The sequence below is a fragment of the Eptesicus fuscus genome, chromosome 21 (genome assembly GCF_027574615.1).
Source record: "Eptesicus fuscus isolate TK198812 chromosome 21, DD_ASM_mEF_20220401, whole genome shotgun sequence".
In the NCBI taxonomy this organism is placed as follows: domain Eukaryota; kingdom Metazoa; phylum Chordata; class Mammalia; order Chiroptera; family Vespertilionidae; genus Eptesicus; species Eptesicus fuscus.
Genome location: NC_072493.1, coordinates 23,232,140 through 23,370,331, shown reverse-complemented (window position 1 = coordinate 23,370,331; position 138,192 = coordinate 23,232,140). Strand labels below are relative to the sequence as shown.

The following is a 138,192-nucleotide window of genomic DNA, read 5'->3' as shown; positions in this document are numbered from 1 at the left end:
GACCCACCCCTGCCGACACCTGGGCTGCTATGAAGTCAGAACTGATTAACATGTCCAGCCTCATTGGGGAAGCATGTTCCCAGGGTGTGACTCGGCCTACGCCCTGAGTTCAGCTGATGATAATTAAGGAAAATGCCCATGTGTCTTCCCAGGCTGCCCTCTAAAGGTAGATTAAATCTTTATGGTTAAAAGTATTACATATTCCCCTTTTTTCTCCCATTGACCCCTTCTAGCCCACCCCATCCCCCACCCCAGACCTTCACCACCCTATTGTCTGTGTCCATGGGTATATGAATACAAGATCTTTGGTTGATCTCTTCCCACCCACCAACCCTCCCCCAAACTTCCCTCTGACTCAACAGTCTGTTCCATGCTTCCATGTCTCTGGATCTATTTTATTCTTCAGTTTATTTTGTTTATTAGATTTCACATATGAGTGAGATCATGTGATACTTGTCTTTCTCTGACTGGCTTATTTCACTTAGCATGATACTCTCCAGGTCCATCCATGCTGTCTCAAAGGCTAAGAGATTCTTCTTTTTTACTGCTGCATAGTATTCCATGGTGTAAATGTACCACAGCTTTTTTATCCACTCACCTACTGATGGGCACTCGGGATGTTTCCAGATCTTGGCTATTGTAAATTGTGCTGCTATGAACATAGGGGTGCATACATTCTTTCTGATTGGTGTTTCGGGTTTCTTAGGATATAGTCCTAGAAGTGGGACCACTGGGTCAAATGGCAGTTCCATATTTAATTTTTTGAGGAAACTCCATACTGTTTTCCATAGTGGCTGCACCAGTCTGCATTCCCACCAGCAGTGTACTAGGGTTCCCTTTTCTCCACATCCTTGCCAGCACTTGTCATTTGTTGATTTGTTGATGATAGCCATTCTGACAGGTTGAGGTGATACTTCATTATTGTTTTAATTTGCATCTCTCTGATGATTAGTGACTTTGCGCATTTTTTCATATGTCTCTTGGCCATCTGTATGTCCACTTTGGAGAAGTGTCTATTTAGGTCCTTTGCCCATTTTTTAATGGGATTGTCTTCCTTTTGTTAAGTTGTATATTTTGAATATTATATATATCCTTATATATTTTGAATATTAACCCTTTATCAGATGTATCATTGCCAAATATGTTCTCCCATACAATGGGCTCTCTTTTCATTTTGTTGATGGTTTCTTTTGCTGTGCAGAAGCTTTTTATTTTGATGTAGTCCCATTTGTTTATTTTATCCTTAGTTTCCTTTGCCCTAGGAGATGTATCCGTAAACATATTATTACAAGAGATGTCTGAGATTTTGTTGCTTATGGTTTCTTATAGGGTTTTCATGGTTTCATCACTTACATTTAAGTATTTTATCCATTTTGAGTTTGTTTTTGTGTATGGTGTAAGTTGGTGGTCTAGTTTCATTTTTTTGCATGTATCTGTCCAGTTTTCCCACCACCATCTATTGAAGCGATTGTCTTGACTCCATTGTATGCTCTTACCTCCTTTGTAAAATAATTGAGTGTAATGGCTTGGGTCAATTTCTGGGTTCTCTGTTCTGGTCCATTGATCTATATGCCTATTCTTGTGCCAGTACCAGGCTGTTTTGATTACAGTGGCTTTGTAGCATAGCTTGGTATCTAGTATTGTGATTCCTCCAACTTTGTTCTTTCTCAAGATTGCTTCGGCTATTTGGAGCAATCTTGGTTCCATATAAATTTTTGGAGTATTTGTTCTAGATCCGTGAAATATGCTGTGGGTATTTTTATTTATTTTTTTTATTGATTTCAGAGAGGAAGGGAAAGGGAGAGATATAGAAACATCAATGATGAGAGAGAATAACCGATTGGCTGCCTCCTGCATATCCCAAGTGCCCTCACTGGGAATTGAACTGTGATCTCCTGGTTCATAGATCAGCGTTCAACCATTGAGCCACGCTGGCTGAGCTGCTGTTGGTAATTTAATAGGGTTTGCATTGAATCTGTAGATTTCTTTGGGTAGTATGGACATTTTAATGATGTTAATTCTACCAATCCACGAACACGGTATATTTCTCTACTTGTTTACTAGTTATATCTTTCTCTATCTCTTTTTTTCAACGTCCTGTAGTTTTCTGAGTAGAAGTCTTTTACTTCCGTAGTTAAGTTTATTCCTCAGTATCTTAATTTTTTTGTTGTAATGGTAAATGGATTATTGGTTTGGTTTCTCTTTCTGAGAATTCATCATTGGTGTATAAAAATGCTATCCATTTCTGGGTGTTATTTTTTTATCCTGCTACATTGGAGGCTGGCTCAAATTCTAATGCTCTTCCTCATTCTGGTCCTGGTGGGAGACTCTGAAATCACACTGCCCCTAGCAACACCCTATGGAAGACACCATGGAAAACCCAGATGGGCAGTCCCTCCCCACCCCCGGCAGAGAAGCAGTGGGCTAGTTGAGGGCAGAGCAGCCTCAGCTACCATGCGTTCCCCAGGACAAGGCAGGCATCATCGGGTTGAGGCTGGGTGGGGGGTTGGGGGTTCAAAGGCCCGCCTATCAAAGGCTTGCCCATTCTTCGGCCTTCCCTGGGTGCTAGTCGGCCTCCTCTGGCCTTGCTGACTGACTCAGCCGCGCTGAAACCGGGGATAACTGGTCAGAGCTGAGAAAGAAATGCCCCTGGACCTGGTCCTCTCCCTGCCCACCTCCTGGGTTTGGACTGGCTGGGTCAGCTTGAGGGTACACCTTCTTCCTGTGCAGGAAGCTCCCTGATGGAGTTTTTTTCTTTTTTAATATTTTTATTGCTTCCAGAGAGGGAGAGAGAGATAGAAACATCAATAATGAGATCGGCTGCCTCCTGCACAACCCCCACTGGGGCTTGAGCCCGCTACCGGGGCATGTACCCTGACCGGGAATTGAACCATGACCTCAGATGCTCAACCACTGACCCGCACCGGCTGGACCCTGATGGAGGGCCCAAGCCCTTTCCAGGTTCCCACTGGTTGCCTGTCCTGGCCCTTTAGTCCTACAGCTGTTCTCTAACCTCACTGGCGAAGCTGACCACTGGTCCCTGGTGGGGGTCCTGCTGATGAAGTCACCTGCTTGCTCACTCAGGCTCAGGGAAGGGAAAACACCCCCTTGCCAGTCACAAGTGGACAGTGGACAGAGGCCCAGCTCTCGGGAGCAGAGCTCTGGCTGAGAAAGAGCAGGTGGAAGAGTGACTTCCTGGCCCAGCGGCTCTAACTAGGGCAGAGGAGGGAGACAGGAAGCCCTGAACATCGGGGCACCAGGAACCTAACCACCTCACTCCTCTCCTCAGGGTCTTTGACAGCCTGGATCACCCACAGGGTCTTGGCGTCCTGTTCCAGTGCTGTGGCCACCAGCCATATTGCTTCATCGCCCCTGCACCTGTGCCAACCATACAGGGCTGCTGGGATCCCCCAGGGGACCCACTCTGTCATTCCCCCCCTCCTACCCAGTAAACTCCTCCTCATTCTCTGGAACAGAAGGCTCTCCTCTGCTAGCCCTTCTGACCACCCACGTGGTGACCTCTCTGCAGCAGCCCTGACCTCTCAGGGTGTGGTTACTTGTAGCCATGTGAACGGGGCTTCCTGGGGCTCTGCCTCAGGTGAGCTGCATCTCCAGGGCCAGCAAAGCACCTGCAAAAGAAGGGCCGCCCAGATGTCCAGAATGGGTGTGAGGTTAGTGCCTTTATCAGATGCCATTCAGACCAATGGGTGTGAGGTTAGTGCCTTTATCAGATGCCATTCAGACCAATGGGTGTGAGGTTAGTGCCTTTATCAGATGCCATTGCAGACCAATGGGTGTGAGGTTAGTGCCTTTATCAGATGCCATTGCAGACCAATGGGTGTGAGGTTAGTGCCTTTATCAGATGCCATTGCAGAGGGCTGACCACTGACAGCAGCCGCCAAGCAACCCGCTCAACGTGGCAACAGACAATAAAGTCACACAGGTCCCGACCCTGATGGGGCACCTCCAATGCAACCTCCTGCCCCACCTTCTGTCCAGAGTCTGTGACCCTCGACCCTGACTGTGCCCACACATGTACAATACAGAAGGGGAGCAAAGCTGACCTTTAATCCATGGAAGCCAGTGGATAAACTCTTCTTTCTCCTCTGGACAGTCCTTAAATGTGACTTACTGAACTTTGGGGGGTGGGTTATGTGCAACTGAGGCATCAACTTCATGTTGAGACACTTCTTCCACTGGCTCTCTCAGCCTGCCTTCTCCCTTAGCGCCTCATGAGCCCCCTGCAGTGCTGCCCTAGGGAATCCCCCTACCCGGCCTCGCCTGGGGCTCTGCTCTCTGGTAAAGAGAGTCCCCCACCAAGAACACAAACATGTGTGATTTCCAGAGCAGTCCCAACAGCAGGTGGTCTGAGGATGGGGCAGAGCCCACAGCTGGGAGCCCTGGCCCCACCCCCACACGAGGGCTGCGCTTCCCACAGACACACTGACCACTCACTCTCTGGGAGCTCCTCTGCGGTTCCTCTGAGCCTCCCGACCTAACTCACTGGCCTCAGCACCCAGCTAGTCTTAACTTGTGGCAGAGCCATGGGGAAACGTGGGGTGATCTAAGCAACGAAGTAACAAGTGCCTGCAAGCTGAGTGGCCCCCTTACAACGTCAGCATTGTGGCCGTGGGACCTAACTGTACAGATGAGGTTTGCTGAGAAAGTGCCCTGGTCCTCTTACGAAAGAAAACAACCCAGGCCTCCCCAGTACAGGACCAATCGCTATCTGAATTATCCTTTACAATGAGAAGCCTCAAGCAGGGCCACAGCTGAGCGGTGTTATCTGCAAAGGTCATCGCCCTCATCCTTCCCTAGGTGCACCCAGCACCCAGGTGCTCTGTGGGCTCAAGGAGCACAGGGGAGTTGCACAACCCCTCTCACGAACCTCCCCACAGCGCGTAGCAACCAGCATGCAAAGAATTCCTCCCAGACACCTGCCCTCCTCGCCGCCCCACCCGTCTTAAGAGGAAGTTCAAACCTCTCTGTGGTCTGGTGTCCGTTCTTGTTCTTCCCCAGCCACACAGTTACGCTGTCCCTTCAACTTCCAAAGCTCCAGGGTCTGGCCTTTTCCCTCCTGTACTCAGACACACCAGGCTCTGCCACCTGTTAGGAGCCCACTGAACACTGCTGGGTGGATGATGGGCTCCTGACCACTGAAGTGACCTCCACTCTGCCAGGCCATGAGCTCGTAGAATGCAGGACACACGTGAGTGGCTGGTGGCAGGGCCTTCAAAGTCATTAAATGAGGGACACTTACAGGTCTCAAGAGTAGTCCATGGGCCATGGCCACAGTCAGTGAGGGCTGCCTTCAGAAGGGCAGATGCCCACCTTCCCTACAGGTGGAGTTAAGAACCTACTGCTGCCCAGCTGGCGTGGCTCCGTGGTGGAGCGTGGACCTAGGAACCAATTCCGCTCCATCTCCAGTGGGGGGCGTGCAAGAGGCAGCCAATCAATGATGCTCTCTCATCATTGATGTTTCTCCCTCTCCATTCCTCTCTGAAATCACAAAATAAAGTAAAGAAGAACCTAGTGCTTGGCTTGGCGGACACGAGGGCGGTTCCGGCCTTCCTCTGGGACATGGCCCTCGGTTTCAGGCTCTGCCTGTGCATTGGTTCTTAGGTGGTTCTTGCAGTTCGTGGATTCTTACAAGCATGGAGGACATCTTCCAAAGGAGGGGCCACCTCTGTGCACTCAAAGCGTGGGAGCATAGGTGTCAGGACAGGAGGTACCTGCAGACTGGCCGGGCCTGGCGGGACCCTCGGGCTGCAGTGACCCAGAGTTACCCCGGCGACCCCCGGGTGGCTAGCGCCGCCAGGGCCAACCTATCGGTCTGTCTGTGGGGTCGGAACTCCCCAGAGCCGCGCTCCGTCGCGAGCGTCACTCCGCCTCCAGCCACGCCCTCCCTCCGACACGCCCTTCCGGACGCTAAGCCCCGCCCCGCCCCTCCGGCAATCGCCTCGTGGACAATACCGGTCCCGCCCCCTCACGGACCCCGCCCTACCCTAGGCTCCAAGCTCCTCCCAGTCCCTCCCATTTTCGCCACCGCGTGATTGACAGCGCCAGGCCCGCGCCTAAGGCCTGCTCTGGGTTCTCCTTCGGACTGGGGCTGGGTCCCGGGAGTCTTTTTCAAGTCGCCCAGGGTCCCTTACTGTGGATCCAGGAACCTGGCACCGTCTTTCCCGTGTGACCGGCCGCCTAGTCGTGGGCGCCCGCGGGTGGAAGGGACCTCGGTTGTCCATTGAGCTTTCAGTCTCCGCGGGATGGGGCACAGAGACCTGCTCTGCCGCTGGGCACTGGGCTTGCACTCGCATTTACTTCTAATTAACTTTGAACACCCTATACAGTTATTGGAAACTTTTAAATCTATTTAGGACAACTTGGACTCGTGAGTCCACTCTTCCAACTGAATTTTATGAAATCGAAATAAAGACCAGGTACTTCAAAGAGCATGGTTCAAATTGAGATTTGCTGTAAGTGTCAAGTACACGCCACACTTGTTTGATTAGTGTTAGTGGTAGTACTTAGTAACGATTATGATGGTTGTGATGGTGGTGAGCAAATGAATGTGAAGTATAGCTCATTAATAAAGTGTATATTGATTACTTGAAATGATAACATTTAGGGTATAATGGGTAAAATAAAAATTTCAAATGTCCCCTGATTCTTTTTATTTTATTTTTAGTGTAGCTACTAGAAATGTTAAACTTACACTTGTGGTCTATTGGACAGATGCTCCCATATGGATCAAGACAGTGGGATCTCCCACCAGAATACTCTCTGAAACCAAGTATGTGGTGGTGGGGTTTGTCATGATCATGTGGGGAGTTAGAGGCTTAGCTCACTTTCCAGGGGTCTCACAGCAGCCCTGCTGGGAGCAGGTTCCGTTAAGGTACTCTGATGCAGATGAGAAAACCAAGGCTTGGGGAGGAGACACTTCCAGGGTCACCCAGTCCGTGGGCAGCAGCAGCTTGTCCACCCTCTGTTTTGTCCCTTCCGTAATAGATTCCAAAGTTGCCTGGTGGACAGTGAGCCAAGTGCACATCCATCCTGGCTGAGACCCAAATGCCTTCATTGAAGGTGAAAGCTGCCTACGGACTTTGCATTATAAGCCAAGACCATAGGTGACAAGATTAGGGGATCCCCAAAAGCCTGAATTCCATGATTAGTCTTTGGCTACTGCCTGGTCTCTTGGGGAAGGAAGAGTGGCTGGCTGAGAGGCAGCGGTGAGGGTTCAGAACCAGCTTGCTGGTGCACCAGCTCTGTGCTCTGTGTCTCGGTTTCTTCACCCACTTGTAGGCTCACTTTGAGGGTGAGACAAATAAGGCATTCCAACCACAGGAAGAGGCTCTGCACTCAGCACACCTCAAAAGAGGTCAGCTGTTGTTGTTTTATAAAACTGCTTTGAAAACTGTAAGGTGTTGCACGCCCTTGGGTAGTTGCTGTTATATGCAAATGGCACCAGGTAGAGCAGTTGAGGAGCAGCCTTCCATGCCATGTGTGTGAGGTGGCAGGCTGGCAGGAGCAGGACCCAGGGGGTGGGAGGAGTTCTAGGGAAGACATGGCTGGTCTAAGCTCAGAACCTACTGCAACTCTAATCACTTTTTGAAGTGTGGTTAAAATGATGATGGTGGTGATAGTGATAATGGTTGATAGGGATGATAATGGTGATGATGACTGTAATAATGGTGGTGACTGATGATGGTGACAGTGATGACAATGGTGGTAATGGTGATAATGATAGTGGTGATGGTGACAATGATGGTGATGATGATGGGGTGAGGATGATGTTGATGGTAATTGTGGTCCCAGCATTTTGCCCCTTATAAGCTCCTTATGACCCAAGTATTATCATTATCTTCCCTTTTTATAGATCAGAAGACTGGGGCTCAGGGAGGTGCAGCCACCTATGCGGAGTCACACAGTCAGATTCCACTTGGGCAATGTGACTGCAGGTCCTGGACTTCACCCATACTCCTCTCCTCATTACAAGCCAGAGGTCCAGACCCCAGCTCTGCTCCATGGGCCATATGCTTCTAAAAATTACTAAGGACCCCTCAGGACTTTTGTTGATGTGGTTATCTAGCAATATCTATACTAATAAAAGGGTAATATGCAAATTGGTCGGGACTCCCTCATGCAACAACTGAACAGCAGGCTGTGTGGGGCGACCAGGCTGGCTGGGGGGGGGGGGCAGTTGGGGGTGACCACGCCAGCTGGGGGAATAGTTAGGGGTGATCAGGCAGGCGGGGGGGGGGCAGTTGAAGGCCACCAGGCCAGAAGGGGGGCAGTTAGGGGCAACCAGGCTGGCAGCAGGGGGCCAGTTAGGGGTGACCAAGCTGGCAGGGGGGGGGCAGTTAGGGGCAATCAGGCTGGCAGGGAGCACAGTTGGGGGTGACCAAGCTGGCAGGGGGGGGCAGTTAGGGGTGATCAGGCAGGCAGGGGCGATCAGGCAGGCAGGCAGGTGAGTGGTTAGGAGCCAGAGTTCCTGGTTTGGAGAGGGTGCAGGCTGGGCTGAGGGGACCCCCCACCCCCTGCACAAATTTCATGCACTGGGCCTCTAGTCCTATATAATGAAAGGCTAATATGCAAAATCGACTGAATGGCAGAATGACTGGTTACTATGACATGCACTGACCACCAGGGGGCAGACACTCAATGCAGGAGCTGCCCCCTGGTGGTCAGTGCACCAGAAGCTGGTCTCACGGCTGGCAAGCTCAGTGGCAGTGGCGGGAGCCTCTCCCACCTCCCTAGCAGTTGGACATCCCTCGAGGGCTCTGGGACTGCAAGAGGGCACAGGTCAGGCTGAGGGACCCCTCCCCTCGAGTGCATGAATTTTGTGCACCTGGCCTCTAGTTTATTATATTAGAAATTAAAACTAAGCTTTAAAAACTTTTATGTATTAAGTCATTAAAATAATAATAAACCCATAACATATTTTTTGATGAAAACATATTTTCTAAGGCAGAAATTTTATTTTTAATCTCCACCCAAGGATGTGCATTTTTATTGATTTTAGAGAGAGAGAAAGGGGGGGGGAAGAGAGAAAACATGGATGTGAGAGAGAAACATCTATTGTTTGTCACCTGTACCACCCCAACTGGGATCAAACCTGCAACCTGGGTATTTGCCCTGACTGGGAATTGAACCTGCGACCCCTCAGTGCATTGGACGATGCTTCAACCAGGTGAGCCACACCAGCCAGGGCTCCAAGAAAAAAGTTAGTGAATGAAAACATTCTTTTACTTTTTGCCAATCTCCTTAATGTCTGACTTTATAGGAGACAGCTGGCTGCTCACAGCTGCTCCACATCACATCTCATGACATGATGAGCTGTTCTGGTCAAAGCATATGAAAAAAATGTGGCCTCACATAGGGAAGTAGCTGGAAAGTAGAGGAGTATTTCAATAGCCTCTCCAGATAATTAGGACATTATTCTTTGATAAGTTTATAAAAACAACTTTGACCTCATGGGCCCACTTTGTGAATTGCTCAACTGTACATACGTGCTTCTGCACTTACAGACTCAATCTGTGAGTAGCAGACACTCGTGGTAGCTCACCCAATTCCTTCACTTGTAAGCAGTTTCCTTACATGCTAACGGCTTCCCGGGCCTCTCTGCCTAAAGGTGAAGCAGTTCAAACATGCATAGTGGGCATGAAGGACTGGCTAAGGCCCCTGAGAGCAGCCCGCCCCCAGTGAGGACAGAGTCTGTGTACGAACACCCAGCTTGCCTGGCCCCAGGTGGGCCGATGCTGAGAGTTCTACAGTGTCTTCCAGAGATCCCGAAGCAATGGAGCCCCAGCCATCCTCAGCAGTCACCCTCAGCGATCGCCTGGCTCAGGGACACACCTTGTATGGATGCCTGTCTCACTTCTCCAGTCCCTGCTTTTTGGGACCGTCTCCCCAAAATTGATTTGTCCCCAGATCCTTACGTCAGGGTCTGCTTCAGGGGGCAAGCGAATGAAGACTGGGAACTATTCCTGTGTGTGTATTTCACAATAATGAAACCTCAGGACTAGTAAGTGCTCTCTGAAACTACAGATTCTCTAATTAAGGGCTGAGCCCAGTGCGGTGGCCACAGGGCCACAATAAGGAGCAATTGCAGATGTCCAGATGGGAGAGGATGTTGGCTGGGACCAGGGCGCGGCCACAGAGTGAGTGAGAAGCACTCAGATTTCCTAGGTCTTTAAGGTACAACTGCTTAGTGATGCAAAACCAAATATGGGGCTGAGGAACACTGCAGGAAAAGCAAACTAGAGACCATGACAGTCCTTTAGGCCAAACTGTGAGCCAACAGTTTAGGCCATCCTGCAACTACTGAGTGCCAACTACGTGGCAGCCCCAGAACAGGCTCTGCTGACAAAGAAAGGAAGCCGACGGGCCTTTCCAGGAGCTGGTGGGGGAAAGGCCCAGGCCGCTGCAATCTAGGATGGCAACCACCTGGGTAGGCAGATGGGCTCTGGCTCAGCACAGACGGGTGGCCCAGCCAGGCGGGGCCTGGGTTTGAATCTTAGCTCTGCTACTTGCAGGCTGTGTGGCCTGAAACAAGTGGCTCAACCTCTCTGGCCCTGATTTCCTCGTCCATGAAATGGGCATCTTTGTAGCATCCATATCCTAGGTGGCTTTGTGAATCAGACTCGACAACACGCGACACGTTCTTAGGACTATACCTGGCACACGGGAGGCATTCCCGTTTGGACACTTCAGTGCTCGAATCCCTTCTCCTGGTGGAACTTCATTGACGGAGCTCACTGCCTCACCTCTCTGGGCGGCTCCTCCTACAGTGCGACCAGGATCTTGCTCCATCAAGAGGTGAGGCCTATATTCCGCCCCCTGGAGCCTGGGTAGACCTTTGCAACCTTTCCAACCCACAGGAGGAGCGGAAGGGGCGCTGCACTTGTAAAAGGGGATACAGCCTGGCTGGTCTGATAGTGGGTCATCAGAACCTATCAACATTAGTGTCACTAAAGTTGGCATACAACCCTCCAATACTAAATTTTACTGTTTTCTTCAAAAAAGTGTGTGTGTGTGTGGGGAGGGCGGGGAGCCCTGGCCGGGTAGCTCAATAGTTGAGTGTAGTCCTGATGTGCCAAGGTTGTGGGTTTGATCTCCAGTCAGAACACATACAAGAATCCACCAACCAATGAATGCATAAATAAGTGGAACAACAAATCGATGTTTCTCCCTTTCTCAAATCAATTAAAAAATAAAAGGGGGTATACAGCCTGCATGCTCTCTCCCTGTCTCACCTGAGGAGCCCAGAGCTACTCTGAGGGTGCCATGCTGAAGACCAGGAGGAAAGACAGACAGAGGTAGAGAGGAGGCCCGCACAGCTCCCACCTTTCCAGCCCTGGGTGCTGAACTCTTCCATGTGCCACACATGTGAGGGAGGGAGCCTTCCAGGCGTCTCCATCCCCTGTCGCCATCTGACTGCAGCAACATGAGACCCTGAATGAGAACCACTGAGCTGAGTCTCTCCTGAATTTCTTTTCTTTTTTTCTTTTTTTTTTTTTTTTTTTTTTTTAATTTCTTTATTGATTAAGGTGTCACATATTTGTCCTCATCCTCCCATTCCCATCCCACCCCTCTCCCCACGCATGCCCCAATCCCCTGCTGAACTTAACCGTTGGATAGGCTTATATGCATGCATACAGGTCCTTTGGTTGAACTCTCCCCCTCTCCCCACCCTCCCCCTCCCCTCCCCTATCCTCCCTCTGAGGCCCGATAGTCGGATCGATGCCTCCTTGCTTCTGGTTCTGTTCTTGTTCCTCAGTCTATGTTGTTCATCATTTCCTCTAGATGAACGAGATCAAATGTCACTAGATATATACTAATAAGAACTGAATGTGAGACGAGCAATAATATTTATGCTGACAGGCAAATGAAGTAATCTGTAGCGAGCTTCCCCCTGGACCAACAGTTCTTTTGAGACCCAATTTCGATGTCCAGTAGTTCCTTATGTGTACATGTCAGCACTGACCCCTCAGCTCTGGATGGTGGACAAATGGTGGTAATGGAGGTCCGACTCCCTCTGATTTGGTCTCGGCCGAGCCCAGGGGCACGGCGTCACCCGGACTAAGGGGCACGTGGCCTCACCCATACCCAAGGGGCGCGTGGTCTCACCCGGGCCTGGGACCCAGCCTCACCCGGATGGATCCAGGGGCGCACGGCCTCACCCGGACCCAGGATCTGGCTTCACCCGTACCCAGGGACGCTTGGCCTCTCCCAGACCCAGGGGCACGTGGCCTCACCCGGGCTTAGTTGCACAAGGCCTCACCTGGATCCAGGGACACATAGTCTCTCCCGGACCCAGGGACGCTTGGCCTCTCCCAGACCCAGGGCCACTTGGGCTCACCCGGGCCTAGGTGCACGAGGCCTCATCCGGATCCAGGGACGCATGGTCTCACCCGGACCCAGGGACGCTTGGCCTCTCCCAGACCCAGGGGCACGTGGCCTCACCCGGGCCTAGGTTCACGAGGCCTCACTCGGATCCAGGGACACATGGTCTCACCCAGACCCAGGAACGTTTGGCCACTCCCAGACCCAGGGCCACTTGGGCTCACCCGGGCCTAGGTGCACGAGGCCTCATCCGGATCCTGGGACACATGGTCTCACCCGGACCCAGGGACGCTTGGCCTCTCCCAGATCCAGGGCCACTTGGGCTCACCCGGGCCTAGGTGCACGAGGCCTCACCCGGATCCAGGGACACATGGTCTCACCCGGACCCAGGGACGCTTGGCCTCTCCCCGACCCAGGGCCACTTGGGCTCACCCCGGCCTAGGTGCACGAGGCCTCACCCGGATCCAGGGACACATGGTCTCACCCAGACCCAGGAACGTTTGGCCACTCCCAGACCCAGGGCCACTTGGGCTCACCCGGGCCTAGGTGCACGAGGCCTCACCCAGATCCAGGGACACATGGTCTCACCCGGACCCAGGGACGCTTGGCCCCTCCCAGACCCAGGGCCACTTGGGCTCACCCGGGCCTAGGTTCACGAGGCCTCACTCGGATCCAGGGACACATGGTCTCACCCAGACCCAGGAACGTTTGGCCACTCCCAGACCCAGGGCCACTTGGGCTCACCCGGGCCTAGGTGCACGAGGCCTCACCCGGATCCAGGGACACATGGTCTCACCCGGACCCAGGGACGCTTGGCCTCTCCCAGACCCAGGGCCACTTGGGCTCACCCGGGCCTAGGTGCACGAGGCCTCATCCGGATCCAGGGACGCATGGTCTCGCCCGGACCCAGGGACGCTTGGCCTCTCCCAGACCCAGGGCCACTTGGGCTCACCCGGGCCTAGGTGCACGAGGCCTCATCCGGATCCAGGGACGCATGGTCTCGCCCGGACCCAGGGACGCTTGGCCTCTCCCAGACCCAGGGGCACGTGGCCTCACCCGGGCCTAGGTGCACGAGGCCTCACCCGGATCCAGGGACACATGGTCTCACCCGGACCCAGGGACGCTTGGCCTCTCCCAGACCCAGGGCCACTTGGGCTCACCCGGGCCTAGGTGCACGAGGCCTCATCCGGATCCAGGGACGCATGGTCTCGCCCGGACCCAGGGACGCTTGGCCTCTCCCAGACCCAGGGGCACGTGGCCTCACCCGGGCCTAGGTGCACGCGGCCTCACCCGGATCCAGGGACACATGGTCTCGCCTGGACCCAGGGGTGTGTGGGCTCTCCCAGACCCAGGGGCGCTTGGCCTCGCCCGGGCACGGGATCCAGCGTCATCCGGGTCCAGGGGCACTTGGCCTCACCCGGACCCGGAGTCCGGCCTCACCTGGACCCAGGGGCATGAGGCCTCACCCGGATCCAGGGACACATGGTCTCACCCGGACCCAGGGACGCTTGGCCTCTCCCCGACCCAGGGCCACTTGGGCTCACCCGGGCCTAGGTGCACGAGGCCTCACCCAGATCCTGGGACACATGGTCTCACCCGGACCCAGGGACACTTGGCCTCACCCAGACCCAGGGCCACTTGGGCTCACCCGGGCCTAGGTGCACGAGGCCTCATCCGGATCCAGGGACGCATGGTCTCACCCGGACCCAGGGACGCTTGGCCTCTCCCAGACCCAGGGCCACTTGGGCTCACCCGGGCCTAGGTGCACGAGGCCTCATCCGGATCCAGGGACACATGGTCTCACCCGGACCCAGGATCGCTTGGCCTCTCCCAGACCCAGGGCCACTTGGGCTCACCCGGGCCTAGGTGCACAAGGCCTCACCCGGATCCAGGGACACATGGTCTCACCCGGACTCAGGGACGCTTGGCCTCTCCCAGACCCAGGGCCACTTGGGCTCACCCGGGCCTAGGTGCACGAGGCCTCATCCGGATCCAGGGACGCATGGTCTCGTCCGGACCCAGGGACGCTTGGCCTCTCCCAGACCCAGGGCCACTTGGGCTCACCCGGGCCTAGGTACACGAGGCCTCATCCGGATCCAGGGACGCATGGTCTCACCCGGACCCAGGGACGCTTGGCCTCTCCCAGACCCAGGGTCACTTGGGCTCACCCGGGCCTAGGTGCACGAGGCCTCATCCGGATCCAGGGACGCATGGTCTCGTCCGGACCCAGGGACGCTTGGCCTCTCCCAGACCCAGGGCCACTTGGGCTCACCCGGGCCTAGGTGCACAAGGCCTCATCCGGATCCAGGGACACATGGTCTCACCCGGACCCAGGGACGCTTGGCCTCTCCCAGACCCAGGGCCACTTGGGCTCACCCGGGCCTAGGTGCACGAGGCCTCACCCGGATCCAGGGACACATGGTCTCACCCGGACCCAGGGACGCTTGGCCTCTCCCAGACCCAGGGCCACTTGGGTTCACCCGGGCCTAGGTGCACGAGGCCTCATCCGGATCCAGGGACGCATGGTCTCGCCTGGACCCAGGGACGCTTGGCCTCTCCCAGACCCAGGGGCACGTGGCCTCACCCGGGCCTAGGTGCACGAGGCCTCACCCGGATCCAGGGACACATGGTCTCACCCGGACCCAGGGACGCTTGGCCTCTCCCAGACCCAGGGCCACTTGGGCTCACCCGGGCCTAGGTGCACGAGGCCTCATCCGGATCCAGGGACGCATGGTCTCGCCCGGACCCAGGGACGCTTGGCCTCTCCCAGACCCAGGGGCACGTGGCCTCACCCGGGCCTAGGTGCACGCGGCCTCACCCGGATCCAGGGACACATGGTCTCGCCTGGACCCAGGGGTGTGTGGGCTCTCCCAGACCCAGGGGCGCTTGGCCTCGCCCGGGCACGGGATCCAGCGTCATCCGGGTCCAGGGGCACTTGGCCTCACCCGGACCCGGAGTCCGGCCTCACCTGGACCCAGGGGCATGTGGCCTCACCTAGACTCAGGGACGTGAGGCCTCACTTATACCCAGAGGCGTGTGACCACACCCGAACCCAGAGGCGCGCAACCCCGCCCGCACCCGGGTCTCAGCGGGGCCCCGTCTTCCCGATCCCAATTCCTGCCGGTCAATCCCCCCTCAGCAATTCCCCTGGCCATCCTTCCAGAGCTCCAGTATGGCTGCTGCAGAACTCGTCGGGCGGCGGCTCGGCGAAGCTCCGGTGCACCCGGTGCATGGCGGTGGGCCAGTCTGGCGTCGCTGCGTTGGCCCTTGGGTCTGCATCGGTGGCCGGTCGCCGAGCATGTGCACCTGGCCGCTTCCGGGGCGTTGAGATTCTTGACGGACTCAGAGGTCAGCAAGCGCGGAGTCTCCCACCCCATGTCTCATAGGGGCTCGTCTGTCCGTACTTGGCTGCCAGTGGAGCCGTCCCCTCAGCCGGAGACCGCCGGGGGAACTGCGCCGAGCACGTTCCAGGCCGCTGTTGTATCGCCTGAGCCATAGTTCTTTTGTGTCGCCTGAGCTGTAGTTCTTAAAGTGTGGTCTTTGGGTCACCGGCATCAGCATCATCCCACATACCCCTCTTTTATTCTAGTTGTAGAGCATCTACTCAGCCAGCCCTATGGTGGTCTTGGATGGTGTCTGCTCTGCTCTCTTGTCGTAGTCTCAAAGTTGTTGTGGTAGGCAACAATCAGGCTTCCGCCCTATGCCTCCATCTTGGTCCTCCTTTGTATAGTTAAGTCTTGATTGTTGTTGGTGTCACTGGGGGGGCGCTCTTTGTCTATAAAGGAAGAGTTGCTGTGCAGGAGACACGTTTATGGGCCGGGTCTTGGTGCAGCAAAGCTTTGGCGCTCACTGAATATTCCCGTTGAACATGTCCCTTATGCACGTGGTTGAAATCTGGTGTCATCTCCCACAGACCACTAGATGCCCTCGTTTCTGGGTCTCCAATGGGGTGTAGATCAGCTACTTCCTTAGGCACTCAGCAAGGATTACAGCAAAAACTGTAGTTTCTTCCTCCTGTCTGAGTGGCCCTGGAGCAGTCCGACTAGAACAGCAGATCATCTGGTCCGCTGCCAGAGGGCAAGCCACCCACATGCATAAGCCGTTGCTTGGGGCACAGGTGTCTCTTTTCTTTTTTTAATATTTTTTATTTCAGAGAGGAAGGGAGAGGGCGAGGTAAAAACACCAATGATGACAATGATTGATCAGCTGCCTCCTGCTGGGGATTGAGCCTGAAACCCGGGCATATGTCCTGACTGGGAATGGAACCAGTGACCTCTTGGTTCCTGGATCGACACTCAACCCTGAAATAAAGAATTTACGGGCCCTAACTGGTTTGGCTCAGTGGATAAAGCATCAGCCTGCGGACTGAAGGGTCCCGGGTTTGATTCTGGTCAGGGGCATGTACCTTGGTTGCAGGCACATCCTCAGTGGGGGGTGTGCAGGAGGCAGCTGATCAATGTTTCTCTCTCATCGATGTTTCTAGCTCTCGATTCGTCTCCCTTCCTCTCTGTAAAAAATAAAGTATATTTTAAATAAAGAATTTACGGGGAATCAACAATTGAATAGAGAATTCCAAGGATCAAATCAATGATGTGGAATATGAGGAAGCAAAAAACACCCAATCAGAAGGCAAAAAAAAAAAAATCCAAAAGTATGAAGATAGTGTAAGGAGCCTCTGGGACAACTTCAAGCATACCAACATTCACATTATGGGGGTGTCAGAAGGAGAAGAGAGAGACCAAGATATTAAAAATCTATTTGAAAAATGGTTCCTGGGTCAATGCTCAACCCTGAAATAAAGAATTTACAGGGACTCAACAGTAGACTAGAAGATTCCACAGATGTGAGATACCTCACTGTCATTTTAATTTTCATCTCTCTGATGATCAGTGACTTTGAGCATTTTTTCATATGTCTCTTGGTCATCTTTGGAGAAGTGTTCGCTTTGGAGAAATGTCTATTTAGATCCTTTGCCCATTTTTAAATGGGATTGTCTTCCTTAAGTTGTATGAGTTTCTTATATATTTTGGATATTAACCTTTTATCAGATGTATCATTGCCAACTATGTTCTCCCATACAGTGGGCTTTTTGTTTTGCTGATGGTTTCTTTTGCTGTGCAGAAGCTTTTAATTTTGATTCTTGTTAATTTAGTTTGATTTTTAGATTCAATTGTTGACATGTATTTATTGCCATTTTATTGTTCATATTTCTCCTTCTCCTTCCTCTTCCTCTTCTTAAAGAATGCCCTTCAACATTTCATATAATACTGGTTTGGTGGTGATGAACTCCTTTAGCTTTTTCTTGTCTGTGAAGCTCTTTATCTGACCTTCAATTCTAAATGATACCTTTACTGGGTAATCTTGGTTGTAGGTCCTTGCTATACATCACTTTGAATTTTTCTTGCCACTCCCTTCTGGCCTGCAAAGTTTCTGTTGAGAAATCTGCTGACTGTTGTATGGGTGCTCCCTTGTAGGTAACGAACTGCTTTTCTCTTGCTGCTTTTAAGATTCTCTCTTTGTCTTTAGCCCTTGGCATTTTAATTATGATGTGTCTTACTGTGGTCCTCTTTGGGTTCCTCTTGTTTGGGACTCTGTGTGCTTCCTGGACTTGTAAGTCTATTTTTTTCATCAGGTGGGGGAAATTTTCTGTCATTTGTGATTAAGTCCAGGTGCCTCTACCTTTCTAAGACCAGGTGCTTCTTTATTTTCTAAATGTGAAACAGAGTGGGGAACCACCAGGCCACTGGGAGAGAAGATAGCCCCCTCTCTCCTGATAAGCAGCTGCGAGCCAAAAGTTTACGCTCCCGTTACAGTTGTGGAATCCTGCAAGCTTTCCCTCTTTAATGCAAGGCAGGCTTAAATCTGGAGTGCTCAGCTTTGAATCAGGTCCATTCCTGCCTCCAACCCCTAAACACACGTTAAGAAATACATTTTAAGTGGTGGTCCACAGCACACATACCAAAACAAAACTGTAACAAACACATAGCTTTAAAAATGCTGGCCACAACCTTCCACATTGGTTCTTGTCCTGCTAATTATCTGCTACTGGTTGTTTGCAAAATAAGGGTCTAGTTGCTGTCTCCCGTTTTACATATGGGAAACTTGATGCTTCACTTATTGCATCAACCTCCAACTTTCTCACTCTTGTCATTTTGCAAGCACCAATGGCATCACCTGACATTTGTTTAACTTTTTTCTTATAGGCACAATTCATGCTCTTTACAGAAAACTTGCGAAAGTAAAGCCCTTCTCTCAGCCCTTCCCCCCTCTCAAAGACAACCCTTGTGGTTTCTCTTTCTCCCAGATCTGCAGACTCACTTCAGGACCAGAGGAACAGCATTTTTCTGTGATGGGAATCACACAGGCATTGAGCCTTGCTTATCTGGCATCAGGCTCTCAAGTTTTCCAGATAACCTAAGCATCAGGTTTGAAGAACTAACACTTCAACTACTTTGAAAGCAACTCTCAAAAATAAATAGCTTGAGATATAATTCACATAATAAAGTTCACCCTTTAAAAAAGTGTATAATTCAGTAGTTTTTGTATATTTATCTAATTCCAGAATATTTTTCTTTCTGAGGTGTACTCTCTCCCCAGGTCATTCTCCAGCTGGGGGGTGGGGGGGCCTTGGACAAATCGCCCAGGACCGGGGCCTGTTTCCTTGTCTGTAGTCTGGGGTGCCCCGACCCCGTCACGTGAAAAGCTGGGTCACGTGCACAGCCGGGTGACAGGCGCAGCCACACCACCTAGCGCAGCGCCCCTGCCAAGCGCAGTTACTGTTTATTGTACTGTAATTACATTTAAGCTGTAAATAGCGTAACATTTTCCTGTTAAACACACTATATCGTTTTCCCGTACTGTACTGGCTTGGTGTCCACCGGAACCGCGGTATCTCACGTAGACCCGACCCCACAGATGCAGCAGACACCTCCAAACCCCGCGGCGAGAACAGCGGTGCGGCGCGTGCGCGCGGCCGGCGCAGCCCGAGAGCACCAGCGCGCAGGCGCCTGGGCGCGTCCATTTCCCATTCCCCCCCACCCCCACGCCGATGGTTCCGGCCGCGGAGGGGGCGGGGCCACGCGTGGCGCGAAAATCGGCGCGAAGAGTGGCGCCACTTCCGTCTGCTGCCAGGCTCCCGCCGCTCGGCTGCCGCTGCCCGGCTCCCGCCGCTCGGCTGCCGCTGCCCGGCTCCCGCTGCCCGGCTCCCAGCCTCGCCATGGCGCAGCGCCGCCTCACCGACTTCTTCGCGCGCCGCCGCCCTGGTCCCCGCACCGCGTCTTTGCGGGCCAAGCCGACCTGGCGCACCCCCAGCCCCGCCAAGTCCGCCCTTCGCGCCCAGGTTCCCACCTCGGGCGGCAGCCGCAAGCGCGCCCGCCCGTCTGCCGAGCCTGCGAGCGACGAGCCCACGCGCGACCAGCCCGCGCCGTCTGCGCGCAGGAGGCTGAGGCTGCCCGCCAGTGTGGTGAGGGCGTGGGGTGGCCGGGGCCGTGCGGGGAGGGGAGAAACAGATGCGGTGGGGGCAGGCAGGGGAGGGCTTCTGCAGAGACCTGGCTCGGAGGGAGGACGCAGACCAGGTGGCTGGTTGCAGAGGATACACAGAGACCCCAAGTGGAAGAACCGAGTCGTGCCCTGGGCGGAGAGAACTGGCTGAGAGGCATTGCCGGAGAGCTAAGTCCGAGCTGCCAGGCCGGTGTCCTGTGGCCACCGTAAGGAGAGGACTTGCATTGAGAAACTTTGAGCAGGGATCCGGGGAGTCTGACTGGTGCTGGAGGAGAGCCAGAGCTGGGCGGGCTGGTAAATGCCAGGCCCGTCTGCAAGGCTGGATTAGGGGTCAAGCCTTGGTTACTGTCCTGAGAAGAATGAACAGGTGGGTGGGCCAGGCCCCTCTCTTAACAGGGGTGGTTCCGAGAGGCCGGACTGAGGGCAGCAGAAAGTCCTCTTTCTGTAGAGCCAGTACACCACAGGGTCTTTGTCATTTGTTCACCTTTGGGGTCCTTTCTTTCAGGTCCCTGGCCCTGGCTCCCCAGCTGGCCCTGGCTCCCCAGCTGCCCCTGACTCCCCAGAGTACTCCCCTCGAAGCAAGAAGACAAAGAAGGCTGCCCTCTCCGCAGGCCAGCTGCCCAAACTGGCACCCCAGAAGGACAAGGTAAGGAGGCTGGACCAAGGGCTGGGGAGGGGGGTATGGGGTAACTGGCTGGCTGACAGCGTCCTGTGTCTACAGGTCCCCTCGAAAGTCACCTTCTCTGAACTTAAGTCCTGCCTGCAGCGGGCCCGGGAGCTGGGGGCTCGGGCCCAGGAACTGAGGGCAAGTGCCCAGGGGAATGATGCGGGGCAACCCAGTGCGCTGGAGGCCAAGGAGCACCCAGCAGGGCCATGGTGAGTTTTGGGTGGGAGGCACCCTGGGAAAGGGTAGGCTGGTGGGAGGCCTGGTAGGGATAGGGCTGGGCACAGGTCTGGGGCTGCTCCATCAGGGAGCCAGCACAGTGGATAGGACACTCAGAGCTTAGTGCCAGCCACTAGCTCTTCACCCTCTTTCATCTAAGAGGGTGCCAGTTCCTGTCTCAGTGGACCCTTATGGATTTCAAATGATAGCTCGTGGTGATTGGGCATTTGCTTTCTATCATTGTGTTCGTCCTCCTCAGGTCCTGAGGTTGTCACGTGCCTCTTAAGAGACACAGAAACCAGGGCTTAGGGTGGCGAAGGGCATGGTGGAGCTGGGTTTGAAGCCACCCTTTTCTGTCTCCATCCCTGATAATGCTTATGATGGGGAGCTGGGCATATAAGGAATTTGTAAACTGGTACGCAGTGTGTCGTGGGGGCAGTTTTGCAAGCCCCAGCTCTGGGGTGTCCCCGGCTGCTTTGCCAGCCACTGGGTCCTGGAGGGGATGTGGGTCTGATGCTTCTCTCAAGGCCCGGCTCCCTCCCTGCAGCGAAGAGAAGGCACCTGCCTATCAACGCTTCCATGCCCTGGCCCAGCCAGGGCCTCCTGGCCTCGTGCTGCCTTACAAGTACCAGGTGTTGGCTGAGATGTTCCGCAGCATGGACACCATTGTCAGCATGCTTTACAACCGCTCGGAGACCGTGACCTTCGCCAAGGTCAAGCAGGGTGTCCAGGACATGATGCGGAAGTGAGTGGAGTCCCTTGTTGGGTGGGAGCCTTGTTCTACAGTGGAAGCTGACTGACCCTTGACACCCTCTTCCCATAGGCGCTTTGAAGAGCGCAATGTGGGCCAGATCAAAACTGTGTATCCTTCCTCCTACCGCTTCCGCCAGGAGCGCAACATCCCCACCTTCAAGGACAACGTCAAGAGGTCTGATTACCAGCTCACCATCGAGCCGCTGTTGGATCAGGGTCAGTGTGCTGTGGCTGAGTCCACTCATCTCTGAGCCTTGGTTTCCCCACCTGTGACACTGCAGTTTTGAACATGGATGTGAGGGCACTGGGCCCCTCGTCTGAGACATGTGGTGTGGGGCTTGGCGCCCCAGTGGTTCGAGTCCAGGGGCTCGGAGCTCAGGCTTGGACTCTCTCTGCAGAGGTTGGCAACGTGGCCCCCCAGCTCACAGCCTCACGCCTCCTGCAGCGGCGACAGGTCTTCAGCCAGAACCTGGTGGAGCGTGTCCGGGAGCACCACAGGGTGAGCTAGTGACCCCAAGATGACCAGCTCAGTCCTCGTTGTATGAGGTGTCCCTGGGCTCTGTCCCCTCCTTCAGTGTTGTTGTCACAGCTGCGTCTCACCCAGCAGGGAACAGGCCCTGTTGAGAGGCTGTATTCTAGAGCAGCGGTTGCCAACCTTTCGGACCTCACGGACCACCGGTTGGCGACCACCGTTCTAGAATTCTCTTAAACCACTCACCAAAGTGGGTCGTCCTCTCATATGGATGGGGATTCTGGGCTGGGTGGGGACCCTGGCCCTCAAGTGAGGGGTTCTGACCTGAACACAGGATCGGGGAACTCAGGGATGCAGACTCAAGACTTGGGAGGCTTGTGAGAACTACAGTGGGTGCTGGTGGGTCCTCTACTCATGCCCGAAGGTGCCAGCTGGGATGGGAACCTCTACAGCCCCGCTCCACCCCAGCCAGATGTGCCCAGGGTCATCGGGTATCCCCTTCTTGGATAGGTCTTCCTGGCCTCCCTGAATCCCCCCATGGTGGTGCCGGAGGACCGGCTGACACGCTGGCACCCTCGATTCAACGTGGATGAAGTGCCTGACATTGAGCCTGCTGAGCTGCCCCAGCCCCCTACCACAGAGACGCTGGCCACTGCTCAGGAGGTGCTGGCTCGAGCCCGAAGTCTGATGTCACCCAGGGTGAGACTGGCCCCTTTCTCCCAGGGAAGGGTAGCCTGACCCCCATGTGGGCACCTGACAAACTCCACGTGTGGCTGTGGGCCTGGGGGTAGTGGGATGTGCCCTCCCTATGTTCAGAACAAAGCCCACTGGCAGGCTCTACCCAGAGGTGCCCAGCACAGGTCTTCGATGTGCTGGGGTGAACTTGGGCTGGACATACAGGGCCTCCTGGGCAGGGGTCCATCAAATGGGGTGTGAAGGGCCTCCCAGGAGAGACTTCTGATCTCTTCTCTCTGACCTGCTCCAGATGGAGAAGGCCCTGAATGACTTAGCCCTGCGCACAGCTGTGCCCAGCAGCCCTGTGTCCAGCCCGGTACTGCCGGCCACCCCTCCGGCCACTCCACCTGCTCTCCTGAAGGGGGTGTCCCAGGACCTGCTGGAGCGGGTGAGTGTTTGGGGTCCAGGGATGGGGTGGAGTGGGGACAGCTGTCCACTGACCACTCTCCATGCCCAATGCAGATCCGGGCCAAAGAGGTGCAGAAGCAGCTGGCACAGATGACGCGGTGCCCAGAGCAGGAGCAGAGGCTGCAGCGGCTGGAGCGGCTGCCTGAGTTGGCCCGGGTACTACGTAGCATCTTTGTGTCAGAGCGCAAGCCAGCGCTCACCATGGAGGTGGCCTGCGCCAGGATGGTAGGCAGCTACCGCGTGGCCATGAGCCCAGGTAGGTGCAGGGGCAGGGCCACTCTGCATGTCCCGAGTCCCAGATGAAGTGGGCACCATAAATTTGCACCATTCTCCACACCTGCTTGTGTGCATTGGATGGGCGTAGTACCCTCGAGATCACCGAGTCCCTTTAACCTGCAGCTTCTTGAGGCTGTCTCCCCATCACAAACCTGGCCTTTGCCCTGGAGGTCCTGTGAGACCACCCCCTCCCCGAGGCTTCTGGTCCTACGAAGCTGCAGGACACTTCTGCTTCAGGCTCAGGACTTGTGACAGGCTCAGTGGGAGAGCCACCTCCTGGGGAAGGCTATGACATCACTGCCCTGGCCCAGTCCTTCTGTCCTGTCAGTCTACTCCTTTGCTTCTGGGTACATAGATTTGTCTAGCCCAGGGGAGGCGGGGGAGGAAGCAGGGGCTGAAACTACGGAAGGCTTGTTGACCCTGAGGTGAGAGCAGCCCCTGTGTGCACTCACTCACAGATGTGCACACAGGCCCAGAGGTTTGTGGGGAGGGACAGGCCCCCACCTCACAAGGCCCCTTTCTCTGCAGGGGAGATGGAGAAACACGTGCAGCTCCTCTCTGAGCTGCTGCCTGACTGGCTTAGCCTCCACCGCATCCGAACTGACACCTATGTCAAGCTGGACAAGGCTGCTGACTTGGCGGGCGTCACCGCACAGCTGGCTCGCCTTGCTCGTGCTGAGGAGATGCTGTGAGCCTGATGGCTGCGCACCAACACGCAAACATGGGCTCGGCCCTGGCTTGGCCCTCTGTGCCTGTTTTATTCTCTAAGAATGCACTTTGCTCTCCCATTCCCGAGTCCTCACAAGGGTCAGCAGTTGTACCAGGCTCTGGGGATGGAATTCCCTGGCCATTGTGGGTGGCACAACCACCTCATGCAGCATGCTGTCATTAAACTGGTTTCTCTTGGATTGGTCTTTGCTGCACAGAGTGCAGGTATGTGGGGGTAGGGTGGTTTTCCTGGCAGCATGGGTTTGGGCAGTGTGGTTGGCAGAATAACACCCCCAACCCCCGGCCCAGAGCAGTCCCCCAACATAAAGATCTTGAGAGCTCATCCTGTATTATCCTAATGGCCTGTGTCATCACAGCAGAGGTTGGTGGTACAGAATAATTCCCTGAACAATACAGCATAACAACTATTTACATAGAAAAATAATTTAAAGATACAGGAGGACGTGCAGGTTATATGTAAATAGTTTATATAAATACTCTGAGCAGCCATGGGCTTCCCTGCACCTCCCCTGCCTCTTGATCCTGAGGCCCAGATCCCACCCTGGGCACCTGAAGAAACACCACTCTAGCAAAGTTGATTAATCATGTTCTTATTTCATTGGAAATAAACCTGAGCAGCTGGGGCTTGCTTTGCCCTGGGCTATCGGCTTCAGGCCTCTGCACTTCCAGAACCTGCAGGAAGGACCTGGGTGCTGGATAGTAACTTGACCACAGAAATGGATAAAAAGTCCAAGTGGACAGCAAGTGGAGGTCAGTGTAGCCACAGAGTCCGGACCTCTCCTTTTTCTAGCTGGTGTGGAGCAGGGTATCGAGGTCACTCATACTGCAGGAGGGAGAAAAAGGGCACGGCCCCCAGCTTCTCTCTGCCTTTCAGCGAGGTGAGCTCCACCACACTCAGGCATTCCAACACCTCGGCCCGCAGCTGGCCCAGCAGTTCACAGGCTGCACGCATGGTTCCTGGTGGAAAGGAGGGGAAGGAGTTGGCATGTAATAGGGTTCCATCTGGCAAGCAGGTAAACTAGGGTCAAGGACCTAATCCACTTCTCACACACATAGTACGGCACTTCCACCCCCCCCCAAAACTCCCCAGTGCCAAGCCCTCTTCACTCCGGGGAGACCCTCACCACCAGTGGCCAGCAGATCGTCCACGACTACCACTTTCTGCCCTGGTTCCAGGGCATCTCTCTGGATTTCCAGGTCAGCCTGTGGGTGGAAAACAGGCACATGGTTGGTACATCTCTGAGAACAGTCTTGGTGTGCAGCACCCAGGAGCTAATGAGGGGCTACCACCTGGGCCACGGTTTCAACCCTCCCGGCTGTTGCCTGGCTGTGTGAGCCTGGCCCAGTGTCTCAGCCTCTGAGCTTCCATGTCCACTCCAACCACGGCAGCTCCATTTGATTCTACAACTTTCCCTTTGGGGAAGGAGGGTCCATGGGACCAGCCCTCTCACCTTCCCGTATTCCAGTGTGTATGAGATGGACACTGTGGGGCCCGGCAGCTTTCCACGCTTTCGGATGAGCACGCAGCCCAAGCCAAGTTCCTGGGCCAGGGAGGGGCCAAACAGAAAGCCTCGAGAGTCCAGGCCTGTTGGTGAGAGCTGGGTTATTGGGAGACAGCCGTGTGGCACAGTAGCATGGGGGTTCCCGCAGGTCAGGCTGGATAATGACATGTAGCCACTACAATGACACAGGATGCCTGGCCTTGTTGGCACCAGCTAAAAAGGCCAGTGACGTCCATCCATTTAGGGAATGTTAACCTACCATGCACAAGGACTGCTGGTTGCTAGAGCGTGGGAGGTTAGGAGGTGGGGCTAGGGGCTAAGTCCACACTACAAGGTTGAGTAATAACTGGGTGTCCTTGGGGAAGTCACCTGACCTCTTTCCAAAGCTCAGTTATCACACCCAACTGCAGAGGGGATCAGCACTGCCGTGCCCTCCAGGCAGTGGGGGTCAATGGGAGGGTCAGGGGGTGGGGCTCTCACGGGGAGATCAGGTCTTCCCTGATCTCTGCAGGCCTTCTCGAAGCCCTACACTGGGTCAGGAGCCTGGCACACAGCCGGCGCTCAATACATGCTTGTAGAAGGAGAACAAGAAACCTCTATGACCCAGTGGAATCGGGTCACATACTCTCTGGGGAAATACCCCAGCGCTGGAGACCAGGAACTGGGTGGGAGTTTTCCCCCCCGAAAACCCGCCGGACCTTGGCTCGCACCTCGGCCCCAAGCGTATGTTCAGGGTACAAGAAATAAGCCGGCGTCTTCACATGGACTCCCTCAGCCCCACAGCCTGCAAGGCGGTACCCACCTGGCAGAAGCCATTCCTCAGACCGAGGGGGTGGGGCCTGTAACCCATCTCAGGGCTGCAAAGTAGCGGGCAGCGGTTCTATCCTTTCAGCCCATGCTAGAGGGATCAACCAAGCACCTTAGAGGTAGGTCCTAAAGGTCTCTCCTAAGCAGAGATGGAGCCGTCCCTCCCACCCTCTGCCTGACTCGGGAAAACGAACCCCACACAACCAGCCTCCTGGGGCCTGGCCCAGACCCAGTGACCCCTCCAACTTACGATCCTCCCGAGGCGGCCGGAGCCCCCTCACCCCAGACCCTCCACTTGCCCGCGATGTAGTCGATCTTGCCGCCGTGGGTCTTCTTCAGGTGGTTCGCCAGGAGGCTGATGGCAGCGCGGAAGGAGGTGGGGTCCTTCAGGAGGGGCGAGATGTCCCTGGCGCGCAAGCACAGACCTGGTGACTCCGGGGTCGGGTATCGGCGTGGGGATGGCGGTCCCCTGGGGCAGAGCCCACGGGCACCCAGACCGTTCCCCGCCCCCCCCCCCCGCTTTTTTTTTTTGTTTGCTTGAAATAATAGAAATGTATTACTCTGTCACTGTTGCACCCAGACCGCCCCACTCTACGCGCGGGACAACGGCCCAGGCCAGCGGGGCCAACTCCCAGCGAGGCCCTCAGGTCGCCCGGTCCCCGGTGGCCTGCTCGCGCCCGCCCTCCCGCGCGCACCTGAACAGCACGCCCGGGGTGGGGAAGTCTGGGAAGCTGCGGATGCGCTGGGCCACTAGCTGCAGCTGGGGGTCCGCCATCGCTGCGACCGCACGTGTGCGCAGGCGGGACAGTTCGGCGGCGCCTAGCCGCAGCGGGGCGGGGCCCCCCGTGAGGGGCGGGGCGTCTGGGTGGCAGGAAGGACGGGCGGGGCACTCAGGGCGGGGCTGGCCGGCTCCTGTAGGAAGTCCCGTATTTCATCGAATCTTAGGTGCCTTCGATTTGAAGACGCCGGCTTATTTCTTGTACCCGGAACACACGCGTGGGGCCGAGGTGCGAGCCAAGGTCGATGGAATACTGCGTCTCCGCAGCCCGGCGGGTTTTCGGGGAAACCCTCGCGCGCGTTCAGCCGGCCCCAGAGTGCCTGGCAGGACCTCCGGGAGGCTCTGGCAGGGGTTCCCAGGCAGTGAGCGGGTGCTGGCCCTGCCCTCCCCACACGCACCGTCTCGCCGGTGCAGCTCCGCTCTTCCTGACACCCGGAGGTTCTCTTTGAGCTCCTCTTGCGCGGTGCGAGGGCGCGCACACTAGAGGACGTGTGCACAGACAGCCGGCCTTCCCTCCCAGAGCTTGCGGGGCGTGGGGGCTAAGAGTGGGGAGGGGGTTGAGGATGTGAGCTAGGGTTCGGAGGGAGCCTGGGATGACCTGGCTAGGGGAGGGCCAAGCCAGAGGTGGAGGCCTTGGTCTGGTGCCTGGTGCCTGGTTTGCAGTGGGAGGAAGCCCTTCCCAGCCTTTCTGGACTGGAAAGCGGGGAGGAAGGAGGCTGGAATGCTTGGCCTGGCTGGAAGCCCACCCCTGAGAGCACAGTCTCTTGTGTCTGTGGAGGAAGCTGAGGGGGGACACACTGCAGCCCCCCATCAGGGTACCCAGGAGGGACAACTTCCCCCAAACATAAACTCATTTTAAAATACAAGAGCTAAAATGCATGTTACTTTATTCGAAAACCATTTTCTTCATAATTCCCCAACTTCCAGCAATAGAGCTTTGGCAAGATAATCACTGCAGATGGGAAGACCCCACTCCGCATGGCTTCAGGGCAGGGGCCTTGGGGTCTGCACTTGGTTGCTCAGGCTCTTCCGATTCGGGCGGATTCGGGCGGTGAAGGGCCTCTTCAGGCTTTGCCACACCAGGTGGCAAGGGGAGGAGGGCAGTCGGGATTGCTGTGAAGCGCAGACGCACCGCACAATGTGCTGGGGTTTAGGGGTCTAGATCCCTAAGAAAGGTGGACAATCCGTGATGCTGACATTATGTCCAGGGAAGCACCAGCATCAGCTGTCGCCACTGGGTGGGGGAGGCCTTGGCTATGGAGGATCCAGGTCAGGGAGGCCCTCTGCCTCCTCCCCCTCCATGTGGTGTGGTGCAGAGAGGTGGGGCTGGGGTGCCCCCTCTGGGCAGCACCAAGGGGTTCAACACAGGATTGGCACAGCATCTCTTGACACAGGGGTTGAAGTGCTGAGGGCATCCGTGGTGAGTCATGCCCTCTGGGTCCTGGGATGAAGGCCAGGCCCTGAACAAGGCCAGTCTTAAGGTAGTAAGAGCCAAGTGGGAGGACGAGACAGGTGGGCATACTGAGACCTGTAGGCAGCGCAGCATTCAGCTCAGGTTGATGTAGGGCCTCAGGCTCAAGGCAGCAGAATCAGGTAGGCGGGGAGGAGGGCAGTTGAGGCTCCTCTAGTGTGGGAACCAGACCCTTCCTACCCCCGGCACTTGCAGGGCCTGTGGGAGGCTTGGGCCTGCCTGAGCCTGCACGGGAGCTAGTGGGGCCAGGAGCACTTCTCAGGAACAGACTCCAGGGGCGTCAGGCACTTCCCTAACTTTTCACAGCCTGGGGGTGCCCAGTTCTGGAAAATGGAAATTCAGAAAGAGAATGTGCAGTTATTCTACACACTTATGTACTCAGCAGTTTCTAGACTCCTGCCCTGCCCCGGCCCTGGCCTGAGCCTTCTGTTATCCAAGGGGACGGTCTGCTAACTGCCTCAATCCCCTGGCCATGTTCCAAGTAGAGCAAATGCCAGGACCTGCGCGCACACCCGCTGTGACAGAGAAGAAGCTCCACACTCCAGCGAGGGCTGACAGGCTAGGCTTCATACATCTCATGACTTCCCACCCAAAGCTCTTTAATTGTCAGGAACCCTTTCTCCAGGGAGGAGCTGGCTGTTCAAGGTCCCAGATGGGCTGCATGGGACTGGTCTTCTTGTCAGAGTGACCAGAGAACACCGCACTGAGTGCTCACCTGGGCTGGCCTGGAAGTGCAGGGGGCCCAGAGGTGAGCTAGAGGGTAGAAGTGTGTGTGTGTGTGTGTGTGTGTGTGGGGGGGGGCTGGAAGCAGGGGAAGGGCCCAGGGCTGAGCTGAGGGACTGGGTGTGTGGGGCCCAGGGCAGAGCTTTAAGGCTATAAGTGTAGGGGGCCCAGGGCAGAGCTGGGGGACTGGGTAAGTGGGGTCTAGGGCTGAACTGGGTAGCTGGGTAAATGGGGCTCAGGGCAGAGCTGGGAGGCAGTAAGTGTGGGGGACCCAGGGCTGAGGTGGGATGTGTGTGTGAAGGAGGGGCCAAGAACTAAGAATGGAAAAAACAAAAGGGAAAAAAAACAAAAACAAAAACTAAGAATGGAACCTTTCCTCCATCTGGGGTTGAGGAGGGCCAGGGGTACGGAGAGGACAAGTAAGGGGCCCCTCAGGCTTTGCACACGCTCACACATACCCACGTGCTCACAAATCCATAAATCCACACACTTCTCCAGTGACTGCGCACTTTAAGTCCGGAGGCTGACCTACATACATACACTGTTCCTGCTTGTCTTCAGTGCAGGCTCCCCCACTTTCTCCCATTGCAGGGGTGGCCAGGCTATGGCAGTTCCCATGGGGTCCAGGAGGTGGCGGCAGCGCCTTGGCCACGTCAGTTGCCTCCCTTCCCCTCTGGTCACCAATGGGAGCTGGTGTGTTGGGGTGGGAAGAGCATCCCTTTCACAGAATAACAAGCCAGAGCATGCAGACCCCTCAGCACTTTCAGGGTCCTGGGGACGCCCCCCACAGGAATCGCCAAGTACAGCATCCATAACTGCGTATGCATAAACCACTTACCATGACTGCCTGGTTGCACACATTGAGCTGGGGCTGTCCAGGGACCAAGGCCTCCTGGTGCTGCTGAACAACTGGGGTGATCCTGCCAAGGACATTCAGGTACTCGGTGCTGGCAAAGCTAGAAATGAGAGAGCATCAGGTCACTGAGGTGGGGAGGACACTCAGGTAGGCCACCAGGTGGGCTGGGGGCCCAGCTTGTTTCTCTCAGGCATGGCTGGCCCTGCTGCAACGGCCACTGTCTTGGGGCCCATCTGACGCTGTCACCCCAGGTCAGCCCTGCTCCTCAGGCCTCCACACCAGTCCAATGCTCCCTGCTCTGTTGGCTGCACTCCCTTCACACACAGCCCCCACGCTATTTGAAACAGGTCTCAGGCGTGTTTCATGTCTTTCCAGGACACTGGCCAAATGCACTGCAAAGGGTGGGCTTAACCAAGTTCAGCAGTTTTTGGACAAGTCTTCTCGAAACAGTGAGAGAGCACAGGCGGGCAGCTCCAGGAGGCCCTGCACTCCGCCCCGAACAGTTCTGTCCAGGCAGTGGCTCCAGGATCTTCTTGCCCAGAGCTGTGCCCCTAAGTGACCCCAGGCAAGTTACGTCCCAACGCAGCTCCCAGCCTCCTCTTTTGGAGCCCAGGTATGGGGTGCTGTAGGGCTGTGAGTAGGGGTGTTGCTGAGTGCCCAGGGGGCCCTCCAATTGGGGCAATAAGCCCAAACACTGCAGCACCCCCGAATAATGACAACGTGGATCCAAGGAGGTCCCTCTCTGGTGGGTGTATCCACATACCTTTGCTCTGAGCAGCAGGCCCCATGACCTCAAATTCTGGGGAATGCAGAGGTGGGAAGTGGTGCCATCTGGCCACACTCAACCAGTGGAGGCAGGGGCAGGGTTTGTACCAAGTTTCCGCCAGCTCACTGTTTCAATCTTTTTGTGAACATTTGAGTCTGAGGAGCCACACCATGCGTGTTGCCATGGGGAGGGCGTTATCAGAGGCTCAGCCGCCATCTCTGTCCATACGACCCACCTCAAGGGCACCTGAGCCGTGGAGGAATCAGCAAGATGGGCTAAAGGCATGGGGGCTGCGAGGCAGGCTTGTGTGTCCTCACCAGACTGCCTATAAAAGAAGCCCTGCTGGACGTAATTTGGGGGACACTATTTCATCCATGGCATTGGCTCTCCATGTGCCCATGGTCCCTGGCTCCAGTAAAGCGAGGGGCTGCTGAGGAAGCCCCCAGGGTTCCCCAATGGCATGGAGGCCCCCCATCTGACCCTCACTGGGAGGAGCTCAGTCAGGCCCAGCAGGCAGCTGCCCGGTGAAGGGCCTCAGTGGGCGGGTGGTGCTGCTTCCGATGTCCTCAGTGCTGCTCATCATGGAAGACGGTGGCCATCTGGAGAGGCTCCTGTCCACCCCACGCCTGGACTGTCACCCTCCGCAGAGGCCACCTCCGATGGCAGCCTGGAGCAGGGGTCATGTCTTGCTGGGCCACAACGGAGACAAATGGGGATTGAGATGGGAGCCCCTGGAGAGGAAAGGCGACGACACACACGCCCACGTGGGAAAACCGCAGTTCAGGTCCCAGAGCTCCAGGTGGAGGGAGGCCCCACGGTTCCCGCTTCCTGTGTGTATGCATCTCCACCTGTCCACAGGGTGCGTGTCCCTTCTAGGAAACGCAGCGCATTAGCATGTGCTTGAATTGGCTGCAGCTGGCTAATGTTTCCTTGGCAGCTTCAATGCCCCCTTGTGCCCGCTCACCTGAGGGGATACCGCTCTCCTGGGTCTCGTCCCAGGTGGAAGATGAGGGGCAGCTTCGTGTGCTCCTCCTGCGTGTGGGTGGTGACTCCTGAGACATTCTGTCCAGGGCAGAAATCAATGCCCTGAAACAAGAGGCAGGTGAAACAGGTGAGCGCCGTCTCTGTGGAAGCTCCTGCCGCGAGGCTGGCCAGTCCACCTTAAACAAGTCTGAGGGGTCAAGGCCTGAGCAAGCCAGGAAGTGGGATCCTATAGGGTGGAGCCTTCCCACCACCCTGGCCCCAGAGATGCTGAGCAATTATGTCCTGTGTACCATCCCCTACTTTTTTGGACCCCCCCCTTTTTTTTGGGGGGGGGGGGCGGGAGGAAGGGAATTTCTTCAAATTATTTTAGCCCATCTCACATCCTGACTGCCTCTAATTTCTAGAGAAGCTATTTTCAACCGTTTGCAATTCATGGCACACATAAACTGAAATTCGTGGCACACCAAAAAATATACTTTTTGTTAATCTGACAAAAAGTTTAATTTTGATTCATTCACACCGGATGGCTATTGTTGTGTTGGCTGTTGTCATTTTTATTTGACAATCTTAGGGAAAAGAGGTCAGTTCCCCTGACTAAATAGTCAGGCATTGCATGTTTTAAAATTTGCAGCACACCGGGTGAAAGTCGCTGCTCTCAAGCAAAGCTTTTCACCACTTCATCCGCCTCGTGGCTCAGCATTCCCTCAAAACTCCTTCACCAGTGAGGAGGGACTGCAGGCCTGAAAGCTAGAGATGTACAGAGCCAGGAATGGCCCAAGGTGACCCAGATGCCCTTAACAGGTAGGGACCCTAAAATGACAATAGTTAATATGTTCAAGAAAGCAGGAAAAGATGGAGAGCGATCACACCAGGCCCCCCAAGGCTCAGGTGTGGCACCCACTGCCCCACGTGCAAGGCCTCCCCTGCCGCCTGGCTTCGTCATGGTGCAGCCTCTGATGAGCATCTGGAATGGGCTTCCTCTGCCAGAACATGGCCTGAGCTTTGCCCAGGTCCTGGGGCAGCCCTGAGGCCCCAAGGTGGCCTTGGGCCAGGGGTTCCCTTCAATCTGTGGCCTGCGGTCTGGAGCTCTGTCCCCAAGGCCTGAAGGCTGTCCCTGGGGCTCTCTAACTTGGGAAGAGGAGAAGCCCCTGCCATCCAGGGAGAAATGGGTGAGGCCAAGGGCCCAGTCCTGAGGTATTGGTGACCCCTGGCCCCTGCAAGACTTGGCACCAGTCTCCAGCCAACACAGGGCACTGCTGACAGGTCTGGCGAGGTGGCCATGACCCAGGTATGGTAACTCACTGAGAGGCTTTCTGTAAGGAGGCAAACCATCTCTAATCCCCGTGTGTCTATAATGGACAAGCTGGTCAGTGGAGCAGTTAATATTCTGCTTTTCAATAAAGTAGGGAAGTTAGAGCCCATGAAATTCCATTTATCTGCACTGAGCAGTCAATTCCCGAGCCAGGAGCAGCAGTCTAAATCATTAAGGGCAGCCGACAGAGGACACACAGGGCTTCCAAAGGGGGTGACCCTTTGACCTTTTGGGAGCAGAACTGCTAGAGAGCAAAGTGGGAAAAATAATCAGCCTACCTAATAATAGAGTAATATGCAAATTGACCGTACCTTCGCTACACCCACCAGCCACGCCCACCAGGAAACCATGGATCACAGGCAACTGGGGGTCGGCTCCTGCGATCCGTCGCAGGGAAGCTGGGGTGCAGCTGAGCCCAAGGCCGGGAAAGCCTCTGCCAGAGGCTTTTCCGGCCTTGGGCACCAGTGGGGAGCCTAAGACGGATCGCAGGCAACTGGGGGTTGGCTCCTGCGATCCGTGGCAGGGACGCTGGGGTGCGGCTGAGCCCATGGCTGGGAAAGCCTCCACCGGAGGCTTTTCCGTCCTTGGGCACCAGCGGGGAGCCTGCGATGGATCGCAGGCAACTAGGGGTCCGCTCCTGCGAGGGGTTCTGCTCCTGTGGTGGATTGCAGGGAGCTGGGGTCCCCTGCCCAATGGGCGGTGTCTGCGATCACAGGGAGCTGGAGGTCCCCTTCCCAGGCCTAAAGCTTTGGCCAGAGGCTTTAGGCCTGGGCAGGGCACAGCTGATGATTGGTGTGAATTATAGAGGAAACACCTTTTCTGACTGCCCATTGGCTAAGCTTCCTGTATGCCACTGGTAATATTCTCAGTAACTTGGGTAATAAGAATCCAAAAAGGTGATCTAGGGTTTTTCCTCCACACTTCTGGAGAAAAAAACGAAGGTCCGCTGCTGGAAGGCTAAGAAACGTCATATCCTGCCCTAGCCGGTTTGGCTCAGTGGATAATGCCTCGGCCTGCAGACAGCAGGGTCTGGGTTCGATTCTGATCAAGGGCATGTACCTAGGTTGCAGGCTCCTCCCTGTTGGGGCCCAGATCAGGGCTCATGCAGGAGGCAACCAATCAAAGTGTTCCTCTCACTTTGATGTTTCCCTCTGTCTTTCCCTTTCTCTTCCACATTCTCTAAAAGTCAATGGAAACATATCCTTAGGTGAGGATAAAAAAAAAAAAAGAAAGAAAGAAATGCATATCCTATGAAAGACACATCTTGAAAATGCCTAAAGAAAGTTGTCATTTTTTTCTTGGTGAAGGGACTGGAGTCCGTTTTGATGAAAACACCTTGGTGGCTGTGGTGACTAGCAGTGGCTGCAGCAGCAGGGTGATGGGGCTGGTGCCTTCCCCTGACCAGCCCAGTTGCCTCCCACAAAGGGAGGCCAGACTGCGGCTTAGGCCCGCTTCCCGTGGGGATCGGGCCTAAGCCATGAGCAGGACATCCCCTGAAGGTTCCCAGTATGTGAGAGGGGGCAGGTTGGGCTGAGGGACCCCCACCCCCAGTGCACGAATTTTGTGCACCGGGCCCCTAGTATTTAGCATAAAAATGCTCAGCGGTTAATGGAGAAGTATCTAAGTCTAGACAGAAGACTTAGATTATAATATGGATGCAAATCAAATAAGCTATTTAATTAAGATTCTGCTAATTAGTACAGTATTTTTCTCTTAAAACTATTATCTGTGAGGAGGCCTCACACTGGGAGCATCACAGCTGAGCCAGCCTCCCCCCTCCTCTGCACCTGTCCTCCTCCCCTCGGAGCCAGGGAACCTGCAGGTCACAGCACTGACTTTTTGGAGGGTTGGAAGGGAGGAGGGGGATGAATGTGCCCATGGGAGTGAGTCTGGATGTGCAGGTCACACATGCACCTTCCTCTGGCCTCTCATGCAGGGCCTCAGGCGGCCCCCATGGTGGGAGGTCCTGGCTTGCCTGGGACAGCGGCATCAGGTTCGGCAGGGAAGATGCTCAATCGCTCCTCCTCCACCATCCAACAGTCATGAGTGGACGGAAGACCTGGGGCTTGGCCTGGTGGGTCACCCCACAGCAGCCCCTAGGACTTGAGAAGGGATACTTAGAGGGGGTGCGAGATGCCCCAGGACAAGCATACAGCCAGGAAGCTAATAAGGTCCACTCAGGTGTCCCCCAAACCTGGGGACCACAGACCGGAACACCCACAGCTAGGCTGTACCTCAAGCCTCTCCCTCAGGGCAGAGCCAGCCCAGACTGGCTGTTTGGCCCCAGCTGGGCCCTATGGTGGCCTCTGAACAAAGCTGTCCCTAACGTGTTCATTGTCTGTAAGTGACTGGAGGAGGATCGAAGTCTCCTTGGTACTCAGGGGAGCTGTTGATGGCCATGGGGTACTTTAGAACATCATGCACCCCTTAGATTTATTGACCCCTGGAGGGAGAAGGGCCATCAAAACAGCAGTGCAGCTCTCCATCTCGAATGTGCTCTGATGCAGTAAACGCACAGCCTGATCCTGTGTCCACCCTGGGGGCCTCCCCTAATGTCTACACACACTGGAGGAAAGAGTTTTCTGTGTTTCATCTCTCACGAAGACAAAAGCCATACAGATCAGACTAACCCAGGTGCTCTCACAGACCCTTAGAAAAAGGGCATCCTGCTGAGCACTGGGTGGGAGGCTGCGAGAGTGGGGGTGGTGTCACCGGCTGTGCTGAGGTGGCCTCTCCTGACTCATTCTAACCCCACTGTAAACATGGTTGGGTCAGGGCAGGCTGTGCAGTTACTGGACTTTTTAAAAATATATATTTTTATTGATTTCAGAGAAGAAGTGAGAGGGAGAGAGAGATAGAAACATCAATGATGAGGAGAGAATCATTTGATTGGCTGCTTCCTGCCTGCAACCCAGGCATGCGCCCTGAACAGGAATCGAACCGTGACCCCCAGGTTCATAGGTCGATGCTCAACCACTGAGCACACTGGCTGGGCTCTCCCAGCATTTTATTTATTTATTATATTTTATTGATTTTTTACAGAGAGGAAGGGAGAGGGATAGAGAGTTAGAAACATCGATGAGAGAGAAACATCGATCAGCTGCCTCCTACACGCCCCTCACTGGGGATGTGCCCGCAACCAAGGTACGTGTCCTTGACCGGAATCGAACCTGGGACCTTTCAGTCCGCAGGATGACGCTCTATCCACTGAGCCAAACCAGTTTTGGCTCTCCCAGCATTTTTAAAGAGTTCTGGGTGGGAGGAAGCTGTGCTGTGTTCACTTGGGTCAGCACTCATTGGACCTGGCCCTGGGAGCCCACACAGCAGGAAGCCACAGGGAGGCCGGGGGCGGCTCGCAGAACACCAGCCACACCTGCCAGCTGGGCCAGCTGGTCCTCCTGGACTCTCAAGCAGCCAACAATGGGGACCCTAGAGGCCTGGGGGTGGGGGGAGTTGTGGGTGTGATCAGGAGGAGCAGGGAGGCAGATGTGAGGCCACATGGTTGCCCCTAGGATCTACACACTGCCAGCTTTGGGCCCCTTTTAGGTGTCCCTACAGCGTCTAAGCCCCTGGGCATCTAAAGGGGAAAATCAGGAGACAGGGACAGGAGGTGGTGGCCACAAGTCAGAAGGGCCAAGTGGGGGCTGGGGGGATGAGTGCAGGCCCGGGGACATGGCTCTGCCCTGCTGCACTCTGAGAGTTCTGGAAGAGACCAGGTCGGGGGCTGTGACGGAGTCGGAGAGGCCCACAGGACACTCCGGCGCTCAGAGGGCAGAGGAGATGCACAGGCCGCTTGGTCCAGCTGAGCCTGCCCAAGGCCAGTGGGTGCTGCCGACCACAAGGCGGGGATGTTCATGGTACTGGGCCACATGGAGGAAGCACACACTGTCCTTGGCTCTGCCCAAGGGCCTGTGTCTACACAGCACCCGGGTCCACGCATTGCACAGGTGGCCCCTGGCCATGCCACCCACCCAGCCCAGGACCAGACCTGGATCCACTAAATCTGCAATTTGCATCCCAAGTGCTGCAGAGTGTTCCAGTACTTAGATTTTTCATTAACTTAAATTGCTTTTCCTCCCAATTAAGGCACATTAGCAGGCTTTTCTTGTGTCTAAAGACCTAGACATTGGAGGGGGGGCTGTGTGTAGGAGGGGGTAGCAGAGAGGACTCAGGAGGAGGGAAAGGCAGGGAGGACAGGCAGCAAGAATCCAAGACCGTGTGCTGAGAACTCAGACCCAGCATGTATGTGGCATTTGATCCACAAGCCCTTGGGGCAGACACCATGATGCAGACAGTATGATAGCCTTTCAGAGGCCACAGAACACTGATCAGGCCTTGGAGGGGGACAAGCAAGAGGGGGTCAGGGGAAGGCACCCTGGGTTCACCTGGGCCCTGAGGTGTCTGCTGAGTCTGAGCCTGGCCTGAGGCCTCCTTTCCCCAGGCCCTGGGTAGCCTAATGGAGGGTGGGGTGCTCAGGACCCTAAGGGGCTATCCTTGTAGTATACCATGGCACCCCAAATCCTTCTTACCATAGTTAAACACAAAAGGCAGGAAGCACGAGATCATGTGACCATCACCACTGTATGGAAGCCTCCTGCCAGCCTCCTCTGTCCAGATGTGTCCTCCTCAAGGACAGGGTGTGGGGGGTGCAGAGCCCACAGCCTGAGCGCCCTTACCTGTCTGAACTCCTCCCAGGAATTGGTCCAGGTCCAGAAGTGGGCCTTGTACTGGCCCAGGGTGACAGCCATCAGTGTGTTGCCACGGTAATAGAATATCGGCCTGTTAGGGAAGAAGGAAAGGGTCAGGTGACGTGAGAGACTTGCAGGCGCATGGTTAGGGCTGAGACTTCACAGAAATGACCATGCTGAAATCACATGAGCACAAGCTGCAGAGGTCCCTGAGGCTGCGGGGTGAGGCCTTGGCTTCTGTCATTCTTGGCTTTGGGAGGCCGGGCGCAGAATGAAGCAGCAGCCGGTGGTGGGCAGGCACTCTGGTCCCCTGAGGGGCCGACAGCTCACTGAGGCTGCAGCCTCCAGCACCCTCCCTCCCCACTGTAAGCAGGCTCTTGCACCACGTTTCAAGAGAGAAAAAATAAGCAATATTAAATACAAAAAAAGGACACGAGCCTGTCTAACTCCTGCCCTAAATTCAAAATGGGTAGCTGGCCTCAGGCTGAAGAGATACTGACTCTGGACATGAGGCATTCTGGTGCAGAGGTGGGAGGTGGAATACAGCCAGTCTACAGAGGTTTGTGGTAGCTGGTGACTCCAGCAGAGGAATGTTCCCTCCTTGCTCCATGGTCAAGGCAGAAGTGATGAACCCCACAGGGAGGATGGAGTTCATGCCAGAACATCCCAGAGGTCTTGCCACCCTCTGCCCCCAGCCAGCTGGGCAAGGAAACCTGCTTTGTCAGCCAGCTCTGGCTCCATCACTTGGTTAGTCGGTGCTGGGAGACTGGGCAGGGGTGAGCACCCGGCTGGAACAAACCTCTCCATCAGCTGGCCCTGCAGCATGGCGGGGAGGAGGTCAAGGCCATCGATCACCCTGTCACTGGGTGGCTCCAGGCCTGCGAGGGACAGGCTGGTGGTAAAGAGGTCCATGATGCTGCCCAGCTGGTGGCTCACCTGAAATGGACATGGGTGGACACTCACTCAGGACACCCTGCCCTGACCAGACGATGGCCAGGGGCCAGGTCCCTGGGTGTGTGTCCTGCTGCTGTCCAGTTGGGTCTACAGAGACATGTGCGCTCACATAATTGCACACACTAACACATCCTTTACAACGTGTCCACACACAGGAACACGATGTTCATGTGTTCACGCATGCCCACCCCTATCCACTTCACCCGGCCTGGTCCCATCCCACCTGACCCGACTCTCCGAGAGCTCCTCACATCCATGAGTGTCTGGGTGAGTGTGGCCGCCACACAACTCTCCCACCTCAGGGAGAGTGTCCTTGGGGAGATCAGGGGCTAAGTGGGGATCAAACCGGTTGTCTGACCTGAAAGCAGGCAGGACCCTGTCCCATCCCCAGTACCTGTGAATGGGAACCAGACAGAAGGGAGAAGATGCAGCCTGCCCAGGGAGCCAACAGCAGGGTCCCCCCTCAGGAGGCCTGCCCACTCTGTGCCCGGCTGCCACGTCACTTTAACACTGACTCCGTGTGTTCCCAATTCTGGTACAAGTGCAGGTAGAAAAAAGACCCTCGAAGCCCAGAGCCACGTGGAGAGCAAGAGGGAGAGGAGAGAGGACAGGAGGGGAGAGCAGATGGACTGGGGAGGGGGTGAGGACTGCGGCCAGAGCCATAGCAGCTGTCCCTGTGGATAGGCCTAAGGAGCAGACCGCTCTGGGCAAGGGCTGCCCACTGGTGTCGGACGCACGTCTGTTTCCCACACATGGCTCCATCTTGTCTGGAGCCCACCTAGTTCTTTCAGCCCTGAACTTTGGATCTGGGGCAAGAGCCAGGTCAGTGGGGAGAACCCCAGAGAGACTGTCGGCAGATCGGGCAAGGCAGGCACCCCCTCGTTCCCACCGCCTGCCGAGACCTCCAGCACTGCCCAACTTAGCACTTCCCAGACCCCGGGGCACCCCTGTCTCCATTCCTCTACACAAGGAGAAACGGAAACCAAGCACACCCACGGCAGCCACTGGTATCATCTGTTCTGCAGCCTGGGGTGGGGGTGGGGCATGAAGGTCAAGGTTTGGTTCAAAAATTCTGTGAAGCGGAGGGGAGGAGGAACATTCCAATGGCTCCCCTCCCTTATCGCCTTTTTTTTTTTTTTTTTTTAGGAGAAGAAAGAAAGAAAGAAAGAAAGAAAGAAAGAAAGAGAAATCCAGATACTTTAACCCTCTGGAAAAAATAAATAAGGAGGAGAGATTGCGGGGCTGGGTGGGGGTGGTGTGGGAAGGAGCAGATATCTGAAGTCCTCATATCAGCACGGAACAGCTGGGGACACTCATGGAGGATGCTCTTTTTGAAAAATAGACGCTCTCAACGTGCACGTAATGCCTTTAAGAAAATGCAATTTGTCTGCCGTGGGCCCGTGGCAGGAGGTCACCGAGGCTGTTATCAGCACTTTCAAGACTTAACTCGGAATCAAAGGCTACAATTAATAAAGTCACCCTGCCAGGCGTGAAGGGGAGAGCGAAATATTTGAAGCTGGTTGGACAGATGGCAGGGTGTTTTAAAGTAAAATCCTCTCATAGTTATCACAGGCTGCAGGCCTGACAGCCCCGTCTAATTCAATTTCAGTGTGTGCCGTGAAACGCGGCGAGGAAGGGGCTGCGTAGCTCTGTGTGATGTTCTCCCTCCTCCAGGGAGCAGGGCCCCGGGGGCAGGGAGCCCGGCAGGCAAGGGGCAGAGGGTCCCAAAGGCTGGAGTTTCCCACAGGCAGGGCGGGTGGGGAAAGGGGACCCAGGAGAAAGAGACGGTGGGGGAAGGTGTGGGGGGCACCTCCGACTCTGCCCCAGCTCTGCTGCCTGCCAGCTGGGAGGTCCTGACAAGAGACTGCCTCTCACTGGCCTCAGTTCCTGACATGGAGAATGGGGGTGAAGACGGTGATGGCAGGCTCTCTGGGTTCTCCCCACTGACCTGGCTCTTGCACCCAGATCCAGAGTTCAGGATGGAAGAACTGGGTGGGCTCTGGGCGAGGCCCCAATTCTGGACCCTGTGAATATTTTTCCTTACACAAGAGAAGGGAAATCAGGTTGTCAATCAGCTGAGCTTAAAGCAAGGGCTGATTCCGGCTCCCCATGTGCGCCAGGGTATCACAGGGTCCTAACACTGGGGAAGGGGCAGGGGGGCCAGAGTCAGGGTGACACTTGAACGGCCACTGCTGGCCTGGATGATGGAGGGAGAGACCAAGGGCCAAGAAGCCTGAAGAAACAAGGAAACTGGTTCTCCCCTGGAGCCCCCGCGACACCTGATCTTAGCCCCTGCGGTGCTGGACTGCCAACCTCCATACTGCGGGAGAGCGGAAGGTGCGGTTCCAGCCCTTTGTTGAGGTGATTGTTTCGCAGCCACAGGACTTAGGCCCTTGAAGGTATGGCTGTGAGGGCTGAGCTGACACCATCACTGCCAACAGTGTTCTCTGAAGAAGCTCATTAGAAGGGAATAAAGACCAGTTGAGCCAGTGAATCACATGCCTACAAAGAGTAGTCTCGGCCCCTCGAGGTGCCTCAACCAAGGTGCCCAGTTGAGGGGGGCTCTGAGAGTGAGGGCCAGTTGAGGGGGGCTCTGAGAGTGAGGGCTCTGAGGAACAAGACACACACCTCGTCCAGCAAGAGGCCCGGGCCACCCAGCCTTGTGGTTTGCACCTATTCAATGCAGACAGAAACCAACCACACGGTCAAGCTGCTGCGTCTCTGGGAGCGTGTCCACAGAAGAGTGGCCTGGGAAACGCACTTTGGGAAAAAGGTTCTATGGCTAAACAAGATTTTAAAGACTCAGCTTGCTCTATGCCCCTCCCAGAAGTTCACTGTATACATTGCACACCAAAGGCTCTGGCAAGTTCTGCAGGAAGAAACCGGTTCCACTCAGTGGCACCCAGGACTGCCACATTTATTAACCGCTGATGCCTCCTCCTCCCTTGGCAGCTACCAACACCCCATGCCATGTCCATGGAAGCCCTTTCCAGTCCACCCCACACATCCGTCACTCACCAGCGGCCTCCCTCAGGAGGGGCCCTGTTTGGAGGAGAGCAGGGAGTGGAGGGAACAGGTCCCTAGGGGGCAGAGTCTCCACACCCCAGGATAACTGCAGGCCTGGCCACGTGGCCAACCTCTGACTCACCTGGCCTGCAGGGATGCGCCCGGGCCACCACACAATCGCAGGCTCCCTCATCCCACCTTCAAATGTGGTCTGCTTTCCGCACAGAAAGGGGCCATTACTGCCTCCTGGGGAGGGAGAGTTGTTGCCCATCAGCTGTCTCTATTCTGAGCCCCCCCCCCCCCCCCCGCCGGCCACACACGCCTTACTGGGGCCCTTGCCAGCTCCTGGCCCCACCCAGCAATTCAAAGGTAACACTGCTGGTACACCGAGGCACCGAGACCATCATGGGGGCAAAGCACCAGCACCAGGTTGGGATGCCTCAAGGTGGCTCTGACCCAGGCAACCATCCTGGATGAGGTTGTAACACGGTGCCCATTTTTTTGGTCCTAAAATGAAGAGCAACCACTCGGAAACAGAGAACACGACCACTCTGTTAGCGCAAGACACAGACTCCCTTCAAGCAGAGCCACGGAGCATATCCCGACAGCAGGTCACTGGGACTGTCCGCTGCTTTTTAGGTACATCCTCTCTTAAACGTCAGTGTCTAGGAGCGTCCATGCATGTTTGGGGAGTTGGGCAGGGTAGTTAACATGCATCAGTCCCCGGGTCCCAGGGGGGGTCCCATCACGGACAGGATGCAGATTCATTTCTGACAAGCCCTGCCGTGAGCAGGTGGTCCCGAAACCATGCTGGGGAAGTGTCAGAGGGCGGAGCCCCCAGCTCTGGCTGATCCAATGTCCTGCTGGGTGGTGGGTGCACCGATTTTTGCCTCCTTGTCATTTGTATCTTTTTAGAGACGCACACAGAGGTTCTGTCCGTATGAGCTATTCCATAAAGCAGAAACAAAGGCTGGGGTGAGTAAGCTCCAGTCCAGGCTGGGAGGTTGGTGGTCCCGGCAAGACTGGGCTGTCAGGGCTGGGCTCTCCTGAGTGTCCCATTCAGGGCCCAGCAGTGACACCAACATTCAACTCTGGGCCTTTGCTGGGAGACAGGGGTCCACCCCTTCTCCAGGAGGAAGGCGAAGCCCCTCCCAACGTGAGGCTGGGCCACCGCAGGACCCTGACGGCCCTGGACCAGCCAGGCCCCGACCAGGAATGGCTTTCTGTTGCCAACAGGGTCGCTTCTTGGCTTGAGCCGGCTATGCTGTTCCTGTCACTTGAAATTCCGGAGCCCCCAGAGCTCCCTGACCACGGGGTCCCCAGGGCCTTCAGATGCAGGCCGGTCCCTGTGGGGTGACTGCTGTCCGTGGCCTTCCTTCCAGAGCTGCCTGAGTGACTCAGGGCCCTGCTGAGGCCCTAGCATTTTTAAAGAAGAACAAGATCAGCCCTGGCCGGTGGCTCAGTTAGCTGGAGCGTCATCCTGCACTAAAAGGTGGTGGGTTCAATTCCCAGTCAGAGCACATACCCAGGTTGTGGGTTTGATTCCCGGTCGGGGCACAGTGGGAGGCAACCGATGTTTCTCACATCGGTGTTTCTCTGTCTCTATCTATCTCTTCCTTCCTCTTTCTAAAATTTTGTTTAAAAAAAAGAAAGAAAAGAAGAAGATCAAAAGATATGCGACCACTAGGGTGAACCTCTTACAGATAACGAAACGTGGCCAAGGTACATGCAACCACTCACTCCACAAGCTGGAAATCAGCAGGTATTGAAGGACCTGAGGCCACGGCTCTCAGGAGGCCTGCAGGCCCAGCTCAGGGGACTTGGTCCCTTCCTTCCTGGATACCCTACTCATCAGGACTTAGTGAGGGAGTCTTGGGGGCTCAGGGGGTGAAGGGGGGGGGGGCAGGGGCCTGGGCTTGGCTGCCAGGGAGGCTGGGAAGTGTATCTCCTCTATTTTTATCTCCTGGGGAGATGGACATTGCCACCAACATGAAGGCAGGCTCCCTAAACTCAGAAAAAGATGCAAATGTGGCTGGTTAGACCCGTGACAATGATGTTGTGCCTAAGTTTAGAATGAAAACGCTGTTGGAGAACATCAGTGCTTTAGAGGGGAAAGCCCAGAAGTGACCTCATTCAGCTCCTAAACGTGCAGGAGGCTGAAGAGACGTTCCCAGGTCCAGTCAGTGGCAGAGCTAGGACCGAGTGAAGGTCCTGGCTTGGTCTCCATCCTCCCCACCGAGCTCCGCCTCCTGACTGGGTACCTCCAGGGGAGCCAGAAATAACGAACAATTCAGAAGCGGGGCAGCGGGCAGTCACTTTCCTACACCGACACCCCTCCCTGGGCCAGGAAAGGCCGAGGCGCCCCAGCCTTTCAGGGGAGGAGGGTGCGTCACAGAACGTGGGTATTGGTGGGCCGTCCCACCAGGCTCGTGTGTGACCAGGCCCAAGCCAACACCATAGGGCAGCTCTCGGGTCTCCTCATATTTGTTCCTACTGGATGGGGACCCAGGAACAAATCCAGGACATCTGCCTCACTGGATGAAGTTCCCAGGGCAGAATGGACATCCCTCCATGGGGGGGGGCCCCCGGGCAGAGCCCCCTTCACTCTGCCCCAGGGGTGGCTGAGGGGACCTGAGCGAGCCTTAGGGGAACAGTACTCTGGAGTGCAGTCTTGTGTGGGGACACTGTAAATACTTGCCTTCTTTGGGAGCAGAAATGAGGGCAGCACCATTGTCAGATGTGAAGAAAACAACTGTGTTCTCCGCGATCCTCAGGTCCTGAAGCAGGTTCAGGATCTTCCCCACACTGTCATCGATCTCCCGGACAGCGTCGCCGTACCTACGGGAAAGATGGAACACTTAGCAGGTGGCCAAGGGCACCGGTGTGATCCAAGACTTCAGGGGTGGACAATGGAACAGGCTGTAAATTCACAAAGGAGGAGGGAAGTTCAGGTTCTCAGAGCTAATCTAGGAGAGCGCCGAGCACACTGCTGCAGCCTCCTCCCACCAAGCCTGGGCTGATGGATAGCTCCAAGGCACAGATGCGTCAGTCTTTTTCTACAATCGTTAATTAAAAACGTAATGGCCCGGTCAGCGTGGCTCAGTGGTTGAGCATAGACCTATGAACCAGTAGGTCACAGTTCAATTCCCGGTCAGGGCACATGCCTGGGTTGCAGGCTTAATCCCCAGTGTGGGGTGTGCGGGAGGCAGCCAATCAATGATTCTCTCTCATCATTAATGTTTCTATCTCTCTCTCTCTCCCTTCCTCTCTGAAATCAATAAAAATATATTAAAAACACACACACACAACCCACATAATGGTACTGAGTGCCCTGTCCCTGGACGTAATCAAGCACAGCTGAACCTCTCAAGTGGGAAGAGGCCTATGTCTCTACCACCAGGGACTCACCGCCCTCGCTGACTGGTGCCTAGGAAAGGCTTAGAAGCATAAACAGGTGCATGTGTGGCGTCGATGGCCCAGTAGAGAAAGAAGGGGTGCTGAGCTGCCTGCTGCCTCTTAATGAAATCCAGGGCTTCCTGAGGAGAAGAACACACCATCTGCCCCTGCCCGAAGGCGGAACTCCCCGCCCCAGAGCCTGCCAGCCCGGCTCCCATTACCTGTAAGTAGATCTGGGTCAGGTTGGCTTCTCCAGTTTTGTGATTAATCGGAAATTCTTCATAAAATCTGATGAACAGATCCAGAGAGAAATTAAATTTCAGGTAAAGAAAGCTTCTTCTCCATGATTTCTACAGGCAAAGTCATGAGCCTCATTTAAAAGAACGACGGAAATGCTCAATTTATGAACAAATGAAATTGGAAGCTCACACTGCTCCTGAGGTCATTGTCTCCTCAAGGACAGAGTGGGGTTAAGACTGGATGCCATGGTCACCATTTAGGAGAAGGATGGGAAGCATTGTGTAAGGGCAGAGAGGGCAGCGAGAGAGACAAAGGCAAGAGGCAGATTCTATTTACTTAGGGCTGGGATGACCACTGATGAGTGTGAGTTTTCTTTCTGAGGCAACAGAAATCTTCTGAAACTGGTGAATGTACTAGCAAATGTTGTGAATGTACTAGAAAGCACCGAACTGCGTATCTATCTATACTAATAAAAAGGCAATATGCAAATTGGTCACGATCTCCTTATGGTAACAACTGAACAGCAGGTTGCGTGGGGCGACCAGGCCGGCAGGGGGGTTAGCAAGGGACGACCAAATGACTGACCAGCAGGCTGCGTGGGGTGACCAGGCTGGCAGCAGGGCAGTTGGGGGTGATCAGGCTGGTGGGAGGGGCAGTTGGGGGCGAGCAGGCTGGCAGGAGGGACAGTGAGGGGTGACCAGACTGGCGGGGGGACAGTTTAGGGTGACCTGGCTAGGGGGGGGTGCAGTTGGGAGTGACCAGGCTAGCGGAGGGGGCAGTTGTGGGCAACCAGGCCGGAGTGGGGGGGCAGTTGGAGGTGATCAAACTGGCAGGCAGAGGCGGTTAGGGGTGATCAGGCTGGTGGGGGGGCAGTTAAGGGCGATCAGGCAGACAGGCAGGTGAACAGTTAGGAGCCAGCAGTCCCGGATTGTGAGAGGGATGTCCGACTGCTGGGATCTGGCTGAAACTGGCAGTCAGACATCCCCTGAGGGGTCCCGGATTGGAGAGGGTCCAGGCTGAGCTGAGGGGACCACCCCCTCCCGCCCATGCACAAATTTCATGCACCAGGCCTCTAGTATATATATAAAGAGGTAATATGCAAATTAGCCAGGATGCCTTAAGGCATCACGACTGGCTCAGGAGGAGCTGCATGTGCAGATGGGTGGGAGGGGACTGTGTGCTCCCCACAGCCCCAGTGGCCGCGGGGAGGCTGGGGCTGGGGGCAGGCTCGAGCGGACATACACCAGGGGTGGGAGCGTGCTCTGAGTGGCTGCGGCGTGGCTCGGAGCACACCCCCACCCCAGCGGACACACACCAGGGGTGGGAGCGTGCTCTGAGTGGCTGCGGCGTGGCTCGGAGCACACCCCCACCCAGCGGACACACACCAGGGGGGCCTCTGCGCGTGAACTGCAGAGGAAATACATTTTCTGACTGCTTATTGGCTAAGCTCCCTGTATGCCGCCACTCACAGTGTTCTTGGTAACTTGGGTAATAAGAATCCAAGAAGGTGATCTAGTGATCTAGGGTTTTCCCACCTCACTCCTGGAGGAAAAAACGAAGGTCCGCTGCTGGAGGAGCTAAGAAATGTCATATCCTGCCCTAACCAGTTTGGTTCAGTGGATAGAGCCTCGGCCTGCAGACCACAGGGTCTGGGTTCGATTCTGATCAAGGGCATGTACCTAGGTTGCAGGCTCCTCTCTGGCTGGGGCCCAGGTCAGGGCTCATGCAGGAGGCAACCAATCAAAGTGTCCCTCTCACATTGATGTTTCTCTCTGTCTTTCCCTCTCTCTTCCCCACTCTCTAAAAATCAACGGAAACATATCCTCAGGTGAGGATAAAAAAAAAAGAAAGAAAGAAATGTCATATCCTATGAGAGACACATCTTGAAAATGCCTAAAGAAAGTTGTAATTTTTTCATGGTGAAGGGACTGGAGTCCGTTTTGATGAAAACACCTTGGCAGCTGCGGTGGCCGGCAATGGCAGCAGCAGCGGGGTGATGGGGGTGGCGCCTTCCCCTGATCAGCCTGGTCACCTCCCGCAGAGGGAGGCCAGATTGCAGCTTAAGCAGGCCTAAGCCATCAGTAGGACATCCCCTGAGGGCTCCCGGACTGTGAGAGGGGGCAGGCTGGGCTGAGGGACCCCCCAACCCCAGTGCACAAATTTCATGCACCGGGCCTCTAGTTTTAAATAAATGGGTAAACTGTCTTGTGTGTGAACTCTCTTAATAAAGCTACTATTAAAAAAGGCAAGGAAGCCCTAGCTGGTTTGGCTCAGTGGATAGAGCATCAGTCTGCGGACTGAAGGGTCCTGGGTTCAATTCTGGTCAAGGGTACATGCCTGGGTTGTGGGCTCAATCCCCAGTAGGGGATGTGCAGGAGGCAGCCAATCAATGATTCTCTCTCATCATTGATGTTTCTCTCTCTCTCTCCCTTTCCCTCTCTGAAATAAAACAAAAACAAAAAGAATCCCAAAAAACAAAAGGCAAGGAGGTGGCCCAGCTTCTTGGTCCACTGATATATAATGAGGACCAACCAAAAATCCTATATAATAAGAGGAATATGCTAATTACCCGTTACACCTTGAGGCATAACGACCAACTGCTTAACGACCAAATCACGGATCTGCAGGAGGGTGGGGCAGTGAACTACAAGCGGGCAGCGAAAAGCTACAGGAGGGGGCAGGGCAGCAAGCTATGAGGTGGGGGAGAGGGGAGGGGACGGGGGAGCTACAGGAGGACGGGGCAGTGGGCGGAGAGCTACAGGAGGGTGGCAGAGAGCTACTGGCACACGGATTTGTGCGCAGGGCTACTAGTTAATAATAAAAAAGGAAGAAAGAAAAAGTAAGCCAAACAAAACTCAAGAAAGATCAGGGCCCCACCCGGCATGACCACTCTGTAGGTACCCCACTGCCAGGACAGGACCAGGGCAATCCTACGGCCACCTGCCCTTTAGATAGTGATTTGCTGTGGGCAGGTTCACAAGTAGGGTTCACCCCATCAGATCCTCTGTGATGATCCCCATTTCCTCAACATCTAGCGTGCAGCCAATATGCCAACTTGGCCTCTGGAGCTGGAACCCAGGACCTGCCACAGGGCTGCATGGACCTGAACCCGGAAACCACGTGAATGGATACCATGTGAACACACCTTGTTCTGGAGAGCATCTTTGGCTCTCTTCATATTTTCTAAAAAGGTGAGAGGCCCCCTAGGTGTGGCGCAAGCCGTAGCCCAGGCCATGAGTCCTCTACCGCTCTGGGCAGGACAACCAGCTGCCAAAGCAGGGCCCAGCACACCGGGACTCCAGTGCTGGTGGGCAGGTGTTTCCAGAAACCCCGTCCAGCTCCTGGGCAGCCCCAGAGGGCAAGGGCTGGGTTCGGCATCTAAGGGCGAGAAGGGAAGGGACCATTACCTGCCGACCATCTCCCAGTCCCGGTACACAGGGATGTTGGGCCTGGCCCTGTTGTCATAAGGTCCAAAGTGACAGTTGGGGGATCCAAACCACTCATCAAATCCATGCTTCAGGGGGTGGAACCGAGGCCTGTGGCCCAGATGCCTGGAAACAGGAAGCCAGGACACTTCAGGAAGTCCCACATGGGGCCCCCCAAAGTTCCAAGCAGCAACAGCCCATTACCTTCACAGAACATTGAATGAAAGAAATGTCCCTCCAGCACCCAAAGTATGCTAAGACCGGGCACAGAAAGACCTCACCCCCAAGGAGACTGCAGGACTGCCTGCCCTCCCCCAGCGACACTGCCAGGCTATAGCTAAGGGCCACAGACTGGGACAGTGCCAGGACCGGCTAGTGCTGCTCACCAACTCAGTGCCTTGGCCAGAAATGGGGATGGGTATGACTAGAAGAGAACACAGCAATTTGCCTGTAGTGACAATTGTCAAGCTGTTTGGAATCCCAGGCGCTCTACTTGGAGTACAGTGGCCGTCTGCAAGCTCATGCCACACTGTGGGTGTCATGCAAAGCCAGGCTGTGCCCTGCTTCCCTGTCCCCAAATGCCCCTTCCCCTTGGGGGCACTTAATGCTGGGTCCTCTTGCCAATGGGAGGGGCTGACACGCTCCCATTTGAATCAGGTTCCAGTGGTCCTGGAGCACGGCCCCACGTGTTCCCTGGAATTCAGGGCTAATAGAGGGAGTTCTGGGTTCCGGCCCCCGTGGAGCAGGCCCACTCCACCCTGGAAAGCAGATGGGTTTCCTAGGTTTTTGTTTGCGGGCAGCCTCTCCCAGCGACCTGTTTTTGGAAAGCGGTGTCCCTGCAGTGGAGAGTCCTGTTCCTCTGCTGCACTTGGGCAGGCCCCATCCTGACTGATCAGAGGCCACGCGAACTCCAAGTTACTGTGAGCTCATTGCACCGCCCAGTCACTCGGTCAGAGGACGCCATGTGTGGCAGTGAGGGAGGCCTGGGCGGATGCAGGCCAGAACGGAGCCAGCCAGCACCTGCTGGTTGTAAAATGCTCTGCCTCCAGTCAGCTGCCTGGCACCCACCTTGGGCCTCTGCAGCCTCTCTGCCAGGTGCGTGTCAGCTCTGCTGTGACGTCTGTGCTTTGTGCTTCCTGTTGTGACCTGTGTCTTCTCTGGGCCGCTGCGACATGTCCCGTAATTTCTCAATTCCTCACTCCAGCACTGGCTGTGTGTGACTCTCTTGTGTACCCACATCCATTAGCTCAAATGGCCTTTGCTTAACAGAATGACCAGCCAACGTCCTCCTCATGTTTTGTTATCAATTCAAAGTGCTTATTCCGAAACAGCAGCAGGGCCAGCCCTACCCAAAGGTGAGCTGGATTGGCATCATCTCAGCCCCTCTCACAGGAGTCCAGGTTCCTTGGTCGGGCTGGGGGAATCCAAGTCTGTGGTGCAGGGGCCCTGAGGCAGGAAGTCCACAACCAGAGCAGCCACAACCATGCCAGCCAACATCTCCCCACTACAGCCTTGTGACAGGACCCCCACTGGGTCGAGGAGAGGCTGAGCCCTTGACCCCAGGCCTCCCAGAACCAGTTCTTGCTCTGCCCCAGCCACCCTGACCCTGGCTCATCCGCCAGCACCATGTCCACGTCCTCGAGTTCCGCCAGAGCTGCTTCTCTGGGCCCTGTCAGACTCCTCCTTCGGCATTCATCTTTCTCCTCACAGAGATACACTCCCATTCCAGTTCTGGCTGCCCCGAGGCAATGGCTATGAATGGGAGGCCGCTGGGCCCAAGGCAGCGTTGCCAGGCTGGGCACAGAGTCCCGGTTATTGGGGGCTCTCACTTCCGCCAGTGCAGCCCCGACACGGCTCTGGCAGGCCTCACAGCCGGCCTCTGCCAGTCTCCCTGGGCCTTCCTGGCAATGCTTTGCACGGTATAGGCACCAAGGACTCCCTCAGCCCAATGCACCCCCACCAGCTCTATTCTGCAGCCACTGCCTCCTCTGAGCTCATCTGTCTGGCAGGCAGCTCCCAACTTGTCTCAGGAGGGAGAAAGCATTCATTAGCCTCCAGATCACCAGGGTTTTCTGACGATTACTCTCCCAGTTTCTGCAGGTCTCCCATCCCTGTGACTGACAACATGCAAAGAACAGCAGTTCCAAAGGGGCACCGACAAGGCACTCATCTTTGAGAAAGCACTGATGGTGAGTACCAGAGGCACAGGGTCCTCAGTGTGTTAAGAGAGAAAATTAGGGATGGAAAATCATGGAAGGCTTCCTGTAGGAAGTAGGTTTGCTGAAAGGCCCCAACACCCAGAAAAGGAAAGAGGATGCCTGACCTTTACACCAACCCACTTAGGCAGCCTCAGGGAGTAAGAGACAGAAATCGCTTAACATGCTTAAAAGAGCATAAACAGCATGGATAGTAACGTGAGCTTCTACAATCATGATCATTTGATCCCAATGACTCCACACTGCATGACTACATGACTATTCTCTACCTCCTGGTTGCTTCTTCTTCTTCCTTTTTTTGCTTCTCAATGTTTCTTATTCTAGGGTGTTTTTAAAAATATTATAAAATATTCCTGAACAACATAGGAACACCTCTGTAACCACCAATCTTGACATGGCTTCGGTGTATCCTTTCTTATAGGACTTCTGTTCAGCTAGACTTCAGGCGGTTCTTGGTGATGGTTGTTCTGCAGCCTAGTTTTAATCTGATATGGTTGTCGGAGGAGGTGAGCACAGCGTTTACCTACTCTGCCATCTTGACCACTAGTTGCTTCTTCATTTCACCACCAGACAGAGAGAGAGCCCTTGTGCTTGCTGACAAAGTGTGTTATCCATGACAGCACTGCATGTGCAATAATGTGGCTCCTTCGGTGACACTGCGGCAACAGGCAGCACCAGGAGAGGAACAGGGAGAAGGGGCAGGAGGCTGGCATGTGCAATGTGCAAGGAGAACGATGGGCTCACAGCCAACACCCCAGCCTAGAGACGGGAAGTCCCAGCAGCACGGCCACCCCAGCTTTTGAAGGACTGCTTCAGACGTCCACACGGACCTGGAAGTCAAAGACTCTACTTCTCACCCAAGAAGGTTCCCCCGTTTGGAAACTGCAGCAGTGACCGTGCGTGGATGCGCCCAGCCAGGCAGCTGTCAGGCAGGACTCACCACTTGCCCACGATCTTGCTGACGTAGCCGGCCCCCTTCAGCAGCTCGGGCAGGAGGAGCTCGGTGTCCGGGATGCCGCCCACGATCTCCTGAGGCGTGTAGGCTGGAAGAGCACCACAGCGTGTGAACCACTCCCACACACACACAAGTGCTGCCGAAGACCATGGGTCTGAAAACTGGCCCTTCAGTGTCAATGGGAAAAGCCCTGGTGAGGAGCTGGCCCTGCTGCACAGTACTTTCAGGGTCTTCCGAGCACTTCCCCAAAGTAAGCACAGTACTGGGTGGGGATGGACCTACAGAGGGGTTGGGACTATCAGGCAGAGCCCCAGGCCCCTGCCCCTGCTGCTGGTTTTCCCAGGGGTCTCCAGAACATGTCATCTGATAGCATGAGGGCCCCACTCACACCAGGCTCCCCTGTGCTTTCTATACTATGTTTCTCCAAGGGCCGTTCCCTGCTGACCTCACAGGGCCTGGCTTCCTCAGGCAGTGCTCCTTGAGGGGGTGGGGTGGGGGCGTGCACAACTCACCAGACTGTGCAGGGCAGCCCTGGGACAGAACGCAGCAGGGAAGGAGCAGTGAGCAGTGACCTGAATCCCTGAGACCTCACATTAACCTCGCCTTCCTTTCTACTTGCCTAAAATGCATCATTTATAAAAGTGCTACAATCTGTTTTAAAATGGCATGTTGTAATCCAAACAAAGCCCCTGACCTTGGGTAATGAGTGCTGTCCTAGAGAGGGAAGGTCATATGTGAGAATGGGTGACACAGGCCCCTCCCTTGCCCCCTCTGGTCCTCGGCCTCCCAGACCTTTGGCGCAGCCCAAATGCACACTCACCGTTCCGGGCCTGCGCGTTGGTGGTGTAGAAGCCATTGCGGATGGGCAGACGTCCAGTGAGCAGGGCCGCTCTGGCTGCATGGAGGCAAATAAAAACAGAACCACGATGAGAATGCTCATGCATCAGGCCTGCGGCCAGCTCTGCAGAGCTTCTAAGTCCCCACCAGTCTCCAGAGCTAGGTGGGCAGACCACCCCTGTACTGACGGGCTCAGAGGCCAGTCGCTGGGGAGTTCTGGCCAGGCCCTGCAGCTCAGCGTCTCCAGCCCCGCAATCGCTCTATCCAGCTCCCATGACACTGAGATGCGGGTCCCAATGGCCCCTCGTGTGCTCCCCACCCAGCATTACTTTTCTTCTTAAGGTCAGCATTCATGCAGAAGCCCCTCAGCAGCAGTGATTCTCCTGGACAGGAGGAACAGGCTGCCCCACCCCTGCACCCCGCCCCCATCCCCGGGTGGAGAACCACTTCCCAGCCAAGCACTTCTGAACAAGCCTCAGCACTCAGCACCTGGAATTAGCACCACCCGATGCAGCGACTCTGGCCTCACCGATCCTTAAGAGGGGACAAGCCATCAGTGGCCTACGGCGCCATGCCCCACACAAGGAGCCTGGGACCCAGTGTGCCAGGAAGCCAACAGAAAGGCCCACACACCTGCCAGACCCCTTGGCCCTCAAGGAAATGTGGTGAAGCCGCCGCCTTTGTCAGGGCAGCCTGCTCCGCATGCCAGACCCCTCCCCGCACTGGCCCCATGCTGCACCGTGCCCACTCTCCCCTGCTGTGCCCACCTCCCCTGCCTACTCCCTGTGCCCGCGGGCCAGCCCTGACTTACATGGTGAGCACAGGGGGTTGGCCGTGTAGAAGTTGGGGAAAAGCATGCCCTCAGCGGCCATCCGGTCCAAATTCGGGGTCTCTCTGGAAGGCTCTCCGTACACTCCCAGGTCACCCCACCCCATCTGCAGGAAAAAGCATGGAGAGGTGGATGGAACCTCCTCCTATCTTTGGGGTCCGTGACACAGAGCTCCCTCACAACCCAATGCCTGGCTTGGGCACAGGGAGCACGGGCAGCAGCTGAGCTTTGGGGCTCGGCTCCACCCCGGTCTCCACACAGAGAAGAAGCCCTCATAAGGGTGTTGTGCAGACCGAGACTGAACATCAAGTGGAAGGCTCCCCACAAAGCTGGAGTGTGGCCATGTGACCCAGCTGCTCCACACAAAACCCACATGCACGTGCATAGCAGCATGGTGCGTGATGGCCCAAAGGGAACACCCCCGTGTCCGTCAAGTGAGCAATGAATAAACACAACATGGTCTAACTGCCTGGCACTGGGTGAATGGCGGCTCCCAAATTTATGTCCACCCGGAACCTGTGAATGTACCTGATTTGGAAGTGCAGATGTAATTAGCTAAGATGAGGTCATACTGGGCCCTAAGTCCAATGACTGGTGTCCATGTAGGAGGAGGAGACACAGACATACAGGGGAGACAACAGAGGTAGAGACTGGAGCAATGCATCTACAAGCGGGAGAGGCAGGAAGGATCTTCCCTCGGAATCTCAGGAGAAACCAGCTCTGCCAATACCTTGATTTCAGACTCTGGCCTCCAGAGCTGGGAAAGAAAAGATTTCTGTTGTTTTAAGGCACCAAATTTGTAGTAATTTGTTATGCTCCAGGAAAAGTAATACGCACACTATGGACTACCACTACAGCCTGGACGAACTGTCCCTTCAAGCTGGGTCCCCTTAGATGGCCCCTCAGTACGAGCCCCAGGTGTCACTTTCACAGCGGCTAACTGCTCTCTTCTCCTGGACAAGGGGCAGGAGGCGGAAAGGGCCCTAGCTGTGGGACAGGGCCCAGGGCGCCACGGCGGCTCCAGCCTCCAGCTGCACGCTGCGGGCCTTCCCTCCCAGGAGTGACCCATTACTCCCTCTGAGCACCAAACGCGGAGAGAAATGACCATCTGACCTCGTGGCTCCACTCCTGGGTGTCCCCAGAACAGAGGTGAAAACATGTGTCTACAGGAGAATGTACAGACGATGCCTACAGCAGTGCCACTCCCAGTTGCCAAAGGGTATAGACAACCAAGTGCCAGCTGATGACGAACACCCTTGTCCATCCAAACACTGGAATACCACTCAGCCACAGAAAGGAGGGAGGCACTAACACATGCTACAACATGGGTGAACCTCATGCACGAAATGTGTGCAAGGGGCTCGGCCCTCGCAGCCGCAGCGGCTGCCTCGGCCGTCGGAGCCCTGGCTTCGTCCGGAAGGTCGTCCAGCTGTCCGGTCTAATTAGCATGTTACGCTTTTATTATTATAGATGCCCAGAGAAAGCAAATCCACCGAGGCAGAAAGCAGACTGATAGTTGCCAGGAGCCAAGGGAGGAGAACAGGCAGTGACTGCCAGTGGGGACGGGACCTGTTTGGGGTGAGGAGAAGGATGTGAAGCTGACTGTGATGATGACTGCACAATGCTGCGACTAGCCTAGCAATCACTGAATTGTACACTTGAACTGGGTGCACCGCACGTACTGTGAACTATGTCTCAACAGCGCAGTTAGAAGGGTGCAGGCACCTGTGCTCTGCTGAGGCCGGGTAACACCCAGTGGTTCCCCGTTTCTCCGGGGGCCTCTTAAAGCTCTTCTCACTCACTGGACTCTGGTGAGTCAGCCGAAGAGAAATCTCAGGCCTGTGTGAAAGGACAAGGGTCTGAACTTAGAGGAAAATGCTTGCCTAAGACTAGACAGCAGTGTGCTGACCTGGAAAATCTGGAAGACACTGGATTGATTCTGCAGACATTGTATAGAGGTGGGCCAGGTCATCTCATGAAGAGATTTAGCAACTCTGGGTCATACATGGACGGCTGTCCATGCAGATTTGCCAGGACGGTCCAGTTAGGTCTATTGTCTGACTGCAATTATTAATGCGCCTTCTCTGCAGTATAGGTTATACTGCCATCCTTCCCATAAGGGAGAGCCCAGGGGTGACAATGCCTCAGGTGAGATCCGGCCTCCACGCTTCTCCCAGGCACTGCCTCCTCCCGTTGCTCCCATCTCCTAGCTTTAGGCTGGCTGTGACACATGGGGGTCGGAGAGCCCAGGTAGGCAAACCGCGGCTCTCGAGCCACATACGGCTCTTTGGCCCCTTGAATGTGGCTCTTCCACAAAATACCATGTGCGGGTGCGCACGTATAGTGCGATTGAAACTTCGTGGCCCATGCGCAGAAGTCGGTTTTCGGCTCTCAAAAGAAATTTCAATCGTTGTACTGTTGATACTTGGCTCTGTTGACTAATGAGTTTGCCGACCACTGCACTAGGGGGTGGCCAGCCAGTGCTATTGTTTCACTGTCACCCAAGACTTTCCCAACACAAGGTTTTACAGTGTTGAAAACAGAAAAACATGTCCTAGCCGGTTTCTCAGTGGTTAGAGCATCAGCCTGCGGACCAAAGGGTCACAGGTTTGATTCCTGGTCAGGGGCTCAATCCCCAGCCTGGGTCAGGGTGTGTGTGGGAGGCAATCAACGTGTCTCTCTCACATTGAGGTTTCTTCTCTCTCTCTCTCTTCCCGCTCCCTTCCTCTCTTCCACTCTCTCTAAAAATCAATGGAAAAAATATCCTCGGGCCAGGATTAAAAAAAAGGAAAACAGAAAATGGCATGCAGGGGGAGGAGGAGAGGTACTGCGTGAGATCAAAACACTAGCTGTTTTCTTGACCGAGGAGCTGGCCAGGCTCCCAAGGTCTCAGAGTCCGCTTACTGATGGCCTTCACTGTACCTCCCACAGGGTGGGAGGGGGAGTTAGAGCGTGGGAAGGGGCCCATGTTCCCATTTACTATATAAGGTGCCACCCTGGATGTAAGGGTCTGCCTGCCTCCTCCATCCTGCTCCCTGACTGGCTCTGGGGCGGGAGTTGAGGGGGGTGTTTGGCCAGAGGCCTCGGCTCCACAGGCCAGCAGACCCCTCCCCAGCCAGGGAGCCTGGCTCAGGGGTACGAACTGAGTCTTCATGGGAGTGCGCCCTCTCGCTGGGCCTGCTGACCCATAAAGGCCGGTGAGGGCACAGAGCAAGGGGCTTCTGGACCCCAATGCCTGAAGTCAAGGCTGCCCCCGGCTGTACAGTCAGGAGAGTTCGGTCTCCTATTTTACGTAAGTCAATTTGCATGCATTTTCTGTTATCCCCCACCAAAAAGTCCTGACTTGTCCACGTTTGCTGATCAGGGCAAAAGTCTTCCAGGCTTCTCTGGTTTCAGCTGCCAGAGAAGCCCAAAGCCGCAGGAAGGAAACTGCACCGGAGAGGAAGGCCCAGCACGGGGGCTCCTGGCCACTGTTCCGGTTCCTGCTACCCCACCCCGGGGCACCCAAGCAGGGAGGCTCCCCACGTTAGCCCCTCTCGAGCAACAATACTCCCAGTGCTGGTCATGCTCCACGACTCAGAACCTCCACGGCCTAAACGACACTTCCAACAGGAATACACGGGAGCTACCTGTGCAAGTTCGCACTTTCTAGTAGCCTCATGAAAAAGGCAAAAAGGAAGACGAATGAGGGCTGACTGACTTTATTTAACTCCATACAGGCACACCTCATTTTATCTGCACGTTGCTTCACTGTGCTTCATGGGTGTGTTTTTTTATTTTTATTTATTTATTTATTTTTAATATACATTTTATTGATTTTTACAGAGAGAGGAAGGGAGAGGGATAGAGAGCTAGAAACATCGATCAGCTGCCTCCCGCACACCCCCCCGCTGGGGATGTGCCCGCAACCAAGGTACATGCCCTTGACCGGAATCGAACCCGGGACCTTTCAGTCCGAAGGCCGACGCTCTATCCACTGAGCCAAACCGGTTTCGGCAGTGTTTTTTTTTTTTTATAAACTGAAGGCATGACTCTCCACCAGCAAAAACGTCATGACTCCCTTTACTGTGATACTTGCTTTATTGCGAGACTTGCTCTGTTGCAGGGGTCTGAAACCAGACCTGCAAAGTCTCTGACGTAGGCATGTGTATCCAGAATGTTATCACTTCAACAAACCTCCAATAATCCCGGAGGCCACACGGCTGGCTTCACACACCTACTGCCACCCTGGAGAGAGGGGGCAGGGGCGGCAACCTCACAGACACAGCCCTCAGCCAGAGTCTCACCATTCAAAAGGGACGGCTCGAACAAGCCTCGACAGGGACTCCCGCTCGGAGAAGACTGAATATTGAAACAAGAAGCAAGCATTTCCAAGACTGACGTGTTGTTCGTCAGGAAGCAGTTCCCCTACTGGCCATTAGGATGGACCAGCTGAAGGGCCGCAGAACCTGCTATAGAAGAGTTCATGAGACTAAAAATAAGCATGTCCGGCGTTAGCTCTGGGTGGTGGAATTACGGATGGGTTTCTCATGGTCTTTTCAGGTTCATCTGAATGTTGTTAATTCTTCATAATAAAAAATCATTATGATAATAAAAAATTAAGTAAGATTTGTTGTTGTTGTTAATCCTCACCTGAGGATATTTTTTTCCCCATTGATTTTTAGGGAGAGTAGAAGGGAGGAAGGGAGAGGGAGGAAAAGCGAGGAAGAGAGTGAACCATCAACGTAAGAGAGTCACGTTGATTGGCTGCCTCCCGAATGTGCCCGGACTGGGGATCAAACCTACACTGCAACCCAGGTAACCTGCCCTTGACTGGGAATTGATCCTGTGACCTTTCAGTAAGATATGGGGTGTGGGAGGTGGGGTGGGGCAATGCTCTAATCACTGAGAAACACCAGCCAGGGCAAAGTGAGATTGTTTTTTTTAAACATTCTTTTTCTTGTACCGAGTCTTCAAAATCTGAGTATATTTTACACACTCGGCACCTCTCCATCCAGACCAGCCAGGGCTGTCCAACAGCCACGTGAGGCTCCTGGCCTTCGCCCAAAGGCTCCTGTGAGCGTCTCTGCTGGCCTTTTGGGGAACTCTGAGCTATATTTACTCACAACACTCTGACACCAACTGTGGGGATTTCCACACCAGCCACTTCTCCAACTTCCTGGGCACCAGCTGGGAGTCCAACAATTCAGTTCCGTTCTGACACTATCTACCCGGAGCTTGCCTCAGACCCCACAGGTCAAGGGCTCAATCCCACATGAGTGACCCCCTTCAGCCGGCCACGAGTCCTGGGCCTCCTGAACTTCTGACCAACCTGCTCTAAGTTGGGAGTACAGACCTGCTCGAGTTCCACAATTTGCTAGAACAGCTCATAGAACTCAGGAAAGTGCTATATTTACTATTGCACGTTCGTTATAAAGAGGTGCCTAGGCTGAGGTATGGGGAAGGTGCAAGGAGCTCCCCACTCTCTCCCGCTCCTCCACATGTTCCTGCTGTTTAGGGTTTTTTTCCAATGGAGGTCTTGTTACACGATTGATTGAATCACTGACCTCTGGCGATGGAACTCAATCTCTAGCCACTCACTCTTCCCTCCCTGGAGGTCAGGGCTGTGCTGAAGGCTTCAACCCTCTAATCACACCTTGGCTTTCTGAGGACCTCATCCTGAAGCTACCCAGGGCCCCAGCCATCTAATTCATGACCACACCACAGACACCACTCTCACTCCAAGAGCTTTAGGAGCTGTATGCTAGGACATTTGATCATACTACAGGACCTGACATCACAGCCTGCCCTCTGCCCTGCCTCAGTCCTCACATCACCGTGAGGAGAGCTGGGTGGAGAGGACACAAGGCTCTCAGAGCTCCAGTAACTTCTCCAAGCTCCGGGGAGTAGGATCTCCAACCCAAGTTTGTCTGCATCCCTACTTTACCAGAATTCCTACTTCACTCAGGTCTGGAAAGGTGCACAGGGGCAGAGTTGCAAAGGGACAAGTGAACCACTCTGCTCCCGTGCAGGAATCCTGCTACCTTGCTACTCTCCAAAGGGCTGGCCCGCGAGTGTGACCTTGCGCCTGGGGCTGCACACACACCTGACAGGGGACATTATTCCACTTCAGCTAAAGACCTGACCTTTGACTAGAATTCTCAACAGGGCCAGAGATTCTTGCCCAGGTGGACAGGGCAGGTGCAGAGAACGACTTTCTAAACAGGAAAAGCCTCAGTCTTGGTCAGCTTGCCACTCCCTTCCCTGCCCCTGGACGCACTGGGTGGGAGGGCAGGGTTGAGCAGGGGCTGCTACGAGACTGGTCCTCACCTGGTCAGGGCGGCAGCTGGTCTGGGCTGCCCTTCCACCCTTCCAGAGCGGGAGGGGCAAGAAAGGGAATAATGCAGGAGGGATCTTCTCCCAGTCTGGACATCCCTACTCGCCCGCGAGGCTGCAGCCCGCAGGACCAGGCGCTACCCCTACACCGGCTGACCGCCCTCACGGCGGTTCCTCCCACGGGACTCCCCCACCCACGGCCACCCCCGCCTGCCGCCCTGTGCGCAGCGTTCTCCCGGAGCCCGGCCCGAACTCACATCGTCCATGAGCAGGAGTAGGATGTTGGGTGGCTGTGGGGTGCCACTGGCCCCCAGCACCGCTGCACTCATCACCAGCAGCAGCCGCCACCTCATCGCCGCAGCAACCGCCGCCATGGCAACCACGCCGGGCGCTGCCGAACCCCGGCGAGCGGCGGGAACGGGGCGGGCAGCTTTTCCGGCAGGCGGCGGGGGCGGGGCCAGGCTGGCTGAGTGACAGAAGGGGCGGGACCCGGGCAGCCCCGTGACCGGCTGGGTGGGGTCACGTGACGCGGCCGACCGGGCCTCCCAAGATGGCGGTGTGCGTGGCGGTGATCGCCAAGGAGGTGCGTACGCAGGCGGGCGGGTGGCCCCGCAGTGCTCCGGCGCTCGCCGGTACCCCTGCACAGGTCCCGCCCTCGCTCTCCGCCTTCCCACTTCCCCGCGCTGAGGGCCCCGGAGGGACCAGCCCGCGGACTTCGCGGAGCGGACGGCGTCTGGGCGGTTCCGGAAAGGCGCCGCCTACATCCGCTTTTGCAGCTGCGCAAGCGTCATCCCCGGGCGCCCATTAGCCGGGACCTTCTTTCCCGCTCGGGCCCGGCCCCCCTTTCTCCCCGCCCCGTACCTCCCCGATTTCCCTCCCTCCGGTACCCCCTTCTCGCCCCCGAGCCAGCCGCCCACTTCTCCATCCTGCTCCACCGCACACTCCGGGCCACGCCGTCGCCCACTCAGACAAGAGACACAACACACAGCAGTCACAGTGCTGCTTTAAACACAAATCAGATCGTGTCACGCTCCCGCCTAAAGTCTCTCCAGTGCCTTCTCACTGCTACTGTCTGAAGAACCCGGCCGCCTCCTCCCCTCCCCCATATATAACACCCTCCACCCCAAAGCCACGGAATTACCTGCAGCTCCGTGACAGCCTCTACCCTCTCACCTCCGGCCTTTGCACCTGGAACTCCTCTCTCCCCCTTAGCCCCCTTTTCCCATCTTCCACCCCCTTCACTGGCCGCTATAGGTTTAACTTCCTTAGAAAGCGGTGTCTGAATCCTGACACTGAGCTGGGTCGCTGTCCTCATGCTCCGATTACAGTGCCCTTCTGTGTCCTCTGTAAGACCAGGCTTATGCGGCGTTGCTGCCTTGAAGCTCCTGGGTGCTGGCTTCCTTCTTAGCTACAGCACGGTATTCATTTGTTGGTGGGATTTGGCGACTGCTTCCACCAAATGTCAGCCCCATTAGAGAAGGGACAGTGTAGTTGTTCACTGTATCTGGGCAGCGCCAGGCAAGGGACAGAAGCAGTGAATTGTGACGTGAGGAAGCCCCCAGGAAGATGCTGTTAACGCCGAGATTTAAGATGGTCAGAAGTGGGTATGAAGAGATGGAGGGAGGTTTGAACCGAGCCTGGAAGAGCTTAGTGAGAGGGCAGGCCAGTGCCTCTGCTAAGGTGAAGAGATTGCAAGAGGCGGTGTATCAGGAAACAGCCAGTAGTAGGGGGTCAGGAGGAGAGCGCAAGCTGTGGCTGGGCCCCACAGGGGAGGGAAGTGACCTGTCCAGGTGACAGGTTAGTTGTCAGACTGTGCTCAAATCCATTTTTGTGAGCCATCTTTTTTTTTCTGCCCACCCTAGAGATGCCCCTTTGCAGACAATATGTAGGGCAGTGCCCACAACAGTCTGGAAAAGTAACCAACGGGTTCTAGAGCACGAGAGTGTGTTCCTGTGGCTAGTTGGCACTTGCCTGGTCCTCCCCGCTAAGTGCCCTGGCCTCGTTTTCATAATCGGTGCACACAGAGCGGATTCACATCACTTCAGTTGCCGTCATCCTCTCTTGCAGAATTACCCTCTTTACATCCGCAGTGTCCCCACGGAGAATGAGCTGAAGTTCCACTACATGGTGCACACGTCCCTGGACGTGGTGGACGAGAAGATCTCTGCAATGGGGAAGGCCCTGGTGGACCAGAGGGAGCTTTACCTGGGCCTGCTGTACCCCACAGAGGACTACAAGGTGTATCCTTACAGCCAGCAGGGGCCTGTCAGCGGGCTTCTCCCCACAGGGCTGGAAGCCAGGGATTCCGCCTGAAGTTTTGTGGTGTACTGTAGGGTCAGATAACCTTGAAAGGCATTTTGTACCATCACTTGAAGAGAAAAAAGGTGAGGGCTTTCAGCCCAGGGGGAATTAGGGCAGCTTGAGGCTAATTGAGATTTTGCCTTTTTTTCCTTTAATTAGGAGGACAATATGGGAAAAGCCAGGCTTGAATTACCTAGAGACTTGTGACCTTGTCAGGTTTATAGAAGAGCTGGGGAAGCTCCTACTTTATGCCTGCAAGGATTTCTTTCTCAGCGGGGCCACCAGCTCTGAGCAAGGAATGATTGGTTCACTCATTTCCTTGTCAGGTGCAGCCCCAAAGATCACTATAAAATCTTGACTACTCCCTTAGGGCAGATGGCTTGAAACCCATGGAGTTCAAAGATGTTCCCACAAGCAGTAATGTAGCTTGCCCACAGTGATGCTTGCCCGGGAGCCAATGTTCTATGAGATGAAGTGGCCTTTAGAGGTGTAGACACTGCAGGCAGGATTTGTCCTTTGTGAAATCTCTAGCTTATCCGTTAACACTACCAGGCTAAGCATTGATTCATAAAGAGGGCAAGGCCTGGGCAGGACAGTCTCTAGTAAACACCAGAAGCTGCCCCCAGGAGGTGTCCAGTCACACCCAGCAAGACAGGCCCAGCCTGGGGCATTTCCTGTGATGCAAGGTTTGCCATGTTTCTCCAAAGGGGCTCTGGAGCCAGGGGCATGCACAGATGGCCCTCTGTTTTCACACTCTCTAGTGAGGCTGTTTCATGTTTGTCACTGTGTCCCTGTGTTGACAGCTTGTTCCCTAACCAGCTGTGCAGATATGGCTATGTGACCAACTCCAAGGTGAAGTTTGTTATGGTGGTGGATTCTTCCAACACAGCACTTCGTGACAATGAGATTCGCAGTGTAAGTGCGGGGGGGTCTGTAAGCGGTGCCTGCGGCTGTTTGTTTTCCCTTTGTTTAAAAATGTTGAGAGGCAAAAAAATATGGCAGTTATCCTGTGTACATGTGAATTAAAAATGTTGGTTCTTATTGCAGATGTTCCGGAAGCTGCACAACTCCTATACAGATGTGATGTGTAACCCCTTCTATAACCCAGGGGACCGCATTCAGTCCAGGTGGGCCTACTATCACGTTTGCTACCTTCATTTGTAGGCCCTGCCTTGCTAAAATGCAATGATTTTGAAAGTAAGGGAGGGAAGGTCTTTTTAAGCAATGGACACTGTTCTCCTAAGGCAGCAATTCTGAAGCAGCAGAACTCTGTTTTTTCAAGCAAACTCTCTCCCCATATCTCCAACATATAAAACTGATGGGACATGGGGGACAGAGCTTGCCCATTTGGTTTCCCATGTGCCCCCAATGGGTACTGGAGCACCATCACAGAACTCAGTGAGGGCTCAGGCATATGGACAGGAGCCTTCTGGGAAAACATCCTCCTGTTGCTGCCTGATTTTGTCTTTGATATTGAACTTGAATGGTGAGGAAACTGGATTGCAGATATCGTCAAATAGCCTTCAATTAGTCTCTTAATTTTGGAATGTCACGAAGTTGCTTCAGAAAGAAGCATTCACACACTCCAAGCTTGCTCCTGGGAATTTCATACATTTCTAGACGCACTTCCCAAGGGCCTTCTTGCAGCCCGTAGGTGAGAGGACACTATAGTGACCTGAGCCAGACCCTTCCTCTGGTGCCCGTGATACTGTGCTTTGGGTCATCTTGGGCCCCAGCGGGGAGAAGCCAGTGCTGTTATGTAGAACCTGTGTCTCCTGGGCTGTTCGGGGCAGTGACAGTCACTGTTCTCGCTGCACTGCAGCCCTGCACACCCACACTGTAGCTCCTCCACCCTGTCTGGAAATCCAGCGGGCAGGACCTTGGGAAACCGGAAGTGGGAGGCAGGAGACTTAGATTCTCGTTGCCTGGTATGGCAGGACACACGTCCTCGCCTCTTAGCTAAGTTCACTTACCTGGACGTTAAAGACTGACTCCCAGAGAGGCGTGGGACTCAGGCAGTGCCACAGAGCCTGCCTCTGGGCAGTGGGTGGAGGGCCAGGTCTCTTCTCTCAATTGGACTGTTTGTCTTTGCAGGGCCTTCGATAGCATGGTGACATCTATGATGATACAGGTCTGTTGAGTGAGAAGCTTGCTGCCTGCTGAGTGAAGAGAAGTGTTTTGTACATAACTGTATTGTGTAGATGTGTATTTATTATCATTTACCCCACATGGGGGCAAGGCCAGGTGGGGTGCATGTCAACTAAAGGTCTTGTGACAGCAGGTTTGGTGTTTTCCTTCTGCCGACGGTTTAACTAGAGAGAGTTTAATGCAGGACTTTTCAGGGATGGGGGCAGACAGAGGTCAGGGACAAGACAGCGGGGAACTGTTGTCCCCACAGGCACCAAGGGGCAGTGGGAGCTGGTTGGTAGGAGCCCACAGAGCTTGGAGCCCTGGAGAGGCTTTGGCCATGGAGCAGCCTCTCTGTCCCAGCGGCTGCTCTTGTGGCGCCCTCCAGTGGCTGACCCGGTGGGGTGCTGTATAAGGCCTCTGTGGCAGGATTTAGAACTCCCTCCACAGGGAAAAGTTCTCTTTCTGGTCTTGCATCAGCCTGATGTCTGGACTTGGCCCAACCTTGAGAGGCAGCTGTTACGAGATCTAGGCCACTTCGTGTAACTGAAGCATCTCACCTGTGGCTGTTGCTTTCTGAGCACGAAGGAGCCTCTTCCATCTGTTGGTGCACAGTGTTTCTAGTGGCTTGAGGGCTGGCCAGGGTTAGGCTCTGAGTCCCCTGCTGCGCCTCAGGCTAGAGGGCAAACTGCCTTCAGGGTGGGGGGGAGGGAGTTACATTTGAGGAGGAGCTGATGTAATTAGATGTCTACATTCTGTGTCCCCAGAAGCTTGCTCAGCCAAGTCCAGAGGACACTCCTAATAGTTGACTGTGGCTGACGTGTCAGTCCCTTCTGGGGTCAGGGAGCCAGGTTCTTTGCCATTTTTGTGTCCTGTGGAGTAGGAGAGGCGACAGAGACCTGCTGAGTCTGAGCCCCACCCGCACAGTCTGCTCCAAGTTGTATTCAGCGCACACAGCTGTTGGCTAGCTTCTTTGAGTCAGCACCCCAAGACAGTCGTTGAATCCCTCCCTCCCACCCTCAGTCACTGGGGAGAGGGTCTCTGACCAGGAGGAAGGTGGCTCAGATCCCTGGGAGAATGGGCTGTAACATTGGTGAGCCTCGGGCTGGAACTGGCAGATGAACTTTTCTTGGCACCTTTTTGGATTTCCTTCCCTTCTAACAAGCACAGGATTGCTTTTTTAAGTTACAGAAATAAAAACAACCACAGCTAGGAATGTGTGTTAAAAACATGTCCCAGTCCCCCTCTCCCGCCTCACCGCTGGTGGAAGTGGAAAACCTAGAGTAGGTCTGAGAAGTAGCAAGCAGGCGTTGGTTGCAATGCCAGTGGGCCGTTGGCCCCTCTCACTGGATTTCTTCCTTGCAGTCCATGGTTGAGGTTTTGATAGTGATCTCTCCTGCCTGAGTAGTGGCTCTGATGGGGATTGCAAGTTGCCGACCCAGTATCCATTCTTCCTTGCTTCCTTACTCCCCCAGTGTTATTGAGGACAATTGACTAGACCAGGGGTCCTCAAACTTTTTAAACGGGGGGCCAGTTGGAGGGCCGGACTATAGTTTAAAAAAAAAAACTGAACAAATTCCTATGCATACTGCTAAGTCGGCTGCTAAGCAGGACAGGCAGCGGCAGCAAAAACACCCGGCGGGCCGGATAAATGTCCTCAGCGGGCCGCATGTGGCCCACGGGCCGTAGTTTGAGGACCCCTGTACTAGACAAAAATATACTCCCTACCTTTCATAGCACACAAGGATAGGTAGTTTTTATGGCATATAAGTGAATGATGTTGGGAGAGACTTTCAGGAAAGATACTTTAAAAGGGGGTTCACATGACAGATGGAGTCCTTTGTCATCTTCTCCCTTCTTCCTGCCTAAAGCTTGAATGTGATGGTTGGAGCTTATCCCCTAAGTACAGGGAGCAAAAAGCTAGCAGGAGCCTGGGTCTTTGCTGACATACCAGCTCTGAGCTACTTGCATTCAGCAATTTTTTATTAGAAAAGAAAAGAAGAAAAGAAACCCTTGTTGAGGCCATTGCTATTTGGGTTTTTTTGTATTTATAGCCAACCAACTCATAAATGCTTTCTACATTAGGGAGTGTTTACACACATTGTTAGGTGCATTCCCATTGTAAGTGTGAGGAAACCAAGGTCGGAAGCAACGTGCTGGTCTTTGTTCTGCCAGCAGAACTATCAGGTGGCAGTTTCACGTTATCTTTTTACATCTTTATACAGGAGGTGGCCTGTTGAGAGCCACCTGCCTGGCTTTCCTCTGCCACCCCAGGGCTGAGCCTCTCGGTTGCAGGTCCTAGTCAGCGCTTGGCTGTTATTCCAGATGATTTCTTCAGCTGAAGTTCACTGCCAGCAGTCAGTCTTCCCTCGGGCGTCAGTGCCTCTCCCTTTCCGTCCTTCTGGCCCAGACCAGACAGGGGCAAGGGAAACTGTGTGTCTGGGCTTTCTTCAGGCATAGCCACTCCAGTCTGCTCAGTGGCTCACTGCTCAGAGCCCTCACCACCCACATGGCAGCCACGTCCAGGAGTGCTTTCCATCCTTCTCCCACCTTAGCCTGCTCAGGCCTGCAATCCACAGGAATGGAGGGACTGCTGGGCTCACTCTGTCCTCGAAGTGGCCACACAGAAAGGATCAAGAAAATGCTTCTAAAGAGGAACTAACTGCTTGGGGTAGAAGACTGTCAGCAGGACCTTACAGAAAAACCAACACACATGAGGAGTGTATCAAGACCAATGCAGATTCCCCCTGCTGAGGCCTAAGGTGCTGAGCTGGCAGGAGGTGGTGTCATCTGCCAGGTGCTACCTAATCTGCAGCTCCGGGAACCACATCTGGTGGTATGCCTCACCTGCAGCCCCACTGCTCATGGTCCTGACCACGCTCAGAACTTCTTCCACCAAGCCTGGCTCTGCCCTGGCCTGCTCGGTGACCTTGGCAAAGTTCCTGACACACAGACCTTCCATCCACCTTTTCACTGGAGGGGGAAGGGACTTAATAGAAATTTACTCTCAGTTCTGGAGGCCCGAGTCAAATCAAGGTGTCAGCAGAGTGGGTCCTTCTGGCCGTTCTGAGGGAGGATCCATTCCAGGCTCCTCTCCAGCTTCTGGTGGCAGCCAGTGACCCTCGGGGCTTCCTGGGCTTCTTTGCTGGAAGCTCACAGGTGGTGTGCACAGGACCCAGAGCTCACAAGACCCTCGTGGCATCCAGGACACGGCGCCTCCCAAGGCATCAAACTCTAATATTGTTCTCCACCTTCTCACGATCCACACTTAGTTCGAAACTGTCCAGACACAGCTGTGGCCACTTGATGTGTCTTTGTTGAGCCCACATCACTCCCTTCATGAGGTGAGATCCAGTTTGGGAGGGGTGCCTCCCCAGTGCCACACGCAAGACAAATATTTTGGGGTGTGGGGTGCCTCCACCCCTTCTCTGCTGCCCAGCAGGTGTGCCAAGAGATTCTGGGAGATGGAGAAGGGGCAGGCTGGGCAGTGTGTCAACCTCTCTGTGTGTCAGCCTCCCTCTGCTGCATTCTGGGCACCTCAGGGGTTAATGGCTTAATGTAAAGAAGCTCAGAGCGAGTCCAAGCACCCCAGCGCCCCCACCTCAAGGTGCCCCGGTGACTCATGGGGCTCACGCACCTTGATGACCTGGCTCTGGAAGATGCTCTTGTCCAGGCCCACAGCAGCCTGGGCTGACCTCTCAGTAGCAAACTTGATGTAGGCATAGCTGGGGTGAAATGAGGGCTGTTATGGGCCAGCCCAGGTCGCCCATGCCGGGCAGTTACCTGGGGTGCCCAGCCCCCTCCTCAAAGCCCTGTACTGACCCTTTGGGGTGTCCAGAAAACTTGTTACGCAGGATGGTGACCTGCTGGACCTCCCACAGATGTTGAAGTAGGCCTCCAGCTCCTCAGTAGTGACCCCATAGTCCACCTGACAGGCACGGCCTGGTGTGGGCGCTGTTGCAGAGGCCTCCCCCTCTGGGGCCTCCTGCCTGAGCCTCCCCCGCTTGGCCCCCCTGCAGCATGTTTTTTTGGAAAAGGGGTTGACTGGAGCCCAGGGTGGGGAGTTGGCCCAGGCCTCTGCCCCCACCCCTGTTGGAGGTGTACTGGGGACTGAGATGAACACCCTCATGTGTTAGGCAACACCCCCATGTTTATTTGGCCTGTGCAGAGTGTATGGCTTTCTAAAGTGGAGTTTGTTGCCAATGATTGACCAACTGGAAGATTTCATGTGGAAATCCTGACTCCCAGCTCCTGTTGGAGAATCAGAACACTCGACCACACAGGCCCACAGGCCCTTCCCACCTCTTTAGACCCACCCTCTAGCTTCTTCCCAGCCCGGTGTGGCTTTCAGTTTGCCCCCGTACATGTCCGTTCCTTTTTTTTTTTTTTTTTAATGTTTTTATTGATTTTAGAGAGAGAGGAAGGGAGAGAATAGAAGAGAGAAACATTGATGAGAGAGAAACATCATCAATTGGCTGCCTCCTGCACGCCTACTGGGGACCACGCCTGCAATCTGGGTGTGTGCCCTGACCAGAAATGGAACCTCTTGGTGCATGGATCGATGCTCAACCACGAGCCACACCGGCTGGGCCAGGTCCCTTCCTTTAATCCTCACAGCCAGGAGGAAGAAGCAGACCTGAAGGGGCCCCTGAAAAGACCCCATCTCACTCCCCTTCTGCCCTCACGTTGCCCACATAGATGGATCTGTGGCCCATTTCTACCTTCTCAGGGATCCCAGAGCAGGGGCAGCCTGCAGAGAGCAGCCTCAGGACAGGGGTGGGCCGGGCTCTGGGCTGCTGTTAAGGGCAGACACCTCATGTTTATGGCTCACTTCTTACTCCTGGGGAGAGGTCCCCCTTGGGCCTGTTCTAGAAGGACTTACTGTCATCTGCTGGGCCAACACTCCTTGTGAGCTGGCCCTTTCTCAGCAGCAGCTCACAGCCCATCCTGACTTACAGACTTGGGGGCCTGCCCACCCACCCAGGGAAGGGGTTCACCTGGCCTGCTGGCTCCTACCTGTCTCAGGACTCAGTAGCTGCTGGGCCAGCACAGACCTAGCTGCCTCCTCTTTTCTGGCCTGACCCTGCGCCCTGGGCAGCTCTGGCCCCTGGGCCTGCTCCTTGGCCCGAAGCTTCAGTTTGATGGCCTCCAGCTCCTGCTAGCATACAGCCCAAGCTGAGCTCCAAGGCAGGACACCCCAGGCTCCTCTTGAGGGAGGGCAGAGGGAGGCAGGCCTGACCCCAGTGGTCCTCAGGGTTGGTGACCCCTCAGGAACATGCTGGGGGCTTCTCCAAGAGGAATGGGAAGGCCATGTGGACTTGGGCCACAGAGAAGCTCCTGTTTTCCTCCCCCAACAGACAAAGGCCCCTCCAGGCCAGACAGGTTGCCCTGCTCCCTCCAGCCCGTGCAGGGATGGGCATCCCCACTACCCTCTTCCAGGCAAGGGACAGTGGCCTCTCACCTCCAAGGTTAGAGAGCTGTGGTAGTTCATCTCCTGCCCCCACCACCTGCCCCCATACACAGGGTGCCCAAGATCCCCGGCCAGCCTCCACCTGATGCTCCAGGCAGCTGTGCTCCAGGAAGCTGCTACCTGGTCAGGTACTGGGTGCTCAGCCAGGTCCTCCCTCTCCAGTAGAAACAAAGGGAAGCCTGTATCTTCCTCATCATCCTCCACTTTCCCAGGCCCCTCCTCCTCTTTTCTATCCCCACTCTCTTGCTCCAGTGGGGTCTTTTCGTTCCAGCTCTACATCCCCCAGCCTTGGGCCTCGGGGTCCGAGAAAACCCTCTGGAGCCAGGCCTCGGTGGGAGGTGGAAAGAGAGCATGTCTAGAAAGGCCAGATGGGTGAGGAGGAAGTGAAGGGCAGGGCAGGCAAGGCCTCCAATGCTCACTTCCACACCAGCACCTACTGGCGCCCTCCTTGGGTTTAAGCCCCCTCCAGGCCAGCTGCTCCCACTAAGCACTTAAAAGGCTTCCAGCTGCAGCCAAGCTCCAGCCCTGGCTTCTGGGCCCTGAGGAGTCAAAGGCCGTGGACACCGGCCCGTCTGCTTCTTACTCACTGTGCAGGAATCTCTAGGACTCTCAAGCTGGAGAGAGGAGTGTAGCCGAGGCAGAGTCCAGGGGGGCCTCCCCTACGTCAGCTCAGCCAGGCTTGCTTCAAGGCCTGAGCTACCGGCAATGACAACCCAGGAAGCTCACTGGAGTCGCCAGTCCACACACCTTGATCAGGGTTATACTTCCAGTGGTAGGCCACTGTTAAGATGACACAGACATGAACAGATTACTCGAGTGCACAGAAGGAGGAAGGATGGTATAGGGTTCAGAGCAACCTTCCTGGAGGAGGTGGCATTTGAGCCCGATTTGATGGACTGGGTCAGAGAGAGCTGAGACCAAGGATGGCCTGGGCAGAGGGAACAGCTTGAGCAAAGGCCTAGAGGGGTGAGGACAGGGTGGTTGCCCAGGGGTAAGAGGTCTACTCTGTCCCTTTTCATCCATCCATCCATCCATCCATCCATCCATCCATCCATCCATTCCCCATGGGCCTTCCCTTCCCCCACTCCAGTTCTGGACCAGCTTTTAGGTAGGAGCTACTTAAACGAAGCCAGAATCCTGCTCTGGCTACAGGACACAATGGTTGAATTGTGTGCAGATCAGGCAATGGATCTTGGGCACCTGAAGGCAATTTATAACGCTTGCTTCTTCCGCCTCTACCGCTCCTCACTGCTGCCCATGGAGGGCAGCTGCAGGCCCGTGTCCCTGTGTGCCCTGGTCTCCTCCATCTGTCCTCGCCTGGCTCAGCCTTGGTGGAGCTCCCGTTGTGGCTTTTCTGTCCTCCTGACATTTTTATGGGGGGGGGGCCCTCTAGTGTGTTTTCCTACCCCAGGCCATAACTGGTAGGTCCAAGCTGGGCTCATTGGGGCCCTTCCCTGGGAATTTGGAATTGAGGGGAGAGTTGCAGGCCACAGTGGAGAGGGACTATGAGCTCGGAGTTGGGGTAGCATTCCTCTCCCATGGTGGGAGGGGCGGGGGGCTGCAGGTGTGAGGGGATGAGACATTGTCCTGGAAGTGGGGACACTTGTGGCTCCCGCACCAACCCTGGAAAGCGCGGGCCCCTGCCTCTTTGTCTGACTTCCCTTTCCCTTACTTTACCCGGATCTGTGCTCACCGCCATGGAGGCTGAGCTGAAGACTGCATGGTGTCCCCTTGGTCCCCGAAGAAGGTGGTCTCCAGGCAGATTCTCATGGCCCCAGGCTGTGTTCCTGTATGCACAGGCCTCCCAGCTCAAATGCAGGCCCTTGACTCTCCCCTTTTCCCGTCTCCACACACTTACATGTGTCCGCACTTGCATGTGCATGACTCCAGGGGGCACTATTGCCACTGTACTTCTACTTCCAGGGAGCCTCCCTGACTGTCCCCCCTCCTTCTTGTGGCCACTGTGCCTGGACGCACCCGCTGTCTGTCCCGTATAAATGACACATGCTCAGGTCTCTCCTGACAGGCCGCAGTGCCTCAAGGCAGCGTCCAAGTCTGCATGGAGGGCAGGGCTGGCTGGACAGGGATGGAAGTGCAGCCACAGCCTGTCTTTCTTCCCTAACACGAGGCAGTTGGTCCCCTCCCTCCTATGGGTCTGAGACCCCATGGAGGGCCCCTAGTCAGGGCCCTTCCCTCTACCTCCACGTGGGAGGCAGGACATTGCGGTGCTGTGTCCAAGCCGAGAGCCGCTGGACGCTGGCCCGGGCCCGGCAGCCTCCCTCTGAGCTCAGCCTCTGCAATGGAAAAACGTTGTCATCCCACTCTATGCCGAGATTGCTGACACACCAGGCCCAGCTGGGGCTCCCGCCAGCCGCCTGGCGTGGGGACAGCCTCGCCTCCACACTGGCCTTTCCAATGATGCCTTTCAAAAATACACCATGTTCCAAACCTGGGCCCGAGTATTAATAACATCCCTCCCCCAGGGGCTGCCTGTGAACCAGGAGTGCTGAGTACTGGGCGCCCAACTCTGGATGGGACCTGCCCCAGTTCCTGGGGCACCATGGCTGACACCCTGGCTCCTTAGGATCAAGGTGTCCCTTCCCTTAGTGTCCATGCTCAGAGTCTTATGGGAGGTGCCTGGCACTGCCACAGGCAGTGGGGCTTGGGGCCCATGAAGCCATGGGTGTCATTTGCGGTCCAAGGTCATCCAGATCACCTTGAGGACGCAACCTTTGAAAGTTCACCATACAGGAGGCTGGGGGTGGACTGAACAGGGGTCTGCCCGCGTCCCATACAACGTACGTCACACGGTTGTTCACTTGCTTGGGGCAGGACCTTGTCTCTCTTGCTTGGAACTTAGAAAGCCCCCAACACATTTGGTGAATAATGTATGAAACAGGACAGCCCAAGCCGCCGTGAACTCAAGGAGAGGCAGAGCCGTGATGGCAAATGTTGGCTTTATTACACGACACAGAGGTAACTGACGTGACCTGAATTATAACGTCTTACAGTGTCCAGGTCAAACAGAGTACATCAGAGGACACGCGACAGGGACGGCATGCCACGGATCCTACACAGCGCGAGGAAAACCCGTTACAGGAAAACGACCCAACACTCACTGTCCAACTCCTTTTGGGGAATTTAAAAAATAAAAAGACAAGAAAGAGGAAGTGGAAAATCAATGTGTTCCCCACGAGGTTGTGTGAGGCTGTGCCCTAGTCCCATTTCCACGCCCAAACCCCTCGGCCTGCGAAGGATGCAGTGGGTGAGCCGACAGCTGGCCTGGCTGGGCCCCCTGTCCAGGTTGGGAGCAAGGGCACCCAATGCCTTCATTCTAATATTTAAATACCAGGCCCCAGTTTGAGTCCTAACCTTGCATTACTGCTACGAGGGGTTTGTGGGGTGGCACTCCAGGGGCCAGCCGAATTGAAACAAAAGGAACAGAAGCATGCAAGATAGTGTTTTCTGGAACTTTGGGGGACCAGTACAGGTTGCTGTCACAGGCATCCAGCTTCCCCAGGCCTTATCCACGAGGTGTCCAGAGAGCAGACAGGTCCTCAGAGTCCAGCTCCTGCACCCCCTCTGCTTTCCTGTTCTCCCTCCTCTCCTGCCAGCAGAGCCATAACCCAGGACCTTGATCCCAGCCCCATTTTGGGAAACTGCCCCATGTGGCATGGGGGCCTGTGGAAATGGGCTGATGGGGCTAGGGAGAGCTGAGCAGGGGGCCCCTACTGGGCCTCTAGGTTCCCAGGCACACCTACCATCATCAGCCAAATTCAGCCTGGGCAGGGCCTGTTCCTGCATCATTCAGAGCTCCGAAGAGCTAACTTACAGCTGTCCAGGGCCCCAGGATGGAAGATGGGAATGGGAGTGGGGCAATGTGACCATGAGCACCCCAGGAGAAGAAGGGCTCCAGGAGCTGGTGTCTGGAGGGAGGTCAGCATTGGGTTCTTTCTTCCCCTCCTTTCCTTGGGACAGTGGCCCCTGGAGACATTGTAGCCCATGCTACAACATCAGGGTTTTGCCAGGGAAATGTGCTCACCCTGACTGGTGGCCCTGGTCACAGGGTCCCTGAGCAGGTATATGGGCCACTTCCCAACTCACACTCCTGGCCCATGGCCACCACACTTTCCAGGTGGGCCCAGACTGGCCAGAGCTATTGCTAGGACTTTGGTCCAGTCTTCCCATATGCCTGTCACAGAACCTTATCTATCTCTGGAGCAGGTCTGGACCTCCCCACAGATGTGAGAAAGCTTAGGCCATGGGAGCATCCAAAGCACCCTCGAGCTTTGGAACATGAAGGGGGTTGGTGGTGCTACTAATGGTTCAGTGGCTGCAGAGGTGGATGGATTGAGATATGGTTGGATTGGAGGAGGGATGGATAGAAACATGCATAGGGATGAATGGTGGAGAGACAAGTGGATGGGTTAAAGGATGAATGGGGGAGGATGGGGTCAAGTGATGGTTGGGATATAGTAATGGATGGATGGATGGATGGATGGATGGATGGATGAGTAGATGGATGGATGAATGGATAGATGGGTGGTCATACGAATAGATGGGTGGTCATATGAATAGATGGGTGAGTCAGTGGGTGGATGGATGAATGGATAGCCAGACACATGACTGAACTGGACAAAAGGATGAATTGATGAAAAGAGAGAGTCAATAAATAACTGTAGATAGGCTGAGGGGATGGGCAGAATGATGGCTGGACATGCTAGCTAGAGTGGGCTGTGATAGGCAAGATGGGTGGACAACAGAGACAAGGCTTTGGTGTCATTGTGAGGGTATATTTGGAAAAACTGGCAAACAGGAGAAAGTTAGGGCCTGAGTCCCTCTCCACCATGTTGCTGGGATAAAACCAAAACCAACACCTCCCCGCCCCTTTCCTGTCCATCTCCCTCTTCCATTGAACCTCTTGGGGCCTTGATGAGTGACCCCATTTGCCAAGCCCACAGGAGAGCCCCCTACTGGGAGGCTGGTGTCTTTTGTCCTACAGCTCTAAACCTCCTGGACCCTGGAGGCTTTCTCCAGTTTTTCTCTTTGCCCTGGTCCTGGCTTCCCTGTGTCCTGGTGAGCCTGGGGATGGGGCCCACTCTATTCAGATGAGCTCTGGGGTATGCCAGCCTGTCCATGCATGTAATGGGAGGTGCTGGTCTTTGCCAACAGAATACCCCCCCGACACCACCTGGGATGGTGACACATCCTAAGAGAAAGACCAGCCTGGGTCCAGGACAGGATGGAAAATAAGGAGACGAGAGGAGGGGATGGGAAATGTTGAGGGTCACACACCAGAGTACTTTCCACATGGGGGTGAAGGAGAGGGGCCCGGTGTCAGCACACATCCTGCTGTCCCTTGCCTGCGGGCTGTGGGCTCTGGCTGCCGCCTTCCTGTCATAGTTTTGGCCTCAGGAGGTAAAGCTGCCATTTTGGTTTGGAGGGAAGGAGGCGCTTTGAGAGCTGCACCTCACCGAGCTTTTGGGTCACCTGAGTGGTGGTGGCCTGCGGAGAGGAGACCCTGGCAGCCACACCCCTGGTCAAAGCTCAGGAGGTACCAGGGCAGAACAGCCCCTGAGCAGACAGCAGGAGGCCAGATCCCCTCGTTGCCCAAGAAAGGCAGTGCTCCAGCTGCAGATACAGGTGCTGCACGGACACTCATGTTTAGCGCCACTAGTCCAAGTCCTAATGCAAAAGCTCTTGACCCCCCACCCCAAGCTATTGATTCCATATTTGGTTGTGAGGTCTTTGGCCACACGGGGCCTAAGCACAGCGACAGACAGAAACACCAGCTCTCTGAGCATGGAAGGGGGTGCCAGCCCCTTCCTCACCACTCCCTGGGCAGGAGGAGTGGGAGGAGCTGTCTACTCAGCTGACACAGCCTTCACCAGCTCAGCACCCTCCCGCCCACTCTGGGCCTGGCTTCCTCACTGTAATCCCCACCCCGCCTTGCTGCCATCCCCTGATCCTGAGGATGCTCTAGGCCCGCAGGGGCTCTGCCCTTGGGCCTATGGCCAGTCGCTCATGCTAGGTTTCTGCAGCCCCGCCAGGGGTGGCTTCTTGGAGTATGGGATCTGGATGTGAGAACCAGGAAACCTTTTGTAGATGGCTTGAGGGCACCCTCCTCCCGATTGCTGGGGTGGGAGGGGCTGTCCCACCTCAGGCCCCCTGCCCGTGGTTCAGACCCGGAGGTTTGGTCTGACCTGGACGTTGCCAGCTGACCGACATGCTAGTGTCCCTGGCAAACTTGCTTGTCCCCAAAGGGGGGGCCATGCAAGGGGAAGGGAAACAGAGGCCTTCAAGGCAAACCTGCAGGTCTCCAGGTGAGGGGCTTCTCCATCAGACCATCAGCCTCATCCCCAAGTCCAGAAGGCAGGGATGTGAGTGATTAGGGGCCTTAGCCCTCTTCCACGAGACCCCCCAGTGTGCCCAGGGCAGACACTCTCCAGACACCCCGTTTAGCAGCAAACCTTATGGGAACAGAGTCCAAAGCGCCCACCTCCAAGGGGAAGCAAGCCCATTTCACTGCACATCCGAAGCTGCCGTTTTAATAGGCGCAACGCTTTAGAAGAGAGAAAGACGGCAGGCTGGAAACACGACAGCAGCCTTTGCTGTCTTGAGAGCCCAAATCCCAAACTGGTCCTTGCTTTTCTGAAATCCACAAAAGCAAACCACTGAGAGTGTGACGGACCCATTCACCAGGCGTCCGAGATGGTGGCTGGAATGGGGGAACTTTCTGGAGGATAAAATAGATCTATCTTGGAATTAGGTCTATTTCAGAATTAGGTTTTCACTGTCAGGTGTTGTTCTGGGGTGGCACCTGGTCTGTGGCAACCAGATGAAATCCATCTTTTCAATACTCAAAGAATGAATTCTTACAACTCTGAAAAAAAGGTAACGATAATCAAACAAACCCACTGCTCCCCGTAGAACCACAGTTCAGATTTCTTTGAAAATCGATTTCCTACACTTGACATACTTCTGCAGTTTCTCTTAATTTTTTTTTTATTTGGCAAACATCTCTTCTTTATTATCATCATGAATATCATTATTTGGACCTCTGCAAGGACTATATACATTCACATTAACGTACACTATTGACTTCTTGCCTCTTGGTGGGGCCCCCCAGGAACCCCGGTTTCAGTAGCTGGTCACTCTCCGTATTGCACTCGTCCTGGGAACTTCTCACAGCGATGCAAGAAAATGCCAGATCATGGACCATGCTGCTGTTTGTTCTCCATTGAGCACAGGTGAGAATTCCTTACACCTTTATTTCCTCCTTGAGATCGCTTGGGGGAGTTGAGTGGGGAAGGGAGGACAGAGCTAGAGTGAGGGGACATCCCCACTGATGATCAGCTGGACAGAAACGTGAGGTTATACACAGCTGACTAAGTCTCCAGAAGGCGTGGAGAGGGCAGACTGTTCTTGTTTGGAGTTTTTTTTTTTTTTCTTTTTCTCTCTCTTTTTTTTTTTTCCTGTAAAAATGTGAAGAAAGAAGAATAGGTTCAGGGGACACTGGTGGAGGGTGGCGATGGGGCAAAGACGAGTTGGGTGGGGCAGCACTGAGGAGGGGAGAAGAGGTAGAGGAGGAAAACGGAGAAGCAGTCGTTATTGGCGCAGTTGCTGTCTCCTCGTGCTTTGAAAAGCACTCAAGAATCAACCCGAAAGATTGTCACAGTTTTGTTTCAGAATTATGCTCTCTCTGGGAAGGACACGTTAGCACTTTTTTTCACAAGTGGGAGAAATGAAATGTGATGAAAATTCACAGAGGGCGTGAGGACAGATGGAGGCATCTTCCCCTGCACACGTGTAGTGCATGGCCAGGCATGCCCCGTGTGCACACGCAGACACACGCACGGCGGGTGGGGTGCTGAGGGCTCGAGACCCACTGCCCTGTGCCCAGCGAAGGCATTGCCGTCTAGTCAAAAAGGAACAAAAGTCGCTTCTTGTTGGGCAAAACCCTCCAAACCCCAATATCCCAAACTCTAAAAATAGAATAAAAAGGAAAAACCAACATCTGTACAAACCCAAGAGTGGAGTAAAACAGTGAAAAGAATACTTTGGCAGTGACAAATTTTGGATTTTGACTTCTCGTGTTTGCTTTTTGGATTTCCTTTGGAGCAGAGGTGTGTGCGGCATCCTTGGCTGGCTAGCTGGCAAGGTAGTTTATAGGTATGCTTCCTTTACTTTTTAAAAAAACTTTTTGGATTTCTACTTAAAGCCAAAGAGTTTGACATTAAAGGAAAAAAAAAAAAAAGTCTGAAACCAAAAATGCTTCTTGGGTCAGAAACGGAAGTCTTTCTTACTATCTTCACCGAATCAGCCACATACCCTTGGGGTAGTCTCGGTGACGCAGAGGCTCAGATCTCCGGCTAGAAAATAACAGTTTTCTTTTCCCCTTTTTAATTAGGAAGGGGAAAACCCCACAGTTTTCTTTGTCCATTTCTAAGTGGCTCTTTTGCCATAAAAATCCCCCAAAATTCTTCACTGAAAATATAAGCCACCAAACAATTCGTGTTTTTTTTTTCATTAAAAAGTAAGTGTGTGAAAGTCATAAAGACAGAAAAAAAAAAAAAAAAAAAAAGGGAGGGGGAGAGGGAGAAGGAGAGGTAGAGAGAGGGAGTGGGGGGGAGAGGGAGAGAGAAGGGCCGTGGACGAGCTGGTGGAGCTCCAGCCGGGGTCCGCTCCGTGGTCTAAAGCCCGCGGGGGGGAGGTTCTGAGGATGCTTGACGAGGTTGTCGCGTGAGATCATCAGGTAGCTGAGGAGGTTGCGTTGAATGCGGTTTTTTTTTTGTTGGTTCTGTGTTTTCTTTTGGAGAGAAGCAGTAGCAGCAGTGACTCCAGTGGTCGGGCTCCCAGGGCCGGGCGAAGTGTCCGGCAGCCGGGGCTCGGCGGGGTTGGTGGGCGCATGTCTGTGGGCCGAGCAGCGGGTCTAGGAGGGGTCAGCGGGGTGCGGCGTCCAGTGGGCCAGGGGAGCCAGGGCGAGAGGGCCCCGTGGAGCCAGCTTCACTGGGGCTGGCAGCACCCGTGGGCAGGCAGGGGCCCAGGCTGGCGGTGGCGTCGGGCTGTCCTGGCACCGGGTCGGCCACCACGGCTGAGGGGCCCTGCAGGCTCTGGCCGCACACGTGGTGGTGCTTCTCCCAGTCCTTGTGCTGACAGAAGGAGCCGCAGTAGCGCGCTGCGTTGCAGCCGCTGCACGTCTCGCTGGCCTTGCGCCCACAGTTCCAGCAGCTCTGGATTGGGTGGAGGAGATGGTCAGGGTGGGCCAGGGCGGGGCCACTCCAAATCCCCAAAGTCCCCAGCCCAGCTGCGGAATGGGGAAAGATACCCTCTAAACAAATGGGCTTGGACCCAGCCAGGGTGTTAAGGGGGACCCCAGAGTGCCTCAGCTTGTGGTGACCGTGGGCGAACATGGCTCCTTGGGTGGGGCGTGTTGGGGGAATGGGCTCGCACTACTGCATTACACAACTCCAGCACACCCAGAGAGGTTCCTGCTGGGCTTGGAGAACCACAGGGTCCTCACGAGGGCAGGCAGCCACTGCCCCTCCCCTCTCCCAGGAAGCCCTCCTGCCCCACCAGGGCTCCAACACAGAATGTAGGGGCCCTGGAAGAACAAAGACGACCACGCCCCAGCGTGGGGTGCGTGGCGGGCCTGCCTCGGTCACATCCTTCCCCTAGTGTTGGGCTTCTGTGGAGCAAACATAACCCCGCCGGCCATGTGAGTAAAAGGTGGGCAAGGACACTGGGGAAGGCCCCAGGCTATGGGACAGAGAAGCAGACCTGCCATGGGGACAGGCCCAGGTGCCCATTTAACCTCCAAAGCCTCTTGGACCCCAACAGCTCCTGCTGTCCCTGGCTCATTCTGGCTCGGCCACATCCGTCTCCTGCAGCCCTCACTCCGCCAGATGTGCCTGGTCCCCATCTGGCCTTTGTCCCTGCTGCTCCCTCCTGGGCTGACACTTTTCCCTGATTCCTGCATGCTGGCTCGCTTCCTCCAGGACTGCTCAGACATCACTGCCAGGGAGCCCTGACTGACACCCCACCCTCCTTCCTATACAGGCCCACAGCCTGAAATGCTGTGGGCGTCACGTCAAATACCAGCATGATAATGACCTCACACCCCTCCCACGTGTGCACATGTGCCAGGAGCTGAGGCGGTGCTTTAGATGCCACCTGGGGTCTTTACATCCTCCTCCTGCCTCCTGCTTCACAGGTTAGAGAGAGCATGAGCTCCGGGGTCTGCAAGCCTGGCTGCAAATAAAGGCCCTGCCACTTCCCTGGGCAAGCTACCTCCCCCAGAGCCCTCAGTTTCCATCTGTACAATGGGGACACCCACAAGACCCATCTCACCAGGCTGGGTGGGGTCCAGAGGACCTGAGAGCTCATGGGGAAGCCAAGACGGCACAACAGCCCTGGACCTGGACTTGGGGTGGGGTGTGGGGTGGGCACCTACCTCACTAGAGTCCTCCTGCTGGTTGACGACAGTGAGGGCATCCTCTGAGGCCTGCCGCCTGGCCTCGGCCAGGGCCCGCTCCATCTTGGCGCGCTCTGTGCTGATGAGCTCGTGGGCCTTCCGCTCGGCATCTGACACAGCTTTCTGCAACTCAGACATTGCCTGCCGCTTCACCTCATTCACCGCCTCCTCTGCAAAGGACATGTGGCCATGGTCACATGGGCCGGCCTACCCAGGTCTCCCGGGCCTCCCGCTCATAACCCTGGGGGCCGGGCTTGTGCATAAGGACCACATGCAGCCCTGCATGGGTGTGCAAGCATCATCATGGGGCAAATCTCCAAGCTCATCTCCTGCAGTGTTCTCAAACTCCAGCACGCAGTGACAGATTTGATGCAGGGGGCCTGGGGAGGGCCCTAGAATCTGCATTCCTAACAAGTTCCAAGTGCTGCTGCTGCTGGCCTCGGCACCCACTTTGAGAACCACAGCTGTATTGTTCTGTCCCACAGACAGTCTGCCTTTCCCTGTGGCCTGTCTGGATGCAATCCAGGGAATGCCTGGTCTAGGGCTCTGCATTGTTATTTCCCCCCCAAACCCTGTTATCTCCCCCACATTTACCACCTCTGCCTGTTCATGTCTGAGGATTCAGTGCATTGTTCTTGCTGTGGCCAGAGCGTCTGCTCAGATGGCACCCTGCCCTCCGACACTGGGAACAATACGGACCCCTCTGCCCCCACGAAGCCACCCCCATGGCCTTTCAGGCCTGCCTCAGTTTACCTGGCAGTGCTGTTCTTGCAGCATGGTGTGAAGGAGGCTGGGGTGGGGTATAAGGGGCAGAGGTGGCCCTTGAGCCTTCTGTTCCAAGTGTTTGCACACTGTGTGCTGAGCTGCTGGCAACGCCAACTGCAGCTACCTGCTCCCATGTCACCACCTGAGCTCCACATGGTTGTCACCAAGGGCCCCATGAGGGCCTGCTGTGGGCCAGAGGGAAGTGACAGGGACAGCCAAGGGAAATGAGGACCCGCCTCTTCCCGTCCAGGCTGCCCCCCCTGCCTCGACCTGGGCAGCTGCTGCCTGCCTGGCCCCTTAGCCTCTAACCCTCCACTCTGCTTTCAACATTCTGAGATTGCCTCCCTCTAAATCATACTCCACACTGAATCTACTCCACGGATCCAAATATCGGAATCCTGCCTCTTCTCTGCACTGCCACCACCCTTGAGCCCGCCTCTCTCTCTCTCTCTCTCTCTCTCTCTCTCTCTCTCTCTCTCTCTCTCTCTCTCTGCCCACAGGCTTCAGCTCCTGCCCAGCCCCTCCCCAAAGTCTGTTCCCATGATGCAATGAATGTCCCCCACAGCATTCCCCTGTTGCCATGCTCAACACTACGCCCGGATTCCAGCTCTAAGTGCCTGTCTCGTATGTGTGTGTGTGTCTGTGCACACTCGTGTGCATGTTGGGCCTGAGGCCCTGCTTGTTTTACTGAGCAAGGTGTTCTCTGGCAGGAGAGGGTGGCAATCGTCCTATCCTGGATACTAAATGCACTATGACCCCTCCATTAGCCCCATCTGTGAAACCCTGTGAACTTTGCCCTGTGCTTGGGGCCAGGTGAGCCCCTACCAGACAGAAGCTCCTTGCAGAGAGGGCAAGAGGGTCTAATCTAGGCCTGCAGGCCCCCAGCTTCCTCCTTCCTGCCCCCCCCACACACTTACCAGCCTTCCTCCAGATCTCCTCGGGCATGTAGCTGGAGAGGGTCCTAGGCATGAACTCCCGGTGCACATCTGAAACACAGGGGCCGGGGTCACACACAGGACGGGGCCACAGGGCCATGTGTGAGTGTGTTCTTGGCAGGGGTCCCGAGGTATCATCCGTTGCTGGGCTGGGGGCAGGGCAGCGTCATGTAGGGGGAAGCTCAGGACCTGACTGGGAGCTGGGCCCATCCTGAGCCTCTCATGGTCATCACCGAGGGGTTGAGTGGAGACCCACAGAACTCTGAGTCTGGGCTTCCTAGTGGGTCCAGGGCTCTGCATTGTTATCTCCCCCACACTCGCCACCTCTGCCTGCTCAGTGTGTTGAGGCCACTGCTCAGTGTGTTGAGGCCACTGCTCAGTGTGTTGAGGCCACTGGGACTTGAGTCTGCTTCCTAGTGGGTCAGGCAGTGTCCTTGTACCTCTTTTTCAAATGAAACTGTTTTGGGTGGTATTATACTGTAGAGTCTGTATGCGGGCCCTGCTGCCCATGGTCCCGGGCACCCCCTTCGTGCACCCTGCAGCCCCTGCACCACCTGTGCTGCTCTCTCCATCGTTCCCTCTGTCCCCTCCCACCCCCAGCACGCACCTAGCTGAGACCCCTCTGCGCCTGTCGAGCTGCTGAGGGGCCGGGCGGTGGTGGTCGAGGGGCCCTTCTTGGTGTCCTCAGCATCGCTGTAGCGCCGGACCCAGTGGTTGAGCTCCTCGCGGTCAGCCTCCTGGCACCGGCGCAGCACGGTGAGTGACCGCCGCGTCTTCTCGGCCATGTCCATGATGCAGTTCAGGAGCTGTGGGCGGTGGTCGGGCGGCCTAAGCATGCAGGGCCCTTTCCCCACACTCCTGGGCCTTGGCCAGGCCACTGTCCATGAGCCTTGGCCATGGGGGGGCTTAAGGCTTTGTATGGGGCCCTCCTTGCAAACCTTAAGGTGCAGTCTGCTCCACAGAGCAGATGTGGCCAGCACCACTCTGGGACCACACCTTCTGCCTAGCTTTTCCCCGGAAAGGAAGCAGGGCCAAGGCTGAACCTGGAAGTGGTGTTGAAGAGGTCCCACCCCTACACCAAGTGACCTTCCGGGAGACTCTGCAGGGGCCGGGAAGGGAAGGTTCCGAGGGGCTGACCGGGAAGTGGAGAGTGGGCTGAGATGGGTGCTTCCCTTTCCCCCATACTCTCAGGGCCCACTCTCCCCAAGGCCTTGCCCCATGCCCCCCAGGCGGGCACGGAGCAGAGGGGAGCCCACCTGAGCCCTGTCCCCACAGCCCCACAGGTTGGGCAGAGCTGTGGCACCTGTGCCCTGGCCTGGACACTCACGTTGTTGAGGTGCTTCCACTCCTCAGCCCACTCGCGCTCAGTGAGCCTGTGGTCGATCACTTCCTCTGGCCGTGACCCATGGACCACTGCAGGAGGAGAGTGGACACTCAGGCCCCACCCCGTGCTCCCAGGCCCTACCCCACACTCCCCCAAGCTCCGCCCTGTGCTAGGCCCTCTATAGGCTGTGCCCACCCGGGTAAGAAGGGGAGGGTGAAGAAGAGGACCCGAGGCACGGACCCTCTGCCCACTGTCCTGAGAGGATCAGGAACAGGCCTGGCCTCTACTCAGGGCTTGAGAGTAAAAGACCCATGTCCTCAATGCTTGCTCTGGCTTTGGCCACCCTTCCCCTGCCTCCCTACCTCTAAATCCCACTGTTCTCACTCTTTCTGCCCTCTGCTGCCAACCAAGCCAGACTCAGACTTCACTTCTGGGGTCTCACCACTGCTCCGTGCGTCAACTGCCTGGCTTCAGCCAAGCTTTACCAGTTCCTCTCAGCCAGCTGGACGCCTATGCATCCGTCAAAGCCCACGTTACGAGTCCTTCCTCCTCAGTAGCTCTGGGCCCTCAGAATTTCTCAAGTTCCGTGTATCTCAGGTTATTTGGTGATTGTAGGTGCTTCCTTGTTTATTCTCGGTCCTCCCCTCACCCAAACAGGCTGTGCCAGTCCACAGGGCAGGCCTGGCATGTCTATTCTCTATCCCCCGGGCTGAGCTGTGACCCAGCAAGTGCTCCAGCTGATCTGCTGTGTCTCAAGCGAACCGGTCCAACCGTGGTCTCCTGGGAGACAGGGGGGTCAGGAAGCCAGTAGTCCTGACGATCATTCCCCACGGGACCTGGGACCCTCATGTTTCCTCTCCAGGCCTCAGTTTCCCTATCCCGCCTATCTCAGGGGGTGTGGGAAGACTTTTAGGAGGCACATTGGTGGGGAGAGCCCGGGTACAAGCAGCTCGGCGCCAAGTGCTCTACACCTTTTATCCCCGCATTGACCTTGAAGGAGGCTCTGCTGTCATTTCCGATTTACAGAGAACTGAGGGCACTGAGGCTGCTTCAGGGGACGTGTTTGCTCAAGGTCACCCAAGGTCAGCCTGAGCAGAGCTGTGCCTTCAGCCACTGGCTGGTATGGCTCCAGGGACTGAGACAATTGTTCCCCCAATCAGAAACAAAACCATCGTGAGCTGTGAAATGCGCACAAGTGCCGCAGCACCTGTCCCCACCGTGGCTCCCCTCACAGTTTCTGACCTACCAAGTGCTCGTGCCCCCGCTGCTTTGGGAGCCTATGATGGGTGATGCAGTGCCCATGAATGCTTTTGGGGCTAAGGTCTCTCTATTTAGGCTTTCTTCAGCTCCTAAGGGTCTTCTGGACCCACACGCTCAAAATGCCTCTCCGAATGGCCGAAGGGGTGGGAGGTGGCAGCCACAATCCGCTGTCCACAGCCCTGCCCTGCTGCCTGCGGAGCCAGAGCCTTCGCCAACGCCCCAACCAAAATAGTGGCTGAGATCTGCCCAACAGCTGGTGTCTATTTTTGCATCCGCAGACGCGGGTGGGAATAGCACCTGCCTGACCCGGCCACAGGGAGCCAGACACTGTCACCTGCTGCCTGGGCCGGGGCCCTGGAAGCTTCTGCGGGGTGGGGGCGAGGAGACGGCCTTGTATGGAGGGAGGCCTCTGCTGACCCTGCCTCGGGGTCCCCTTTCTGTGTCCTGGGCCTCTATCTTGGAGGCTGCTGTTTCTAGGCTGTCCCCCAATACTCTGGGTAGGAGCTGGTCCTGTTCATGTCTTTGCCCCCCCCCCCCCCCCCGCCCAAGGATGGTCAGTGGTCAGGCAGATGTGGCTGGAAGACTTCGGGCAAGTCAATTATGATCTCTGGACCTCAGTCTCCTCATCTGTTGTAGGGTGTGCTGACATATCACACACATGTCATGGCCCACTTTAAGAACTGAGTTAAGGATACCATGCAAGCAAGAGGTGAGGGCTCCACCCTAGACCTTTCCCCGCTATTACCAATAACAGCTGGCCACACAGCCCCCACGCTGCACTGGATTAACTCGCTCGCTCCTTACACGACCCTGAGGGTGAGACTCCTGTTAGAGCCCGCCAACAGAGGAGGAAACGGAGGCACAGAGGTCATGTGACCTGCCCAATGGTATACCACAGGGAGTCCTCGGAGCTCAGAGGAAAGGCAGTCCCGAGCCCTTGCTCTCACCATGAAACCCCTGCTCCTCCCAGTGCCCACGCTCTTAAGAATTTGGTGGTTTGGTGTGCGTTTTCATCCCGCTTCAAGAGCAGGATGGGCGTGTGTGGTCGGTCAGTGGGCCCAGTGAGAGCTCTTGAGTCTTAGGGGGTGTCTGCTTTCCCTCAGGGTGCCCAGCCATGCCTGCGGGAGTGCCTGGGAAGCAGGGGCTGCAGCTCCTGTAACTTGGGGGCCCCACAAGCCAGAACTTCCCCAAAACGGGTTCTTCTGGCTGGCCTGTGCACTGCAGGAAATAAGCAACTGGTCGTTCAGATGACCAAAATATTGCTCTTGTATATGGTCTTCACCCAGGGCTCCCGGCTCACAGGTCCCAAACCCGTGGAATTTCCCAAGCGTAGAGAGTGATACAGGTGTCTTTTCTTCATGTTAGCGAGCTGACTTTAGAACCAGATGAGGGCTGGTTGCTCCGAGAACCAACCCTGGGAGTAGAGGGCTGAACTTTCAGTCATGACCTCCAGGGTGGGGAGAGGGGCTGGAGGCTGAATCAGCTGCCCATGGCCAGTGATTTAATCAATCGTGCCTAGGTAATGAAGCCTCCATAAAACCTCCAAAGAAGGTTTGGAGAGCTTCTGGGCTGACGAACACGGAGATTGGGAGAGGGCATGGAAACGCCTGTCCCCATCCCGTGCCCCGTGCATCTCTACCTGGCTGTTTCTGAGTTGTAACCTTCTATAATAAACAGGTAATCTAGGAAGTAAATGTTTCTCTGAGTCTGTGAGCCATGCTAGTAAATTAATTGAACGCAAGGTGGGGGTTGTGGGAACCTCTGATCTGTAGTCAGTTGGCCAGAAGCACAGGTGACAACCTGGACTTGTGACTGGCCTCTGAAGGGGGTGGGCAGTCTTGTAGGACCGAACCCTTAGCCATGGGACCTAGGCGATCTCCAGGTAGAACGTCAGAATTGAGTTCAATCGTAGGACACTTATGCTGTTGTCCAAGGACTGCTTGATGTTGTGTGGGAAGCACCCTCTATGTGGAAATTGGGTCCAGGAAGCTAATTTATTGCCCTCTCTCTGCCCCAGCTACAGAGCCCAGGGCCTCCCTTTCCTTGTCTCTATAACGAGATGACACACCTATACAGGGGCCAAGGGCACACTGAGTGGCTCTAGGTCCCCCAGGCCCCACACCTGTCTGTGCTTGCCTCCATCCAGTCGGGGCCCCAGACAGGCACATTCACAATCATGTCCCCTGGGAGGGAAGGGACCTTTCGGGCCCTGAGGGTGAGGATGTTGAACCACCCCCCAGATGGAGGTCCGGGAAAGATGGCTCTCCCTCAGGAGCTGCCGGAACCCAGCCAGGGTGGGGATCCCCTGTGTGCCCTGGGGCCAGTTCCCCACTCACATCCTTTCTCTACCCCATCTCCTCTGCGTCCGGACACGTGCACACAGCGTGTGCACACACTCTTGAATGCTCTCCCCACACACAGGTGCACATGTGCTCCCACTAACATGCACACCCACGCCAACCCCTGCCCCCAGAACACTGCTCACTGAGTTGCCGATGGCGCTCCCGGAGCTCCCGGGGGTCAGGGTGGCGATAGGAGTCGCGGGAGTGGTGGGCCAAGGCCATGTCCTCAAGGCGGTAGTGTGGCGGCGTGGGGTGGGGCAGCCCATTGCTGGGGCTGAAGCGCTGGGCAGGGCTCAGGGTGCACGGCCGTTTGCTGAGGGGATCAGGGTGCAGCGGGTCGCGGTCTGACCCATTCTCTTTGGTCCTGGCCAAGAGAGTGGGCAGGAGGTCAGTGGTCACAGAACGAGGAGCCGTGGATAGAAGTCCAAGCAAGAGGGGTGAGAGGGAGAGAGAGGTGTGGGCAGAGGGAGAAAGAGTAAGGGGGAGACAGGGAGAGATGAAACCAGTCCGCTGGGGGCCCAGCCTTGACTCCCGCCCCTGGGGTGCCGGCTCTGGGGCCTAGTGTCACAAGTCTGAACGTCTGCTGAGAGAACGAAGAGAGGGGGACACCCTCTCCGGGCAGGACAGGCACCCATCTCTGTGACCCAGCAGTGAGGGCCAGCCTATGTGCCCGGGGACCTCAGGCTCCTGGACACGGGCTCTACATCTAGCACAAAGGGAATCACCACGGAATTCCCTCCAGACTCCCCTCCTGCCTCTCCCTTGTCCTCCCAGGGGGACATCTGAGTCCTCAGGAGACCTCCCCACAGCCTGACAGGGCAGCCTCTCTGAGTCAGTCTGTGCAGTGGCCTGGCAGGTAAGGCTGAACTTGACCAGCTTGCTCACTTGCTGCGGGTAAGAGCACTGACCCCAATTCTCTCAGCACGGGAACTAGGGTGCCTGAGGAGCTGTGGTACCAGAGCCAACTGGTCCCTTCACTGTCTCCCTTCCCGGCTGCAGAAAGCCCCCGAGTACCTGTCAGGAGTCCTCCTCTTGCCGTTCTCATTGACTTCCAGCAGGAGCTCCGAGGAGTCAATGGGGGAAGAGGCGTTGGCATCCAGCAGGAGCTGCTCGTGCTGGGCCAGGTACTGGGCAGGGGTCTGCTTGGCCAGGCGGGCGCAGTGCAGGAGTTCACGCTGCAGCAAGGGCAGGTTTGCCTGTGGGAGGACACAGGGTGGGCTTGGGCTCACTGACGATGGGGTCAGGGCACCAGGGTGCACAGCCTTGCTCTAATGCCAGGCACCGTGGCATCTGGAGAAGGTGAGGAGAGGACCATGATGACGGTTCCTGGCCTGCGCCCGTGGAAGCAGGCACCAGGTCACCCACTGTGTGGAGAAGGAAACTAGGGCTCTGAGCGAGGAAGAGGGCAGCCCTGCACACAGCTCCCGATAGAGGAGGAGCTGGGAGCAGGACTCACGTGTCTGCTCTGGACCCCCATATGTGCCGATGGGAAGCCCCTGCACAGCCTTGAATGAACCTTGGTGTTTAGGCTGCGCACATTCGTGTGCCGGCACCACTCTGAGCAGCCACACTGGTCACTGCCCGTGGCTGTACCACCCATGGTCCTTCCCACCTTCAGGGATGGACATCGTGACTGGTTCCACACGTACGGGTAAGGACACTAGGGCAACGAGGGTGGAGAGTTACGTGGGGATTCGCAGGATTCAAATGCAGATCCTGCCTGTAGCAACTATGCCCTCCTGCCTGGGCCCTTGCCCTGGCTCTGGGGCTCCCAGAATGCCCTGCTGGGTGGCAAGCGGGCTCCTCATGTGCCTTCCAAAGAGACTTCCCCGAGCCACTGTGGAGAGTGGGGGTTGTGGGGGAGGGGGTAGCAGGCTGGATGGAGGCCCAGCAGCAGGCCACTTGGGAGAGCCAGAGTTCTAAGTATTTGTAAATAATTACAATTCCCCAACTTTCTCATGGCGTTTCAAAGCTGCCACACAGCCTTCTCCTGCCTCTGCCTCCCCAGAACCCACCAGCACACCCGGACCCAATCAAGCAGCCGATGTAGTTTTGTCAAGCAGCGCCGGCTGCCAGGTCTGTTTTTCTATTTGGATAGCTGAACGCGAGCCAGCCCGCCATCTGTCCAACATGTTAGGAGCATGAGCTGGGAAAGGAGGTCCCGGGAGGTCTGAAGACGCCAAACATCCTCCTCTCCCTCGCTGGCCCCTCCTCTCCCTCGCAGCCTCCCTCCGGCCGGCCCAGCAGGGCGGGACTGCACGGGCACCGGCTGGTTGCTGTCGGGGTGGTAGAAACATCTGGATTCTTGGCCGGCTGGGGCCAGCTGGGAGCCGGGACCACGGGTGGAGGCTGGCTGGGCGGGGCAGCCTCTTCCAGCTTCTGGAAAGCCCTAGCACTCAGCCATGCACAGCGTTGAGCTCAGCAGAGGGTGCAGGGGGCCCAGGGTCCTTGGGTGGGGGAACAGGGACCCCAGCCCAGAAGAAATGGGTAGAGACTGTGGAGAGCCATGTCTGGCAGATCCCTCCAGGCAGCAGTTCCCATTGTGTCCCCAAAGGCCCAGGTGCCAGGGAGGCCTCCCACTTTGGTGCTGGACAGACTAAACTGGTGGCAAAGATCTCTGGACCTCGACTCTACTGTCTGAATGAAGGTTCTGACGCTGCAGAGAAGCCTGGAACTACCCTCTTCACAGATGGGAACCCTGTTTCAGAGGGAAATCAGTGTTTGCAAAAACCGCCACAATAATGGTGTCAGTTGAGCTGACATCTTCCACAAACCGCATGCCTGTGGCCAGCCCACCCTGCGTCGCCGTGTGACCTTGGGAAAGTCACTTAACTCCTTTGGCTTTTGCCTCATCTGCAACTGGAGCTGCGAACAGCACCTGCTCCTTCCGTCCTGGACGTGAAGGGCTCCTGTGAGCTTCTTATGAATCAACTCCTCCATTCCAACCCCTGTGAGGCGGCTGTCACATCCCAGTGACGGGGAGAGGACTGAGGCCAGAGTCTTTCCGAGGCCCACGGGTGGAGCTGGGGTTTGAGCCTGAGCTGCAGCCAGAGTTCCTGCCTCTCCGCAGTACGACAGCTCTAAGGGCCCCGCTGTCGGATTACATCACCGCTGCCCGCACGGTGGGCCTGGTGCACCATCGTACCCGCGAAGGTCACGGAGGAGGTGACACAGTGGGTCGGGCAGGGGGCACTCCTGCTGGGATCCCCCACAATGCTCTGGGTTCTAAAGGGGCCAGAGCTCCTACAACAAGGAGGATAGGGGCTGCTCCCCAGGCAGGACCCTGGGGACAGGCCAGGGCCTTGTCAACAACCCCTGGAAACAGAACTGGCTGCCCCCCAGGAGCTGCATGTCAGCGAGAGGAATGGACTGTGTCCTTGGCAGTCCTGTCAACCCAGGGCCCTGGGTGGGATCCCAGGCCCCAGGCGCTGCAGGCAGGTCGCTCACCCTATAGAAAGAGCAATCTAGGCACAAAAGCCCTAATAGCATAGGAGAACTGCTGTGGACAGAGGGGAAACGGAGGCAGAGAGATACCTCAGCAGGCAGTGCTAGGCTGGGCATGTCCTGTCCAGCGCCTCATTGGGGTGTGTCAGGGGGGATGCTGGGGTGCAAGGCACAGTGGGCACTGGGCAAGGCCTGGCTGGGGCGAGCAGGGGACGCGGATGTTGGCCCTACCCCTGCTCCTCAGATAAACAAGGGCAGCTGACGCGGGCGGGCTGGACATCTGCTGTAAATATTTGATCCGACAGAATAAGCAGGCGCACTGTGTCCCCAAAGATGGGGAGTGGTGGAGTCAGCAGTAAGTTGAAAGGAGGAGAGAGAAGGGAAGGGCTCCTAATGAATTGCAAATGACTGCCAGATGGGCCCAAACCCTGCTCCATGCCAGCAGCCTCTTTGTCGCCAGCTTAGGAGTGTGAGCTCAGTGGGGTGTGGGTGGAAGGGCAGGAAGGAGGGAGGGAGGGAGGGAGTAGATGTGGGGGCACAAAGTGGGGTCCCCTTGGCAAGGGACTGCAGGGAACAAGGTGTGGGTCTGGGACATGCCCTGTCAAAGCAGGGGGTGTTTGGAGTCTGATGGATCCAGGTTCCAGCCTTGGCTCCATCGACCTCAGGGCCTCAGTTTCCCCACCTGTTAACTGGGAACTATGCCTGTGCCACCCCTCCTCACAGGGATCCTGGGGACCAGCAGGGGCCGTGCTGAAGGTGTTTTGCAAAGCATGCCTTGTCTGCAAAACGTTTTTAAATCCCCAGATGACAAAAGCCAATTCTTCACGTGCCTTGCTTCATGCAGTCTTCCCAACAGCCTGAAAGTGATTCCCATTCTCCAGTTGCAGACAATGAGGCACGGAGCGGGGAACCAGCCTGGCCCAGGCCGACGGGGGCTCAGCTGCAGGGGCCGGGCTCAACCCTGGGAGTGTCTAGTGTGCTCTGTCCTCAAGACCCACCAGGGCCCGGTCATGCGGTGAGGAGGGCCCACGCTGGAAGCATCTCAGAGGCCTGGGAAATGACAGCCCCAGGGAACCCTGACCTCAGGAGGTGCCCAGCAGCAAAGGGTCATGGGGTCAAAGACACTTGGGAATTGTTTCCTCCTCCCCTTCTGGGAGGTAGGTGACCCTCGTTTAGGGGCGTGAAGACCCTGAGAAGTACTGCAGTGAAGACTGTGTGGTAACACGGTCTAGGCCTGTGCCTGTCCTTGTTGAAATGTAGGTGCTGATTCAGTGGGTCTGGGTCGAGCCCAGGAACCTGCATTGCTCATGAGCCCCTGGTGCTGCCACCAGACACCAGCTATTCCCGCTGAGAGGCCTGGTCCGTTGTTTATCTTCCATGTTTGACCACACGACCTTTTTTTTTTTTTTTTTTTTACATCTGACAGCATTCATTTATCCACCTTTCCACCAACATACCACCCGCCATCTGTCTGTCCACCCACCTGTCCCTCCATCTGTCCTCTGTCCCTTCCCCCTCACCATCCCTCAAACATAGCAGGCACACCCTTCTTCAGAGCCTTTGCACATGCTTGGAAGGCTCTGTACCCTGCTCTCCCCCGGGGTCGCCCCCTCCCTTCCACAGCCCTCATCATTTGCCCCTTCCTGTGTCACACATCACAGAATTTATAGCTATCGCTGGTTGGCTGTCTCCCATCCCACCAGGCCATTGGCTCCAGAAGGGGCTGTGTCTGCTTTGCTCACTGCTATCTCCCTAAGCCTTGCACTGTACCTGGCACATAATAGGTGCTCAGAAAAGAGCTGTACAGTAGACAAGTGCCTCTAGCCAATCCTAGATAAGAAAAGGCTAATATGCAAATTGTCCCCTGGGGAGATCGACCAGGAGACCGGGAGTTTGTTTGCTTGCTATGACGTGCGCTGACCACCAGGGGGTGGCATGGAACATGCGGGGCGACCGGGAGCTGTGGTGGGGCGCCGAGGGAGAGAGGGAAGGAGGAGGTGGGGAACCTGATTGGCCCTGATCGCTGGTCAGGCCTAGGGACCGTACCCATGCACGAATTTCATGCATCAGGCCTTCAGTAAATAATAACAGGACTGATCGGAGAGCTCTCTTACAGCACTGGGTTTGGTGGCTGACTAATCCGGTCTGGCAACTAGTCAGAGCTGTTCCCTGAGTACTGGATGGCTGAGCAGGATGCCTGGTCAGAGCTGGCAGAGAATGAACTTGGGGCTCCTGGGGGAGGCCTCGGCACGAGGGAGCAGGGTTTGCTGTTACCTTCAGGAAAGGGATGACAAATGGGCGCAGTGGGAAGTTGGTGGCCTCCTGAAGCTTGGAATGAAACTCCTCGATGGTCAGTGTAGAGTTCTGAGGGGAGAAAACCACCACGCATCAGCCCAAGCCCCGCCCACCCAGCCCGAAGAGGGCAGGAGGCCCGAGGGCCGGGCACACCCCAGTGTCCCCGCATCCCCGCTCAGCAGACTCATCCTCTGTGGCCACGCTGCCCCACTCACCACAAGCCCCAGCACAAGCGTGCGGACGCGTTCCCCGATCTCTGGGGAGATGTCGCTGCCGAACTGCTGCAGGGTGGTGAGGAAGCGCTTGAGTTTGCTGAGCTGCCGCGCCCCGCAGGCTGGGGGCAGGTGTTGTGTGGACAGTGAGGCTGTGGATGAGGTGGCTGGGCCATTGCTGAAGCCATTGGGCGTGGACGGGGTGCCGTTGATGGCTGTCGGCGAGTGGCTGCTGCCGTTCATTACTGTGGGGAGGGGAGGGGGGGAGAGGGGAGTGAGGAGCACAGCAGAGAGCCAGAGTCCCTGCCTAGAGTCGCAGGGATGCCATGGGAGCACCCTTTACAGACGCGCAATCTCGGGCCTGGAAAGGTGGAGCCTCGCCCCAGGTCTCAGTGAGTGGGGGCTGCTTGGTCAGACCCTCCACACCCCAGGGGGGACGCCAGGCGTACACCTGCCTCCCAGCCGGGCTGCTCAGTGTCTATTGGGAACAGACAGAGGGGCTTTTCCACTATAGGGACCTGCTGGCCCACTTCCCCTCTCCTCGGGGGAGGCCACCCTCCTCCATCCTCCTCCACCATGACAGCCCTGCGAGGTGCCCATTCCCAAACAGGTGCCATCGCCCACACAAGGGCTCCAATCCCTGTGCTGATGGGACTCGGGTGGGGCAGAGGGACCCAGACACCCCAGGACAAGTGGGGTCGGATCCCGGCTGGGGAGTCCCTGGGCTGGCTGCTGTTGTGCAGGCCGCATGAGGAGAACCAGCAAGTTACCTAAGGGACCCACATGCACACACCGCAGGGGCCCCAGGAGCAGTGCTGTGAGTTACCCAGGCCCTGGGGATATCACCCAGGTGTCCCAGGACTGGCAGAGGCCAGGGGTGCTGGGAAATGGTCCCAGGACAGGACCTCCTCCCTCAGCCTTGGGTGACAGAGCTTTCACACTGGAGGCTAGGGAGCCCTCGGTGCCCGGTCACCTGCATCCCTGTCCCCTAGCCTCAGAAACCCTAGTGATGACCACCAGGGTCGACAGAGAGGTCAGAGGTCACAGGCTCCCAGGGCCCTTGGTAATGGTGGAGGGGGTTCGGGCTGGGGAAGCTTGATATTTCTGGGAGGTCTGAGGCTCCATTGCTAAACCTGGGGGCCACTCACACCTGGCGTCCTTGGCTGCCGCACTGGCACCTGCTCCAGGCGGCTCACTCTTGTTCTTACACTCAACCCCTTGTATGCTCATCTGCCTGCTCCCGCGTCCTACACCTGTGGGCGCCCCTGGCACGGGGGTTGGGAGTGGGCATCCTGCCTGAGGCCCTGTACCACCTGCACTAGCTTAGATGGGGGTGAGACTTGGGGCCTGGCCTCGGTTTCTTCATATGCAAATGACCCTTGGCCCAAACCAGGGTTGGAGCTTCCCCACTCCACAGGTGCTGGGCCCTCTGCTCCCGGCTTCCAAGGCTGATAGAACCACGGTTGCTCTTCTACCCATGGAAGGAGCCAGAAATGCTTGACCTTGATTGCTTTTACATGTGGGTGATCTCTCATCCATAACTGGCCCCCACTTAGCAGAAGTTCGGAAACCACTGATGAGACCCGGGTTGACACAATGCGAGGTGACACCCGCCTGCCTCCCTGGGGCGGGATGATCGTAGAAGCACCTACTGGACCCTAGAAGGGACACCAGCTCTGGAATAGTCCTGCAGGGAGGTGTGCCTTGCTCAGCCTTCCCTCTCACTCTGGGATGAAGAGAGAACTCCAAACCCAGGGCAGGAGAGGCCCTGTCCTTCCCCCGTCTCATGAGGCATCATCCAGAGGACCCTTGGACAGACCAGAAGACTTCTCTGCTGTGCTAATTTTCTGTCTCCTCAGCGAGCTCCAGCCAACCCCCTCGGCGGACCCTGATACACACACACACACACACACACACACACACACACACACACACACACACCCCCTGGTCAAGACTGATGACGGCCACCAGCGGTCACACCAGCCAGGCCGGGAGATGGCCCCCTGCCACGGGAGACCTCTCCGCAGTGGGGGGCTCATTCCGAGTGGCAGACTTGGGCTATCACCTGGGGTCTGGACCTTCCAGAGGCTTCTACGATGTGTGGCTGTCCATGCTTCCTGGGTTCCCACCCACGGCCCCTGGCCCAGCCGGGGCCCAGCCTCCCTGCAGCTCCCTTACCAGCCTGCCCTCGGTGCCTGGGTCCTCCCGGAGGCCTGCTTGCCCTCGCTGGCCCGTGCTCCCTCCCTCAGGCTGCCGGGCAGTCTCAGCAGCTTGCTAAAGAGACGCCGAAAATAACCCCCGGCCACAAGTGCTTTCATTCCACAACAGGTGTGTTACTAAGTTAGACCGCACACGTGTCCCCGGCTGAGGTTTGGGGGCACACACTAGCACCCCCGCAGCTCCCCAGCCCTGGGCCTGGGCGGGGGTCAGGCTGGGATGATGAACCAACAAACAGCCTGCCTGCCAGCCCCTCGCCCTGCTGCAGAAGCAGCTCCGGGGCTGGGAACCACACCGTCCTGATAGCGCCGCAGCTCAGCGAAGACGGCCGGACCCGAGAGGAAGGCCAGGCATCACAGAATAACGGCAAGGAGGACCACGCATCACAGGACATAAATAATGCACAATCATTATGTCACCTCCCCTTGGAGCCCGGCGCTACGCAGCAGCCACGCCTGGGCCGCGCAGCCCAACTGGCTTGCAGTGGGTGCCTGTCCTGACGCTGGCTGACAACACCGAGCATCACTCCATGAAAACTTCCCGTTATGGACACCGGCTGTGGCTGAGCATTTTGACGGAAATGTCCACTAGTGAGCAAAATGTCCAGTGAGCACCCAGTATGTGCCAGGCCTCCCGCCGACTCCACCAGCAGCGTATGACGACTTCTGGGTGGGGAAACTGAGGCACGGATGGGAAGAGGAGCTGGGATTTGACCCGGGCTGGGGTCTGCCCTTGAGATGCTAAGCTACGGACGTGTGTTGACATTCTACCTTCTCACAACTCTGGGATCGGCCACATGCACCCTGTTTTGTGGATCGGGGACAAAGGAACACCGAGGGTGCCCACCTGCCTAAGGTCACACAGGTCATGAGGAGCAAGGCGGGGAGGGGACTGTGGGTCTGAGGACTCCGACTGCTCTGCTCTCCTGGGCCTGCCCCTCAGACCTCTCTCCTCAGACCTCACTGACATGCGGACGCAATAGTGGATTGTGGAAGGCAAGTGGGGGCATCGTCAAGGCCTTCCCAGGCAGAGGGTGCGGGTGAGGACCTCCTGGGAGGCCTGTGGTTTTTGTTATTTTACTTACAAAGACAGACCATAGACCATTTTAAGCAGCCATGAAAACGGCCGTGGGGCAGAGACATCGCAGGCCCGTCCTCTCGATCTGTAAGCAAAATAAGAAAAACACTCTGTGAGGAAGGGGGCCATGGGCGGGTGGCTCTGCCCCGCGGGGCGTCTCCATCGGCCCCGCCCCTCTCTGCTTTACGACAGCAGTTTTGGAGACTGGGGCTGTCACCACCTTAGGCCAGTCATTCCCTTCTGCAGGTCTCAGTTTTCTCTGTTACATGAAGGGGCTTGATGATGGCATCTCGTAAGGACATTTCTGGTGGGACCTTCCGGGGGCCTACAAAAACTGTGGCATCGCTGTCTGCATGAGTGGGGTCCGTAAATGTTCTCTTCCTGGAAGGTGCCTGGTGACGCCACTCAGCACCATCCTCAAGGGACCCGGAGCCTGAGCTAACTTGTGAAACAGGGCTAGGGGTCTCCATCGACAGACAACCCAATGATGGTTCCAAAATGAAGCCCAGAACTAAACTGCCATGAGGGGAGGAAGCACCAAACAGGAAGGAAGATTTGATTTGTTTGAGCTGGAATTGGTGAGCGGAAGCTAAAAGGAGACAGGCTATGCTGCTGTAATCAGAAAGTGAGCCTCCTGTCACATGGGGTAATCAAGGGCAGGATGGAGTGTTAGCCCTTTGAGGGTCCTCCCAGCTGCAGAGTAGCTCCTTACATTCTTTCCCAGAGTTCTCTCAGCGGCGCCGCCCCGCCCCTCGTCCATCTCCCTAGCCCAGTGGTCAGCAAACTCATTAGTCAACAGAGCCAAATATCCACAGTACAACGACTGAAATCTCTTCTGAGAGCCACATTTTTTTAAACGTAAACTTCTTCTAATGCCACTTCTTCGAAATAGACTCGCCCAGGCCGTGGTATTTTGCGGAAGATCCACACTCAAGGGGCCAAAGAGCCGCGTGTGGCTCGCGAGCCGCGGTTTGCCGACCACTGCCCTAGCCACACCACAGCTTCAACTCCAAAATGAATGTGTGCCTAGGCGGTCACTGGGCAAGAAAACCACAGCCCTCCAGCCCTGGTTCAAGGTCAGCCTCTGGTCAGCTTGGCTCCCAGGCTGGTCCCAGGGAAGCTGGCGAGACTCTTGGCAGGAATCCGAGGCTGAGCACAGAGGCTCCGTCCATTCAGGCTGCCACCAGCCAGGTGCACGGACATGGTTAACCACCCGCTTTCAGGGAATTCTTCGGTAGGGAACAAATCTGAGGCCACCGTGGCCTGACACCCAGAGAGATGGCCCCAGCAGCCCAATGAAACTAAAGCATCAGCTTAGAAAAGAATTACTTGTCTCTTGTGACCTCTGTGCTCTAAATAGAGCCGGGACCCCGAATCCAGGAGCATGAGCCCGCAGTGGTGGGGGTGCATGGGGGTGTAAGGGGAGGACCCTGAGCCACACACAGGCCTTCTGCCCACACGCACACCTGTTCACAGGCCTCCTGAAAGCACACGGGGGCGGTGTCAGCTGACCTTAGCCCTGTCCCCAACCTGAAACATCTGGTTCCCAGACCATTGCTTTCTGGAACACGGGCTCCTGGACTAAGGAGAAAAGTAGGCTGAGGGAGACGCATGTGCCCATGAGGGTCAGGGACCCAGCTCGGAGCCTTGGCCTGACCGCCAAGGGTCTGTGGGCTTCCCCAGCTTGGAACCGAACCCGAGGTGGGCTGTCACTTTAGGTGGTGGCCCCTGGCCTGTTTCCTTGGGAGCTGCTGCTCCCTTGCAGGAGTAATTCCTTTTTCTCCCCGGCTGAGGTGCAGGCTGGGAAGTTAAATGCAACTCACGCCCCCCCCTCTCCTCCCCCCGCTTTCTACCTATGGGGCCCTGACGGGGTGGCATCTGTTGAGTAGATGGAGATGCCGCCTGCGTTTCAGTCGGAGGTGAGGACTGACTCTGCCAAGAGAGAGGGCAGGATGACCAGGCGGCCAGCGCCACGCGAGACGTGTGTGGGAGAAAGCCCCGCCTCTGGCCCCTTCCAGTGTGGCTGACTAAGGCAGACGCGGACCCGTGGGCTGAGAACTGGGCAGCGAGAGCCCTGCTGCCCTGGGCCCCGTCCTGGGGCAGGAGGCAGGGCTGAGGACCTGTCCCAGTCTCTGTGATGCATGGGGACCCTTGCTAAGGCCTGGTAGGAAGAGGGAGCTGGAACCTTCTGTGCCAAGTGAGGGCGTAGGGAGGGGTATTGGTCACTAAGCTCCTACTGTGTGCTGAGATGTCCCTGTTTTCAGGCTGCTACACCTGGCAGCAGGTGATATCACTCCATTTATCCAACTGAGGCTCGGAGGGTCAGGAGACTGGCTTAAGCCAATATCCTACAAACAAGGGGCCGAGCCTGACCCCACAGCCAATGCCTTTTTCCCGAGGGAGGCTGGTCCACGAAGCTGGGGCCAGCCTTGGGTGGCAGACCCAGTGCCCTTTGTGTCTAGACACAGAGATCTAGATCGGCCTTGTGGTTCACCCCACACTCTGGGCAGAGCTATGGGTCCTGGCTGGAGGCAGCAGCTCTTACTTCTTAGCCCAGCGAGGACCAGGAGCTATAGGCTAAGGCAGTGGTTGGCAAACCGCGGCTCGCAAGCCACATGCGGCTCTTTGGCCCCTTGAGTGTGGCTCTTCCACAAAATACCACGTGCGGGCGCGCACGTACAGTGCGATTGAAACTTCGTGGCCCATGCGCAGAAGTCGGTTTTCGGCCTGGGCGAGTCTATCTTGAAGAAGTGGCGTTAGAACACTCAAGGGGCCAAAGAGCCGCATGTGGCTCGCGAGCTGTGGTTTGCCGACCACCGGGCTCAGGAGTCTGAGGCTTCATTTGGGTCTCAAAGCCTGGGGAAGGGTCCTTAGGCGTGGGGCTTCTGACCTCTGAACATAGGGGCGGGGGTGGTACACGGATTCTCTCCAATGCCCATCAGAAACCCTTAGGACACACTGCTAAGCCCTTGGCCCAAACCTGAGGATTTCCTTCCCAACTGTTCAGGACCCCAAACCACTGAGTCCCCAACTTCTCTGACTCTGAGGAACAGGACTCCGGCAGTGGTGGTGGGTTCCGGAGGACGCAGAGCTGCTGTGAGTGTTGAGACACTCAACCTAAGGGTCTGTTCTACCCACCACACTGCTGGCAGCTGAGGCCCTGCTGACCTCAGTTTCTGGCCAACCTGCACCCCCACCGAGGCCTGGCTGCAAGAGGCCCTGGCGTTAGAGCCAGCTCGGAGCTCCGCTGAGACCGGAGCCGGCCTGACGGGCTCTCCAGCAGGGTGCGGGCCTAACTGAATTCACCTGCACTCAGTAACCTGCTGACGGGGGACGTCCCTGGCCCTCTCCGAGTTCCAAATATAACAGCCAGCTTTGAGGGAATGTTCACGATATGCCGGCCACCGGGTAGGAATTTCCGTTAACTCACTGGTCTTCACAGCAGCTCAGCGAGGCAGGGGCTGTAGCCAGCCCTGCTCTAGAGATGAGGAACGTGAGGCCCAGAGAGGTTCTGTGGCCTCCACAAGGGCCCACAGCTATGAAGTGGAAGAGTTGGGATTTGAACCTCAAAGCTTGGCCTCTGAGCCATGACAGGCCCTCCCTTTCCAGGGCCCAACAGTGGATGTTTAAGGGCTTAGGGCACGGGGACCGTGGCCCCGGCTCTATTAGCATGGAATGAGGTCTGGCCCCTCGGCAACTTCATGGGCCCCAGAGATCCTTCTGCTCTGCCCCGTTTGGTGCCCAGCCCTGCAGTTACTCACTTGTGTGGGGTGTGAAGGAGGAGTGCCGTGTGGTGCCCTGGGACGCAGAGGGTGGAGGGGGCGGCATGCTGGGGGGCGTGGACCGGCGCTGTGTCTTCACCTCAGCGGGGGAGTCAGGCATCGCTGCAGCCTTCTTCTCCTTCCTGTCCACTGCTGTGTCGGGGGTGCGGGGAGGGAAGAAAAAGAGAACGCCGGTGAAGCAGGCTGAGAGGGGAGGGGTCGGCACCTCCCCAGCCACCCCTAGTGCCTGGCCCAGCCCCCGGCCCCCAGCAGCTGGGTTTGGGGCTGTGCTGCCGGAGACCCGGGTGAGGGTTACCCAGCTGGACCCAAGGTGGCTCCGTCTCTGCCCACAAAGCCAGACCCAGTCCCAGGGCCTGGCCAGTCCCAGATAAGCCCCAGGTGTGTTCACAGGGGCTGATATCTCACCCACCTGGGGCCAGAGGGTGGGCTCGGGTCAGCCCTTTGCAGGCAGGCTGCAAGAGCCCGAGGCTGGCCAGAACGGGGGCTTGGATCCTCACGGGGCTGGGGGTGGAGGGGGCTCTGGTACTGCAGACCGGGGAGTCAGGCAGCACCCACTGAGGCAGCCTCCACCAGCACTTCCTGAAGGGCCTGTTCAGAGGCACATGCCGGCCTCCCCACCCCCATTTCTGATTAAGCACGTGTGGGGTGGGCATCTGTTTCCATCAGGGCCCCAGGTGAGGCTGCTGCCGTGGGCTGAGGCCCCATTCAGGCTGGGATGGGGGTCTTCCACGAGACACGGGGTGGTGGAAACTTCTTTTTAACCACCTCCTGGCCCTGGGCAGCTCCTGGGAGCAGCCAGGCTGGGGACATGGTCAATGTCAGGCCGGTCTAGGTCTGACCACTCCAAGTGTGGTCTGTAGATCAAGGGCTGTGGCCCTGGAAACTGTAAAAAGTCCGATGTGGTCTGATGCCCTGATAGGGGCCAGCTGTGTGGAGAGGGTGGACGTGGCAAAATGAGACCTGGGTGGGGCCTGAGCTCCCAGCTCCACAGAGCAGGACCCAGAGGAAAAGGCCTCCGCGTCACTCTGGCCAAGCCCACACACCCTGGGCCAGCAGCTGCCGGGGCACTCTTTGCAGGTGGAAGGGGGCGAACACCGGACCCCCCCACCCTCCATCTGAACACAGGGTCGGCCGGGGCCCACGTCGGCCACAAAGACCTGGGAGCCGTGGCTGGGATTTGGGGTGGCCCAGCTGCTCAGGGCCGTGGAGATGGCTTTCTCTACCTGTTACATAAGGAGGCGCAGCCCGCCCTGCCCCGAGCTCGTCTTGCTAACGCTGATGGGGTCTCCTCCCGAGCCAGGGAGATGGTGAGGGCAGAACCACTGCCAAGGCTCACTGCCCCTCAGCGGTCACTACGTGGCTCCAGTTCCTTCCCCTCTGCTCCCCCCGCCCCCCATTGGCCCCTTGCTCAGGGCAGACACATAGACGTGTGTGGGGGGTGGCCCGCCTCTGGGGATGGTGATGAATAACGCTCACAAATGGCATTACCGTTATCTCGTGCTCCATGCTGTGCAAACCTCCCTTCCTCTCTCCCTACCTCCCGCTCAGAGAGAGGAGATGCCCACCGTCCGCAGCACCGGGGAGGGGCTCTCACAGTCCTCCACACTCCCGGGCCCCGGGGGGGGTGAGAGGGAAGCCCCCGCCCTGCTGGGCCCCATGGAGGGAAGCAGCCAGAATCAGCCGTCACCCGGCCTCGCAGCACCTGCTGTCCACTCAGCTGCAGCCGCTGGCCTCCCTCCCGCCGGGCACCCCGCTCCCCCTTCCCCACAGCCAGCCTGTCAGGAGGCTGATGGCCGGGCACATGTGCACTGCAGCTGTGGGGCCCGTCAACACCGTGCCTGGCTGCAGGGCCGGCGGCCAGTCCCTGGTGACAACCAAAGAAGGCAAGCGTGGCTGGCCGCCGTGGGCCCTGGGCCACCCCTAAGGGTGCAGGCTGTCCCGGCCAGCCCTTCATCTGACCAGGCCGCCCCAGGGCAGGCAGTGCCACCAGCATGCTTGGAAGGGTGTTTCGGGTGCCAACCTGGGACACGGGCCGCAGGGCCAGTTCTGACTTTCCAAAGCCCTTCCACACTGGGGCCTGGCGGAAGCCTTAGAGACTCAACAGGACAGAAAAGCAGATAAAGGAAAACCCCATTGGGGAGGGCCACTCATTGCCCTGACCCTCCTTACACGGTGCTTGTTGAACAGGCACCTCAGTGGGCAGAGAGAGGCGGAGGAAGCGTCCGGCAGGACAACTCGACACATCGCGCTATCTCCGCAGCCCCTGAGAGCGGGCTCTGGATGCACGCATTCCACAGTGCCTGCTGGGACTCGAGGATGGAGCAGGCAGAGCTCCGCTGGTGCCCAGCAACCTTTGGTGAAAAGGAGAGGGAGGCAGGCGCAAGGCCATCTGTTTACTTAGGAGAGGAGGCAGGTCCTGCTCTCGGCCCTGGACAGTCATCGCTCCTTTTATTCTCACCAAATCCCTGTTTCACAGGCACAGAGAGGTGCAGTAATCTGCCCAAGGGCACACAGCAAGTATGGGTGCATCCCTGCAGAGTCACATGGGTTTGCAGGGTTTCGTGGTTGTCACCAATAGGCACTCTTCTCCTTTTAGAAAGAGGCATCAAGTTGCCCCAGCACCTGAGCATGCTAGGGCCATAGGGGCACCATCCGGGATCTCATGAGTCTTTCTTGAATCTTGTTTGAGTCCTGGCTCTGTTTCCCTCCAGGCAATGTGACCTAGGGCAAGTGGCCTCATCTCCGCTCCTCCATAAGGGGGCAGCGGTGAGCACCCGCCACAGGGCGGCTGGAGGTTCCATGAGATCAGGTGAAGGGTCTGCACATATGAGCACTCAGTGAAATTCCGCAAAGGTTTATAGAGCAGCTCATGTGCTGGGTCCCTCCTCTCGAGGCTGCCCTCAGCTCAGACCCCACCTCAGAAGGGAGAAAATGACGAGGGCCCTCAGTGAAGAGCAGAGGTGGTGTGGAGATGAGAAGGAACGGCACTGTGGTCAAGGAACAGAGAGCACAAAGGCCAGAGGCGAGTGTTCAGGGCCTCTAGTTGTGCAGAAAAATGGGGAAAGAAGGCCAGCCGGGGCTGGGCTGGGGAGTTAGACTGCCTGAGTGGCAGTGGGAGCCACTGAGGGCTCTGCACAGCAGCTGGGCGGGGCTTGAGTGCGCACATGGTTTCTCTGGCCTAAATCCCTCCAGTGGCTTCCATGCACACGGGGCTTCACCAGGCCTTACCCTGAGGGCAAACAGGTGCCTCTCTACACTCTAAGGAGTCGCCAGACAGGGGTAACTCTGTTCTCCCTGTGCTGGCTTCCTGCTCTGCCCCCCTTCAAGGCCTCATACGGAGACCCCCCAGACTCACTGGGAGGCTCAGACCCCCAGCAGCTCTCACACGACCTTCTTGCCCAAGGCAGCCAGCGTAGGGACATCCAGGAGGGACCCTGTGCCCAGAAGGCAGTGAGAGCAGAAGCGGGCCGGGGTATGGGGGGCGGCGGGGAATGGGAGAGTCCAGGGGAGGGGCCCTACTGTTGGATTCTAGGTGCCAGTGAGAGGCCCACCCCCTTTCCCGTTTCCCACCAAGGCTGCTGAGGGGGCCAGCATGAGCCGGCTCAGATGGCAGAGCTCCCAGCAAGTTCAGACCGCCACCCGGGAAACCTGGGCCAGCCCCACAAGACACTCTTTCGCTCCCCATTCTTTGTCCCCTCCATCCTCCAGCGCCCACTCTCAGGTGTCCTCAGACCCAGTCGGAGCTGGGCTCGAGCCCTGCCCTGCACGTCCACACAGCATCTCGGTGAATCCTCACCGTCTCCCCGGAAAGTGCTGTCAGGGCCCAGGTATTGGCTCCCCAAGGTCACCAGCCTGTGAGAGGCAGACAAAGGCCTGCCCTGGCCATCGGACCCCCATGCTTATTCATCTTCTAACGGTCTGTCCCCCAACCCCACAGGGGCTTTCTTTGCTGTCTTTCCCACCAGGGATGCACCAGGGATGGGGCCTGTAGGCTCCTCAGTGGCTGGTCTTTCTTTTTTTAAAAACAAAAATATATTTTATTGATTTTTTACAGAGAGGAAGGGAGAGGGATAGAGAGCTAGAAACATCGATGAGAGAGAAACATCGACCAGCTGCCTCCTGCCCACTCCCTACTGGGGATGTGCCCGCAACCAATGTACATGCCCTTGACCGGAATCGAACCTGGGACCTTTCAGTCTGCAGGACGACGCTCTATCCACTGAGCCAAACTGGTTTCGGCTGGTGTCTTGATATCGTCTGAGTGTGCAGGAGCCGACTGACGACATCCTACCGAGAGGGGAGAGGGTGGGCAGAGGCGCCCTGTCCTCCCCAGCCCCTGGGATCTGGGCTTCCTGCTCCAGCTCAGTCGGAGCTCCCCACCCCCTGCCCGCTGCTCCCAGCCCGAAAGAACATTCCCAGACCCTGTGCTCCCAGGGCCCGAGGGACAGCCTGTGTCTTTCCCAGACGGCGTATCCAGTTCCCAGCGAATGTCACTAATCCATCGACAGAGGAAGCAGCTCTCCAAGGCCAGGCGGAGTTGGTGGGAAAGAACACGGAATGTGCCGGAACAAGCCACCCCATCCATCACTGTCCGTGTCTGCCCGTGGTTCCCAGCCCACACCGCCTGGCTGAGAACTGGCCATCGACCAGGGCTCCAGGCCCTGGGGTTCTAGAACCCTCCGCAGAAGGAGGACCTGCTAGCATCAGCACAGCTCATTTCCCCGGCTTTGCCCCGCTGGAATCCACGTTGCTGTCGCTTTGATCTTTTGTAGGCTGATGCCTCCTGTACCTCATTTGACCCTCACAAAAGCCAAGCCGTGGGATGGTAGGAAGGCAGCAGGTAATGACAGGTGACCTGCTGCCGGCTCCTTGCACAGGCACCAACAGGTACTGACAGGTAACAACAGGTAAGCTCAGCTGCTGCTGCCTCAGGCCCTTTGCACAGGGACTGACAGGCAACAATGCCAGGGCCCTGACCTAAGCACCCTGCATGAACCCCCTCATCTTGTCCCCCACAGCAAGCCTGTGAGGTGAACAGATGAGGACACGGAGGTACAGGGTGGGGAAGACTTGAAGCCAGGCTGCCTGGCCCCAGAGGCCACTCTTTTTGTGGGGTCTTGGGACAAGCTCCCACACAGAAACTGAGTAGGTGTTGCTCCTAGGTTGGGTGCAGCTCCACCCCATGCCCCTCTCCAGGAGCTGACCTGCAGGCCAGGGTTCCTGAGGTCCATGGGGGGCTGGGGAGGGGCCCTGAAGGTTTCAGCCCCTCTCAAGTCCCCAGTATCACAAAGAGGCCGGTCTCAGAAGAACTGAGTGTATGAGCAGAGCCTTTTCCAGGGCTGCCGGGCAAGCTTGGTGCGGGGGGCCCTGCACCCGAGGAAGGCCACTGTGCCCGTTTCCTCCTCTGTAAACAAGCATACTGCCCAGCCTCAGTTTCCACATCTGTAAGCAGGAGTAAGGAGAGAGAGCACTGAACATGCGCAGCAACCGTCACGGGCGCTCTCGGAGACGCTGACGGTGGTGCGGACCAAAGGAAAGCAGCGTGGAACAGTTGTCCCGTCATCTTCCTTCGGCATCGTGCACACATTGCCTCTTCCTCGCAGGGAAAGCGCGGATGAGCAACAGGAAAGGAAGCCCCTTGCGAGGTTGCCTGGCCAAGACCAGCCTCACCGCGTCCTCCACCACCAGGTGAGACTGACAAGCCCGTGCCCACCATCCCCACCATCCCCTGAGAGGTGGAGGCTCTGCAGGTGGGTGGCGGGCAGAGCCAGGAACCGGCCCCGGTCTCTGAATTCCCAGCTCTGCCTCGGTGGGCAGCGGGCCACTACCTTGAAACTCCCGCCAAGGTAAACCTGTCTGTTCGACTTTCTTGGGAACCGGCGTGCTAAGTGCCCTCTAAGGCACATTTCCTAAGACGGGTAAAGGTGGCTGCCCACGTCTCAGCCCTTGAGAGCACACATGGGCCTTTGTGACTGGCTGTCCCCTTTGCCCTCACCTCCCACACTCTTCCCTTGTTGCTAGGCTGTGTCTGCCTCGGGCCTTTGCCTGGCTGTTCCCACTGCCAAGAGTTCCTTTCCCCGGATACCTGGAGATCTGCCTGCATCCTCCACTCGATAAATACCTGTTGAATTGCGACCAAGAGGACCCCGGGAGACAACCCATCCACAGGAGATTGTTCCAGGCTTCCCGACCCCACAGGCTTCCTTTTACCAGTCGGGATTCCTGACCCCTCTGCCTCAAAGTCCACCCCTAAATACTGTCAGCTCCCTGGCCACCTTCTCCGTGTGGCAAAGTTCCTGATCCAGGTGGGTGTCCGGGTAGGAAGGTCAGGGTTTCACCCGAGGCCACAGCTCAACGAGGCTGCCTGGCGCAGAGTTCTGATTCCTAGACACTACTGTGCCTGCCAGGATTTTCATCCACTTGCCAGTCCATTCATTCATTCACAGACCTCCTATGACAATCGTGCTTGGCCCCCTCTAATGACAAATAACCCCTGACCCTCCTACAAGCCTGTCACCAAACTCTTGGAAGAGATCGACGTGTGAGTGTGTCTGAGGAGAAATCAGGCTGCACATGCGTCAGGCTGCCCCCCATGGGCAGGATCCCTTAGAAGATGGAACGGAGCCATGGACACCAAAGCAGCACAGTGAGCACAGGGTGCCAGGCTGGGGACAGCCATTGGGGATGCCCTGTTTGGAGCAGCAAGCAGTTCTGCGAGGGGTGGAGCCGGGTCCCCTGGTTTTCGGAGCAGCCCCCCTGAGTGCTCAGTGCCCACCGGTCCCTTTGTGTCCACACACAGAGCAGATGTCCTTGCTGGCTCATGTGGTCCCAGGGAGGTTTTCTGGCCTCATATCCATGGGACCTGGAAAGCCATGAGAGACACAGGGTGGTGCAGGGAAGTCTTTCTTTGAAGGCCTGGATGCCCTGAATGCCCGCAGGGCCCCGTCACGGGGAAGGCCCCACGCACCCTGTGCTGCCTGCTGTGCGGGCCCGGGGGAGGTGAGACAGGCTACCCTACCAGTTCACAGAGTGGCCAGAATTCAAGATGCAAACAGGAGGTGCAGTGAGAGAGGGGGAGCCAGATCTCTCTCATGGAGGAGGGGGCATTTGAGCCTCCAAACCTTTGCTTAGGCAGTTCTGGTCCCTAGAATGCCCACCCTCCTCCCCTCAAGGCTTGCCTGGAGGGTGGGTGGGGGCTCCTCTCCTGCACCCTTGGGGTCTTGAGTAAGCCAGGCGATCTCCTCACTGAGAGCAAACTTCTTGGCGGGGGTGGGCACCCCGACTCTTCTGGACCCTCTTAATAGGAATAAATGGAGGGAAAGTTAGGCCCGAGCCCTCAGGCAGCAGCCACATCTCAGAGGGGGGCTCCCAGGCTGGGGCAATGGTGAAGGGATGTGGAAGGGCTGCCTGTGTTCAGGGCAAACCCTACAGCCAGATGGGTGGGTCTGACCAGGAGGGACCCATCCCCCACCCCCACCCCCAAGGCCAATGTCAGGGGGACACTCATCTTTGATCCCAGACCTCGGCAAAGCAGGGGATTTTGGGGGTGGCGCAGCCTAATGAGTCCCAGACGCTGGAACTTGAGTTACTTCCCACATCTGGTTTCTGTTAAGGCCTCCACCACCCGATGAATAAGTAATAATATAAAAACACAGGGATTAGTATTTTCCCTTCCATTGCTCCAGGCGGGCCTCCTGCCCAGCCCTTCCCAGTCCTTGGGGCCTGACCCGGGTGGGCTGTTCCTCTGCCTGCCACCACCCTTCCCACAGCACAGTATTGAGCCACCCCCCCTCCTGGACCCAGGGACCCCGACCTCCAGGCCTATGGGTGATGACTGTGAAGATTGCAGGTCACCATGACAACAATGTTGGCCCAAGAGTCAGGAAACCTGGGTTCCCATCCTGCTCTGTGACCAACTACTGTGAACTCAGGGAAATTACCCCAGCCTGCCTCCGAGCCTCAGTTTACCCACTGGTAAAAGGGGGCCTGTAACTCTGCTTCTTGGGGTGGGGATGGTCTTAAATAAGGAACCCAGAAGGGCTTCGTGAACTGGAAACTACATGGCTCGGGCCATCAGGGGGCAGGTTCTGGTTGGCCTTCCTCCTTACCCTCCTGAGTCTCTCAGCCGCAAGGGCAGCGGCTTTTCTACTCTGGGCCTGAGTTTTCTCACCTGTAGAATGGGGATGGGAACAGACCCCACTCCACAGAGTAAAGGAAGGGCAAAACTCGTTAATCCAGGGAAAGCGTCCAGCATGCATTGGGGCACGGAGGAGACTCTGCTGTGGGGTCCTGGAAGGAAGGATCTGTCCTCGGCACGTGTGCACAACTTTGATTTTTTTATTTATTTATTTATTTTAACCCTCACCTGAGGATATTTTTTCATTGATTTTTTAGAGCGTGGAAGGGAAGGGGGAGAGACTGAAAGAGAGAAACATCGATGTGAGAGAGACACATTGATTGGTTGCCTCCCGCACGCACTCTGACCAGGGCCAGGGCTCAAGCCTGCAACCGAGGTACATGCCCTTGACGGGAGTCAAACCCGGGACTCTCAGTCCGCAGGCTGATGCTCTATCCACTGAGCACAACCGGCTAGGGTACAACTTGGATTTTAAATAGTCTCTCTTTTGCTAAGAGCCGTTTCTGTGCCCGGGGTTTTGAAACACCTCTCCCATTCAACTCTCCTGACAAAACCCTGAGGTGTTAGGATCCTGAGGTACATATGGGGAAACTGAGGCACAAATGAGTGACGTCACTAGCCCCGGGCCACATGGCCATCACACAGCAGATCCCATGTGTGTCCAGCTCAAAGGTTGAAGTCCCCAGCTGGTTGGTGGCAGTGCTTGTCTCTCCCTGTGGATGTACTCAGAGCCTGCCCAGAAGGGGACAGCCAGCCTCTGTCCAATGAGAGAGTCCACAAGAGAATGTCCCAGGGGCACAGTGAAGCTCCCCCGCAGATACAGGGGGACACCTGGCAGTGGCCAGGCTGCCCCACCATCATACGCAGGAGTTCATGACATCCTGTCAGTGGTGAAGGGAGCCGGTATGCCTGGGTGGGAAAGTCCCTTCTCCCACTGAGATGCTGCAAAATTGGACCAGACCCAATCCCAGCAGAACTCCCCTCCAGCAGGGCCCACCCCCCCTTCTGAACTCGAAAAGCACCGCCCATGTTATGCCTATAAATGAGTGTGGGGTTCATCAAAGAAGCTGGGCAGAACTGCTCGATGGGTGGCGGATGGACTGCGTGTACCTGCACGTCGCCTGTGCTCTGACCGCCTTACAGTCCCGTGGGCCCTTCCCCTCATCGCAGCAAGGCTCTCTCCCTCTCATTCTTCAGGTTTGGTCTCAAATGCCCCTCCTCAGAGCAGCCTTCCCTGCTCACCCAAGTCAAAACTGCCCCCACCCCTGTGCTTCCTGCCACGCCACCCAATTTTATCTGCTTTGGGACACTTGTCAGCACCTGTCATCAATCACTGGCTGTGTTGGTCCTTGTGCCCACTGCCTGTCTTCCCAATGACACGGTCTTGTCTTTCTCTGTACTGGTCCCAGAGCAATCGCCTGACACTTAGGAGGTCCTCCATGAAGGTTTGTTGGCTGGACACTAAGAAAGAGTGTGCTTCCCACCTGCCCTCTGTGGCCCTGGATCCCATGTACGCATGTTTGAGAGCTTGGCCCACTGTGGTGGGAGAGAACCTGGGTGGGGCTTGGGTCAGGACCTGTGCCCCTGCCAGTGGTCCCTGCAAGCAGCTCGCGTGTGTGTAAGTGGGAAGGACATCCATCCCTTCATGGTGTGCCTGAGGACCAAGGAGCTATTGGAGCCTATCCCACCGCAAGGAAGCTTGGTTATAGCTACTAAGATCCCCTCCACCTCTGAGGTGGATGCATTGCAAAGTGGCCTCAATTGTTTGCTCTCCCTGACCCATGCCTGCTGCAATGTGACGGCAGCTCTACCTATCCAGAGGCAGAGTTGCTTTCTGCCCTTGGACCTGGGCTGGCCCTGGGACTTTGTATGGCTAATAGGATGCAGTAAAAGTGATGTCATCCAACTGTGAGCCTGGACACAGAGGCTGGCTCCACTTGCTCTCTTGTTGACCCTCCTGCTGGAGGGTGAGACATGCATGGGGCAGTTGTCCCAGCTGAGGGCCTAGTCATGTGGGGTGCCCAGTCACAATCAGCAGAGCTGCTGATCTGGAGCCCACAGCTGAACACAGACCCACATCTTACCACAGTCCCAAGAGCAAGCGCAGCCAGAATCAGAACTTCCCAGATAAGCCTGACTAAACTGCCAGCCCAAACATCAGAACTATGATCCAAGTAATGGTAGTTGTTTCAAGCTACAGTTTGGGGGTTATTTATTACACAGCAGTAGTTAACTGATACATTTTAGTATTGAGAACTACAACATATTGGAACTGGAAGGGAGCTTAGAGACCAACCAATCAGAACGTACAGATGGCAAACTGAAGTTGAATCAGGGCCTCCTGCCTCTTGGCTCCCCACTCCTCTTGAACGGGAAAAACACAGCCCATGTTACACCTATAACATGGTGGTGGTGACTTGGCTTGGACAAGCAAATCCACCTCAGCGAATGTGTTCAAAGGACATCATCAGGATGCCGGCCAACAGCTACCTACAAGGATGTTCATCATAGCATTATAAGAGTGAAGAACAGGGAATAAATAAGATGACCACAATAGAGGGCTTGTTAAATAAACTTTCTGGTTAATGCAACATAATAGAATCTTCAAAATCATGCTATAGTTACATTCACTTTGGGAACTTTTTCAGTATCCAATAGCCTGAACTATCACACCCCCCATGCCACAGTGATTTTACTCCGAGGCCCAGAACCAACAGGTGTGCAAACCCATGTGAGCCGGCAGCAAGAAATCAGTGTTCGTCAGCCGCCTTGTCACAAAGGCCCAAAGGGAAGCCCTCCAAATGCCCATCAAGAGTGGAATGGTCATGAGTCATGGCAGATCTAAATGGTGGAATACTATATAGCACGGAAAAAGGACAGGAACAACCATATGCACCCACGTGGATGCATCTCATAAACATGGAGTGAGTGGTTGCCACCAGACCCCAAAGAGCACATGCCATGTGCTTCCCTTTATATGAAGTTCCGAAACAGGCAAAATGGTCTATGGTGTCACAGTCAGGATGGGGGTTCCCTTGACAGAGAGTGACTGGGAGGGGATCAGGGCCTGAGGGCAGGGCAGGTAATGTTTGTTATCTGGAACACTTTATGAAGTTCAAGCTGCACACTTTCCCGTGTGTGTGTTATATTTTAAATACCCACTACTAGCAAAAATGATGCCATGAGAGATAGAATATTATCTAATGATCTGGAAAAGTGACCCAGGAGTGAGAATCAAAAGAGGTGACAAAAGCATGTAATTCCATCTTATAAGTAAACACATGCACAGAAAAAATGATGACAAACGAACTGTGACCATGGTTCCTGGGTAGAAAGCAGGTCGGAGCCATTCTGTTCTTGCTGGTGTCTTCAAGAAGAGGCTGGGGTTTGGGCTGGGCTGCGGAGCCCATAGCTCCACTGACCACTGATGCCCCGACCCCTTGGCCCTGAGCCCCATGGGCTGTTACGGAGTCTGGTCTTCTACAGCATACCGGCAAAGAGTTAAAGGTGGGGGAGGGGGGAGAGCTCAAAGAGCTGGAATGAAAACCTTCCCTGCTCTCCAAAGGGCAGCAAACGCAATCCAGATGTCAGGCCTGCTCACCCTGTAGCTAGCACACAAAGGAAGCACATTCCTCACCCAGCTGCTGGGGCTGAGAGCTGCGGGGGAGGCGCCCCGACATCTGGGCCCCTGCTGCAGAAGGAGGGGCTGCCAGACTGGGGGAGGGGCAGCAAAAACAGCAGACGCCCTCCTCTCCCAGCACTGGTCCGGGTACTCTGGAGTCTCCTCTCATCCTCCCAGGTACATTGCCACCAAGGGCAAGTGGCCATCTGCAGACTGGCCTTCGACCTGAGTGGGAATGGGCTAGGACAATGAATGTGGCGGTGTGGCTGCCTGGGTGGGTGGGCTCAAGGGGGTGTGGGTATACATAGAGAGATAAGTGGGTAAGTAGGAGGCAGATGGATGGGTGGGTAGATGATGGATTGATGAGGGGTAGATTATGGATGCCTGGATGTGTGGGTGGATGGGTGGACAGAGGGAGGCGTGGGTGGATGGATTTTTGAATGGATGGAGAGGTGAACGGTTGGGTTGGATCGATGGAAGGATGGATGGACAGATGAGTAGGTGTGTGGGTGAGTAGATGGATGGTGCTCTGACCTGAGTGTGATGCAGATGAGTCCCTTCGCAGGTGCTCCAAGGTGGTGGTGGGGGCGATGGAAACACAGGCCACTACAGCCATGCGGTGGTGGGAAAAGCCCACTTTGGGGTTAGACGAGCTCAAGATCAGCCCCTGACCTCATCTCCTAGGTGGCTGTGGGCAAGCCTCCTTGCTTCTCTGAGCTTTGGTTTACTCATCTGTGCACTGAGGAGGATGTTGTGAGGAGTAAGTAAGAGACGGTTAGCGAATACCCACAACTGCTTTGCGCTTGCATTTACACCGCCCCCCTCCCGCCAACACGCACACATACCTATCTAGGACCTGTTGGTTGGGGTGGGGGACTCCAGGAGAGTCCTCACCTGGCTTGAGAGGATTCAGTGAGGGCCTCCTGGAGTCAAGGACACCTACGCTGAGATGTGAACAGAAGAGTCCAATGATAAGAGTTAGTCCCCCCCCCCATTATGGGCTGCAACAGAGGGACAGTATATGCAGTGTGTGTGTGTGTGTGTGTGTGTGTGTGTGTGTGTGTGTGTGTGTGGTGTCTGCTTGTGTATTTCCTATAGGGAGGGGATGTGACCCCAAGAAAGGCTGCAGAACACCCCTGGGATATTAGAACATATCTAATATGTACATGTACACAGTATCTCTAGAAGGAAACAGACACTGCACCTGGGAAGAAGGGGAGCCAGACTTCCTTATCTCTATATTCCCTCTGTAACAGGACCCTCCCTCCCCCATTTAAACCATGTACTTGATTTATTTTTATTTTTTTAATCCTCACCTGAGGATATTTTTTCCATTGCTTCCTAGAGAGAGTGGAAAAGGGCGGTGGGGGCGGGGGGGAGAGAAGAAACATCGATGTGAGAGACACATCAATTGGTTGCCTCCATCACAATCCCCGACTAGGGCCAGGGAATCAAACCCGCATCCCAGGTACTTGACTGAATACATCCTGAGACCCTTTGGTGCAAGGGCTGACGCCCTCATCACTGAACACTCCAGCCAGGGCCCTTGATTTATTCTTTAACTGCCTGCTGCCCACCAGCACTGTGCCCCGCCCCACCCAAGAAGCAAACAGTCACAATAAGTAACGGATAGATAATTACAAACTGTCATATAAGTTCATAAACATACATTGTCTAGTTTATTTATTTTAAAAAAAGGAATTGATGAAATCTAAGGAACTCATGGGGCCACAGGTCTGCCCTCTGAGCTCATAGCTGGATCAAGTGGGAAGTCCTATAGACAGCTGCAGGCACACCCTGGGCTGGGGGTCGAGTGTCAACGCTTCTAAGAAGAGGCGACGCTGCAGCTGGGTCCTGAAGGCTATACAACTTGCACCCCTGAGGGGACGGCGTCCCCAGCAGAGGGCATAGCTCAGTCAAAGGCATGGCAGTCGGGGTTCAGGGACAAACGAAAGCTCTGCCACAGGCGAGGTGGGGAGTGGGCAGGAAGGCCGGGGCATAGTCCTGCCAGTCTGTGGAGGGTCTGGAAAACCGGGCCCAGGAGTGAGGATTTCCCTCTGCCGGCAACGAGGCGCCACGAAGGCTTAACCAATTCCCAACATGTTTTCATTGTTTAAAAAACGTGCAAATTGGCTGCATATCACCTTGAACTCTCCAGAAAAAGGCTGCCAAATTTTAAAATAATGCTGCGCATATGAATGCTAAGTAATAATTAGGGACTGGAGGGCTCTCCTGCACGTGTTTCTCCTGAGTGCCAGGGGATTCTCCCGCCAGCCCCAGAACAGCCACCAATCCACACGACCTGTGAGGCCCAGATCACCTGTGATGTGTACACTGAGCCACACACACCGGTGAGGCTTATGTCATCCCCTGAAGGGTGGGGACACCATCCCCCGCTGACAGGGCCTGAGGGACTGCAGGCTGTGATGCACGCGAGATCCCTCAAATACGAGCGGCTGAAATGGGATTTTAGAAACGACCTCCTGGGAAAGACAGGGCCACGCAAAGGCAGTTTGGGCTGGCTTTGCTCCCAGCGTCGTCCCTAACCTTTCATCTCCCCACTTTCATAAAGATGACCCTTGAGCTGGTGTGGCTGAGCGGAGGCAAGAGTAGGCCTCATGTGGCAGCACCTTGATACCCCCCACAGGGAGCACCCTGTAGATCGAGGACCCGGGGCTCCCTTTCACCCCCACCCAGAAGCGCACACATACCCATACGGTCCCTGTGTCCTCTCAGTTCCTGGCACACTGAAGGCACCAACCAGGCCCGTCCTGATACCGCAACCCAGGGACAAAGGCAGACCGTGAGAAGACCCCACCGCTTTGGGGGCCCTAGGCCCCTCTGCTCCTGTGATCAAGTGATATGCCTCCTACCTAGCCTTCATGGGGGGTCCTGGGGGTTCTCGCTTCCTCTTGCAGAATGGGCAAAGGCAGGAGGGCAAGCCCCATGCTGGGAGCTTTTCAGCTAACTCATTATTGAGGTCAAAGCTCACAACACAGGGAGGCCATTACTGCCCTCACTCCCCAGATGCTCAGAGAGGTCCTGATCCTCACCTAAGTCACACAGAACTGGTACAGGGCTTGAGTTCGCAAGGACACCACCGGCACCGTGGCCCCAGCCTGCTGCTCACCTCTTCAGATACCCATGGCTGCGGTGATTTCATGATTTTACTCCGGCAGAGCCAGAGGGGCCTGGAGTCAGGGCAGCCTCATACCACCTCCAGGAGGGGGTGCCGAGCCCCAGCAGCTTGGCGTGGCTGCTGACGACACACTTTGGGCATTCTGAGCTTGAAGCTTTGGGGGCTCTGACTTTCCAGGGCTTTTTCTCCCCAATGGATTCCAGGAAGTTCCATCTTCTTGCCCTAGGGACCATCAACATGTCCCAGAAATTCCAACTGTATGTCACCCAAAGGGCACAGGCCAGATCCCCCTCTGCAGGGGGTGCCGAGAGCCTCAGGAGCACCCGCATCCCCAGTTCCTGGTGCAGAGCTTTTGGGCATCTGCTGTGCGCCGTGGGCCAAGTTTTCACCTGCATCACCTCTCACAAGAACCCCACTATTGACCCGGCTTTCGGAGGAGTCAGCAACGTGTCCTTGGTGAACCTGGCGGCCTGGCCCTGGCCAGGACTGTCACTATCACACAGGAAAGCCCAGTCTTGGCAATGCTCCCCCAGCAGAGAACGAGAGAGGGGGCAAGGCAAAGGGCCCCTGCTCCTCCAGTCCCTTGACCCGGAGCCACCTCTGCTGACAGTTCTTGTGGGTCCGTCCAGATCTCTCTGTGTAAATACAATCCTGTGCATGTTTACCCTTTAAGAAAAGGCAAATAAAGGTGCCTACCAGTCAGACGCTTCTATTATCAGCGTTTCCCCTGCTTGCCGACGTGTCTTTTCCAGTGACCACCTGGAGGCTGCGCTCGGGGTCCTCGCTTGTGCGATGGGAATAATTACCTCTCCCCTTGAGTGTTAACGGGAGAATCAAAGGAATACCGCACACCCGCAAAGCGTACTGCTGCAGCCAGGCATACAGCAAGGGCCAAATGAGTGCCACTCTACAAAGAGGCAACTCCCTGAGCACTTGCTTCCTCCAAGGCCCTCCTGGGAGCTCTCCCTGCAGACGGGCTCATCTGTCCTACCCCTGGACCCAGGTGGTGGAAGGTTTGGACCCTGCAAAGACAGGGTAGGTCAGGCCCTAGGCCCGCTGCTCGTGCTCAGCACATAGACACATGATATGCCTCCTCGGTCACGAGAAGCTCTGACACGGTGTCGACTGGCAATGTCTGTCGATGGATGTGTGGTTTGCAGTTAGACAGACATGAGCAGAGCAAGGACGATGGGCCAGGTACAGAAGGGCACCAGGTCACTAGGGTGCAAAGCCCCGGTGCCTAGCAACAGGCAACACTGGCAAAACAAGGACCCCACCCCTCCAGGGTAACCTTCCCCCCCCGCTAGCATATCGCTGGTAATGAGGTTTAGACCCCCCCGATCTTTCATGTCTCTGGTCACGTGAGTCGGACCCTTCCCTGACCTTTCCTCATATGGCATGTTGTTGGTCATTCAGGTTCGACCCCCTTAAAGGGGGAAGGAAGAAGGGGGCTGGAGAATAGCCCTTCAGCATTAAGCCCCCAGGACAATGAGGTTCTGACCCGAGTCAAATATACATCTAGGCCTCAGTGTGTTTCAGCTCCAGGCCCAGAAAAGCAGCAAATCCAGACAAGTGACGCCATGGCTGACCTCAGGACCAGCTGCATTGACGAATGACCCCCTGCCCTGGTGCCCACCAATCAGTAGAGACCATGACCCTGAAGGGACCCACCTGGAAAGCTGGTGAATATTTTATTGGGGTCCTCCCCTGAGACCTCAAGATGAGGACGGCACTGCTTCTCTCTCCCAAGCGCCCAGGGCCCTTCTTGCGCCTCTGTAACTTGTTTCCTGAGACCATTTCTTCTAGGCTCACTTCTACCTCTGGGACTTTCTAAATAAACTTTCTCCGACGGTCTGAGTCTTGGCTCTGAATACTCTCTTAGCCAGGAACTCAAGTCCTGAGTTTGCTGAACTGAGGTCCAGCCTGACTCCACGGGTCTAACTGGTGCCGTCCTTGTTGCCAGCAGATGTTCTAGGTCTGCACGCTGCATCACGGTCACGTGAGCAAGGTGGCCGAGTGTGTGATGGGGAACCCTGGTGAGTATCTGCAGGTGTGGTCCGACTGTGCAACACCAAGCCTCCAAAAATGTAGTGGAAAAGGTAAGCCTTCCCAGGCATACAGCAACGCCCCATCCAGAAGGGCACCAAACTTGGCAGGACAGGGGCCCCCACCCTTTCCCAGCCCTGCTGGCGTCCCCGCAACCTGGGAACAACACCTCCTTTCTCTGAATTTAAGGAAAACAGCCTCCTCTGGAAGCAAAGCTTTTAAACAGATGTTTCCTCTTGGCCTGAACCTCCCACACCTCCCCCAGCCGGGCCTCCCCTCCAGGCGGGGCCTGCTCAGCTCTCATAGTAGGCAAGGCGCAGGGGAGACCAAGTGACTTCAATTCTTTTTCAGAAGGGGGAGGAAAATATTAAAAAAACGTGTTTTACAAGCCTGCCTTTGCCATTGTTTATGTAAACAGGTAAATTGTTTCCTGCCTCAATTAAAAACATCTGCCACATAAATGAATACCAATTAACTCATCCTGTTTTTAATTACTCTGTTAATTACACGCAGGCAGCAGAAAGGATGGCTGGAGTAGAGAAGCCGAGTGCCATCCCTCCCCCCAGCTTGGCAAGGATCCTGAATGTGTCTGGCTCCTGGAGGATGAGGGTGGCAGGGAGGTGGTGGCACAGAGCCAGCTGGGATTCCCCGAATCGGGACTGCCCAGTGGGCACCTCCTGCCAGGGTCCTCCTGCATGGGGGCCAGCGGTCAAGGGTGTCCCCTCCTGGCGCACCCCGGGGAGGGGGAAGCCCCCCTCCTGCAGGCCCTTTCTGCCCCACCTCTTCCTGCCCCTCAGCCTCCTCCAGCCCCAGGACTCCACCTCTAGGCCCTGCTGTCACTGAGAAGAAGAAGAAGGGACCTTAAGGGTGCCCCACTTATGCCCTGGCCATATTTTGTTGGGGCAGGGATCAGAGTCCCCGCGAAAGGGCACCACTGCTCAGTGAGCACCTGCTGAGTGCTCACAGTGTTGTACGTGGCTGGAGGCTCCCGGGAGCGTCCTCACCCACCCACCCCTCACCAGCATTTCATTTGGCTTGTCCTCCCCCTCAGCCTTCAAGGGGTTTGTAATGACACAGCGTCCTCTGCCTGCTTCACTGTCACCCAGCCAGGGCATGCAGGAGGCGCTCAGCACATGCTCACCAAATGAACCAGGCCACCTCGCCCCTGACCATTCCTACTTACAGCAAGAGGCCTGGAGGGCAACAACCTGTCCAGGGCCACATCACCTGCACCTGCCAGAGCAGGAATTGAACCCAGGACTCCAATTCCAGGGCTTGTGGTGTGTACATCACCTGTATCACAGTGGGCCAGGCTCACATGCCAATGCTATTCCAGGGAGTTAGGTATGGGGTGGACCCTCGAGTCTGCAAGTCTGACAGATCCTGGGAACCACACTTTGGGCAGCTGGGCTCCACCTCCATGCCCCAGGTCTCTCCTTCCAGGGACATCTCCCCGTCCTTACTCGGCCCAGGACAGGACATCCTGCCTCCCACAGACATGTGTGGTTGTCAGACACTCGCCCCATCTTTACGCTCAGCTAAGGGATGCTGAAATGATCAGAGCTGGCTGGCCCTCAGAGCCCATCCAACTAGAGTAGGTAATAGGTTTCCGCTAGAATGCAAGTACAAGCAAAGGGGGCACCAGAGCTGCTCCAGAAGAAGGATGCTGCCTTGGGCAGGTTCAATGCGAAAGGAGTGCTGTGATCAGTTAGTGATGCCTGCCACCACCACGGGCGTGGGCAGAGATCGACTAGCAATGTCTGCCATGGGCATCAGATTAACAGCGTGCAAAGGTACCCCACATACTGGTGCATTAGGAGTCACTCAACCCCTCCCTTTGCAGATGAGAGACTTGAGGCCCACAACATTCTACAGCAGTCTGCTTCTCCAACTCCCTGTTGGTGTCTGCTCAGGGGGCTGGCTGCCCCAGGGGCCTTCTCTGAGGGATGGGTCAACAATACACAAGTGGACAGGCCAGAGTCCACATCACACTGTCCCCAGGGGCAAGTCCCTTCCACAGACTGCTTACATCCCTTAGACATGAGCTGCACGTCTCCGCCTGAAATCCTGTCCCAGCACTGGAGAGAGGAGAGGCGAACAGCCAGGGCAGTGGCCAACAAAATATTAACTCCTTTAATCTTCCCGACAGCCCTGGGAGGTCATTCCATTACGATAGTAGTGATGAAAAAGTAAAACATATTACACTCCAATTTTATAAATGGGACCACCGAGGCACAGAGAGGTTAAGTAACTGCCCAAAGCACACGGCTAGGCAGGGCCAAGCTCGGGTTCTGACCCAGTTAGTGCAGCTCTGCAGGGGCCCCAGCCGGAGCTCACGCAACTGCCTGGATCCACTGTGGTGTCTCCACATATCCAGTCTCCCCAATTTGGCAAATGGGGATGGAGAGACCCAGAGGAGCCCTGGAACGGTGAGGGCTGGCTACAGGCTAGTGAGGGGCAGGCACGACTTTGGAGTGTGAAGGCAGGTGTCCATTCACGGTCTGGCCATGGGCTGTGAGTGGGTCTCTGGGCCTGAGTTCTCCTCGCGAAGTGGGGGGGACCCTCACCTCTGTCTTGAAGCATGGATGTGAAGATTCCAGGGCTTTCCTGCAGGCCTCTCTGCCCTCTGTTCCCTGCCTGCCTCCCCTTCCAGGCAGGCCACCAAGCTGAATTCCTGCATGTCGCCTGGTGGTTTCCTGAGCTGCTGTGGGCCCACCCTACTCGTGGCTGCAGGACTTGCACCCTGAGACCTAGATGGGGCGGGAGCCTCTTTCAGATCTTCTGCAATGCACATTTCCTTTCAACACCCACTCGCCATCATAAGGGTTGGGGCGTTTCTCTGGGGCCTTTTAACCAAAATTGAGCAATAAAACAACCTAATAGCAGTCAAGTCATGAAAGGGCTGGGGCTCCCCCATAGCACACTGGGGCCCTGGGCCTGTCAGAGAAGGAGTCCTGTGCCGGCTCACCCCAACAAAGCCAGAGCCATTGCCCGCGCCCAAGAGGCTCTGTGAGGAGCAGCCAGGAAGCAGAATCTACCCGCTAGGCCTGCCCTTTGGGTGAGAGACACCCCACTGGCAGTCCCACGGCCCCGGGTGGTCCAGACATCAAGGAGGCCTCCACACTTGGAGGGAGGAGCCCAGAGGACTCACTGGCTGGGACTTCAAATGGGAGATGGCTGCAGAGAAAACGACTGTAGGGATCTCAGATCCAGCAGCACCCCCTGGGAGGAGTACTGAGGGGTGAAGGGCCAGGCAGGGGCTCATGAGGGTGGGCCCAGCGGCAAGGGCTGGTGCCCCACGCCCAAGAGGCTATGTCTTCTGTGGAGAGGCCACATTACTAGGTTTAAACCCAGTGATCTTGGGCAAGGACTTAACCTCTCTGTGAATGAGCCAGCACAGGGAATCCCCTGCTGGGAATTAGGGGTGGTTGACCTCGCTGAAACCGAAGGTGGGGCCTCCTCACACCTATCTAAACATTTCTCATTCAAAGTCACAGGGGATGCTCTCCATCCCCTCATGGGTGACACGGGCAGTGGGGCAGACAGTTATAACAGAGTGGACAGTCTTGGGAGAAACTAGAAGCCACTGGTCAGTGAGTGCTCACTGTGGCCAAGCCCAGGGCTCATGCAGCGTGTACCAGCCCCCAGCTAGAATCTCAGCGTTGATTCCAAGCGGCACAGAGAGGGCAGGAGCCGGCCTCAGGGCACACAGCGTGGCCTCATCCAGGAGCCCACACCTGCCTGGCCCCAGAACAAACGGGCCATTTCTGCAGCGGCAGAGGGTCTGCTTCCAGCTCTGCCTGGGCCCCCTCCCCGTAGGCTTGGGAAGGTGCCAGGCAGGCAGATGGGCCTGACGCTGGTGCAGCCGTGGTGGCAGCTGCTCTGGGGGAGAAGAGTGAGGAGCCAGGTTCCCTTGCCTTCCTCCTGCGTGTGGGAGCCTTCTGGATGTTTTGACTCTTCCCACCAAATGGTCCCAGAACCTCCAGGAGATCCGGGTGTGGCCCTGCTGAGTCAAACAGCCCTCGGGGGGTTTTCTGTGGAGGGGGTGAGAGGACCTTCCTCATGCTAAGGCGATAGATAGGCTTGGAGGCTGGTGGAGGATGCCATCTCCCATTTCACAGCAGGGAAAACTGAGCCTTTGAGAGGGCAGGGACATGCCTGAGGCCACACCGCTGGCTCCAGGGTTTCCCCTCTGAACCCTGACACATTGGGCCAGGGCATGTCCGTGAGCCTCTGAGGCACCTGCAAATCGGGCCATGCATTTTTCTGGGGGCTCTAGAGCTGCATCAGCTTCTCGGGGACACTGCACCCTCGTCTCCAGCGTGCCCCTCGGGATGGTCTTCCTGAGGCTGGGAAGTAGGAAGACCCTGCCTGCTGTCAAGGCCACGGGGTGCACACCCTCCCCACCTGGGCAGTGTGAACATTTTCATATGCCTGTTTTTAAGAGAGAGGATGAGTGGGCAAAGACCAGGCTCCCCGTCCATTTCCAGAGCGTCCTCACACCTGCTGCCCCTGCCAGCAGGTCCCCAAGCCTGGCGGGAGCAGGGTCCCGGGCTGCAGGGCGGCCTCTGCGTTCTCCAGGTGTTTGTAGGACTCACTTCCCCTTAACTCAGACCTGACTCACCCACCAGAATACAGAGCTTCCAGGAGCTGGAGCGAGTGGGTCTGATCGGGGAGTAACGCGCCCGATGCTGAGAAGTGAGGAGCAAATCAGGGTTATTCTGGCTCCTGAAAGGGACAGAGAATTCCTCCTCGGGTACCCAGCTGGACAAGCCCCTCCCTCCAGCACCAAGCTCCACCAGATTGCCAGCAGGCCCTGCCTGGTCTCCGGAACGCCCATCTTCTGACCGCCCCTGTGCAGTGCAGGCTTCGGGAGACAAGCAGCCACCCCTCCGCCTCCTCCCCCTTGGCAGTGGCGACCAGGCCACACCGTGGGACATGTTTTGACACGGAGGTTCGCCACGTGGCCCATCAACACAGGTGACCTGTGCTCAGCCAAGAGCTTTATTTAGGAAGGACGTGGGTGAGCCCCGGACCTGCCAGCTGTGGGGCCGTGACGAATCCGCGGGACTGTTCCAGGTGTCCTGTGGGCCTCGGCGTGGGCTCCCGCACAGAGGGATGCGGTTAACCTGAAGGGGTCCCACGGGGCCTGCACGCTGGGGATGCCATCCGGAGGCTGCAGGCCCAGCTCTGAGCGGGAATCTGGCTCAGGGACAAACTGGTCGCTGCCGTGTAGTTACCAGGGTGGCGAGTCAGACAGACACCCCCCTCCCACGCCCCCCCGGATGACAGGACAAAGCCGGGCACGCAGGACACTCACTAACTTTCATGCTTTAGTATTCACACCAGCACCTCTGCCTACACAAAGCCCGCAGCGCCTACAGCGTGGCTCCCATGCCGGCCTTCTGTCACCTCCTGCCCCCGTCCCTGCATCTTCCCACCCACAAGGCCCCCTTGCTGGTCCTCAGAGGTGCCTCCTGGCCTCTGCACTGCTGTCACCTGTGCCAGAGAGGCTGTGCCTGATGCCACCTGGTTTCCTCCCCTTCCAGGCCTCAGCACACTGTCACTTTACCAGACAGGCCTGACCTGACGGGACAGCGACCTCCCACCCAGCCCGTGACCCTCCCTGGGCCCTTGGTGAAGAAAATATCACGTGTCTCCTTCATTTATTGCCTGTCTCTCTCCTAACAGAGTAGCAGCGCCCCGAGGGCAGCGGTCTGATGATGCTGGATTCTGGAAAGCGCCCATGAGCAGCAGGCACTCAATAGTTATTTGTGAAAGGAATAGACATGCACCCAAACCAGTGACATTCTGATGGGAGACTTGTCTCAACTAACTGTCACCCAGCTCCGTGCCTGCGTCTCACAGGCCGGGTAGCAGCGACCCCCCACCCGGGGTCAGCCTCTTGGGGAGACAACAGCTGGAAACTAAGGTCACTATGGTCCACAGTCCGCACCCCACCAGGAGGTGTGGTGAGAGGAAGAGGGAGGGACTGAATTTCTGCTGCACATTGAGGGCTCCACTGTTTTCCGATGCGGAGAGAAATGAAAAACAACTCTCCCGTGCCCTCCCAGCCAGGATATGGTTGTTCCGATTCCTCCCTGTGTCCAGACAGACTGGGGGAGGGGAGGGTCTAGCCATCCTTCTCCGGGGACCTCCTCAGGTCTCCTGCCCTGTGTGGGGTCAGCCTGGGTGTCCAGGGGGACAGCAGCTGCATCCGCTGATGGGGCCACACTGCCAGGGTCCTGCCCCGATTTCACATCTGACAGCTTCCGTACTTCCCTCCCTCCTCCTCTGACCACACCTCACAGTGACCTCCCTGCAGGGGGTGGGCTCTGGTCCCCTCCCACCCAGGTCACATAGGCTCCTTGTGGCCCAGGAGCTCCCTCCCAGGTGGTGGGGGAGGGCCACATGGAGATGCTCTGTCAACAGCCAGCATACACTGCCCGGGACGCCCTGCAGAGCCGGGCCGTCTGTGCCAGTAGCAGCCCCAACTGCCAAGGCCACTGGCCAAGGCTCCAGACACCCCGAGGCGGAGACACAGCGTCCCCGTCAGGCCTTGTCCGAACTCCTGACCCGAGCACCCGGGGCACGGTGTGTTCATGGCTGTTCCCGCTGCCGTGCTTGGGGTGGGCTGCTGGGCAGCCGTTGGAACTGGGGGCCTCTGTGAGCGGGCACCCAGGGCCCGCTCTAGTGAGTGTTTCTGGATCACTGGGGTGTGCCCTCTCCTGCCTCCGAGCGAGGACTGGCTGAGCTGAGCTCTGGAGGAACATCTGCTTGGGGGTGGACAATGTCAGGTGTGCAGACTGCCCAGGATGACCCTAAGCTGCCTCCCCTCCGTGGCTCCTGTGCAGGCAAGTCTCGGCGACTCCCGGCGCTGGGAAGCAGACTTGGCGATGAGATAACTGTTGGTGGAATCAAATACAGCGACAGCTTGCAGGCAGACGAGCTGCTGTTCAAACAAGCCTCTCCGAGCACACAGCGAAGGCGTCCCCACCAGCCGGGGACCCTAGGCATCGGCGCTTGGGAGATGTGGTTGGAGGGGCTCCCCGGTGGGACATGTTCCTGTTCCTCAGGACCTCCCGCATGAGGGGCCTGTCTGGGCTCTGGGGGGTGGTAGGGAACGTACAGACAAAAGTGCTGCCCTCACAGGACTGACCTTCTAGGAGGGAGCCAAGCAGTGCTACACAGAAGAAAAGGCACGGCACAGGGAGAGCGGGGGTGCCCTGGAGGAACAGCAGGGGCAGGCCACTCACTGAAAGGGGATCCCCGAGCGAGACCTGATGGAGGGCAGGCGCGAGCCATGCAGGTGTCAGGGAGAGCAGGCAGAGGGACTGCCAAAGCCAAGGCCCTGGGGTGGGAACATGCCCGTGTGTTTGGGAACAGCAAGAAAGGGATTTCAGTGAGCAACTAGGGGCGGGGGCGTGTGGCCTCAAAGCCGCTGCAGCAATTTGGTCTGTCCCTAGAGCTGCCTCATCCGACTGGCTTTGAAGGGGACCCCTCGTGCGAGGACCCCCACCTACCTCCCAAATGAGGGACAAGGACAGAAGCTGGGAGACCAGATGCGACATCTTGTTCATGCCATGAAGGTTAGACGCAGGTGCTGGGGAGATTCAGTAACTGTTTGTGGAACCAAATACAGTGACAGCTTGCAGGCAGATGAGCTGCTGCTGTTCAAACAATCCTCTCCAAGCACCCGGCAAGGGCGTCCCCACCAGCTGGTGACCCTGGGCAACTGTGTTCACCACCCCCGGCCACAATGTGGTCACCTGTGAAAAGAGGACGGCGGTGGCCACCCTCACAGGTGTGTGGGATGACCTGGAGGCATTCAGGAAAGCCTGGGCAGCCAGGGCAGGCAGCTCTTCTTCATTCATCCCTTGGAACCCAGCAGACAACGAGTTGAACTTAGAGTGACCACGTGACCCAGCACTTCCTCTCGGTGTGTTGGACCTAAGAGAATGGAAAACATGTCCACACAAAAACTTGCACCTAAATGCTCACAACAGATTATTCACACCCCAGATGTCCATCAACTGATGATGGATCCGCAAAATGCGTCTACCCTGCAATCAAACATCAGTCATTAAAAAGGAGTGGGGTACTGACACGTGACAACATGGCCAAACCTCAAAAACATCACGCTAAGCGAAGGAAGTCAGCACAAAAGGCCACATAGTATATGACTCTATTTATATGAAATGTCCAGAACAGGCAAATCCACAGAGACAGAAAGACAACGAGTGGCTGCCAGGGGCTGGAGGGAGGGGAGTGGCGAGTGAACACAAATGGGTATGAGGTCTCTTTTTGGGGTGATGAAAACTTTGGGGAACTAGATGGCGGTGATGGTTGCACAACCTTGTAAATGTCCTAAATGCCACTGAATTGCGCACCTAAAAACGGTTAAAATGGTGGAATGGAGGTTCCTCAAAAAATTCAAAATAGAACTACCATATGATCCAGAAATTCCATTTCTGAAGACATACCCCAAAGAATCAAAAGCAGGGTTTTAAAGGGATATTTTACATCCACGTTCACAGCAGCGTAATTCACAAGAGCCAAAAGGTGGAGCAACTCAAGTGTCCATCGATGGAAGAAGGGATCTACAACATGGATGAACATGGGGGACATTATGCTAAGTGAAGTAAGCCAGTCACAAAAAGACAAATACTACACGATTCCACTCATATGAGGTCCCCAGGAGTCACATTCACAGAGATAGGAAATAAAACGCTGGGGAGGGGAAATGGAGAGTCACTGTTTAATGGGACAGGATTTCAGTTTCGGAAGATGAGAAGCTCTGTGAATGGATAGTGTTGATGGTTGCACAACAATGCGAATGTGTTTAATACCACTGAACTGTATACTTAAAGTGGTTAAGATGGTAAATTTTATGTTCTGTGTATTGGAGCACAATTAAAAACACCCCACTGGGGAGACTGAGGTAGGGCAGGCTGCAACCTCTCCACCCCTCCATGCAGCAGCCTGTCTGTGTTACTAACAGCACAGGATTGGGGAGCCCAAGCTCAGCGTGAGGGACACGGGTGTGTGAGGGGCCAGGCTGACCTTCCTCCCGTGGCACCTGGGGCCCATCCTATGGTGGCGCTAATGTGGGAAGGCCACAGCCCACCCCCCCCACCCCCCTTTCCAGGCTCTGTGCTCTTTCCCACCTGAACAAGTGGGCAGGCAGTACTGCGAATGAGGGCAGGCCCCAGCGGGCTGGTGATGTGGAGATCTTATTATCTCTAACTCAAAACACACCCCATATATGTAGGCATGTCCTTAGGGGGCCAGGAGGGACCCTGTGGGAAGGTCTGCCCAAAATAATCTCCTAAACCAGGAGGTCTAACTGGGATGAAGGCCATTGTGATGTGAGGAATACCACACAGGAAAGGGGTCCAGGGTACCTGGAGGGAGTCTCAGGCTCTATGAGAGTCAGATAAAAGCCCTCTGTACACGTGACATTAAGATAAATCAAGTCCAGGATTTCACAGTTATTGCCTCAACCTAGAAGCCCCCAGGGTCAGTATAAGCTCTGACTTCGACTCAGAAAGGAAAATCGAGTCTGTGCCAGGTGCTGTGGTGGCTCCCGCTACCAGATATGTGCAACCATGATTGTTGAAATTCCAAAAGGAGGTTTCACGTGGACCAGGAAGCTGTAGAAATGCCCCAGTGAAGAAGGGCTAGTACGTGGGCTGGCTTAGAATTTAGGCATCTGACTCCCAAAACTAGGCTCTCCCATAACCAATCCATGTAGATGTAGAGTGACAGGCATCCTGGGACAGTGATGTAGATAGACACTATAGTGACAGGCATCCTGCGCAGTCCGTGTAGGTGTGTAGTGACAGGCATCCTGGGACAGTCTATGGAGGTGTGTAGTGACAAGTGCCCTAGAGAGTCCATATAGATGTACAGTGATGGGTATCCTGGGGACAGTCCATGTTGATGTGTAGTGACAGACATCCTGTGACAGCCCATGTAGATGGTAGTGGCAGGCATCCTGGGACATTCCATGTAGGGCAGTGACAGACGTCCTGGGACAGCCCATGTGGGTGTGTAGTGGCAGGCGTCTAGGGATAGAGTTCTATCTCTGAGGCCTTTGCTGGTCCCTTCAGTGAACGCTGACTTCAGTCTCCAGGGTGCAGGGCCCTGGGTGTGGGGCAAGTCTGTTCTGACTTCTGTGCTGGTTCCCACCTGAGCTTCGGTTACACTGAGACCAAGTTCCCACGTTGTCACAGTGCAGCTGGGCCGGGAAGAGCAGGTGGGGATTAAGACCTGGCACGCACTCTTCCACTGTTATCAGCTCTGGCCATCTAGATGGGCATGGGCTCTCCTATAAATGCCCCAAGGCAGTCAGGTGGAGGTCACACTTCCTTCTTCTGCCTGGTTTTCACACGTGCACACACACACACATTATATGCTCACACTCACACTAACGTCCATGTGTGCAGTCACTCACACAAGGGCTCCTGAGGCCAGATGACAGTCCGAGCAAGAGGCCAGGGCTTGGAACCCCAAGGCCTGGTGAGAAGTCACCACCAGCTATTTGGAGACCTGGTGTGGCAACAACACAGAGGCTCTCGAGTTGTTAGATAACTGGGTTCCTGAGTGGAAAGCCCACCTCTGCCACCAAGGAGCTATGGGAAGTGTGATCCCAGCCTCAGTGTCCTCTCTGTGAAATGGGAGGGGGATGCAGCTGGGGAATGAAGCTTGTGTCCCCAGGTGGCACAGAGCGCAGAGAGCTTGGCCCTGAGCTTGCTGTGCCGTCATGTGTGGGGAGGTGGGTCAGCAGGCGCGGGGGCCCGGGCTGCACAGGAGGACATAGGTGTAGGGAGAGTAGGCCCCCTACCCAGTCTGTCTGGGAGGGAGAAACGGGGTTTGAGTGCAGAACTGTCTGATGCCCCACCCACCAGTGAATCCCAGGACAGCACTGGGTGTCCGCCTAGAGCGGGGATGTAACGGCCATGTCCCCAAGCCAGTAACCACACGCCAGATCACATGGATCTTTCATACCTTATCACAACCTGAGGAGACAGGAGCCCCGTGACTGTATTTTGCTTTTGAAACCAAAGACACAGAGAGGGTGAGTGATCTGCTGATGACCACACAATCAGTGGGAGAGGAATCACGGTTCAAATCTAGCCAGTGGGACTCAGAGAAGCCAGCATGCTGCCCCTCCCCCTCCCCACTGCCCCAGAGAACGGGGCAGGAGCTCCTGGAGCTCGGCAAAGAGCTGTGGCCCCCTTGCCTCTCAACACCTCCCCTCCCCTTCCTGTAAGAGGGGCCCTCGGCAGCTGGGGGACTTCCCTTTCCTGGCTGCTGCCAGGTCAGGACCACTGGGCGAGAGCTCCCGTGTGAGTCCCACCTGTCACCCAGGGCCCTCGGCACACGAGGAGCTCTCCCCACCTGCCCCCGGGAGGCCCAGGAGCGTCTCATCTGGCCCTTTTCCTCCTGCCCTGCCCCTACTGTGGACTTTTCTCTGCTCGAGTAAACAGAAGAATGTCCCGGTGCCCAGTGCCCGGACGTCCTCCCCAAACCTCCTCCTGCCACGTCCTCCACCGCACTCCCAGCCCCGGGGGCCGCCTGGGTGGCTCTGAGTCTGACTCTGGGAGGCACTGTGTGTGTGTGCACAGCGAACAGGACGGATGTAGGCGGCGGAGAGTGTGTGGCTGAGCAGCAGAGGGGGCGCTGGCGCCTTGGCGGAGAGACATCTTCCTTATTACGCATCTTTGTTTTCCTTCCAGTGACATCTGGCTCACCGTGAGGTCCCACGAATTACGAAAAGCAGAAGTCTTAACTTCTGTTTTATTGCTGCAGGAAACCGTGCTGCAAAGAGCGCGGCGGGAAGCACGTTCTCTCGCACGTCTGAGGCTCCAGCCCAACCCTGCACCCTGCACCCTGGGTCTGGCTGTGAACTCAGAAGTGGGAACCAGGCACCAATTATTTATCACTTTCATCATCATGAGTTTCCATCCCGAACGCCAGGGCTCTGCCTGGGTCTTTCCACTGATGCTGCAAGGGCGGCTTCCACTCCAGGAATTTGTTTCCAGACAGCGGAGCCCTGCTTGCATTAGCGTTCTTGGCTAAAGGCGGCCCTCAGAGGCACTTGGGGGCTGGGCCTCTCCTGCAGCCCCTGCCCTCCAAGTGGCCTTATCTGGGCCTCATGTAAAGGGGGTGGTGGGGGGATCCCAGACTCAGGGAACCATAGAAGTAGAAACAGGCCTGTTCTTTTTACCCAAAGGCCTGAGGGCATGACCTCAGGAAAAGATGTGGAGGTGTGATTCCCCGTCCCAAACAGTCCTGAGGAGACCGAGAGCCACAAGCGTAAGCCAGAATAAGCCAGGGAGCAACTGGCTTCTTGTAAATACACAGCATGGTGCCTGCCGCCTGGCCAGGACCTGGGAGCCCCAATCTCCCAGAAGCTGTGCCATAGTCCAGAAAAGAGCCTGTCAGCCCCTCTGAACTGCCCCCAGTGGGCCTCGACCCTCAAAGGCCGCAGCCACCAATCACGAGTTTCCAGCCTCCGCCTGTCCCTCCCTCAGCCGACACAGTGGCTCCAGGCACGGGTGCACAGCGTATCTCCAGGGGCTCTGAGTAAGCAGGTGCCTGTGGGCCCAACACTGGCCCTCAGGATTCTGAACTTGGAGGTTGCTCCAGGGGCCTGGCCACCTCCACACGGGAGCAGCAGTGTGGCGCCTGCCCACCTGCCTCTGGTGAACCTCTCTGGGCCTTCGCATCCCCATCTGGAAAATGGGACAGCAAGGGTGCCCACCTTCAGGCTTGTTAAATGTAAGGAAGCGTGCCAGCACAGAGCCTAGCACAGTGAGAGTTTCTGTTGGTGCTGCATTATGACCACGCTACCCCCTGCCTGGCACGACACAGGTGTTCATTCACTGTCTGCTCAGTGACTGAGCCGTGGGTGGCAGACACTTCCCGGGGCATTTCTTGGCAGTAAGTGCAATCACGGCCATCCTCTTGCATTTACAGATGACAGAGTCCAGGTCACCTCTCTCCTCCCAGGCCTGGGAGGTGACACCAGCTGCCCAGACATGGATTCCTATCAGCGTGATGCTATGTTTGGATGCCCTGTTCTAACAGCCAGACAATGTCCAGTGGCTTCTAGGAGGTCTTGAACACAATGATCCCCCTCCCAGCTCTGGTGTGAACTGGGAACAGCTGGGATAGGGCTGGCCTTAGGCACTGTGACCCAGACAAGGCTGAGGTGCTCTTCCTCCTAGAACCTCAGGTGCGCCTGATGTCAGCTACAGCTGTGCTTCATGTGCCTGAGGCGAGTCCAGGTGAAAGTTCGGACAGCTGAGGCATTAACCCCAGTCAGCACCAAGCAGTCCACCACCTGTCCCCACAGGTGTAGAAGGAATGCTGACAGGAAGGCCAGGATGAGGGCAGGAGGGCCTTGGGCAAAGGGAGGCCGATGCAGGGGCCGGGGCCAGAAGCCAGGCAGCCGCTTTCATGCAGTGTGGGGGATGGGGGGGTGGGGCAGCAGAACCCAGACTCCCTCCGGAGCCTGATGGGCCCGCACCATGCTGGGTATTTGTGAAAAAGGGAAGGCCCCACCAGCCCTGCAGGTGTCACGCAGACTCAGTGAGTACGAGCAGGGCTTGGCCGATAGTAACTGCCCAACAAGGCGCTGACAGTTGGGCTGCTGTGACTGGGAACAGATGCAGGCACGGGTCCGAGCAGTGCAGTGGGCAGATGAGTGCAGGACACAATAAGCAGGACGGAGATGCCCCACAGAAATGCCAGTTCCCTCCCTAAGAGCTCCATTAATTAAGCACCTACTGTGTGCAGCTTTTCACCGTACTCCAGGGAAATGGGTCACAGAGCCTCTTCCCTGTTTTGGAGTCCGAACACACACGCACACACTGACTGGGGAAGGAATTCGGATCATTTGAATTCCACCACCATCCTGAGGATCCTGGTGCCATGGGAGGCTGAGGATGAATCAGATGACCACCAAACACAACCCACTCACGGAGCCACAGGGGATGGGGAGGCCAGCCAGGAGCCTCAGAAAGGATTCAGTCAGCGGGAATGCCTTGCCCATACCCCCCATTCGTGCCCTCCCCCCCCCCCCCCCACTCTCTGCGGCTGGCTGGTCCTCTGAGAGGTGGCAGCCCTGCTGGCTTGAATCTTTCAGATTAGTGACCCAGCCTCCCGGCGTCTCCAGATCCTTGCGTAGGAAGGAAAATTAATTTCTTCCAGTCATGCAGAAATGAAAATATGTGGAGCCAAATCAGAGAGATTTCCTGGAGGTGGTAACTCAATTATGCGGATAACCGGGTGACAGAGGAAGAGCGTGTGGACCCAAAAGGGCTGGTGGGTGGCCCGAGGCAGCCCCAGAGGGTCCTGGAGGGAGACATCTTGCTGAAATCCTCCAGCCCACCAGCCCTAGCTGGGCTTGTGAATAAATGAGTACCGCGCACGTGACTGTCCCTTCCTCCCATCACACACAGATCGAGAGAGAGCTGGGTTCCCCCAGAAAACTGGTCCTACGTGGTGTTCTCCCGGCCTGTGTCTGCCGAGCTCTTGGGGAGCACGGAATGCCACATCTGTCCCCACGGCTCAAGCCTGTCTCCTTTCTCTCCTTTTCCCTTCCAACATAGAGGTGGTCTGGCAGCCTAGCCCTCCAGACAGCGTGGCTCTTTGGGCATGGCAGTGTTGGCTGCACAGAACAGAACCCTCTGCCTCCTGGGCCCAAGTGAGTTTCGGGGCTTCCCCCATCCAGAAGGGCAGGGTAGGGGTGGGGCAAATGACACAGCTGGACCCCAATGCCCAGGAACTGTGGGTAGGACCTTCCTGCCCCTGTGCCTGCGGCAGAAAGGATACCAGGGGCCGCCTTGTATCTGGGACCCGGGGAGAGTGGGACTCCCTGGGGCCCAGCCCACCTTGCTCCCGGGTTCCAACCTTAACAAGTTTCCAGAACCTTGCAGCAACTTGAAAGAGCAATGCTAGGATGCAGAATAGCTACCCCCCTTTGTCCCCAGCCAACCCCTGTCCTCTGAGGGTGGCCGCCCTGGGAACCTCCTGTTTCTGGGTCTAGGGGAGGAAACACACACCCAGTTAGACATAATGAAGCAGTATCCTGGCCACAGGGTCAAAGACAGGGCCTGACCATTATTCAGATCTCCCTACAGAGGCGCATAAGGTCTCCTCTATTCTCAAAGGAAATATTTTTGTCCTTGGCCTCTGGAACAGGCCTTGGCCCTAATGGTGGCGAATACAGTGTTGTTGTTTTTTGTTTTTTTTGGGGGGGGGAAGGCAGGGGTCCCCACACCTACAGGGGTCTGCCCACTAGTCTGTGGCTCCCAGGCCCAGCACACAGGGGCTGGGAGGAGGGACAGCCTGGGGCTGTGTGTTCAGAGCCCAGGGGCTCACAGTGTGGCTTGCCAGGGGCCCCACTGCCTTCTGCTTCACGTAAGCCCATCTAGGGCTGCATTTCCAGCCATCTGTCCCTCCACATCGGCTCACACCTCCCTCCCTGCGGTTCCCACAGCCTGGCTCCCAGCCTGCCCTACACGCAGATGGACGGTTCCCAAAGGGTGTGAGCATAATCACTGCCATGGGGCTGCACCAGAGGCCCCACGGGCTGTCAGGACCCCAGGAAAGCTTTCAAGCTCCTCTCCCCAATCATCCAGAGCAGGGCAGGCCCCCCTGAGGGTGTCTGAGAAGACTTCACCCAAGACCATCTAACTCCTGACCACCACTCTCCTGAATGGCAGGGCCAGGAACCAAAACAAGAGGGGCAGGGGCTCCAGAGAGCTTGGACCACCCTCCCCAGCCAGGCCCCTGGACCCTCCATCTATCCTGGCGTCACCCTCTAGGCCCCCTCCCAGTCCTCTTGTCACCTGGCCCAGGGCCTTTGTCAGGAAGCCCAGATCCGCCAGGGGAGCCTACAGGACTCTCCACCCTCCGACGCAGTCCCCACCTTAAGTTTGACCACATCCCGGGCAGGTCAAGTTCTCGGTTCACCTGGAGAAGGGGGGGGGGGCGGGAGTCATTCAGTCCAAGTGGGTGGGCGCTGAGTGGGCTGGCCCCACCCTACCGTGGGCTCCAACTTTGCAAAGTGGAAAGAGGGTGCCCGGGGCGCCCGTGCATTCGGCGCGGCTGCAAGAAGACCCCTGGACGGCAGCCGCGGGCGAAGTCGGGGTGACAGCGGCGGCGGCGCACGGGACAGACGGGGCACTTACGGTCCGGAGGTCCGGCAGACGGAGGCGATCGCACTCTCGCGACCTGGCTCCCGAAGTGGCTTTTGCTTCGAATTCGGTCCCCGCCTCCGCAACTTGGGGGGCGATCCGCGCTCCGTCTTCTCCCGCCGCGTCAGACTCAGGCGCGCGGCGGGGCCGGGGCGCGCGGGGCGGCCGCCTGGGCCATGCCCGGGCTCGGCTCCGGCCGCTCGCTCCGCCCTCCCGGCTGCCCGCGCGGGAACAAAGCGCGAGCGCCGCCCCGGGCGGTCTCTGGCCTCCGCGGCCCGCGCCCGGTCCAGCCGCCGCGCCTTTGGCTCGCGGGCGCCCGGCTCCGGCTGCCGCGCTCTCGCCCGAGTGTCTCACGGGGCCCCGCGGCCCCCGCCCCGCGCGCTCCGCCTCCGCCTCCTGCCCCCCGCCGCCGCCGCTGCGCCACCTGCCTCCCTCTCGGCGCCCATCGCGCTCGGCTCCGCCCCGGGGCGCCGGCCGCGGAGAGGGGCCCGGGCTCCGTGCGGGCCGGCTCGGGAGTGGGGCGCCGCCCGCCGCCGTCCCCGTCCCCGTCCCCGTCCCCGCCCTGGGGCAGACGTGGACCCCAGGGAGCGCCCTGGCAACTCTGTCGGAGGCTGTGGGGGGCCCAGCTGGCGGCCCTGAGTGTGTGTGCAAGTGTGGGGGCTGATCCGGCCGGTGGGAGTGGGGGTGTGTGTGCTGTTGAGCCCGGTGCCGGGGTGGGGGGGCGCCGCGGAGTCCCGGGGGGAGCGGGGTGCGGTGGAGAGAGGGATGCACACTGCTCTGTAGCACGGGGTTCCCGCGAGGGTAGCGCTGGATGCCGTGGATGGGGAATGCGAGTGAATGTGCGGGAGCGCGGGGTGCCGTGGGGGTGCGGACGTCTTGGGGGTAGCAGTGTGGGCGCCGTGCGGGGAGCGCAGGTGCCGTGCGTGGCGGACCCACCGCTCGGGCCAACCCTCGCCGGCTCCGCAGGCCGCGCCCCGCGCGGGCGGGCGGGCGGGGGCCTGGAGCTGAGCGTGTCACCACACACACCCACCTCTGGCGGTCGGTGGCCGCCCGCCTGGCAGTTTTAGGAGTCGAGGCGTCTGGCGCCCAGGCTGGAGGCGAGCGGCAGACGCCCTCCCCCGGCCTCCGGCCCGCCCGCCGCGTGGCCCGGGTCGTCTCCGCGCTCGGCCGGCAGGGGGCGCCTTCCCTCTGCCGCCCGCCAGGGTCCGCTTGCCCCACGCGCGGAATCCAGGAGATAACCAAGACGAAAATGCTGGAAGCGCAGGATCCCTCGCTCCCGGGCTCTTCGGCCCGGGCCAGTAGGGGTGCTTGGCGCTCATTTGAATATCATTCATTTACTGCCAACCCAAAGAAGTGCCCCAGGCTGCTGCCCGGGGCCTCTCCAACCCCACTTCACTCCTCTTCCCCTGCACGTCCCCACCTCCCCTTCCCCACCTGATTTACCTCTTTTTCTTAAGTGCTTTGTGGCTTATCTGATGCATTTGCCCAGTTAGCACATTTTAGGAAAATTGATGTTTTTTTCTTTCCTTCCTCCCCCAACCCATACACACTTTATTTCGTTGAAGCAAGCTGAGGTCCCAGGGTCAAGGTCTTAGGAGACAGAGAGGCCAGGACTTCAGAAAAGCGGGGCCCTGATTTGCATCTCATTTGGCATAAATCTGCATGCGAAGGTCCAAGGTCCCCAATTCTCAAGTATAAAAATACAGCAATGTGCCAAAAAATGTCCCTCTTCTTCCAGATTACTCCACAGGCCTGTTTCTCCCTAACCCTTGCCTCTCCTTGACTGAGCTCTGCCCACCAGAGCTGAGCTGGGCGGAGGAAGCCTCCAGAAACACAGACTGAGGCCCTGGGGAGACGGGCTGCTCCTGCGGCATCCTCTGTTCCACCCCGAGAGGCACCCCGCACCAGGCACCAGGCACCGGGCACCGGGCACCGGGCACCGGGCACGGAGCAGGGGACTAGTCAGCTAAGTCACCAAGCAGCCACCTGCCCCTGCCCCCCGTCCCCCAGTCCCTTGACCTCCTGGGCTCTGTCCTTGCAGAAATAAGAGGCTTGGTGGTGAATGATTTAATTGTAACACAAATGCCTGGCATCAACTGTTCCTCTGGCTCTCAGAATGTGCTTCAATGTGGGCTCAGTCCAGTCATTGCCATTTCACAGACGAATGCAGATCTAACGGTGGTGGTCACGTTGCTTAAGCTGCAGACTTCATGCACTAATATTTATTGATACTGACTCCCTCACTTCATGGACTCTGAGATAGCATAGATTTTAAGATGTACCAATATTTTATGAGCCACTAAGAAATGAGAACATGCTCTGAGTTATAATCCTTAGATGCCTCTAGATTCCAGAAATGTTAACATGCAAAAAAAAAAAAAAAAAAAAAAAGGGCCAGGTAGGGCGATGAGCAGTGAACAGACAGCTTGAAGCAGCCTCAGGGGCTCTCAGCTGGGTAGGAAGGTAAGCCCCTCCTCAAACAACCACTGAGTTTACCTGGAGCATTAGCTGAAGCTGGACACAACCTGAGCCTGAGGGCCCCTGCAACTCAACCCTACAAACACCTTGTCTCAGTTCTTTGTGCTACATTACCAGTTGTAATGTCACCGATGGGAGCAAGGTGCTGAGAACCATTTGAGACACAACAGACCCCGAAACCCTGAGAAAAAAACTGCAATCATCGAACACCCTGCTCTGTGTCCTGTGTCACTCTGAAAGGCTCCTTTGTCCCCGCCTGAGGTAGGGCTTCTTCCTGTCTTGCCTGGCTCGATGGCTCAGTTGGTTGGAGCATTGTCCCATACTCCAAAAGGGTTGTGGGTCCGATTCCCAGTCAGGGCACCTACCTAGGTTGCAGGTTCAATCCCAGTTGGGGGCGCATACGGGAGGCAACCGATTGATGTTTCTCTCACATCAATGTTTCTCTCTCCCCTCTCTCTCTCCATCCCTCTCTCTCTAATATCAATAAACATATCCTCAGGTGAGGATTAAAAAGGAACCACCTTCCCGTCTTTCTGGATTTCGGCCTCCCCAGGTGAAGCCAGTTCTCCACTAGCATATAGCTCCCCCCATCCCTCTGGAGAGAGAGCTTCTGTTCCACAAAATACACTATTAAGAGAATGAAAAGAAACGACAGACGGGGAGAAAATATTTGCAAAACATGTATCTGATAAACGATTGTTACCTAAGATATACAAAGAACCCTTAAAACTCGGCAATAAGAAAACAAGCCAACTAAAAATTGGGCAAAAGCTCTGAGCAGACACCTCACCAAAGAAGATACACAGATGGCAAACAAGCACACGAAAGGATGCGTAACATCATATGTCATCAGAGAAATGCAAATTAAAACGAGACATCACTACCCACCCCTTAGAAGCGCCAAAATCCAGAACACCGATAATACCAAATGCTGGTGAGGGTGTGGCGCAATGGGAACTCTCATTCACTGCTGGTGGGATGCAAACCAGCTCAGCCACTTTGGAAGACAGCTTGGAAGTTCCTTTCACAATGAAGCACGCTCCTACCATATGATGCAGCAATTTACCCAAAGGAATAAAAACTCATGTTTACACGCAACTCTGCACATGGGTGTCTATTGCCCAAACTTGGAAGAAACTGAAAAGTCCTTCAAAAGGTGAAGAGGTCACACAAACTGTGGTCCATCCAGACAATGGAATATTATTCAGCAATAAAAAGAAATGCCCTATCAAATCATGAAAAGACCTGGAGGGAATTTAAGTTCATATTGTAAGTAAAGAAGCCAGTCTGAAAAGGCTACATACTGTATGATTCCAACTCCGTGACGTTCTGAAAAGGTAGCACTATGGAGACAGTAACAAGATCAGTGGTTCCCAGGGATTGGGGGGAAGCAGGGATGAGTAGACGGAGCCCAGAGGGTGTTTAGGGCAGGGAAACTGCTCTGTATAAACTAAAATGGCAGATATATGTCATTATACGTTTGTCCAAACCCAAAGAATGTACAACACCAAGAGCAGAACTTCATGCACACCATTGACTTTAGTTAATAATAATGTATCAATATTGGCTTATTAATTGTAACCAATTGCCAAACCAATGAAGGATGTTAATAATATTAATAATAGAAGGAACCGGGAGAAGCGGGGGAGATGGCGACATTTGAGAATGCTCCATGATTTCTGCTCAAATTTCCAGTAAGCCCCAAACTACTCTATAAAACAAATTATATTAATTTAGGAAAGCAGCAGACTAGCCCGGCTGGCATGGCTCAGCGGCTGAGTGTTGACCTAAGAACCAGGAGGTCATGGTTTGATTCCCAGTCAGGGCACATGCCCGGGTTGCATCAAGGAGACAGCCCATCAATGATTCTCTCTAATCATTGATGTTTCTATCTTTCTCTCCCTCTCCCCTCCTCTCTGATATCAAATATATATATACATATATATAGATATATATATGTATACACACACACATACACACACACACACACACACACATACACATACATATATATATATATATGCAGCAGACCAAAGAAAAAATATATTAATGACATTTTAAAGGGTGTACACAGTTGGAAAAACACACTAATAGCCTCTTTAACACCTGAATTTTTACACTGCTCCATTTTCTCTTAATGCACATTTCCATTTCACCCAACGGAATTTTATCCTAATATGTTTTCAGTCTTTTTTTGTTGTTAATCTTCACCTGAAGATCTTTTTCCATTGCTTTTTCAGAGAGTGGAAGAGAGAGATAGATAGATAAGAGAGAGAGAGAGAGAGAGACATTGATGTGAGAGAGATACATCAACTGGTTGCCTTCCACACGCGCCCTGACCGGGGGTGGGGCACGAACCTGCAACCCAGGTACAGG

The 138,192-nt window shown here is 56.3% G+C and overlaps 6 protein-coding genes across 8 annotated transcripts; 2 read left to right on the top strand and 4 right to left on the bottom strand.

Annotated features, from left to right (window-relative positions):
• Positions 1–19,471: 19,471 nt before the first annotated feature.
• On the top strand, positions 19,472–24,282 carry CDT1 (chromatin licensing and DNA replication factor 1). Its single transcript, XM_028142983.2, has 10 exons — positions 19,472–19,804; positions 20,348–20,488; positions 20,564–20,718; positions 21,273–21,470; positions 21,549–21,694; positions 21,877–21,977; positions 22,461–22,649; positions 22,936–23,073; positions 23,148–23,349; positions 23,898–24,282. Exons 1-10 carry the CDS (start codon positions 19,559–19,561, stop codon positions 24,059–24,061), a joined length of 1,680 nt encoding a protein of 559 aa, XP_027998784.2. The 5' UTR covers positions 19,472–19,558; the 3' UTR covers positions 24,062–24,282.
• Positions 24,283–24,668: 386 nt separating this feature from the next.
• APRT (adenine phosphoribosyltransferase) lies at positions 24,669–27,247 on the bottom strand. Its single transcript, XM_008139758.3, has 5 exons — positions 27,103–27,247; positions 26,707–26,813; positions 25,550–25,683; positions 25,223–25,301; positions 24,669–25,055 (listed from the first exon to the last, which is right to left on the bottom strand). The coding sequence occupies exons 1-5, from the start codon at positions 27,180–27,182 to the stop codon at positions 24,913–24,915; spliced, it is 543 nt and encodes a 180-aa protein (XP_008137980.2). The 5' UTR covers positions 27,183–27,247; the 3' UTR covers positions 24,669–24,912.
• An 814-nt stretch (positions 27,248–28,061) lies between these two features.
• On the bottom strand, positions 28,062–60,645 carry GALNS (galactosamine (N-acetyl)-6-sulfatase). Its single transcript, XM_054710593.1, has 14 exons — positions 60,416–60,645; positions 53,826–53,949; positions 52,998–53,072; positions 52,163–52,265; positions 48,989–49,132; positions 45,563–45,629; positions 45,354–45,481; positions 44,644–44,783; positions 42,088–42,191; positions 38,785–38,921; positions 37,974–38,076; positions 31,966–32,087; positions 30,218–30,335; positions 28,062–28,979 (listed from the first exon to the last, which is right to left on the bottom strand). The coding sequence occupies exons 1-14, from the start codon at positions 60,530–60,532 to the stop codon at positions 28,893–28,895; spliced, it is 1,569 nt and encodes a 522-aa protein (XP_054566568.1). The 5' UTR covers positions 60,533–60,645; the 3' UTR covers positions 28,062–28,892.
• A 30-nt stretch (positions 60,646–60,675) lies between these two features.
• TRAPPC2L (trafficking protein particle complex subunit 2L) lies at positions 60,676–64,739 on the top strand. 3 transcript variants are annotated; one of them, XM_028142989.2, is made up of 5 exons: positions 60,676–60,741; positions 62,249–62,398; positions 63,287–63,374; positions 63,507–63,586; positions 64,554–64,739. In XM_028142989.2, exons 2-5 carry the CDS (start codon positions 62,283–62,285, stop codon positions 64,597–64,599), a joined length of 330 nt encoding a protein of 109 aa, XP_027998790.1. In that variant the 5' UTR covers positions 60,676–60,741; positions 62,249–62,282; the 3' UTR covers positions 64,600–64,739. The 3 variants fall into 3 exon arrangements, with proteins under 3 accessions (XP_027998790.1, XP_008137984.1, XP_054566569.1); XM_008139762.3 differs by having other exon boundaries at positions 60,682–60,741; positions 62,226–62,398; XM_054710594.1 differs by lacking the exon at positions 60,676–60,741 and adding an exon at positions 61,377–61,576 and having other exon boundaries at positions 62,226–62,398.
• A 645-nt stretch (positions 64,740–65,384) lies between these two features.
• PABPN1L (PABPN1 like, cytoplasmic) lies at positions 65,385–71,826 on the bottom strand. Its single transcript, XM_054711106.1, is given in 9 exon segments — positions 65,385–65,458; positions 67,434–67,559; positions 68,220–68,311; positions 68,409–68,460; positions 68,463–68,514; positions 69,272–69,336; positions 69,603–69,741; positions 70,177–70,411; positions 71,750–71,826. Coding segments are annotated over 9 exon segments (912 nt in total).
• Positions 71,827–78,944: 7,118 nt separating this feature from the next.
• Positions 78,945–133,441, bottom strand: CBFA2T3 (CBFA2/RUNX1 partner transcriptional co-repressor 3). The gene is made up of 12 exons (XM_028142990.2): positions 133,333–133,441; positions 100,163–100,312; positions 96,409–96,486; positions 93,111–93,352; positions 92,875–92,964; positions 88,171–88,352; positions 87,300–87,520; positions 83,558–83,643; positions 82,838–83,036; positions 82,213–82,281; positions 80,510–80,700; positions 78,945–79,289 (listed from the first exon to the last, which is right to left on the bottom strand). Exons 2-12 carry the CDS (start codon positions 100,281–100,283, stop codon positions 78,999–79,001), a joined length of 1,770 nt encoding a protein of 589 aa, XP_027998791.2. The 5' UTR covers positions 100,284–100,312; positions 133,333–133,441; the 3' UTR covers positions 78,945–78,998.
• Positions 133,442–138,192: the final 4,751 nt, after the last annotated feature.

Coding starts and splice junctions, on each gene's coding strand:
- CDT1 (XM_028142983.2), top strand. CDS start 19,559: ATGGCGCAGCGCCGCCTCACCGACTTCTTCGCGCGCCGCCGCCCTGGT. Junction 20,719..21,272: donor GAGCACCCAGCAGGGCCATG/GTGAGTTTTGGG, acceptor CCCTCCCTGCAG/CGAAGAGAAGGCACCTGCCT. Junction 21,471..21,548: donor GTCCAGGACATGATGCGGAA/GTGAGTGGAGTC, acceptor CTCTTCCCATAG/GCGCTTTGAAGAGCGCAATG.
- APRT (XM_008139758.3), bottom strand. CDS start 27,182: ATGGCGGACCCCCAGCTGCAGCTAGTGGCCCAGCGCATCCGCAGCTTC. Junction 25,302..25,549: donor ACACACTGGAATACGGGAAG/GTGAGAGGGCTG, acceptor TTCCACCCACAG/GCTGACCTGGAAATCCAGAG. Junction 25,056..25,222: donor CGATCTGCTGGCCACTGGTG/GTGAGGGTCTCC, acceptor CCTTTCCACCAG/GAACCATGCGTGCAGCCTGT.
- GALNS (XM_054710593.1), bottom strand. CDS start 60,532: ATGGCGGCGGTTGCTGCGGCGATGAGGTGGCGGCTGCTGCTGGTGATG. Junction 45,630..48,988: donor GACTGGGAGATGGTCGGCAG/GTAATGGTCCCT, acceptor TCTGTTCATCAG/ATTTTATGAAGAATTTCCGA. Junction 44,784..45,353: donor GGCACCAGTCAGCGAGGGCG/GTGAGTCCCTGG, acceptor TCTTTCCCGTAG/GTACGGCGACGCTGTCCGGG.
- TRAPPC2L (XM_054710594.1), top strand. CDS start 61,472: ATGCTCCGATTACAGTGCCCTTCTGTGTCCTCTGTAAGACCAGGCTTA. Junction 63,375..63,506: donor GTGACAATGAGATTCGCAGT/GTAAGTGCGGGG, acceptor TTCTTATTGCAG/ATGTTCCGGAAGCTGCACAA. Junction 63,587..64,553: donor GGGGACCGCATTCAGTCCAG/GTGGGCCTACTA, acceptor TTGTCTTTGCAG/GGCCTTCGATAGCATGGTGA.
- CBFA2T3 (XM_028142990.2), bottom strand. CDS start 100,283: ATGCCTGACTCCCCCGCTGAGGTGAAGACACAGCGCCGGTCCACGCCC. Junction 82,282..82,837: donor CGCAGAGGGGTCTCAGCTAG/GTGCGTGCTGGG, acceptor CCTGTGTTTCAG/ATGTGCACCGGGAGTTCATG. Junction 79,290..80,509: donor AGCAGGAGGACTCTAGTGAG/GTAGGTGCCCAC, acceptor CACCCAATCCAG/AGCTGCTGGAACTGTGGGCG.